Source organism: Myotis nattereri, assembly GCF_964212035.1.
Source record: "Myotis nattereri genome assembly, chromosome: 3".
Lineage (NCBI taxonomy): Eukaryota > Metazoa > Chordata > Mammalia > Chiroptera > Vespertilionidae > Myotis > Myotis nattereri.
Window position 1 is genome coordinate 179,499,911 of NC_138077.1, and position 141,294 is coordinate 179,641,204.

The 141,294-nt window shown below is 53.4% G+C and overlaps 2 protein-coding genes and 1 long non-coding RNA gene across 3 annotated transcripts in view; 1 reads left to right on the plus strand and 2 right to left on the minus strand.

Annotated features, from left to right (window-relative positions):
* Nucleotides 1-32,138: 32,138 nt before the first annotated feature.
* On the plus strand, nt 32,139-115,462 carry GLIS1 (GLIS family zinc finger 1). Its single transcript, XM_081088363.1, has 8 exons — nt 32,139-33,012; nt 96,108-96,269; nt 100,832-100,942; nt 103,585-103,717; nt 107,298-107,451; nt 111,721-111,899; nt 112,463-112,630; nt 114,960-115,462. The coding sequence occupies exons 1-8, from the start codon at nt 32,221-32,223 to the stop codon at nt 115,115-115,117; spliced, it is 1,857 nt and encodes a 618-aa protein (XP_080944489.1). The 5' UTR covers nt 32,139-32,220; the 3' UTR covers nt 115,118-115,462.
* A 7,882-nt stretch (nt 115,463-123,344) lies between these two features.
* Nucleotides 123,345-125,058, minus strand: LOC308516395. The gene is made up of 2 exons (XR_013995741.1): nt 124,939-125,058; nt 123,345-123,633 (listed from the first exon to the last, which is right to left on the minus strand). It is a non-coding gene; the product is annotated as an uncharacterized lncRNA (long non-coding RNA).
* Nucleotides 125,059-139,225: 14,167 nt separating this feature from the next.
* DMRTB1 (DMRT like family B with proline rich C-terminal 1) overlaps nt 139,226-141,294 on the minus strand; it is a gene marked incomplete at both ends in the record, with an annotated part of 7,325 nt that continues 5,256 nt past the window's right edge. The window contains 2 exons of the mRNA XM_081086068.1: nt 139,226-139,290; nt 140,646-140,877. Of these exons, the coding sequence (XP_080942194.1) occupies nt 139,226-139,290; nt 140,646-140,877 (297 nt within the window). The remainder of the gene's footprint in view (nt 139,291-140,645; nt 140,878-141,294) is intronic.

Consider the following 141,294-nt stretch of genomic DNA (forward strand, 5'->3'; position numbering starts at 1 on the left):
AAAGGCACAGTGGCCAGTGATCCTGTTAAAGCAGTGGTTCTCCATTGTGCCCCCTCCAGGGGACATTTGGCAATGTCTGGAGACATTCTTCATTATCACAACTGTGTGCACATGCTAAACATCCTGCAATACAAAAGACAGCTCCCAAAACAAAGAATTATCCATTCCCAAATGTCAGTAGTGCTGGAGTCAGACAAACCCTCACGTTAAAACATGAATAATGCTGCTCTTCTGCTTAAAACTCACCAAAAATCCTCATCTTGTCCAGATGTGGAGGGAAAGCTCTGTACAAAGGCCTGTGAGGCCCTGCATGAAACACACACACTACACACACACAGACACACACATGCATACACACACGCGCACACACACGCATGCACACACACGCATACACACACACATACACACACGCATACACACCTCCCTTATTCTTCTGGTCCCAACTCCTTCGTGCCCTCAGGCTTACTCCCCTGCAGCCACACTGGCTTCTTGCTGATCCTAGAGCATGTTAGTCCTCCTGCTGCCTCAGGGCCTTGGAACTGGCTGCTTCCTCTGCTGAAATGTCCTGCCTCCCAAGCCCTGACATCCACATGGCTCAATCCCTCACATGCTTCAGGTCTTTACCCAAGTGACACTTCTCAGTGAGGCCTTCCCTGAACATCCTATGTAGGACATCACACAGGTGCTTCCCATCTCCCTTTGTGTTTTATTTTTTCCTTCTCACTAACATTCTGAATAATTTACTTATTTATTTTCTTTATTTCACCCCCACTCCCCCCCCCCCCATTAGAAGGGGTGCTCCATGAGAGCAGAGATTATTATCTGTTTTATTCACTGCTATATTCCTAGCAGAATAGTCCCTAGTGCATAGCAGGCGCTCAACAAAAATGTGATGAATGAATGATGAATGAATAATGTTTTATAAAGTATAAGTGCATACATGTGATACTATGATTATTACTATGCTATGGTGCTACTAAGGGAGATAGTAGAAACCCTGCCATAAGGTCTTGAAAAAAAAATAACACAGATGGGGACAATTGGTTAACTATTGGGGGGAAAATAAAGTTAAATCCTCACCTACATTATCCTGCAAAATACATTCCAGATGGATTAAGGAGTTAAGAGTGAAAAATGAAGCCACACGAAAAATTAGGAGGCATTATAGAGAAATATTTATCTTACGTCTGGTTGGAAAAGGACTAGCTTTACATAAAGCCCATGGAAGTGATCTCAACTGAAGACTGTTAGATACGACTACGTGAAATTTTAGAACACTGTTACATGCAAAAATTTATAAACATCAACAAAAGGCAGTAAACAAACTGGGAAGAGTGTTTGCTATTGAGAGCAAGACTGGTATCTTTAATATATTAAAAAAGCAAACCCAGAATGATAAGAAAAATGTTCGAGAAGGGACAGGAATAAGCAGTCACAGGAGAAGAAATACAGATAGCCAAGAATATTTTCGCATATGTGCCCCTAGTAGTAATAAAACCCAAATAAAAATATCATTTCAGTCCCACAAGTTTTCAAAGACGAAGGGAAGTCTGTTGCTTATTGCTGCGATGTGCGATGACATTGGCCCTCTCGCCAGTCACTGCGGGGAGTGTGAACTGGTACAGTCTTTCTGCATGGAGGGCAGTCGGACCATGTGTTCCACGAGCCTGGAAAATAGCCAGTCCTTTTAACCCAGGAATTCCTCTTCTTGGAAGTTATCCTGCGGAAACATTCGGAGATGCAGTGATTTATGTTCCAGGGTGCTCCCCATGGCGTTATTTATGATAGCAAAAAATGGGAAGCAACCTACATGCCTAACAACAGGGGAGAGCTACATAAGTTATGGTGCAGTCCCCTGACAGAGTACTATGCAGCCAGTCAAAAGGTTGTTATTTTTTTAAAGAATTCTTGGTGACAAGGGGAAAATGTGCATAATTTGATATTGAATGTAACAAATACTAAACAAATGTCAATGTGTAGTAAAATGCTAAATATTTGTATATGTATATTTGTGTATGTATATATACACATAGGTGTAGTGAAAAAATGAAAACACCAAAATCTGAAAGATGGAAGTATGGGACTTAAAAAAATTTTTGTTTGATTCCCCCCTCCCCCCTTTCTTAAAATTCACCACAAATGAACATGTATAGTCAGCATATACAGGGGTGGGCAGAAGTAGGCTTACAGTTGTTCATATGGAAAAAGACATGTAGGTGATGATTATTATACTCTATGTTTTACATACTCACAGTATGTATCTCAGAAAGGAAAACTCAAGGCTCACACACTGAGTGGTCTAAGATGGCTTGTGCAGGCATGATCATATCTGTTGTATTTAGCCATTGAGCCAAAGGGACTCCTGCCCCCATGGACCTTGTGCTCAAATGGGACAGACAGACCGTGAGCAGATAGAATACTGTGTAGGTAATGGTATGTGCTAAGAAGAAAAATGAAGCGGATAAGGGAATGGTGAGTGAGCAGGTTGGGGAAGGTCAGAGGAGGCCTGTCAGGGGCAGTGAGATTGAATGACCAGTGAGATTGAATGACCATCCTGATGAACTGTCCGGGGCTAAGCACATCAGGCAGAGGAAACAGCCAGTGCGGAGGCCCGGCAGGAGGAGCAAGCTCCTGGTGTGGGCCGAGGCCAGTGTGGCTGCAGTGAAGCGGGGAGAGAGGAACAAGGAACTCCTCTCCCTCTTTATCTTTGAGTCAAGGTCTGTTCTCCAAGACCGACGCAGTTTCTAGGGTACCATTCTGAGCCAGGCTGGGCCAGGAAGTCAGGCTAGATGAGGGAGGACTGGAGAGAGGCCCCGGGGAGCCAGCCGTCCAGTGATGGGGCAGCCAGCTGGGACTCGGTGGGGGCTTATTCCTGGGGCTGTGAAGTACAGAGGAGACCTGGGAGGGCTTCAGGGAGGAAACATTTGAGCTGGGCCTTGAAGGATAAATAGAAATGAGTTTGCCAAGTCGAAGCTGATGGAAAGGCATTTCAGGGGAGGGAACAGCATGAAGCCTGGGGTGAGAGAGCAGGTTGCACATTCAGGCATATTGGGCCAATGGTATATAGTTGATAGGCCTGGACCATGGTGTGTGTGTGTGTGTGTGTGTGTGTGTGTGTGTGTGTGTGTACATGCATGCAGCCCTGCCAGATCAGACCAGAGAGGTGATGGTTTGGAGCCAGGCTGTGAAGGACATAGAACGTGCCACTGCCAGGCCAAAGAGGTGAGACTTTCTCTTGAAGTTTGGTGGTGGCCAAATAATACATAGTGCTGGCATCAGGCAGGCCTCAGCAGGATACTCGGGAGCGCTCATAAAAGTATAGCTTCCCAGCCCACATACCCTGGATTCTGATTGATGCATCTAGGGCAGGGTGCAGGGGTATTTTTTTAAAGTTCCCCAGGTGATTCTGATGTGTCAGAGTTTGGGGCCCATTGCTGTAGACAAAGAATTATTGAGAATTGCAAACAAGACTCGACCCTCTGCTTTGGGAACCTTCTCCGATGGCGCCCCTTCTGGCCTCTCAGGGGGTTATTACCTGACCCTGTGTGTGAGCCTTTGGTTATTAAATCCATTCCGTCCCCATCCTGCACTTGGCAGCGTTGTCCTGATGCTCAGCACACAGTAGATGCACATAGACGTGCTGGATTGGTGATGGGCAGGGCTCTGATGGTGCAGGGAGGGCCTGTGGCAGGGGGTGGCCTACGTGTGCATCTCACTCCATCACAGCCTAGTTGCTTCACCTTCTGAGCCTCAGGTTCCATGTCTGGTAGGTGGCAGTAAGTACTCCTCCTACGGTTGATAAGGTTAACTTTTCTAGAGTGCTTGGTGCTCGGGTATAAGCTCCGTGTGGGCACTGTGTCTGGTTCACAGTTCAATCCGTGGTGCTGGTACAGAGTGGGCACTCAGAAAATGTGAGTCAGTGAGGTGCTCTGTCATATGAGCTTCCTATCCTGCCCATGGTAGACGGGATGCTGGTGTTCAGGTACTGGCGCATCAGATAATTCACCTAATAGCATCGAGCTTTTCCTGTGTGGCCACCGGAGGACATAGGGATGAATAAGGTCATATTTATTTGAGACAAATAAATTTGGGGATAAGTAAGACAAACATAAACATGCTCTAATTCAGGGCATGTCTTGAGAGCAGAGACCCAGGCCAGGTTCTGTCAGGAGCTCAGAAAATGACCACCAAAGGCACCCCAGGTAGAGGGCACGGCACGGCTGAGGGATGAATGGTGGGAAAGTGCTAGGTGGGTGCAGGAGCTCCTGCCCTCACTGTCGTCTGACTGTCTCTCCCAGGTCCTCTGTGCTCTCATGTTGGGCCATCTCCTTCCCTAAATTTCTTGGGTGGAAAGAGAAGAGCTTTAGAAACCAGGAACTATATAGCCTGGAACAAGTTTTCTTATAGCGTCTTAGAGTCCTCATCCTTAAAGTGGAGACAATATTGTCTTCTTCACATGGTTGGCATGTGGCTTAAACAAAACAAATTATGCCAAGCTCAGTACCTGGCACACAGCAGGAGCACAGCTAGTTCTTATGTTCCTCCTCCCGTCCTGTCCCAGCTCTTCTCTGGCTGGTGATCAGCCTTAGGAAGTCCCCAGTGGGTTCCCCAGCCAGGCGCAGTGGCCCTGCATTCTGCTATCTCTTCGAGATAGTAAATACGAACAAAACCGAAATCCATTATTAGCTTCTTCTAGACTGTCTGCATGATTTATGGCTTCAAAGTGTCTCTAGTTAATCTGTCGAAAGAGATTTTAAATTTCATCCGTCTTCCTTGCTGGCAGCCTCCTCTACCTTGAATTCAGCTGTTTGACATGTCTAGTACCGGGGTCCCATTTTAAAAACATTTACAGTGGGCCAGCAGGGAAAAAAGTCAGAGATGGAGCGGCAAGCGGGAGGCTCAATTTGGCACATCTGCTTTTAATTCTACGCATCTCCAAAAGTGCAAATAACTTGAAAGTTCTCCCAGGGAAGAGGTCCACTGTGCCCACGAGAGCTGCCTTAGGTGACTTTAAAGGAGAGAGGGATAATTACTGAAAATGAATTGTCACTGAAATAGAACCCTCCCAATCGCAGGGCTGACCATCTGCTGCTCACATGTTCAGGCGGCTCTCCACACCTCCCCCTCCCAGGACTGGGGGGCACTCTGCTCTGTGGTTTTTTTAACCTCTGCCTCCTGGGCTGCTCAGGTAATGAATGAGTGGTTCAAGACTCACGCCAACTGTGGCTGTGCTTATGGGACCCGGAGATAGGGCACAGGCAGAAACTTCCCAGAATTCAGTTCAGCAGACTTGTGTTAAGGCCCTGGGACTGTCAGGTCCTGGAGTGTGTGTGTATGTGTGTATGTATAGCACTCTACAGTTTATAAAAAGTCCTTCCATATTTAATGCAGGTGGGGAAGCTGAATTGCATTCATTTATTTATTTAGTGAAAAGGTATTTATCCGGGAAGGCATGGCTCAGTGGTTGAGTGTCAACCTATGAACCAGGAGGTTCGATTCCCGGTTGTGGGGCACATGCCTGGGTTGTGGAATCGATCTCCAGTGTGGGGAATGCAGGAGGCAACCAATCAATGATTCTCTCTCATCATTGATGTTCTGTCTCTTTCTCCGTCTCCCTTCCTCTCTGAAATCAGTAAAAATATATTTAAAAAAGAAAGAAAACATATTCAGCTCCTGTGGCAGGCCAGTCCCTGGTGTTAGGGGCCTGGTGTGGAGATGAATGAACCAGGGCCTGCCCTCAGGCACCAGGGGGAGTGGGATATGGGGGAGGGAGGCAGTGAGGTCTGTACCTCTGAGGGAGCTGAGCAAGGGTGTACAGGAAGGTCTCACCAAGGAGATGTCATTTAAGCACGGTCTTGAGGGTTCATGCATAGGACTGAAGTTTATTGAATTCTTATGAGCCAGGCAGTGCTCTTGGATCTGGGTGGTGATCAAAACAGACCAAATCTATGTCCACAGAGAGTAGAAAATAAAGATGTGAACAAAGAAACAAGATGGTATTAAATAGTGATGAGTGCTGTGAAGATGGTCAGACAGGATAGCGTGATGGTGAGATTCCCAGAGTGTCAGGGAAGGCCTCCAAGATGAGGTAGCATTCTCACCAAGACTTAAATGATGACATGGAGCTGCGCAGACCTGGGAGAAGAGAGGCCAGAGACTGGAAGATGCAAAGCTCCTGAGGAGTGTTTGAGGATGAGGTGGGTTCTTAGTCTGTTCAGGCTGCTATAACAAAAATGCAGCAAACATTTATTTCCATGGTTCTGGAGGATGGAAGTCTAAGGTTAAGGCACTAGCAGACTCAGTGTCTGGTGAGAACAAGCTTTCATAACTCTTACAAAGACACTAATCCCATTTATGAGGGATCCACCCTCATGACCTCATCTAATCCTAATACCTTGAAAGACCCCAACTTCTAATACCATCACATTGGAGGTGAAGTTTCAACATATGAATTTGGGGGGAGGGTCACAAGCATTCAGTCCATAACAGAGGGTGTGGTAGAGACAGAGCAATGAAGTGCTGATAAGGAGGCAGAAAACTTAGCTCAGCCAGCTCAGGAATCCCCTGGATGTAGGTGGGGGCCATCCAGCATGGGGAATGGGGCAACTAAAGAGTGTTTGGAGCAGAGATGGGGGTCTCTGGGGGTGAGGTGGCAGTGTGCAGAGCATGTGGCTGCCAGGCTATTGAGGATGGACTTGGCAGGAGCTCCAGAGACGGGTGTAGGGAGGCTGGCTCCTGGGGAAGATATGGGTTGTATCTGCTGTTTGTTTATTTGACTTGCCTCTAACTGGATTAATGACCTTACTAGCTACAATAATGGGAACTTTAGTATTTGGCCAGGGTCTGGTTTTGCTAAAGAGAGGCTTGGAGTAGAGGGCTGGACCTTGGCACCATACCCTATCCCCTTTGCCATTCCCAAGAACTGCCCCATTCTGGACCTAGTGGTTCTACCAGGAGGCAAAGGGACAGAGCATTCATTGTCATGAGCCCTAGAGAAGGGAGTCAGTGAGACCAAGTCCAAGGTCACTCAGCAGGGACTATCGGGGCCTGCCTAGACCACTATAAGGGAAGGTGGTTCCACTAGTGATGCGAGAGACAGTCACAGGCCTGCACAAAAATCAATTCACAAAGCATCATCAACATAAACATAAAGCTAAAACCATAAAACTCCTAGAAGAGAGCACACCTTGGGGCAGGCAAAGGTTTTTTAAATAGAACACAAAAAGCAGAAAACATAAAGGAAAAAGTTGTTGAATTGGACTGATCCAAAATTTGCTCAATGAGGGAAATAGGTCTTTTCAACAAATGTTGAAACTAGCTGTGTTCTAGCAACATTTGTTGAAAAGACTTCTTCCCTCATTGGTTTGTCTTGGCACCTTTGTGAAAAATGAATTGACCCTATTAGTGTAGGTTGATTTATAGACTGCATTTGTTCCATTGATCTATGTCTATTCTTATGCCAACACCACATTGTCTTGATTTCTGTAGTTTTATAGAAAGTTTTGAAATCAGATAATGTGAGCCCTACAACTTTGTTCTTCATTTTCAATATTGTTTTGGTTATTCTAAGCCCTTAATATTTCCATATATATATTTTAGAGTCAACCTGTCAAGTTTTACCAGAAAGCCTGCTGAAACTTTGTTTGGGATGACATTAAATTTATAGATCAACTTGAATAGACTTGACATCTTAATATTATTTAATTTTCCATTCATGAACATAACATCTCTCCCATTTATTTAGGTCTTCTTGACTTTCTTTCACAGGGTTTAGTAGTTTTCATTGTGTAAAGGTCTTACGCAACTTTCGTTAACTTTGTTCCTAGGCACTTTATGTTTTTTAGTGTTACTTTATGTGGTATTGCTCTTTGAATTCTATTTTCCCATTATTTCCTCTAGTATATAGGATTACAATAGTTGATTTTTATGTTGACTTTATATCCTGCCACATTGCGGAATTAATTTATTCTCTTCATGTTTTTGGAGATTCCTTAGAACTTTCCATGTAAACAATTATATCATCTGAGAATAAAGAGTCAGGCTTCTCTTTTTCCTGTTTCCATGCCTTTTTCTTTCTTTGTCTACGTACACTAGCTAGGATCTCTAATATAACACTGAATAGAGTCCTGAGTATGGACAGCCTTACTTTGTTCCCAATCTTAGGGGAGAGCATTCAGTTTTTAACCATCAAGCATGATATTAACTATAGCTTATCATTGATGTGCTTTGTTATACTGAGAAGATTCTTTTTTATTCCTAGCGTGCTGAAAATTTTTATCACGAATAGGTTTGTGTTTTTTGGGTGTTTTTTTTTTTTTTTTTTTTTTTTTTTGCATCTGTTGAGCTGATCATACGGCTCTTCTCCTTTATTCTTTTGATTTAGTGAATTATATTGACAGATCTAGAACTTTGCATTCTGAGGATAAACCTCACTTGGTCACGATGGATTATCTTTTTTATATATAGCTGTGTTTTATTAATTTTAAAAAAAGAGGTACAAACATCCAGTTATAAAATAAGTAAGTCACAGGGACCTAATGTACAGCACAGGGAATATAGGCAATCATATTGTAATAACTGTACGGTGAAAGATGGGTACTAGACTTACTATGATGATCACATCATAAGGCATATAAATGTCGAATCACTATGTTGTACACCTGAAACTAATATAATATTGCATGTCAATTATACTTTATTAAAAAAGAGTAGATATCAAATTTTATATGCTTTAACCATAAATATGAAATTGTAAAGAAGGAATTTTTTAAAAGTTGGTTGTAAACCATAAAAAGTCCAAAAATGATGGGCAAAGTAATATATAAATGAAGAAGTAGCATAAGCAGCCATATCACAGTTGTGTGTTAATTGCTAGAAATAAACAAACTAAAGTTAACAAGTTTCTTGAGAATTTAACAAAAGCGTCCTTAAAAAAAGGATAAGAGTTGGCAGAATAGCAAATGGCATAAAGTAATCATTTAAAAATGTAGACCAGTTTCCTGTGGCTGCTATAACAAGTGGCCACAAACTTGGTGGCTTAGAAACAACAGACATATTTATTCTCTCACGGTTCCAGAAGCCTGGCATGAAGGTGCTGACTTTGGAGGCTCCAGGGGAGACTCTTCTTTGCCTCTTCCAGCTTTTGGTGGTTGTTGGCATTCTGTGGACGCATTGTTCTAGTCCAGCGGTCGCCAACCTTTCGGACCTCACAGACCACCAGTGGTCCTCGGACCACCGGGTGGCGACCGCTGCCTAGTCTATGCCTTCGTGGCCTTGTTTTCTCCTTTGTCCTTCATAAGGACACTTCTCATTGGATTTAGGGCCCATTAGGATAATCCAGGAAGATCTCCTCATCTCAATATCCTTAACGTCATTACATCTGCAAAGATCCTTTTCCCAAATTCCCTAAAACCAGAACCATCTCCTGTAGCACAAACTGTTGTCATTTTTATAAATGGTTCAAATAAACAGGTTTTGGGTAACTGTTTGGCTAATTTGGGAATGTAGCCATTTGGCGTGGTAATCTGTGGCTAATTGGCTTTTGATGAATTGGTCATTTGACACATTGATTTTTAGCCAACTGGCTCGTGGAGACTTGATGTTTGTCGAGTTGGACTGCCTCCCACATGGGCCTGGGGCTTGATGTCTGGGGCCAGGCTGAAGCACATGTGGGCGCCTGGCAGGCTAAGCTATTGGTCTGGGACTCAGATCTCATCTTAGACCAGGAAGGGAGAATCCCAGAAGGCCTGGCCTTTGCCCAGCCTTGGCCATCCACTTCATCCTGAGAGCCGGCTCCTCCGGAAGAGGCTGTGCGAGATTTGGGGTATACAAATACAAACAGAATGAGAGTGACTGTTGTTTACTGTGTGCGGGGCCCTGAGCAGAGCATCTCTGGGCATTATCTCATTTGATCCTCACAACAACCCTGTGTGTGCCTACCATCAGTCTGCATTTGACAGGGAAGGGAAGAGAGGCTCAGAGAGGTTAGGCTACCTGGCCAAGAGTACACCAGTGGGTGAATGGCAGAGTTTGGATTCCAGACCAGGTAGATGTCTGTCTTAAAATTCGATGCTGTTAACCGCTGAGCCTAAATGGATCGGATGTAGTGCTGGGTACCATCAGCTCATTTATTGCAGCTTAGCCATGGAGCCTTTCCTGTTTCTCCAGATGAGGAAACTGAGCCTGGTTTAGGCGTGAGATTTGTTGAAAGCCACACAGAATCCGTGTAAGAACTAGGGTTGGGACCAGATGGGGCCTCGTCCCTCCTTGCTCAGCTGCCTCCACCTCCAGCCTGGCTCCTAGATTTCTTCCTTTGTGTTCTTGTCTCCAAAAATGGGACAGACCCCAGTGGCCTCCCTGAACCTCCATCCCCCAGCTCTCCATGTTTATGTCCCTGTTAATGGGCCTTTGCAAACCGGCCCAGCTGCCGAGTGCGAGCCAGCGAGCCACCTGGAGCTGCGTCTGCCCCAGAATGTTTACGGTGCGCGGAGCCGAAACGAAACAACATCCATCTTGTTGACTGGTCCCAAACACTGCACTCATTCATGGCTAGCCTGCTGACAGGGTCCCCGTGCTTGGCAGTGAACTGCCACAGCTCACCCGGCAAAACCTGGCAGCAAGAAGAGCGAGAAGAACGCAGGCAGGCTTCGGGGAAATCACGCCCTGAGCCCAGGCGGCCCTCTGGCCCATTTTCTAGTCACTCTAGTCTCTAACCGGATGCATCCATCAAGGTGGTACACTGTGACGTCAGAGTTGGTCTGAAGAAAAGATGCTGGGCCCTGAGCTGGCATCAGAAGCACAGGTCAGGGCTGCCGTAGGCCTTGGTGAGGACTGATGAGATAGGTCATCTTTATACACGTGACATGTGGTGAAAGCTGTCAGCCCATCCTGGAGAGAGCCATGGCTTTACCCAGACAGACCCAGCTTGAGCCCTGGCGTGGCCCCATCACCTCCCAGACTCAGTTTCCTCTTCTCTCCAGCCGGGTTCATGATGACCTCTGCCCTACAGAACTGATGAAGAACCTTTGAGGAACGCTCATAACCCAAGTTATAAAAGTCCCATCTCTTCCAGAATGCCAAGGAGAGTGTCACCCTCGCCAGCTGTCTTGAGGCATCAGCGAGGCGCTGTGGAGTGAATGCCTGATTTGGCTCCTGGTTGTGTGACCTTGGACAAGCCTCTTGCTCTCTGTGGACCTCAGTCTCCCTTTTCTGTAAACTAGGAGTCTGAGATGAGATTATCGTTCAGGGTCATTGTACCCTGACATTTTACAGTAGAATGACTGAGGCATGTCCCTCAGGAAGTGTGCTGTTCCCCAGGAACCTGTGCCTTTGGGCAGCCCTGTGGTGAGGCACGGGATGACCACTGTCACCCCACAAGGACTGTATTCTGGAATGACCAGCCCTGGGATTGAATGCCAGGTCTGCTTTCTTCTGTGTGTTACTCAGGAGAAGTCATTTTACCTTCTTGGGCCTCGGTTTCCTCATCTATAAAATAAGCTGCTTGACTTATCTAGCAAGACTGTCTGTCCTCCGAGGTACAGACACACACATCACATGGTAAAGGCTATGGGGAGGGATTCCAGCATGCATGGGAGTGAGTGGTCAGCCACATGGGGAGAAGGTGGCAGGGTCCGGGAAGGCTTCATGGAGGCAGTGACTGCATGGGAAGAGATAGAGGAAGGGAGGTGTGCTCCTTCACCCTTGGAGGGGTAGTTTTGGCACCTTTTCTGTTTAAGCGTCTGTGTCACTCACCAGACTGGGCTCCTGAGAATAGCACCAGTGCCTGGTGCACCTCTGTGTCCCAGAGCCCAGGCTGGACACACAGTAGGAGCTTGGGGTGGGGGAGGGGGGGAGAACAGGTCTGTCTTTGGCTATTCCAGAGGAAGCATTGGGTTCCTGTGGGAAGTAGCAGGCCTGTCAGGTAGTGAGGCGTCCCAAATGTGGGGGCCTGTCCAATACCAGCCCCTCCTCTGGGTCATGAGGCCTTTGACAGGGGATTCATGATGGCTCTCTGGGGCTGGAAGAGAACACGCACATTTAGCCACACCTCCAGTCCACTTCCTTTGTTTTACAGCAAAGGAAACTGAGCCCCAAGAGTTGGGGGCTGCCCAAGACATGTAGTGAATCTCCAGGGAAGCCTGGAGCACTGGGCTGTGCTCCCCAGCCCGGGGCCCTTTCTCACCGAAATGTGAGAAAGGGGGTTAGGACTGGACACGAGGCTACTGGACCAAAACACATGAGTATTGATTCCTGGTGGTAGAAACAGCAAAGGCAAGGACTGGGGAAGTGGGGGAAGAGCAGGGCAGGTCTGGGGAGTTGTGAGCAGTTGGGCACAGCTGCAGGGAGGGGAGTGTTGGAACCAGCAGGGGATGGGGCTGGACAGTGGGAACAAACAGGGTACAGGGTCTTGCTTGTTTGGCTTAGGCATTCAGAAGGTATCTCATGGGCAGTGGGAGCCGTGGTGGGTCAGGAGCAGGGACAGATGGGCCAGCTCTGTGCTTTGGGAAGATCACTCTGGCTGTGGTGGAATGGATGGTCGTGTTCAGGGAAGAGAGGAAACTATTGCTCAGGTTTGCTGGTGGTTTGAAGTGAGGCAAAGCCCGTGCGGATGGGGAGGAGGATGGACTGAGAGCTGTTCAGTGGGGAGAATGGAGGCTGAGGATGAGGAAGGATTGAAACCAGGGGCACAGCAGGAGAAGGAGAACGACTGGGGTGGGGGAGGCAGGGTGGGGAGGTGAGCTCCACCTCACGGTCTCAATCCCTCATCAGCCAGTGCAGGAGGCTGCACCTGCCCCAGAACCCCTTTGGGCCTGTCCCTCCAGGGCTTTCCAGAGTCAGTATGGTACCCCCCCCCTCCCCTCCCCGATGGTGGCCCCAGCACAGGGCCTGGCTGCTGATTCGCCTTCACTGGGGAGCCCGCTTGGGGATCATGTGCCTGCCTTCTCATGTGTCCTTCTGGGCCGGGGCTCTCTTTGTGTCACTGAATCTAGAAACAGACCCTGGGATTCAAAGACATCAAGACAGGGGCTTGCCCACGTGGTTACTAGACTTATGGGGAAATCACTTCCTAAGTCAGTGATGGCGAACCTTTTGAGCTCGGCGTGTCAGCATTTTGAAAAACCCTAACTTAACTCTGGTGCCGTGTCACATATAGAAATTTTTTGATATTTGCAACCATAGTAAAACAAAGACTTATATTTTTGATATTTATTTCATATATTTAAACGCTATTTAACAAAGAAAAATCAACCAAAAAAATGAGTTCGCGTGCCACCTCTGACACACGTGTCATAGGTTCGCCATCACTGTCCTAAGTTATATACATGTCTGACCACTGTGTTGTACACCTGAATGACAGCTGTAACTTAAGGATTTTTAAAAAAGGACAAGACAAAAAGAGACACGGGCCTGCACTTGGAGTGTCTCCACCCTGTCGAGGCAGACGCACTTGGCCCAACCCTGGCTCTGCCATATCGCCCATGGCATGACTTGGGAGGACTCCTCTCTTTCCCCATCTGAAAAATGAGGAGTTGGCCTCGGCCCGTGGTTCTCAGAGCACTTCCTTTTTCTGATGGGGCTCCTTTGCCCTCCCGAAGTAAAATTCATAGGGAACGTAACCTGCCTGCACCAAATTCTTAAAAATTCCACATAATGTTTCAATTGCATTATAAAGAAGTGCAAGGGAAGGACCATCAGTGATGTGCATTCCTCAGGAGACAGGAGGAGGTCGTCAGCCGCTCGCACCTTGTGTGCAGCATCCCTGGGCCTGTCAGCTAGACACACAGACGTCACAAGCAGGGTGACCGAGGGTGACGTGATTTTCTGAAATGGCGAGCACCTCCTGTTTAAGTTCCAAGCAAAACACAGTACAGTCTCGCCTCAATTTACATGGTAGTTCCATTCCTGGAAAATTCAGTATATGCTAAAATCATGAGAAAAGTACTCTGTGTTTATGTGTAAAATGGGGCTGTGTTCAGGCTTAGATGACAGGTTGCTTGTTTACAGTTGTTTTGAATACCTGGCAAGATACTCAAAAGTTAGTGTAGGGCTGGCCCACCCTTGGCCATGAGTTGTCCATCTCTGGCTCCTCCCCACTAAAGGAGTGGCTCCAAGTCCTTGTGACCATCAGAATCCCCACTCCCATGCCTGGCCCCCCACAATGATTTTCAGTATGTCCCTTGTGCCCTGGCAGGTGAGGGTGCAGACTGGAAGACTGGCTATAGGTCCAGAGAGGGCAGAAGAAGAGAACAAAAAGCTCCGTGGGACAGGGCTGGTCAGGGAGGGCTTCCTGGAAGAGGTGCACTGGGAACTCAGTGTTTTCAGAGCTGAGGCCAGAGAAAGGGAATTTTTCAGAAGGCAAAGCAACTTCTATGACTTCCCAAGTAGGGTTTGCCAGCCTTTCTGGCCAAACTGTGGGACAAATTGTCTTTTCCACAGTGTCTAGAAACTCTGAGCCTCTCCGAGGGACAAGGAACTGTTCCTACTGCCTGCCCTGTGTTGCATTTCTGATGGTGCCTTTTCCTGGAGGTCCAGGTGTCTTTGCAAAGAATGGTGGTATTTTCTCAGTCAGAACAATTGATCTTTCCCAGAGGCCTGAGATGGAGGGAGGGGGTGTTAAGATGCTGGTGCCTCATGTCCCTCCCCGTGCCCAGCTGCCTGGAGCTGTGCATCCCCCCCTTGTCTTTATCTCTTCCTTCTTTCTTTATATATTTTTTAGCAGTTGGGGGGTGGGTAGGCAACATGGCATGAATAGAAGTTAACTAATTAGCTTGATTTAAGTGGAGGATGTTAAAAAAAAAGAAGCCAAACATGAAATAATAAATATATGCCTGACATAAACATTTATGGTTCTGTATTTACTGAAAAAACACAGATGGAAATGTTTGTCTTTGAGAAGTTTTTATAGATTTCAACAGCCATTTCCTCTGGATTTCTTGTCATCCCATTACTCTTCTGGCTGTTTTTGGCTTGGACAAAAACAAAGGGTTTTTGGTGACCATCACTATTGCTCCCTGATGATCTTGGCCGGGCAGGGTTTTCTGTGGGGCTCAGGGTACCGTAGGGTGTGACAGGCCTCCCATCAGAGACGGCTGGGATTTTATAGCCTCAGAATCAGAGAATCTCATGTCTGATCCATGACATCAGAGAACCTTAGAACCATCTATCTATATATATAAAATCCTAAATGCAAATAGACCAAATGGTGAAACAACCGAACAGCCGTACAAATGGTTGCTATGATGTGCACTGACCACCAGGGGGTGCGTACGGAACACGGTGAGCGTTGACAGCAGGCGGCAGAGTGTGGAACATGGTGGGTGTCGGCCACGGTGGGATGGTGGAGCAGGTGAGCAGGGGTGCCAGACCAAGGCGTTGTCATCGGGGCGAGCCTTTGGTGGTTACTAAAAATTCTTTGCTCCTACGCGTTGTGGTCCCGCCCAGCGCTTGCACCTGCTGCCGGTGCTGGCCTTGCTCGCACCTGCTGCTAATGCTGGAGCCGCTGCTCACACCCACTGCCAGCGCTGGCCCCGGTCCCAATTACTTGGCGCTGTCAGCGGGTGCGAGCAGCGGCTACCAGCCCGAATTGCCTCTCAGGACTTCTCCACCTCCCCCTGCTCCTAAGGGGCAGTTGGGGCTGGCAGCCACTGTTTGCACTGCTGCTGTTGCGGGCCCCGCTGTCACCTGCTGCTGGCACCGGCCCTGCTCACACCTATAGCTGGTACTGGAGCTGCTGCTTGCACACGCTGCCAGCGCCCGGCACTGGTCCGATCGCTCAGCACCGTTAACAGGTGTGAGTGGCGGCTGCCAGCCCTGATCGCCTCTGAGGGCTTCTCCACCTCATCCTGCTCCTGAGGGGCGATCAGGGCAGCAGCTGCCACTCGCACCCGCTGCTGGTGCCGGCCCCAATTGCTTCACACTGTCAGTGGGTGCGAGTGGGGCTGGCGCCGTCGGTGCATGGGATGGTGGCGGTGGGAGCGGGGTTGCCAGCAGAGAGGGGACTAGGGGCCGGGTGGGGGCACAGAGGATGGACTGAGACCCGCCCCTGTGCCCACTGCAGCCTTGTGGCCCACAGTTCCTTTCAAGGTGCACGAATTTGTGCACTGGGCCCCAGTCCTACATAATAATAGGCTAATATGCAAATTGACCGAATGGCAGAATGACCGGTCGCTATGATGTGCACTGACCACCAGGGGGCAGACGTTCAAAGCAGGAGCTGCCCCCTGGTGATCAGTGCGAGCTGGCAGTCGGACATCCCCTGAGGGCTCCCGGACTGCAAGAGGGCACAGACCGGGCTGAGGTACCCCCCCGAATTCACAAATTTCATGCACCGGGCCTCTAGTAGTAATATAAATGCTTAGCTTTATAAAATTGCATCATCTTAGAATGAGAGAATCATGAAATTTTAAAATCTCACATGCATGGAACTTTCTAATCTTAAATTTTGGAATCATGCTGGCTCAGTATGATGAAACGTAGAATCTGAGAGTTTAAGGGATATCAGAATTTCTTTACTAGGCCACCCTCCCCCACCCTTGTGAGATACTTGTGCCCAGTGCTTCTGCCAGCCTTGGGGCCCCTGCGTGTGCTGTTCCCTCTCTGATTCAACATGGCATCTCTGTCCCCCTTGAGGTACACTAGTAGTATTTTACACCTGTAAGGTTGTAGATTTCAACCCAGGTATAAGTTAGTTACATTAAAGGTAAATGGTGTAAATGGACTAAATACTCAAATTAAAAACAAAGATGGTCAGAGTGGGTAGAGATTATTTTATGGAAGAAATTGTATTAATAAGGATGCTTTTGGTTGTAAGTGGCAGAAAATACATCTGAGACAAGCTTAGTACACTACAGGAATTTTACTATTCACACAAGAGGTTCTTGGTGCAACCAGTGCTGTGGCTTAGTTTCTTTGCTGTTGGTTGAGATACCTTGGTTTATTGCTCTCCAACTAACTTCCCTTGGGATGACAAGCTGGCTTCTACCAGCTACCAGGACCACTTGCTTCCTCATTCACATGCGCAGGAGGAGAGGCTGTTCTTACCCTCTCCATCAAACAGTCATAAGCAGAAGTTTCAGGCCTCTGTATAATTAGGTGAACTTGTGTGCCTGTCTTGGAGCTGGTCCCTGTGGCCTTGTGGCTGGGGAGGTGAGATCATGCTGATCAGTGCAGGCTTCTGAAGCCCACCTGGAGTGGGATTAAGAACAACCACCATGAGAGCCAGTACCGACATAGTGCTTACTGCGTGCCAGACGCCGTCTTGCAGGTTCTTTACATGGTAAATGAACCCATTTCAATAAACTGAGGCACAGAGAAGCTAAGTCATGTGACACAGACAAGGCCACAGCTAGTAAATGGCAAAACCAGAATTCAAATGTAGTTGGTTGGACCCCAGAATCTGCACTTACATGCCATGGGATATGGTCTCTCCTTCTCAAGTCCCATCTATATATATAAAAAGCTAATATGCAAAGTGTCCCCTCAGGAGTTTGGTTGGGAGACCAGGAGTTCGATCACTCGCTATGATGTGCACTGACCACTGGGGGCGATGTGGAGTGAAGGAAGGCCCTGGCCAGCAGCTGGAAGGCCCCAATCGTCCTTGATATGCTGGCCAGGCCTAGGGACCCTACCCATGCACAAATTTCGTGCACTGGGCCTCTAGTAGATAGATATAGAAATATGCACCCTACTGTGGGGGAATGAATACCAGGTGTAATAGACTGGATGTTTGTGGTTTGTGCTCCCTCTCATCTGCTGACCAAATTCATATGTTGAAGCCACAACCTCCGGTGTGACTTTATTTGGAGATGGGACCTTTTATAGGTTAAATTGGGTTAAGGGTGGGGCCCTGATCCTCCGGTAGGATTAGTGTCCTTATAAAGAGACACCAGGGCACACTGCACTCTCGCTCTCATTCTTTGCATGCATGCACTGGGAAAGGCCATGTGAGGGACCTAGAGAGAAGGTGGCCATCTACAAGCCAGGAAGAGCGCTCTCAGCAGAAACTCAATCAGCAGAACCTTGCTCTTACACTTCCAGCCTCCAGAAAAGTGAGACCACAAATGTGTTGTTTAAGCCACCTGGTCTGTGGTATTTTGTGATGGCAGCCCAAGCTGACCAATACACTGAGAAAGTAATCAGCTGCATCGACTCTGAATTCCTTAATGATGTGGAACCAGGTCTGGGCCAGTGTTGCCCTCTAAGTCTGAGAGAGCTGGGCTTGTACTATGTACCAGCTGCATGACCTTGGACAAGTCACTTTTCCTCCGGAAAATGGCATTAGAAATGCTGGCATGAAAAGAGCCTGGTACTGGGCCTGGCATGTAATAGGCACTCTATGAACTTTAGTGTTCATGATACAATACTAAAAAAAAAAAAACGGAGTTCAAGAAAATAAGTATGTCTTCCTGTTTTTTGGTCAAATATGTAGAGAGGCATATGGAAATGCCACAGAGCTTTATGTGTCGTCATGTCTGCGGTGGCTCTCTCTGTTGTTGGTAGTATAGGTGACATTTATTTTCTAATAGTTAGTTGCCAAGGTATATTTTCTAATTTTTTCCACCAACAAATATGTGCTAATTTGGTAGCAATACAAGAGTCAGAGAGAAACTCGGCCAGAAAATGTGTTTATGTGTATAGATACCTGCACCCACATGTGAAACCGGGCCTGGGCTGGCCTGGGACAGAGCAAAGGGCTCGGTCTGTTTTTCTGGCAGTGGCATCCTGAGGTGAGCCTGCTCAGGTTTTACTGGCCTGAGTCCCTGTAACTCTAGCTTAGCTTTAAAGGAGAATTTATGGAGTTTTTGTGATCTGGGATGAGAGATGACGGGTGACCATAAACCTGGCATGAGGCCTTGAGCATCAGGCTCTGGAGCGCCAGAGGCCCTGCCAAGCTGACAGCCTCTCCTCCCCAATGACTGTGAACCCCCCAAGATGGCTCCAGGCTAAGTGAGTGGCCCTCAGTTAACCCATCCCACCAGCCTGTGGTGGCCAGGCCTCTGGGTTTGGTGGGGAAGGGAGAGAGGGGATGATGAGGCAGTGCCGTGAGGCAGAAGGGGCCGGGAGTGTGGATGCAGCATGGCTGTGTGTCCTTGAGAGCTGCTCAACCCCTGTGTCTCCCACCCTCTGGGATCCCCAGTGTCCCTCCTGCTTGCCTGGCGTTCCCACTGCTCAGAGGGGAAGGCCGAGGAGGCTCGGAGAGGGCTGAGGCTTGCTCCGCACTGACAAACCTGCAGGGATTCAAGACCCCGTTATCGTGAGGCTGCCCTCGATGGCCCTGGGGCTCACTGCCTGGGAAAGCAGGTCTCCGTTCCTGGAGACAGATCACCCAGGGAGGCCGGGGCCCTGTTTCCCCTGCCTGACAAGACAGTAAAATGAGGGCCCTTGACGATGGGGTGGTGAGGGCCTGGGTGGGGGAAGATGGGAGTGGGCTGGAAGAGGTTAATGGGTGAAAGGAGGACCTATGTAATACTTTCAACAATAAAGATTTAAAAAATAAAACTATAAAAAATAAAATAAAAATAAAGTGTTCACTCTGTCAGGCGGCACCACATCTCTGCATATATTATCTCATTTAATCCTCACAGCCAGCCACCCAGTGGAGCTGGGTTTCACATTCCCATTTTACAGATGAAGAAACTAAGGCTCAGAAGGGAGACCCTCATTTAGGGTCAGACAGCCAGAAAGTTAATGGCGGAGCTAGGGCTTGATCCTCGGTGTGTGTGACAAAAGCTTGGTCCGTTTTCCTAAGTGGCAGCATCTGGCATAATAGTAGGCATGGAAGCAGACCTTGGACAGTCCTTTCAGCCCACCTTCCCAGTGTCTCCAAGCACCTCCCGTGGTCTAACGTGTGCTAGGAGTGAGGGGAGTATCCCCAGTGGCGCCCCCGTGTCTGGAGAATCTGCTCGCTATGGGACTAGGACAAGTCCCTTCCCCATCTTGGCCCCTGGTTTTTGTATGTAAAATAAATTGGGCAAAATCATGTCTCCGGATGCTCTGACATTCAGCAGCACTGGGGGCCCAAGACCCTTGTGCTGAGGGACTTCACAGGCTTGTGGGGGAGGCAGGACTTTAATTGCACTTAAAAGCATCCATGTGCCAGCTCAGTGTTACAGTCCCGGCGTGTGGGGACATCGTGGAGACTTAGAGATCAAATGTGTGGAGTATTTGACATAGGCTGAGGGTGAGGGAAGAAGGTGCCCTAAACAGCAGCCATTCACACGGACTGCTGTGAGCTGAGTGGGGGAGCTCAGGGAGGGCAGGAGAGACCGGGGAATATTCCAGAAGGAGATGCACTACTGTAGACCTCCGAGGGCTCAGAGGGTTTGGGAGGTGTCAGGCCACCCTGACTAGAGGGGTGAGGATGTGTGCAGCACAGCAGCAAAGCATCGTGGGAGTATGAGGTAAGGCCGGGTGAGGGGTGAACCCAGGCTGTGGGGCCCCTGAGACAGGTTCAGGCACTTTCATTTATTGAATGCCTGCGAGGGGCCAGCCCTGAATTTAGTATTTGACAGTGGTGTTCACACCATAACTCCACCCTGTAAAATTCTCCCCATTTTACAGATGCAGGAAAAGCTTTCTAACTGCAAAGCCCCATCTCTAACTGCTGCACTAGCTCAGAGGTTGGCAAATTACAGTCCAGCAGCCAGTGAGCTGTTTTTCTAAATAAAGTTTTATTGGCGCACAGCCCCACTCATTGGTTTATATATTGTCTATGGTTGCTTTTCATGGTCCAAGTTGAATAATTGTAACAGCAGACTGTATGGCCCGCAAAACCTAAAATATTTACTGTCTTGCCCTTTACAGAAAAAGCTTGCTGACAAGGTGGCTGAGTCAGGAGATCCGGTGTAAGTCTGAGCCCTACATTTGCTGAGTGAGCTTGGGCAAATCGTTTGCCCTCTACCCCCGAGCCTCCCCACCCTGGTCCTGAGGGTTGTTGTGAAGCTCATATGTGAGGGCTGCAAAATGTTTGGTGTAGACTGTAAGGTGCGGTGCCCTGTCACCAGTCTGATTTAGTGCCTGGTGGGCACTAAAGTCTGCTCTGCTTGTCCGTGAACGAGGAGCAGTCGTGTAGGCTGTCCTAGACCAGCCACTGGCTGCTCTGGGACTGCAGGGAGGTGGCATCTGGGCCTGGGATGCTGAATGCATCATTGTCCCTCTCATGCAGACTTGGCAGGTTTCGACGTACATTAAAATTCCTGTGGGGAGTCACCTTATATGTGGTACCACTTTATAGCCAAGTCATTACGGTAATTTGCAAAGCTCTGTGGTGTGTAACTGGAGACATTGGCTTCAGATTTGCTGGCTGTGACCTCATTCAGGCTGCCTGGTCCTGCATTCGTTGACCCCTGAGCCTTGGGGGCTTGTCCTTTTGCGTCTGGCTTCAAGGCCATCCAGGCCTGACTTTCCTGGGGTTAGAATGCTTCTCACACAGGGCCCTGCCTCCTGGCCCCATCCCAAGCTCAAGGATAAATGGAAGAGATAATTATCATTATTGACAGCGTTACACCGTTATACAGTTACTGTGAGCCAGGCACCATGCCAAACACGCTGTGTTCATCATCTCACTTAATTGTCACCAGAACCTTGTGAAGTAGTGTTAGCACCATTTTACAGATAAGAAAACTGAGACTTGAAGAGGAAGCGAAACCAAACTCTTACCTAGCCCCGAGGGTGCCAGTCCAGCCTCTGTTGCGGATTTGCTGTGTGAGCCTCAGTTTCTTCATCTGTTATTGAAACAGATAGGTCAGTCAGTCCCAGCCCTGATGTGCTAGATTTTCTCACCAACTCGAAAAAATGAACACAGGATTCCCTGACCCTCCAATCCTCCAGAAAAAGAGCTTCATTTACGGTACATGGGCAAAGCCAGGTCCAAGGTCTGGTCCCCTGTGGCACAGAGGGAGACATGGCTGCTGGGTGTCCCCAGCCTGCCTCCCGGCCGCAGGGCTGCTGTGCCCCTCTCACTCCCCTGCCTCCCTTGAGAAAGACTCCAGTCCTGCTCCCTGAAGATGTAGAGCAAGCATGTCACACTCAAAGGCTAACACGGGCCAAATAAGCAAGGTTTAAGTTTATGTGGGCCACAAAAAAACCAAAATCTTCAATTTTCATGGAAATGTAGGGGTTTTTTTTGATAGAGACATGCTGAACCCAAAGGGCTGGAATAAATGAGTAATCGTTAACATAAAATAATAGAACATTTTAATAAAAATTAATATTTTTTATTGAACATTAACTTACCAGACACTGAATCACTGCACAAATTAATAAGCATAATGCAAATAAACCTATTTTTCTTGTTCTCCGAAAGTGAATATTTCCTGTTGTGCACACCAAACAAGTCAGTCCAAGACTAATGACATGGCAATCGGCTGCTAAAATATTTGCTGCTAGTATCAGTGGAGAGAAATGGTGCGCCTGTGTGTAAGGCGCGTAAGGGAAATCAATGCAACACGATTATAGTAATCAGTCATTAGCGAACGTTGTAGTTTGTTATTAATAATTATTTGTAACAGGATATTGTAAAAATTAAGTTATGAATTTTTTATTAAAACATTTCTTACACTGTTATATTGGCTGGGCCGCAAAAATATTTGTTATGGGATGCATGCGGCCCGGGGGCCGCAAGTTTGTTATGCTTGATGTAGAGTGAGCAGGGGTGGGTTCCATGATGCACCTGGGGACAGAGAGGCACGATACCAACAGGCGGGAGGACAGTGGGAGGTCCCCTGGCTGACGTGGGCCTAGAGCGGGCAGCAGTGACAGTAGTGGCAGCATCTCTGGGGAACATATTGCAGCCTCTGGTTTAATTTCAGCCTGTGAGAAAGCAGGTGGCCCAGGGTGGGATCTGGCATAGGCTTTGGGATATCTTGGTTCAGGCCCTGGCTATGCCAGCAATTGGCATGTGACCTCGGGCAGCTACTTGCCAGGTTTGGTGACTATGTCCCTCTGCAAGGTGGGAGGTCCAGGCTTTCATCCGGGGTCTGGGAGGGTTCACACAAGACAACGTTTGAATGGGCTTGGAGCCCTGAGAAGTGCCAAACTGAACCAAGGGACTCCTTCCTCCCTCTCACAGCTGATTTGCTTATTTATTACTAGAGGCCCAGTGCATGGATTTGTGCAGCAGTGGGGTCCCTCAGCCTGGCCTGCACCCTCTCACAATTCGGGACCCCTCAGGGGATGTCAGATTGCCAGTTTCGGCCCGATCCCTGCAGGCCAGGTGGCCGGGGAAGAGCCTGAGCCCAGGCCGGGTGCTATGCCACTCCCGCTCATCCTGGCCCCCCCTGCTGTCCTGCTGTCACTGCTTGGTAGCACTGCTGCAGAGGTGGGAGAGGCTTGTGCTGCCATAGCTGCGCTTGCCAGCCGTGAGCCCGGTGGCATCTGGCACCCGTCGGTCACCTGAGTGGTGCTCCCGCTGTAGGAGTGCACTGACCAACCGGGGGGCAGCTCCTGCATTGAGTGTCTGCCCCCTTGTGGTCAGTGTGCATCATAGCAACCAGTCATTCAGTCGCTTAGGCTTTTATATATATGGATAGGAAAACCTCTTAGTGTATCCAGCAGAGAAGAGCCAACAGGCCTCAATTGTTCATTGAGTATCAGTGACTGTCTCTTCCCACATCTCAACTCAGCCCCTGCCTGCCTGCCTGGGTGACTTTGGGTAAACCATTAAACTTCCTTGAGCCCTTGTGCTCGTCTGTAGACGGAGTGATCCTGCCACCTGCAGAGTTTAGGAGTCTTTGGGATGATGGTTCTTTGACTTCCCCCACAGCCCCCCAACACGATCTTCACTGGAGTCACAGGTGGGGATGCTTGTTCAGGGGCCCACAGTTGTTTAGTTGGCTGAGGGGTGGCAGGACTGAACTTGGGCTTCGAAGTCTAAAAGATCTGGGTGGGGCCAAACAAGTCAAACCCAGACCTGTGGTCCTAGTCGAAGGTCCCAATTTCTCCAGACCTCAACTTGTCTCATCTGGAAAATGGCTGTAATGGGCTCACATCACAGGGATGGACACTTGAAAGTATTGAATGTGTCTGGCACCTAGGAAATGCCTGATGAATAAGGGCTTGAAGAATGCTGGGCTCCCTGGCGCCTTTCCGGGGGCCACCGTCCACCGTTCCACACATTCTCCCAAGTGAATGAGGGAGAAGTGACTCAGAGGTTCCCAGTGGGCCTGGTGGGTCCTTGAAGGAAGCTCTGAACTGCCTGCCCAACCCAAAGACACTGGGAGAAAGACCTTGGCCGAACAGCCCTGTGTGATGATTAAGCTCTCTCTGCTCCAAATGCTATTAATGGTCATAAAATTATCCACAGTTTTCTGAGGCCCAGCCCCATGGTTTGCCTCAATGGGACAATAAAATCGCATGCAGAAACGATTTGGAAAAGGCAGAGACCGCCAAGCAGAGACGGAGTTAAGCGAGCGGCAGCCTGCTCTCATTAGCTCAGGCCATTCACATTTGTTACCAGGGATTTCCTTTTAATTAAAAAACAACCAAGTTATTAAAAAATAAGCTTGTGAGGGGCTGGCTGAGCAGCAGCCAAAGCCAGTGGGAGTGAGTGTTCCTCACAGCAAGACACGGGCCCAGGCTCTGGCTGGGAAGGTGACACAGAGGGCAGCTTCTGAGCTAATGTTCATCTGGGCAGGCTTACCTGTGCCCGGGAACCTGGAACTTTGTCTGAGCCCCTTACCTGGCCTAGGACCTTGAGAGCTTCGTGTTCTCATCTGCAAACCGTCAAGTGCTTGGCAGGTGAATGCGGGTGCCTGTCCAGGGCTGTGGGCACATGTTAGGTTAGCTCAGAGTGTCTGGCCTTGGGGGTGGGCTAGAATTAGGGTGTATCCTCTGTATCCTCCATGGTTCTTTGACAGCCTAAGTATCTGCCGGGCCCAGCTGCTGGGTTTCTATGAAGAATCATTGAGGCAGCAGATGTGAAAGCCCCTGAAAAACTACGTCACATGTAACAGAAATGTCAGGGATGTTTGTTGTTCCTTCCACTCCCTGAGCCTCCGTTCTCTCATCTATAGTGTGAGGAGGATCAATCTGGAAACTACTTCTGACTTAGGCTTTCTGCCCTGTCACCCGGCCAAGTTAGGCTAAGGAGGGAAGGACATACATGGTTGGATTTTTGGCTAAGGGGCCACTTTTTATTACATAGTGATTACAGTGTGAGGTTTGGGTCTGACTCAGGTCAGAGGTCCCAGACTCTTACTAGCCGTGTGATCTTGGGCGCATTTAGCTTCGCCGAGCCTCTGCTTTCTGTACAATGGGGGCAATAATACCCTCCCTCAGAGGCCAGTGGATCCGCACCCAGGGCCTGCACACACTACTTGACAAATGGCGCTCTGTCTTTACATTAGGGGTGTGCTGGTGTCAGTTCTCTTCTCAGCTTAACGGGGTGTCTTGCTCAGTGTTTGCAGTTCCTGGACAACACTTGGGCCTGTTAATGTTTTATTACCTCTCTAGGGTACTTTATGCTTTTCAAAGTGCTACATGGCAGTAAGAACAATTTCTGCTCCTGGCACACCTACCAGGTGCCAGCACTGTGCTAGGGGCTCTGCACCCCAGGGCTCAGAACCTCACAGCATCTCCCAGGAACTGGCATGGCTGTTTCCATCTTCTACCTGGGGTGAGGGTCAGCTCGGGGAGGGTCAGCTCGGGGAGGGACTGGTCCAAGTCACAGGCTTGGTTGGGCCAGTAGGGACTCACACCAAGACCCATAGGGCCCCAAGCCCATGTATGTCCTTCCCTCCTTAGCCTAACTTGGCTGGGTGACAGGGCAGAAAGCCTAAGTCAGAAGTAGTTTCCAGATTGATCCTCCTCACACTATAGATGAGAAAACGAGGCTCCGGGAGTGGAAGGAACAACAAACATCCCTGACATTTCTGTTACATGTTATGTAGTTTTTCAGGGGCTTTCACATCTGCTGCCTCAATGATTCTTCATAGAAACCCAGCAGCTGGGCCCGGCAGATACTTAGGCTGTCAAAGAACCATGGAGGATACAGAGGCGTGAAGCACTGCATATTGTATTTATATGTTATAATGAAATCTGGAAAACGCTGTAGATTGAGCTTTGGTGACAATAAGAACAGGTGCTGTTCAGTAGGCACCTGCTCCTGGACATACAGTGTCAGTGTCGCTCACTCAGCCTCTGGGCAGCTGAGCTCCAGAACACCAGCTCCAAGGTGGCCATGCACCCTGGCAAATGAGCATTAGGTGGTCAATGAGGATCATAGATTCTGAGCTTCCCAGAGACAGGAGACTGTCCGCCTAGTTCCCAAGTCTTTCCTGCACCTAGAGTAGCAGCTGATGCTATTACTGATCCTGCTGGTGATTATGGGAATTAAATGAGGTGTCCCTGTGCCTCAGATGTAGTAGGGGTTCAGTTAGTGTTAGCTCAAGGGTGCTCTGTCTCATGCTGCACCCAATGACTGCCCTCTGCCTGCACCCCTGGCAGGCTGTCCCCACTTACTTTGTCTCCTCTTCCTGTCTTTCTCTACCTAGTGAACGGGAGCTACGGCCACTGCACCCCAGGCTCCGAGAAGAGCCTGCTGGACCTGGACCTTGCTGAGGGCCTGGGCCCCACCTGCCGTCAGGGCCTGTTTCTCTCGGCGGGAACCCCCCCATCCAGGGGCCACCCCCCAGCCTGTGAGAGGCTGCTCCATTTCCCCCACCCCAGCAGGTATGTGCTCCATCCCCACCATCAGCTGCCCTCTGTGGACACGCCCTGGAGGCCTCCAGACCTCATCTAGTCTGTCTGGCTTATAGGATACACAGAGAAACTGAGGCACGGGATTGCCAGGGACCCGCCAGAGCCCAGTAGCACAATGATGGCTGCCTGGACGAGGCCCTGCACCTCTGGAATTGCAGGGCCTCGTGAGAGAGAGATGGTTTTATTGAGGTGTGCTTCCCCGTTGCAGCAGCCGAGGTGGCCTTTCACAGAGAACCAGTCGTTTTAGAAGAGGGAGATTTGGAGTGAGTCGGGGAAGGAAAACTCAGTTCAGGAGTCACATTGTCAAAGCCTGGGCTGCTCACAGGATGGAGGGCTTCCTCTACCTGCCCTGGGAAACCTTCCCCCCTGCAGGACCCTGGCAGGTAACGGGCGTCATTCAGTGCTAGGACGTTTCCAGTCTGCCTCTGCAAAGTATCCCGTTAGATGGCATGCCAGGCTGAAATCTGCCTCCTGCGGCTTCTCCCAGGGCCCCGCCCATGCCTCTGGTTTGCTGACGGGAGGAGGTCAACCTCAGATAGGCCCCTGTGCCCCACTGCGTGGGATGCTGACCTCAGGTCTGTTCACAGGCCAGAGATTCTAAAAACTGGCCCACATGCCTGTTCACAGCTTAGCGGTTCTCAACGTGTGGGTCGCGACCCCTTTGGTGGTCAAACGACCCTTTTACAGGGGTCGCCTAAGACCATCCTGCATATCAGATATTTACATTACGATTCATAACAGTAGCAACATTACAGTTATGAAGTAGCAACGAAAATAATTTTATGGTTGGGTCACAACATGAGGAACTGTATTTAAAGGGCCAGAAGGTTGAGAACCACTGGTTTTCTTCACCAGCCAGGCACTGTGGGTGCTGGGGTGCCTTGGTGGAGGGAGCAGAGAGCTCCCCAATGGAGCTTACTTCCCAGTGGGAGTCCACAGGGGGAGATAGTACTAAATAGCTTTTTCTTCTTGTGGAACCATTTTCCGTTGAGAATTTAGGTTTCCTATGGCCTCCCTTGATGTGAATGAGACTTCTGATTTATAGGAGAGTATTAGTTTGCTCGGCTGCCATGACCAAACACCACAGATGGGGCGGCTTTAACAACAGACATGTATTTTCTCGCAGCTCTGGGCACTGGAAGGCCAACATCAAGATGTCAGTAGGTTTGGGTTCTCCCGAGGCCTCTCCGGGCTTGCAGACGGCCGCTTCTCGCGGTGTCCTTACGCGGCCTTGTGTGCACACCCTCGGTGTCTCTTCCTCTTATGAGGACACCAGTCCTTTCGGATTAGGGCCCCACCCTGTGACCTCATTTAACCTTAGCCACCTCCCTTAGCCTCTGTCTCCAAATACAGTCACATTGAGGGTTCAGGCTTCAACATACGAACTGTAGGGGGACATCAGTTCAGTACACAGCAGGACCAAACATCCTTTAGATTTCAAGCTGTGCACTGTTTGGCAACAGCCAGATGCATGTATCCGCTTGATTATCACTGAGGCTCCCAGCAGTATCCAGTTTCTCGAGTGAGATCTGCCTCTCTCGGGGTAGATGCTATGCGAACCCAGAGAAAGCTTGGCAAGTGTTTTTTTTGTTTGTTTATTTTTATTTATATTTATTTTTCTTTTTTTAAAATAATTTATTGTCAAAAGTAATACAGATGTCCCCCTCCCCGTTTTCTTTTTAGATAGAAACAATCAGAAATATCATTTGTCATTTTGAATGTCATTTTGACAGTTGAGGGCACAGGAGAGTCTGTACCCAGAACCCTACACCAGCTTCAACCCAAGGTGCTGCCACCTTTGCCAAGGAGGAAGTGGTTGAATTTGACCTGGCACTTTCAGACTCCCTCATTTTCCTAAAGGAAAAGAGGGCCAGCCCCTCTCCCACACCAGGCCGATCCTGTCCCTTCTCCCTGCCGCGGGACTGCCTTGTGTTTGGGGCCTCCTCTCCATTGTTGCTGTCCCCTCCTGATCTCTGGCCCCTTCACCCCACTGCCTGGGTCCCTGCAGCAGCCACACAAGCCGCCTCCTTGCCTCCGGCCCAGCTTTCTAATACCCATAAAATAGCTCCCACTTTCTGAGTGGCTGCTGCCTGTGCACAGTCTCTCATTTAATGGCACAGTCCCAGGAGGCCCAGGTCCTGTCGCTAATAAATGACAATCCTGGGGTGCTTACTATGCGACACTTCACATGTGGTAACTCATTCAGCCCATAGCTGCCGTAGGGTGGAGAAACTGAGGCCAGAGGGGCTATAAAACTAGCCAGAGGTCACTCAGCAAGTGGTGAGGAGTGTTAAGAAACATTAGCAGTATCCTGATTTTGTCGTTTCTGTGCTTAAAATGACTGCCCATCCTCACCACGGTCAGCAGAATGCACTGTTAATTGCAGAGCCAGTCCTAGCTCCATCACTGGCTCCCTGGGCCACCTTGGGTGAGATGCTGACCCTCTGAAGCCCCATTTCCTCACCTGTAAGATGAGGATGGGGCCACAGAGCGTGCAGGCCCCCGGCAGCGTCAGGAGGTGCCCGTGATGGGGCCCCGGCCTGCCCGCCGCCAGCTTCCTGGCCTTGCTTTGAACGTGCCACATAGTTTAGTATCTTCACGTCTCGGCCTCCAGAACCCCTGCGCTCTCTTCTGTGTGCCACAGTGCGACCACCCCTCAGGGGAGTTTCAGCATTCCCTCAGGGGGCTGCCCCTCCGTTTCCCCATTAGAGGGGCAGGGGCCTGCCTGGGCTTCGAACTGTCTGGAGTCCCCAGCCTCCCCTGGCACAGTGTGAAAGCTGTGAGTGAGCTCGCTGACCCTCAGCCCGGGCTGCACCTCAGCCCTCGGGTGTGCGGACCCCATGAGGTTCCACATGACCCTCTTCTCTCCCTGGAAACTTCCCTCCAGGGTCCAGGATGATAGAGCCTTGAGATTCAGAACATTAAGGCTGCGGGGAAACATAAGGTTATTCAATTAGATCATTTTACAGACGAGGAAGCGGGGCCCGGGCCAGTAGAGTGTTGTGGGGAAATCCCAGGCTCTTATTTAACCAGATCCAAGTTCAAATTCCTGCTCTATCCCTGACCGCCTCTGACAGCTCGGGCAGGTTGCTTCAGTTCTCCGAAGCGTAAAACAGATGGTGGTCTCTCCCTTGAATTCGGGCATGCATTCAGCAGGTGCCTCGCATCGTTCTGTGCTGGGACGGCCCTCGGGAGAGCGCCTGGCGCGTGGGGCTGCTCCACGGTGTTTGCTCATCTGGGGACTCACGCTCACCGTTTCTAGCGGTGATGGGAGTTGCCTGGGTGCACAGGGACAGCGAGGCAGGCGGGGGCGGCTCAGCTGGCATTTGGAGCCGTGGGACCCCGGGACCAGAGTTGCCCACTCCTCACCTGATGTCATTTGAGATTTTCTTGTCGATTATTCGACTGTTTGGGTGACTCAGTCACAGGAAACTATAGCTGCCTCTTCTCCTGGTGGGGTTTGCTTTAACCTGACTGTTTTTAAAGGGATTACTCGAAACAGAGGCTTACCTGGCCGTCCTTCCCTGCCTGAGCTTACCTGTGCCAGGCCCGGGATTGCAGTCATGCAAGGAACAGCTGTGCTTTGATTTATCTTGTTAAGCTCCCCAGTCACAATTGGATAGCAGATCTCTAAGCTGCTTGGAGCTTTCTGCTGGTGAGGATGGACCCAGGATCCCCAGCCCTGGAGAGGGGTTACGTGTTGCGGTCCACCTCAGAACGCAGCTCCTGACTCCACGGACTGTGCTCTGGGCAGCAGAGTTCCTGGGTGGGAAGAGAGGTCACTGGTGAGCTAACCAGGGATTGTTCAAGTGTAGTTGCGAAAAAAGCAGAAGAGTTCCTCCCCCAAGCCTTTCCACAGGTCTGTATAGGAGAAAGGCAGGAGGAGGGCAGCCTGGGTTCTGGCCCCAGCCCTGCCACTGGCCTGCTGCTCGTGACTGTGGGCAAGACTGGTGCCTTCTTGGACCTGCCCCCCCATCTGAGGCCCACCTCCTCTCGCTCCTTTCCTGGCCCTGTGGTGATGGAGTTGGAGGCAATGCTCTCTGAGTGCTCTGGGCTCTGGCTTCCTGTCCCTTCCCCCTCCCCCTGTGACTGGAGCTGGGGATGCCTCAGCTACAGAGCCAGAGAGGTGTGGGCCAGAGCTGCAGGAAGTAACGCTGGGACACAGAGAGGATGGCACCATTTGCTCTGCCACCCTCTTTCCAGACGGCCTCACAACATCTGTTCCCACTTGATCTTGGCAGCCACCCTCTGAGGTAGAGAGGGTTGATCCTCATTTCACAGGCGCGGTCACCGAGGCCGTGACGGGCGAGGTCTGAGGACACACGGGGTGGCACATAACAGGCTTCCTGTCCTGCCCACGGCCGGTGGGGGCTTCTCTGACCCAAGGCCAAGCACCAGCTTGTGGGCCCCTCCCCTTCTCAGAGTCCTCAGGTGACCAGCAGGCCTGGCGTCTCTACTTGCACATACTTGTCCACATTCAGGAGAAGCCCTCTCTAGAATGGCATGTACCACGTGGGTGATGAAGATACCACTTCAGCCATCCAGCCCTGCCCGTCACACCGTCCGCACCCTCGGGAGTAGAACCATTCTGAAGGTGGGGTGAGGGGAGAGGCCCAGAGCCCCTCGCTCAGTGTGAACAGCTGGGGGTGGTTGAGCCTGGCCTCGAACCCAGGCCCTCTGCCTCCCGTGTGCTGCCCTGCTGGCCAGCCTGCCCACGGCTTCCCCATCACAGTGTCTGGGCTTGAAATTCTGGGTCATCCCCACCCAAGAAGCTTTTCCTTAATTATTCCTGGGATTTACCCTCCACCAGGACCGTGTTTAAAAACCCCTTCCACTAATATTCTCAGTGTCAAAAAAGACCTTGCTTGGGGCAAAACATCACAGTTAACATTTTTAGAAATTGTGAAAGATTAAAAAATTCATAAAGACTTAAAGGACATGTAAGCAGAATTTAAAACGAACTGTCCCTCAAAATGTCAGCCTCGACCTTAGCCCTCCAGAACTCACTAGAAGGTGGTGGTGGGTTGGGGGGCGGTCAGGGCAGACCCTAGGGAGGCCTGGGAGGCTGGGTGGGAGGCATCCAGGGCAGGAGGGGGTGGGGGCTGGACTTGGTAAAAGGAGGGAATGGTTTCTTTTCCTGCATTCTCCTCTTCAGACCTCCTGCCTCTTTTGAACCTTTCCCCAGCCCCACTTCTCTTCCTCCCCTCTCCCCTTTTCCTCCATACTCTTCCTTGCTGGCCAGACAGCAGATCTCTACCTTCCTACCGGCCCCTCCCTCCCTCCCTCCCCACCCGCCTTCCATTCCTCACCTTCCATCCTTGCTCGGGGCTTCCTCGGCCAGGCCCTCGGCCCTCAGGTTCCTCGCCGCCCCCTTCCTGGGCCTCCCCACTGTGAGTGCCCACCCTGTCATGGCCTCTCTGTCCCCTGTCTTCCAGGTCACCCAGACCCCAGGCCACATATGTGAATGGCAGCCTCCCGGCCACACAGCACATCAAGCAGGAGTCCCTGCCCATCTACCAGGCAATGATGGAAGCTCGGGTACCCCTGTCTGCCCACTGCCGGGCCCCACCAGCCTCTGGCCCGCACACGGACCTGGACCTCCCGGGCCGGGTCCTTGCCCACTCCGCACCTTCCTGCTACCTTCTAGGCAGTGAATCCAGCCCCGGCCTGGGCCCCCCACCTGAGGCCCACCTCCCCGAGGGCGGCCTGAAGCGCTGCTGCCTCCTGGGCCTGCCCGTCACCTCCTCAGCCTCCTCCTCACCCTGTGCCTCCTCCGACATCACCTCTATCGTCCGCTCCTCCCAGACTGCTCTGGTCACCTGTGTGAATGGACTCCGGAGCCCCCCTCTACCGGGAGACCTGGGGGGCCCTCCCAAGCGGGCCCAGTTGGGCCCTGCAACCACTGAGAGTCATGAGGGCAGTTTGCAGGTGGAATCCTGCCGGAAGGCGGGCTTCCTGAAGCAGGAGCCAGCGGACGAGTTTTCAGAGCTTTTCGGGCCTCACCAGCCTGGCCTGCCACCCCCCTACCCCTTGCCTCAGGTGCCATCAGGCCCGGGCCTTGGAGGCCTGGGTCTGGGCCTGGCGGGGAGGGTGGCTGGGCGGCAGGCGTGCCGGTGGGTGGACTGCTGTGCAGCCTACGAGCAGCAGGAGGAGCTGGTGCGGCACATCGAGAAGAGCCACATCGACCAGCGCAAGGGCGAGGACTTCACCTGCTTCTGGGCCGGCTGCGTGCGCCGCTACAAGCCCTTCAACGCCCGCTACAAACTGCTCATCCACATGAGGGTGCACTCAGGCGAGAAGCCCAACAAGTGCATGGTGAGTTCCCGCGGCCACCAGGCCATGTCCCCCTGACCCTCACTGCCCGAGGGGCATGCCTGGGACTCCTTACCTGGGGACTGGCCGAGACCCACTGTGCTGAGTGAGGAGGGGAGGAAGATGCTATGGATGTGGCCACTGGTCAGGATGGTCAGTGCACCCGTCACTGGGCACCTTGGCAGAGGGCCCCTCGTACTTGCCGTGTGCCCCTTCCCCACCCCAAGGCATGCTACATGGCCTGGTGTGCACACACACGGTAGGTGGTGACACACGTGCTCTGAGGTCAGAGCAGGCTCGCCAGCCTTCTCCCTTACATGCACACGTTCAGTGTACCCCATGCTGATGGCCAAATGAGTCGTGGGGCACAAGCTGTCCTTCTGGGTCCTGGGCCTCCTGGAAGCCCACAGCTTGGCTGACCCTGGAAGGAGCACAGAGTCGTCACGAGCATCCAGCTCGAGCTATGGGTCCCCAGGGCAGGCTTTGGGGTATGGCCAAGGGCTAACAGATAAGGCCCTGGAGAGCACCTGCAGTGTTCTGCTGGGGTTTACACACACACACACACACACACACACACACACACACACACCTACACACCTGCAGCCACGTGGGCCTCTGGCCATTCTGACCATTTCTGTGTCTGCTCTCACTGGTGGAAATCTGTATCGGAGGAGTGTAGGCTTAGTCCCTGGTATCCTCACCTGAGCACTGTGCCTGCCACCAAGGGCCAGCTAGCCCCCCAGGAAAAGTGCCTGCCCAGAGGGAAAGGGCTGTGGAGCCACCAGTGCCCACCCATTGGGGCCTGGGTGAGGCAGAGGGAGGGAGCGGTGTGTCTGGGCTGCAGCCGTGTCAGAGCCAAGGTTGATTCCTCCACACCTGCGTGCTGTCACTGTCACTGGGCCCTGCCTGGCGGAGCGCTCAGTCTGGGAAGGGGTGCAGTGGGAACAGGGGCACACATCTGTCCCCGCTCAAAGCCCAGGGCAGCTTTTGTAGGGACCAGGGAGGAGGCAGGAAGCATTGGCAGCTGGCAGCATAAACTCGGTCCTGCTGGGACCAGGTATTCGTCCTTTGGTCCCCATCTGCTTGTGCTGCTGTGAGCTGGGCATGCCCTGGCCCAGCCTGTTCAACATTGAGGAGGCTGCGTCTTGAGGATGAGAAGGAGTTCACTTTATAGGCAAGTGAAGGGCAGTGAATAGCTGGTGGTGAGTGTGCTGGTGTGGGGAGAGGCGAGAGTGAGCAGGCTGAGAATTTGAGGTTACCACATGTCTTTGGCCCAAAAGTGTGCTGGACGGAGAGCTGGTGGCCAGCCACACTCTGGGGATGCTCCAGTTCACATGGGGTGTCACAGCACAGGGCTTGCTGAAAGGCATGTTCCTGCTTGGAAGGAGAGGACCAGTGGACATCACAGGCCAGGGCTGCTGGCAGACGGACGAGCCCTGTCTCCCTCTGAGACCTTGGAGCTACAGTCCTTCATGTCTTCTTTCCGGTGGGTGATCCCACTGGTGCCTGGGAGCCTACGTGGAGGCTACACGGCCTGATTCCCGGTGAGCTGTGGCCAGGGCCCTCTCACACTAGGGCCTCCTGTGTGGAATCAGCATCCAGCAGTGTCCGTGTTGCACATTAGGGCCCTCAGAGATGATTGAGGCTTTCCTGCCCATTTTCCAGTTTGGTAAATAGAGGACTAACAAGTGGGTCAGAGAAACACAGATTACTCAGTGAAATCTCAGGATCCCTCTCTGGGCCAGCCTGCCAGGCTCTCGCTTGATTCAGCAGACTCCACAGAAAGACACTGGCTTAGATTTGGCTCATGCCTGACTCTGGGTACCCAGATCCAGACCTGCCATGGTCCTTGCCCTGGGGGCACGCATGGTCAGGGATGGGTGGGAGATGGCGTGGAGATCAGTGACAGGTTCTGGGATGGAGTTTGCGTGGGCTCAAGGAGGGGAGGCCCAGAAGGGCTTCAAGGAGGAGGTGATGTTAAAGCTGTGTCTGTACTCACCCATTTAATCTTCATATGACTCCTATAAAACTAACAGTTTATACAGGCAAAGAAACAAAGGTTTCAGGGGGTCCAGCTGGCCTTCCACTTGCTGCTATAAAAACACTGCATCTTGCCTCTTTGAGGGTTTGGGGTGATGGTGATCATACTGGCAAGCAGCTTCTACGTGCTGACTGGGTGCAGGGGCTATTTTAATCGGTAACTCTGTGTGGTCCTCACACTACCCTATGGGGTAGATACTCTTAGAACCCCCATTTTACAGCTAGCGATACAACAACAGTAGAGGCTAGTAATCATGATAGCAATAATACTAACAACAATAAATAAGTATCTGCTGCCCAAGGTCATACAGCTGATAACCACTGGAGTGGAATTTGAAAACACATCTTTCTAAATGGTGGTGCTCTTGTTTGTGCAGATTTTCTCCTGTTCAACTGATGATTCTCTGGGATCGTGGGGCCAGCTCTGCTGGGCCCCCCATCTGGAGATGGTAGCAGAGGTCTCCTCTGAGCTCCTCCCTGCCCGCCGTGGGAGTGCTCCCCCTTCCGGAGATGCTGGCGCAGTAGGCAACCCGTGGGAAGGGGCGGGCTCCAGCCCGCACCCAGATAAATAAAATCACCCTTCCCTGTAAAATTATTAATTTCTCATGACAGGCCTCTGCTACCATGTGCTGTAATAGACAAAGGAATTTTGGACCCAGAGCCTCTGGAGAACAGGAAATAGATGAGACACTTTGATTGAAGAGTAAATGGCCCACTAAAATAGCAGTTAATCCTTTTATTATCTTTCCAGCAGCCGTTTCCACAGTTCTTTCATGAGGTAAGCCTTCCCACCCCATCCAACTGTAACACTCCGTCCTGCAGCTGGTTTACATTTAACCTAAGTGTGAAGCCTCGCTCCGCACCAGGCGGCCTCGAGGTGTCGGGGAGGAGCCAGCTCCCCTCTGCCACGCCGCCTCGTCCTCAGCCAGGCCTGGGACTGGGACCCCCTCGCGGGCCCCCAGGTAGACCATGCCATCCATCCCTCACCCTGCCCTCCCCTGGCTGGTCCCACCGCCCAGAGGAAGCCCCCTAATCTCTTTGCAATATCCTGTTATGGTTCTTACGTGGTCCGAGTTGTCTTAGCCTTATTACATTTGGGGTTTCATCTGCGTTAGGATAGCAAGGTTACGTCCAACCCAAATACTGCTGCGACGCCTTGAAGACCTTAGCTTTGAAAAGATTAATTTCTTGCTTTCTTAGGTTGGCTGTCCCAGACAGCTGGAATTCTGATTGTCTGAGACTGCAGGAATTAGCCAACTGTGTAGTTTGCTTTTCTGCACATGGAGAAAGAGAGGCAGAATGAAAAGGAAAACCTCTCATAGCCTTGGGTTTTATAAGAAACTAGAGGCCTGGTGCACAAAATTCGTGCATGGGTAGGGTCCCTAGGCCTGGCCAACGATCAGGACCCATCTGTGGGGTGACTGGTGGGGCGATCGGAGGGGTCCCTACTGGGACCAGCCTTGGTTGGCATGGCGCCGCCCGCTCGCCGGCCCTGCCCTCCGCTGCAGCCCATCGGAGCCTGCAGGCTGGGGGAAGCTTCTGCTTTCAGTGTCTGCCCCTGGTGGTCAGTGCACGTCATAGCGACTGGTTGTTCCACCGGTTGTTCTGCCATTTGGTCGATTTGCATATTAGGCTTTTATTATATAGGATCATAATGACAGCAGCCCCTGACTTTTGTGAAGAGCTTTAACCAACGTTGTGAGTGCCATGTGGGCATTGTGTGTAGACAGGTGGAAGCCCAGTCTGGAGTCACAAGCCCTAGGGCCCTGCCTGGCCCTGCCTCTCACCAGCCGTGTGACCTCAGGCAGGTGACTTGGCCTTTCTGAACTGAAGCACAGCTGGTTATTAAATGGGGAGATAATAGTACCTGCCTTTCAGGATTGTTGTTGTTAGGATGGAAAGAGATGACCTAGGGAGGTGCTTAGTTAATTCTGTCCTTCCCTCATCACCTTCTTCCACACCGATCACCTCAGGAGACCCGTGCGGTAGCCCTGGGAGTTAGGACAGGATCATTTACGGCTCTCACAGAAGAGGGAACGGAGGCTGGGTGGGAAGGTGGTGCTGGAGGCTGGCCTGGGGTCAGCTAATTCCAGCAGCCTCTGCTGTTGGTGAGGTGGGCGGGGCCGTCACGCGAGCCACTGGCCTTGTGAGGTGTCCACCAGCAATGCAGAGCGCCTGCTCCGCGCCGAGTGTCTGCCGAGGGCGACTGGAGTAGAAGGGGTGCTGGGAGAGGCACGGGGAGGAGGCTCTGGCCGGTGCCCCCGGTCCCATGCACAGCTGGAGCCTCTAGGCTGGCCTTCCATCCTGCCCGGGTCCCTCCACAGCTGCAGCACACCAGCCACTGGTCCCCATCCCTCTCTGTTATTGACACTCTGTCTCTGGTGCTGTTGGAGCTGGGGCCAGGGAAATGCATCCAACCAAACGCTGATCGTTATTGATTGACCTTAACCAGCCAAGACACTCGGAACACTCGCCTCCTGGCTGGACCTCCTTGCTCATCTCCCAGAGGGCCAGCCCAGGCCACACTTGCTTTCATTTCCCGTAATCCTGGGGCTTCTGGCTTCCTCTTTTTGCTTTGTCCAGCCCCCCACGCCCCTGAGAACAAAACCCTGGGTGCTAGGAGGGGTTTGGGGGAGATAGAGGGAGTTGCTGTTTATTGAGATTCAGGGATTTTTATATTCTGGCTCAGTGTTGGCAATTCCCCATGCCATCTTCAGACAAAACTGGTCAAAACTCTGAGGCCCAGAGAGGCTATATCACTTCCCAAGGTCACATAGTCTGCCACCTGGCAGGGGATGGATACTGATCATATCTGCCCAGGCAGGCTATGAGCTGAGAGTCAGAGACTTGATTGGCAGGCTGGGATCATAACTCATGGGAAGTCCTGTGAGAGAAGAGAACTAATATATTCTGAGACATGCTGTGCCCAGCCGGGAGTTATCATGCCCGTTTTACAGAAGAAGAAACGGACCTTCAGAGCCCACATGGCCTGTTCTGATCCCCTGGCTCGGCTGCCTGGACCACTCCAGAGGCCTTGCTGCCTTCCACTTACCCGCCCTTGCCCAGCCTCTTCCTTCCAAAGAGTCAATTCCTCTGTGCCTCTTAAGTTGACGCGGACGGTGCCTGGGCATCTGCACCTTCCCTGCCCCTCGTGGCTTGAGACCAGCCCTGCGGGTAGGACATATTTCCAGGCCAGCAGCCACCCTGACTCACCTCAGCATCTCAGGCTCCATCCTGGGAATTATTTGGGAGCCTGAAGTATCTGAGCAGGCAGGTCTACCAGGGAAGACAGACCCTGAGAGGTGGTGAGGGCCAGGGAGCACACACAACGGGCCTCATTGGGCAGGGAGTCTTCTGAAGGGGATGGTTAGGGAAGGTTAGTCAGTGGGAAAGTGAGCCATAAACCAGGGAAGGATCCTCCCGAAACACTTGCCTCACCCGAGGGGCAGGCTGCCCCGTGTGCAGGGCCCTGTGCTGGGAGCCGGGGTCCAGAGATAGGACTCTGTGATGGGAGACTTCTGGCACCGTGGGAAGGACACTGCCCTTGAATCTTATGATGTTATTGCTGGACAGTGGAGGGAGGGGAGCCAGGAGCTGAGGATTTGAGGCCTGACACACAACCTTGTCCAAGTTGATCAAGAGGGACAGGAACGTTATTGAAACACTCGTTGGGTGTTTTTCAATTTATATAGGGCTTCCCCACATGCATGATCCCAGCCCTCAGAACATCCCTGGAGACTGGAATTATTATCCCCATTTACAGATGGGGAAAGGGATGTCCATTTCATGCTCAAGTCCAGGCCCCAAGTATATTGTGGGTTAGATTTGAACCCAGCTCTCAGCCTGACTCCAGAGACTGTGTGCCCGTCAAGACCGCAAGCCATCTTCCAGGCAGAGAATAATCATCAGTCTTCTTACAAATATCAAGAGAATATTCAGATCTGAAACTCATTCAGCACGGCGTGACTGAGCATCTGTGTGCCAGGCCCTGGGGCTGGCTTGCTCTTGTTGCTTTGCCACAGCCCCACCCCTCCTGAGTAACAAAACCCTGGGTGCTGAGAGGGGTGGGGAAGGAGAGGGAGTTGGGGATCACAGAAGGGAATCCAAGCCAGTCTGGCCTCAGGGAGTCCTGGTGGAGCAGGGAAACCACTAGAAATCAGCATTTAACTAGCATTCCGAGGCCAGTGCCCCAGTCACCGTGAGGGCCTGCTGCAGGTCCCTGCCTGCACGACAGGTCTTTTGCTCTGACTTGGAGGAGAAAGTGCTCATGGGATAAGGAGTAAGACATTTCACATATAAGATAAATATGTCACCTGAAAACAAGCTTTCTTTGTGGAGGCTGGGGGTTCTGGAGTGATTAAGAACCTGCGAAGTGGAACATGATTGAAAACCCCTGGAGAATCCTGTTGTAAATGAGCCTAGGGAGGCCAGGCTGGCCCAGCCCGTGCAGGTTGTCTGAAGCCCACCGCTTTGGAAATGGGGGTTTGAGCCTCACCTCACTCCAGGGAGGAAGGGTCTGGGTAGGAAAACCTTTCTGGGCAAAAGCAGCCTTCAAGTTGGCATCCAGATGTGTCTCGTTAACAGCCCCTCTGGGGTCTCTGCTGGGATTCAGTCAGTCCTCTTGTCTACTCACTATTAGACGGGCAAGCTGAAGCTGGAAAGGCAGCGCCAGTGGCCCCGTGCCACCTGGAGTTAAGAGTTAACGGTAGCCCTGGAACGCCTGCTTTTTTCTCCCTGCCCGAGGCCGCCTCTCCTCCTGGACTCCAGCTTCTTTTGCTCCACTGGGCCTTGGCTTTTGCTGGTTCCTCTGTTTGGAATGCCTTTCCTAGCACAGGAAATGTCTACCCATCCTTCACAACCCAGCCCAGTGTCCCCTCCTCTGCTCCCGTTTCTCTGTCTCCTGCTCTTTCAGAATGCATTGCCCAAGTGCATCCGTGCTTCCTGGTGTGGCTGAGTGTCTGGGGGACCACATGTTCTTTGACACCTGGCCTGGCCGTGGAGGCAGAGGAGAGGGCTGGGTAGCCATCTGACCTTTCTGCTCCAAGGCTGTGTGAGGTTGCCTGGATCCTATCCTCCAGAGCAGTTTTCTGTGAAGTCACAAAATTAGAGGGACCTTAAAGATGGTCATGTCCATCCCCTAATCTGGTGCTTGGAAGTTTTTCTGCAAAAAAAAAGCCTTCACTTGAAACCTGGCTTTGCTATCTATCAGCTTGTGGTTGTGTGCACATTGGCTTCTGTCCTGTTACCTGGAGAGCTGAGGGAATGGAACTGTGGCCAGGCTTCTGTGAGATACTCTACATGAGGTGCTCACATGGTGCCTGGCATACGGTGCATGCACAACGGATGAATCTGACTGGTCTGGGCAGTTTGCATTAGGAAAGGAGAAAAGGGAGAGTCTAAAATGGATAGTGGCCATGCTGTGGCCAGTGTCCCCAAAGGAACAAAAAAGGCTGTTTAAGTACCAGCTCTGCCACGGACAGGCTGCGTGACCTTGGATGAGACTTGGCTGTTCTGAGCCTCAGTTTCTGGAGCTGTGAAATGGGATAATGCATAGCACTCTGAGTTCAGTGGGGACCCAACAGATTAAAATGCATTTTCCCTTCTTGAAGCTAAGATGCCAGCTCCACAGTTCTTGGCTCACACTGGATGCCTTCCTCTTGCCCTTAGTTTTAAAAACAATCAAACTCGAGCTTTCTGAAGCTCTGGCCTTGCGGTCAGGTCAGAGCCCCGAGGCTCCCTTTTGTCATGTACAGAGTGGGAAACTGAGCACCAGATGGAAATGGCATGCCTGGGCAGGCAGAGGAACTGGAGGTAGGTGGCGTTGGAGACTCGTCCCAGCTCTGCTGCTCACTAGCTATGCAACCTTGGACAAGCCCCTTCACTCCCGAGTCTCAGTGTATGCATCTGTAAAATGCGGCTTGTGCTGCTCACTGCAGAGGCGTCTCTGTCAGGGGTAGAGGGGCTGTGCTCTGCACACTGCGGAGTGCTCCATGGAGGGGATCAAGTGGAGTTCCCAACTCCAAATCCAGTGCTCCTGCCTGGTGTGTTCTTCCCAGTTGGGTTTTCCATCAAGCATGTCACCTGTTAGCCACAGGCTCCCCCAAATGCAATTTCTGGCCTTTAGGCCTCTGCCTGCAGCTCTCTGGCCCTCTCCTCCTTCCCTGCCCAACAGCCCTCCCTTACCTCATCCTCCACTCCCTTACTTCCATCTCCACCTTCCACCCCACATCATTCCCATTCACCTTCTGATGCCCACTCCTACCTCCTCTCTCTCCGTGATCCCTCCCTTCCCATCTTATTTAAATTATGAGCCAGGAATTGGTGAGCCAGGGTGGACCAATAGCCAAGCACATAGGATAACCCAGAGGTCCTCAAACTTTTTAAACAGGGGGCCAGTTCACTGTCCCTCAGACATTCCACACATGCGCACTGCGGGCCCGGGACGAGTCGGCTGCTAAGCAGGACAGGCAGTGGCGGCAAAAACACCCAGCGGTTTTCGGCGGGCCGCATGTGGCCTGCGGGCTGTAGTTTGAGGACCCCTGGGATAACCCCTCAGTTTCAAATCTCCGCTCTGCTCCTTAAGCAGCTATGAGATCCAAATAAGTCACAAGGCCTTTCTGAGCCTCAGTGTCCTCTCTGTATAAAGGGGGAGTGTCGTGAGAATTAAATGAGATCATGTATATGGAGCACTTACCTCATGCCTGGCAAATACTTGAAAATGCATGAAAACAGGAGCTCTTGTTCCTTTTTTACTTTTGAGTCATCAAACCCAAGCTCTTGAAGAGATGAGAATTCCTGGGAGCACCACACTTAAGGAACCCTGGCCAAGTTTTGTGAATGCTGCTTTATGGAATATGAAAAAAATTAAGGATAAAAACACACAACCCTCTGAATTGAATTAAAATAATAAAAGGGCGGGGGGGGGAGCTTTTGAATTAAATGTAAATGGAATTGAAATGATTCTCTTATTGGAATGAGAAAGTCAGATAGAATCAACAGTGACTCTAAGAAAGCGTCCAGACCATGTTTTCTAAGAGGGACGCCCTGGCAGTGGTAAACTTCTCATGGAGAATTAATAGGCTATGTCTCCGCTGATGGCGGATGGGCTAGCTGAGCCAACTGTGTGCCTCCCTTGGGCTGCTGCTGTGACAGGCCTCCACATCCTGTCTTCTTCTGTCAAACAACCCCATGGCCTCGGTGACCTCGACACCCTAAGACCCAGAACCTGTGTCTCTCCCCCTCGCCCAGGAGACAGCCTTGGGTTCATCTGTATTCTCTCCCCCTCCCTCCTGTCAACTTTTCAACACAGCATTATGGATACACACTGTGCCACGTTCAATGCTAGAAGCAGGGGGTGGGTGCAGCATCAGGTGAGGGACGATCTGGTGGCGAAGGGCTTAACCCAGTGCCACAGAGACTTCCCCCAGGACCTCATCAAAGCTGGGCTTTGAGGGGAGGGGAGAAGCTTTTTAGGTGCAGACCACAAGGAAAGGCATTTCAAGGAAAGGGAACAGCATATATGAAAGTTCTGAGACGTGAAAGCCTTGACCCCCGGGGGAAGCATGGGCGTCGTCTGGTGCGTGGGGCGCATCACGTGCATGGGAGCTGGGAACAGAGATGGCGGAGCCTCCGAGTCAAGTGTGGGCAGCGTGGACTCTACCTGAGGGCAGTGGAGAGAGTGGTGGAGGGGTTCTGAATGGGAGAGCGACACAATCAGTGTTAACATTTCCAATGCTGATCATGTGGCAGATATGTTGGTGAGGGAATGGCAGTAGGCAGATGAGGCCATGGAGGCCCAGGAAGGAGCCCTCGTCCCCAGGTTCACAGAGCAGCCAGGTCATCTGTACCTCAGACAGCAGGGCTTGGCCGTCAGCCAGGGCCTGGCACCATGAGCCAGGCCAGCTCAGCTCAGCTCAGCTCGGCAAGCCTTTCGGGGCACAGTGTCTGCACCCAATTCCCCTTGGAAACAGCGTCCAGCACATTTACCAGTGGGAAACAGGAAAGGCATTTCCCATAATGTAGCTCCGTAAAGTTTGCACAACTGTTCTTTGTTTTCTCTCCATCCCCACAATAAATCTTCCTCCACTGCCAGGCCTGAGGCCAGCACGGTCTGTAAGTGATTATGGCACTGACTCGTGCCGTGCTGCCTCCTCGCCATGCATTCTTCCGCCATGGCTAATGATAAAATAAGAGCCTGTTGCGGGACTCCGTGACCCTGCGAGTGGCAGTTTCCACAGGGCTGGGAGGTAGCCGTCCGAAGAAGCACAGTCTGCTCTTCCTCCCTCATCACCGCTCCCCCCCCCCCCCCGCCTCTCTTGACAAGTCTGTGTGTTGGGGACATAAGCCTCAGAAGGCAGATGGCACGGTGGTGCTGGGCTGTGCATTTCTTGAAGATGGAATGATGGGACCAAAGGTCTCTGCATGACTGCACTTCTGGGGGTAGGACCAGGAGGTCTCTGCCACCTGTGGAGCAAGGCACATGTCCCAGTAGGTTCAACTCTTCTTGTTGTATCAGAGTCAAAATGCATAGGTTTTTGAGCTGAAAGTAACATTGGTACCTTCCCAGGTATGGCAGGGCCCCAGGATGCAGAGTTTGGTGGGTAGCTCCTGTGCTCCGGGAATGCACAAGGCCATGGCAGGATCCCTCTTTTACAGAGGGCTCACCGAAATCCGCAGAGCGGAAGCTACCTGTTCAGGTATCACACCTGGGACTCTACCTTATGTCTCTGGTTCCCTGCTCTGTGATTGTCCCACTGCCCAAAGCTGCCTTCTGCACCCCCATTTAACCATGAGTCTGTGCTTCCCAGAATCTGCTGAACCCCAAGTCTTGGGAGCCAGTTTGGCCTTATGGTGTCATTCTGACCAGGTTTAGATGCCAACATAGCAACTGAAAGTCAGGAGAGTTTGGTCCCAGGGAGAAAGACCAGTTTGCTGTGCCTCAGATGCTCCCCCCGCCTCTCCCACCCCCCACCAGGTATCCAGGACAGGAGGAGGTGGCTCCTGGAGGCCACACATCTGAATGCCTTGTTTGCACTTTGTTTTTGCTGATGTGGAAACTGAGGCCCATAGAGAGGATTTGGCTCATGGAAGATCACGAGCAAAAGTGATGTAAAGAACCGAGCCCAGTCTCTTGCCTCCCAGCCCAAGGAAACGTCTACTGAGTCCTGACTGTGTGTGCCAGGCCATGTGGAGGCCTGCATGTGCTGCCTCCGTCTGTACCATCACTGCCGCCCAGGCTCTGAGAGCGCTGGCTGGTGCTGGGTTTGCTCCAGAAAAGAACCTTCCCCAGAATCTCATCTGATGCTGCTCCCAAGCGCTGCGGTGCCCTTTGGCAGATGGGACCCGAGGCCCAGGGCAGAGAGGTGACCCGCTAAGGCCATGTGGCAGGAGATGGGTGGTGGCTTGCGCGGTCCACGTGTGTCAGAATCAGTCACCTTCCCTCCCAGCAGGGTCTGCTTCATGAAGCACCGCCCAGCAGACTCAGGGAGACTTTTCACTAGTGGTGGGTCTCAAACATCACACCCACGTGCATGAGAAAAGCATGATGATGGATTGCTGGACAAAGGCCCTCACAGGCAGGCACCAACCTGAGTCTTCATTTCCCTGCCCACTCCAGTCCCTTCCTGCCTTCCTGCACTGGAACCACCTGGACTGGAGGCCTCTGTGTCTTCATGTGTGTGACGAGGACTTCGAGTGTTCAAAGCCCTGAGGTCTCGTGACCCTGATTCAGTCATTCTTGATAGAGAGTGTGGACCAGGGATTCAGAGCTCGGCTCCCCCTCCAGCTCTGCACTCAAACGGCCTGGTGGTTCTAGGAAAGTCATCAGACACCTTTGGGGCCTCAGTTTCCTCATCTGCAGAATGGAAGGCTTGGACTCCAGGATGCCTGAGATCATTTGTACTCAGACATTCAGACATCCATAGTTATCTCTCTGCTTTCCTAGCACGGCCCCGGTAGGAGGAAGGAAATGGAGATAGGAAGGGGCAGGTGTGGGACCCACGCCGAGCTCTCTGATCTCAGGTCCTTCCACACTCTTCTCTCTTACTCCAGCCTCAGTGGGCCCAGGCTGTTCCTCAAACAGACTATGTTTGTTCCCATCTCAGGCTCTTTGTATGGTCATTCTCTCTGCTTGGGATGCTCTTGCCCTAGCCCAGTGGTCGGCAAACTCATTAGTCAGTGGAGCCAAATATCAACAGTACAACGATTGAAATTTCTTTTGAGAGCCAAATATTTTAAACTTAAACTATATAGGTAGGTACATTGTTATTAACTTAATTAGGGTACTCCTAAGGCTTAGGAAGAGCCACACTCAAGGGGCCAAAGAGCCGCATGTGGCTCGCGAGCCGCAGTTTGCCGACCACGACTCTAGCCCCACCTCCAATGACTCAGGCCCATAGAGGTTGTCATGGAAGTTCATGTCACCTGCTCCAGGAGGCCTTTCCTGACCACCTGTCTAAAGTAGCATCTTCAGCCACTTTCTATGCTTCTTACTACCTGACGTGTGTTTGTCTGTGATCTGTTTCCTCCACTCAAATATAAGCTCCAAGAAGTCTAAATCTTTTTAGGTTTTGTTTCCTGCTGTGTCTTCGATGTCTGGAAGTAATATGATCAACAAGTGTTTGCTAAGTGATTGAATGAAGAAAGGGAAAGTCTGGCTCAGTGGGGCAGACATGATGGAGTGTGCTGGCAAGGGAGTCAGGAGTCCCTGTAAAATGAGGGTTTTTGCAGCAAACTCACAGGGCTGTGGTGAGGAGTTCACAGGTTGCTGTCCAAGAGGCATGTCTGGGTTGGGCCAAATGGGTAGTGTGCCCAGAGAGCCCTGCACAGCGCCTGGTGCACAGTAGATGCTCAGCACATGTTCGTTCACTCCTCCTACCGCACCCCTCACCCTCATTTCCCTTCCTCCTTAACCTGCGGTATTAGGGTAAAGAAGAGGCCTCACCTTGAGTCCACCAGCTCATGGAACCTCAGACCCAGACAGGAACTTAGAAACCATCAGGCTTAATCCACTTATGAATTTGGAACCTGAGGCCCAGAAAGGAGACGTTCTCATCCAGGTTCCCACGCTATTTCTGGGGCTTGGAAAGAAATACCCAGTCGAGTCCTCCACATAGATATTCAGTAATTAGCTGCTGTCCCTGCAGCTGTTTATCATTAATTCTGCCTCCACAGACCCTATTTTTACGACCATGGCTCAAAGATAGAGCAAGAGTACAATTTTGCATTAATTGATGACAAAAGGACTATTACAGCCAAGAATGCAGCAGGGAAATGATTAAACTACCCCCAAGCAGCTACTCTAAAGTGTGGGGATGGAAAGGAAGTGGCATTTGTCAGGAATGTGCTCTCTTTGGTCTCTGTTGTCTCAGTGACTCTTTTGATGTTAGCATTACTCTCCCATTTGATTGATGAGGAGACTGAGGTCCAGAGAAGTTAAGTGCTAAGATTCAAAACCCTGGCCTCCCACTGCTCTAGAATACCATGTGTCAGTGTGTCTCAGTAATCGAGCATGTGCTGATCACTCCATTTTCATTGAGCTCACCCCAGTGGACCCCTGACAAGGCACCTTAATTAGTTACTATGACTCCTCAGAAGCAATCACATGTAATCTGAGCTTTTCAGGAGCCAATCCTTTCACTTAACCTGTTCCAGGTGGGACTTGCTGAATCAAGATACTGCACCATGAGCCCCAGGGGTCCTCATGCCCTACTTCCCGAGCCCTGCACACAGGAAGATATCTGACCTCACAGGTTGGGGAGGCAGAGAGAGGGTGGGGTGTGGGAACAGCTGCCTAGGGCTCTGGTCCTGAGACCAGATGGAGGATGGAGGGAAGGACTCTGTAGCTGTGACTACATACCCTGGGCAGATGACAGAATGTTGAGGTTCCCACAGCAGGTAAGAGCTGGGTCAGGATTTGCACCCAAGTAAACCAGTCCTCAGGAACACTGTACCCTGCCCTCGGGGCTCCTGGATCCAGGTCCATGTCTAAGATCTGGGTAGTGTGCGATCCCTTATGCAGCAGGACCTTGGCTGGGCAAGCTGTTTCCTTGTTCTGTTTCAGTTTCTTTATCTGTTCAGTGGGAATTGTAATCCTGTCTCATCTGCCTGGAGTTGTTTACTGCTCTTCACTCCATATCACTCTCATGACAACCTCATGGCAATGGCCACATCTTCCCAGTGAGGACACTGGGGCCTGGAGAGGTAGGGTAGCCAGCAGAAGGTCAGCAGTGATGCCCGGGGTCACTCAGGGTCAGCAGTGATGCCCGGGGTCACTCAGGATCAGCGGTGATGCCCGGGGTCACTCAGGATCAGCGGTGATGCCCGGGGTCACTCAGGATCAGCGGTGATGCCCGGGGTCACTCAGGGTCAGCGGTGATGCCCGGGGTCACTCAGGATCAGCGGTGATGCCCGGGGTCACTCAGGGTCAGCAGTGATGCCCGGGGTCACTCAGGATCAGCGGTGATGCCCGGGGTCACTCAGGGTCAGCAGTGATGCCCGGGGTCACTCAGGATCAGCGGTGATGCCTGGGGTCACTCAGAGTCAGCGGTGATGCCTGGGGTCACTCAGGGTCAGCGGTGATGCCTGGGGTCACTCAGGGTCAGTGGTGATGCCCAGGGGCCCTTCACCTGCCACACCTCTCCTGAGTTCTGTTGCCACTTGCCCTCTGGTGGGATGGTGTTTCTCAGGCCAGCCCTGCTCCCCCTCTGCCCCCACAGTGAGCCCAGCTCCGGGCTGGGAAGATGAGGTGTGGTCCTCGGGGGTGAGGAACGGAGGGTCTGCCGCCCACAGTCAACACCTCTGTCAGGAGGTTCTCGACTCTGCCGTCAAAGCGCCAGCTCTCTAATTGTCTCCACATTGCGCAGCCAGGAAGGTTTGTCCTGACAGCGGGCTGGTGCAATCAGCCAGGGATCCCCTCCCAGCCGGCGTGGTTTCAGCCTTTCAGGAGCTGTCTGAGGTGGTTACCGCAGGGTATAAATTAGATTCACCTGGCAAGGCACACTTCCCCTGGAACGTTCTCGAAACCGTTCCTGTTGGAGGAAAATGCAGAATAGGCCTGGGCCCTGGGGACTGGCAGGTGGGAAGTAGGAGCTTCCAGTCCTCCTGGTGAGATGGGGCCATGAGAGGGCCTCACAGGACCTTCGTGACCCCAGCACTTGGGGCTCTGGCACTTCCTCCATAAAAAATATTTAAAATTACACTTTGTGATGGCAGTGGTATAAAGACAACATTTTCTTAGACTTAAAAGGTTTGTTTTTTTAAATTAAAACACGTTCACAGGTCAGTTGACCCTTGAACAACTGGGGTGTGAACTGCTTGGGTTACACGTGGAATTTTTCAACTGACCTCTGCAGTTTAAATCCATGTAGTTCACAGCTCTGTTAACTCTAGGTACTGTGCCCGCTGTGGCCAGTGGCTGTCGGCCAGAAGCGAGGCCTGCAGAGACTGGGAGAGCTGGAATACACTCTGGGCGTCGCCCAACCCTTTCCTTCTCTGAGTTTGTTTCATCCCATGAAGGAGAATAGGTGGAGGAAACACCAGAAAATCCCTGTGATGTTCTGGTCTGTTCCCTTCTGTTTCAGTCCATTTTGTTCCTTATTATTGAGTTCTCGTCTTCTTTTAAGAATTCCTGGGGCCCTGGCTGGGTAGCTCAGTTGGTTGGAGTGTCGTCCTGTACACCAAAAGGACACATATCTAGGTTGCAGGTTCGGTCCTGGTTGGGGCATGTATGAGAGGCAACCAAATCAGTGCTTCTCTCTCACGTTGATATCTCTCTCTCTCTCTCTCTCTCCCTCCCTCCCTCCCCCCTTCCTTTCCCCCTCCATCCCTCTCTCCTTCCCTCTTTCCCTCCATCCCTTCTGCTCTATAATAAACAAATAAATAAACAAACAAATAAATTGGTGAACACGTCCTCAGTTGAGGATTAAAAAACAAAGAATTCATGGCACCTGGCCAGTTAGCTCAATTGGTTAGAGCAGTGGTTCTCAACCTTGGCTGCACATTAGAATCACCTGGGAATTCCCAGGTGATTCTAATATGCAGCCAAGGTTGAGAAACACTGTCCTAGAGCTGTGGTCGGCAAACTGCGGCTCCCGAGCCACTTGCGGCTCTTTGGCCCCTTGAGTGTGGCTTTTCTCATGCCTTAGGAGGACCCTAATTAAGTTAATAACAATGTGCCTACCTATATAGTTTAAGTTTAAAAAATTTGGCTCTCAAAAGAAATTTCAGTCGTCGTACTGTTGATATTTGGCTCTGTTGACTAATGAGTTTGCCGACCACTGTCGTAGAGCTTCCTTGAAGCCAAGGCAGAGAGGCAGCTTTCTGAATTGCAGGATTATTGTCTGGGAAAGGAAGCAGGCCAGCCAGCGTGTGCATTAGGGCCAGTTTTGTCTGGCTACCAAATCCTCATGAGAGCGCCCTGAAGGGGGAGGCCAGGGTTTGGAATCCCAGACTCAGTCTTCTCTGAGCCTCAGTCTCCTCGTTTGTAAAATGGATAATAACGCCAACATGAAAAGAGTCACTGAGAAAACACAAAGGGCTGAGCTGTGAATCTGGAGCAGGCATATTTCTAACGATGCAGCGAGGGCGTGTGGGGTGATGATTTCCTTGTCCATTCCCACCGGGTCACATAGTAGGGGTACTTCAGGTTGTTCGTTCTCCTGGGCCCTCTTGGGCTCTCATCCATCTCCTGCTGACGGTGCTTGTCTCAGGGAAGAGATAACAGGCTGGCGGACTGGGCCCTGACGAAGTCCTTCTGTGCAGCGGGTGCTGTGCTGTCCTCCGTGCCCTAGGTCAGCGCAAGGGCCAGCTAAGAACAGCTTCTGTCTGTGTGCAGCTGTGTGTGTGTATTCATTCCCCACCAGGCACCTGCGCTGTGCCTGTCTGGTGCTGAGTGTTGGCTGCACAGTGATGCTTATGGAGATGCTCAGGGTCTAGAGCAGGGATAGATTTAAGGGCCCCAGTTACAAATCCCTGTGATGAATCCCCTGGGGACCCAGAGGAGGGAGGCTTCTGGAGGGAAGCGAGGGAAGAGTTATCCAGGAGCAAAAGGATGGGAAGGGTATCCCAAGGAGAGGGAGCAGCATAAGAAAAGACTCTGAGTGGCTCAGAGCATCAAGTGGGGTGGAGAGAGTGGTGGGGAGGGGAGTGGGACTAGCAACAGAGAACTTGATGGGTCAGATGGAGGAGCTCCGGCTCTGTCTGAGGCGGCTGAGGCCTGCGACCCGAGCTTGGGCTGTGAGTGCGTGTGAACATAAGTGTGTGTGTGTGTGTGCTTCCTGTGCCTCCGGAGGGCCAACATGCACACACTCATGCCAGGGGATTACTTAAAATCTCTGCTCCCCTCTTGTTAACTAACAGGTAATTACTTGATTCTAGAGGCTTTTCCAAGAACATGGTTAGTGTCTTTGGTTGCAGTTTCCCAGGGTTTAAAGACCCCTTTTCTCCAGATTTATATAGGTTGCTAGAGAGCACTGTGCTTGCATGTAGTTTTCCATTTTGGCCCAAGAATTCTCTGTGCTGGGCCAGGGTGTCCAGTGAGAGCCCCTGACAAGATGCCAGGGTCAGACGGGGCCACCCACTCTGCCCCTGGAGTGACTGCACTCTTTGTTGAGAGGGTACGGGCCCCACAGCCTGTGGTCAAACCCTGGCTGAACTCAGCCCCCTCCTCTTAACTATATTCACATCTAGACCCCAGGCAAGGAAAGGAACACAGTGCCCCTCATTAATGGTGCAGCTGGAACCGTGAATGTGGCTTGGACCTAAGGGCAAAATGGGGCTGCTTCCTTCACCCCTATTTTTTAAAAGATATGTTTTTATTGATTTCGGAGAAAGGAAGAGAGAGGGATAGAAACATCAATGATGAGAGAGAATCATTGTTCGGCTACCTCCTGCACACCCTTTACTGGGGATCAAGCCCACAACCCGGGCATGTGCCCTGACAGGGAATCGAACCATGACCTCCTGGTTCATGGGGATGACACTCAACCACTGAGCCATACACCGGCCAGGCCCTTCCTCAGTATTAGGGACCAGCACACATCAGGACCTCACTAGCATCCCCAGGTGAGGGGTGGGGAGCTCTGTCCCCAGAACTAACCCCAAAGGGCAAGGCTGTGCTGTGTGACAGGGGAAGTTACTTTACCTTTCTGAAGCTTCTGTTTCCTTATTTGTGAAATGGTGTTTACTCCAGTTAGTGGGTGTCCCAGAAGCAGGCCCTGAGAGGAGGATTAGGGTACAGGTGGTCTCCCACTGGAGTGGGAGGGGGTCATTCATTCTTTCAATAGTTCTTAGTCCTTGGGATATGCCCAGCATTGTGTGAAGTGCTAGGGTCAGAGGTGAATGGGACCTGGGAAAAAGGCAGGTGGGTGGGGAAGTTGCAGGTGAAGCTGACCAAAGGTCCAGTGACATCTGGGGAAACTGAGGCTCAGAACTGTGCTCAACCAGGGCCTCCCAGAGAGTGCCTCGATGGAACTCAAAGCCAGGACCATGGGCGTAGAGGTCAAAGTGCAGATGGCCCGGGTGGGTGAGGCCTGTCCCGGATCACAGCATCCTGCTGCCTGGAGGGCTTAAAGCTGGCTGCAGGCTGGTGGTGGGGGGCAGTGAGGTCACTGCATGGGCAAACTGGCCTGCAACAGTTGATGCTCTAATTGTCATTGTCTTGCAGTTTGTGTAATAATTTGTATGGCATGGACGGGGCAGACATTATACCTTGAATGTTTATTCCATTTATTAAAAATCCCCTCAGATGTCAGGCTTCTGAGTGACCAAGGGGAGGCTGATCGCCAGCATTACCCTGAGCTGGCCCTGGGGGATGGGTTCAGGGTAAGTCAAGTCCATTTCTAGGAAAGCACTGAGCCCTCCTCCCCCTGAGAAGCTCGGACCCTGGCTCCCTGGCTCCCTGGCTGCTGAAGTTCCCAAGTGCCTGCGAAGGCCTGTGTTTGTATATATCTGCCTGTCTCTGGGTGCTCATCACCATGTCCCTAACTATATATGCTTATGGGGTATGTGTGTGTGGCGGGGGGCGGGAGGGGGATGCACACAGGTGAATGTGTGCATATGTGTATGTCTGCATGTTAGTATCTGTGGGCACTTTTGTGAGGTCGAGGTGTCGTGTGTGTTGCCGTGAGTGTTCTGGTTCGTGATGTGAACGTGCGTCTGCATGTCTATGTGTCCATACATCAGGTGTCTGTGAATGTGGCTCTATGACCTTGAGAAAGCCATCATTCCTCCCGGCCAGGGTGGCCAGAGAAGCACCACTGAGCAGAGCAGGCTGGATCTGGGCCCTAGAGATGGGTACAAGTGGGGTGGGGGCTTCTCCCTCCACTTTCCTGCCTCTGTTCTCAAAACTCAGGGGGAAAAAGATGTCAGGAGGCAGGTTCAGCTCAGTCCCAGGAAGACTGCTAACAGGCAGGACCTTCCTGCCCCAGGGACGGAAAGGGGTGAGGCTGGTCTGGAGTGGAGGGTAGAAGGCTGCCTGCCACTTGGCAGTTTTATTCAGCAAACATTCCCTGAAGCTGCCTATTTTGTATCAAGCCTTGCTCTGGGCCCTGGGACACAGACATGATGCAGGTTGAGTTGCAGGACCCATAAACTAATGATGATCACCTTGAGCCTGGGTCCCCATGGGAACAATAAGAGCTAAAAGTGATGGAGCTCGTACTGTGGTGGGCACTGATCTCAGCCCACAATGCGTTTGAGATGGGTGCTGCCTTACCAGTGAGAGACTGAAGCAGCTTGCCTGTGGCTCCTAAAGCAAGCAGAGGCAAGGCTAGAAGTGGAACCCACCCTGAGTCAGGAGGACTTGACCTGCCGGCCCCCTCCCTTGCCCAGCTCCAGGCGATGGTGCTGGACAGCGCCAGGAAGAGACTCCTATGTCCCCAGAGCTCATGTGAATCCAAGAGGCGCCCGTGCCATCTGGCATGCTCGCTGCCGGCCATCCTCTGAGGGCTCTTAGCACTAGGCAGGTTAGTAATCACCTCAGTCCAGAGGCCACTGCACTGCCACTGAGGATTTTAACCCACCAGGATGTAAACCTCTCCTGGATGCACGGGGGCTATGGACCATGGTGCTGCCTTGTGCCGTTGCTCTGCTGACAGGCTGGAAAGCCTCACCTGCTGCAGCCCACCTGGGGCCGCAGGGAGAAAGGGCAGCAGAGCAGGAGCACTGGATGGAGAGGTGGGGTGGCCAAGTCCCTGCCCTGCCACTGTGCTTATTATTAATAGTAACAATGAAAATAGCCAACGTTCACTTCGTGCTTAATACACGCTGACACTGTGCTAGGTTAGGATTGGCTCCCAGCACCCCACAGGGGTGTCACTCTCCCCACTTTACCGACAAAGAAACGGAAGCTTAGGAAAGGGAAGACTAGCCAAGGTCACACACTGGGAAGACACCAGGATTTGAACTAGTTCTGTTTAGCCACAGGGCCCTTACTTGTGTTTACATTTTAAAAAATTATATTTGATACATTCGAAAGAATACATGCAAATATGTGTAAGGAATAAGCCGTAGCAAAATGAGCATCCATGAATTTCTGGAACTGCTGCTCATTTTCTGTTTGGCATTCTCTGCTTTCCTTAACATGGTTTCATTACACACATATATACCCATAAACAATGTATTGTTTGGTTTTGCTTGGTTTAAAACTTTACAAAAATACTATCTTACTGTATGTGGTCTTCGTAATTTTTCACTTAATGTTATGTTTTTAAGATGTTATTGATGTTATTGTGTGTAGCTATTAATTCATTCGTTTCCACTACTGTGCGGTATTACATTGTGTGCATAATCTAAACTTTAACCATTCTCTTGTTTGATGGACATTTGGGTTGTTTGAGTTTTCTGCTAGTTCACAGTGCTGCTGTGAAAATTCTTCATGTGCCTTTTTGGACCAGTGGAAGAGTTCTACTAGAATGTGTGCCTAGAAATGGAATTGCTGGCTCAGAGAATATACGATAGCACCAATTATTTTTTTCCAGAAGTGTTTGTACCAGTTTTCACCCACACCCACCATATATAGAAGTTCTGTTGTACCAATTTCTTAAGAATATTGCATAATCTTGTCAGTCTGGTGGGTGTGAGATGGTATCTGGTGGTGGTCTTAATAGTCCCTTAGCTGATTACTAATGAGATTGAGCATCTTTTCATAGTTTGTGAGCCATTTCTGTTTCCTCTTCTGTGAAATGCCTTTAATGTTCTTTGCCAATTTTCCTGTTGGTTGTTTGTCTTTTTCTTATTGATTTATAGGGATTCTTCATATTTTCTGCCAGTTTGTAATTTATATTTTCTTTCTTTATGGTGCTTTTCTGGAATAGAAGGTCTTAATTTTTTACATTTAATGTTATTTTGTATTAGTTTCAGGTCTACAGCGAAGTAGTTAGACAACCATATACTTTACAAAGTATTCCCCCAATATTTCCAGTACTCACATGGCACCATACATAGTTATTACAATATTACTGACTATATTCCATATGCTGTACTTTACTGCCCCATGACTATTTTGTAACTACCAATTTATACTTCTTAATTCCTTCACCTTTTCCACCCAGTCCCCCAATCCTCTCCCCTCTGGCAACCATCAGTCTGTTCTCTGTACCTTTGAGTCTGTTTCAGTTTTGTTTGTTCGTTTATTTTGTTATATGGATTCCACATATAAGTGAAATCATATGGTGTTTGTGTTTCTATGACTGACTTAGCATAATACCCTCTAGGTCCATCCTTGCTGTCGCAAATGGTTAAGATTTCATTCTTTTTATGAACAAGTGATATTCCATTATATATGTAACCATTGTGTTTTTTTATCTACTTGTTTGTTGATAGGCTGCTTCCATAGCTTGGCTATCCTATATAATAAAGAGGTAATATGCAAATTGACCATCATGCCCTCGCACAAGATGGCCCCTCTATATGGTCAAAGATGGCCTGCAGGGGAGGGCAGTTGGGGGTGACTGGGCTAGCAGGAGAGGGCAGTTGGGGGTGACTGGGCCAGCAGGGGGGGCAATTGGGGGGAACTGGGCTGGCAGGGGAGGGCAGTTGGGGGCAACCGGGCCGGCAGGGGAAGGCAGTTAGGGGCAACCAGGCCTACAGGGGAGGGCAGTTGGGGGTGATTGGGCCGGCAGGGGAGCAGTTAGGTGTCAATCAGGCTGGCAGGGGAGTGGTTAGGGGGTGATCAGGCTGGTAGGCAGAAGTGGTTAGGGGCAATCACGCAGGCAGGCAGGTGAGTAGTTGGGAGCCAGCAGTCGCAGATTGTGAGAGGGATGTTTGACTGCTGGTTTAGGATTGGCATTCAGACATCTGTCAAGGGGTTCCAGATTGGAGAGGGAGCAGGCTTGGTTTAGGGACAACCCCCACCCCCCCTCAGTCCATGAATTTCATGCATCAGGTCTCTAGTTATAAATAATGCTGCAATGAACATAGTGGTGCATATATTCTTTCGTATTAGTATTTTGGGTTCCTTCATATATATACACCCAGAAGTGGAATCACTGGGTCATAAGGCAGTTCCATTTTTAGTTTTTGGAGGACCCTCCATACTGTTTTCCATAGTGGCTGTACCAGTCTGCATTCCCACCAACAGTACATAAGGGTTCCCTTTTCTTCACATCTAGAAGGTCTTAATTTTAATTGAGTTGAATTTATTAGTTTTTCTCTCTACTTATTTATATCTTTTGTATCTGTTATAAGAAATCATTCTCTAACTTAATGTCACAAATAAATCCTCTTGTATCATAATAAGAGGATTTATTTTAAGGTTTTTAAAGTTTTACTCTCATTTAAGGTTTTGTATGGTGTGGAGTAGGAACCAAATTTAATTTTTCCATCTGGATAACTATTCATCTAATTGGCCATCCTTTCTCCAGCGACTTGCAATGCCACCCTGTTATATATCACTTTCTATATATTTATGAATCTGTTTCTAGGTGCTCTTCTTCCATTAGTCAGTTTTCCTACCTCTGTATCAGTATCACACTACCTTAAATACAAAAGGTTTTTTTAAGTTTTTGCTAATATTTAATAGGAAAGACCTTCCCCATACTCTTACTGCAGTGTTTTTTAAGTGTTACTTGGATGTTCTTGGAAATTTTCTTTTTCTTTTTTTAAATTTTTTATTGATTAAATTGTTACATATGTGTCCTTATCCCCACATTAACCCCCATCCCCCCGCACATGCCCTCACCCCCCTGTTGTCTGTGTCCATTGGTTAGGCCTATATGCTTGCGTATAAGTCCTTTGGTTGATCTCTCCCCCTTACCCCCAACTTCCCCTACCTTCCCTCTGAGGTTTGATGATCTGATCGATGCTTCTCTGTCTCTGGATTTGTTTTTGTTCATCAGTTTATGTTGTTCATTATATTCCATAAATGAGTGAGATCATGTGATATTTATCTTTCTCTGACTGGCTTATTTCACTTAGCATAATGCTTTCCAGTTCCATCCATGCTGTTGCAAATGGTAAGAACTCCTTTTTTACCACAGCATAGTATTCCATTGTATAGATGTACCACTGTTTTCTAATCCACTTATCTACTGATGGGCACTTAGGCTGTTTCCAAATCTTAGCTATGGTGAATTGTGCTGCTATGAACATAGGGGTGCATGTATCCTTTCTAATTGGTGTTTCTAGTTTCTTGGGATATATCCTAGAAGTGGGATCACTGGCTCAAATGGAAGTTCTATTTTTAGTTTTTTGAGGAAACTCCATACTGTTCTCCACAGTGGCTGCACCAGTCTGCATTCCCACCAGCAGTGCACGAGGATTCCTTTTTCTCCACATCCTCTCCAGCACTTGTCATTTGTTGATTTGTTGATGATAGCCATTCTGACAGGTGTGAGATGATAGTGCATTGTCATTTTGATTTGCATCTCTCGGATGGTTAGTGACTTTGAGCATGTTTTCATATGTCTTTTGGTCTTCCTTCTGTCTTCTTTCGAAAAGTATCTATTTAGATCCATTGCCCATTTTTTGATTGGGTTGTTTATCTTCCTTTTGTTAAGTTGTATGAGTTGTAATCTCCTGTAAATGTTGGAGATTAAACCTTTATTGGTGATAACATTTGCAAATATGTTCTCCCATACAGTGGGCTTTCTTGTTGTTTTGTTGATGGTTTCCTTTGCTATGCAAAAGCTTTTTATTTTGATGTGGTCCCATTTGTTTATTTTCTCTTTAGTTTCCATTGCCCTAGGAGCAGTATAGTGAAGAAATTGCTTCGGCATATGTCTGAGATTTTTCTACCTGTGGATTCCTCTAGTATTTTTATGGTTTCCCGTCTTATGTTTAAGGCCTTTATCCATTTTGAGTTTATGTTTGTGTATGGTGGAAGTTGGTTGTCTAGTTTCATTTTTTTGCATGTATCTGTCCAATATTCCCAACACGATTTATTGAAGAGGCTGTCTTGACTCCATTGTATGTTCATGCGGAACTTTACTTTTCAATATATCTTAGAATCAACTTTAAAATTTCCATTAAAAACTCCTGAGATTTTTATTGTAATTCCACTTACTGGTATTCTATAGATCAGTTAGTGAAAATGGGCCTCTTTATGATATTAATTCTTCCTGTCTATAAACATGGTCTTTATTAGTGATTTTCTGCAAGATTTTGTGTTTCTTCATATACGTATTGCATACATCTCTTTTAAATATTTATTCATAGGTTTCTTTTGTTTTTGTTGCTGATGTAAAGCATATCTCTTTTTAAAAAATATATTTTATTGATTTTTTTTACAGAGAGGAAGGGAGAGGGATAGAGAGTTAGAAACATCAATCAGCTGCCTCCTGCACACCCCCAACCGGGGATGTGCCCACAACCAAGGTACATGCCCCTGATCAGAATCGAACCTGGGACCCTTCAGTCCGCAGACCAACGCTCTATCCACTGAGCCAAACTGGTCAGGGCAAGCATATCTCTTTTTAAATTATTTTTTTGTTTGTTCCTGGTGGGTGAAAATACAGTTGCTTTTTGTATATTTATCTTCTACCCAGTCATCCTGACAAATTCTCTTATTATTTCTATTACTTTTTATGTGGACTCCTTTGGGATTTCTATACAGACTCTCATGTATGTGAATAATGATGATTTTCTTTCTTTCTTTACAATCCTTATACTTTTTTTTTTTTTATCTCTTTGAAAAGAAACAGTAATAGCAGACATCCTTGTCTTGCTGCTGATTTTAAATGCTTCTAACATTTTACCTTTAAATATAATACTTCCTGTAGGGTTTCTGTAGACACCGTCTATCAGTTAAAAGGCATTGCTTTAAAAAAAATAGATTTTATTTCTAGAGCAGTTTTAGGTTTACAGAAAAATTGAGTGGAAAGTACATAGAGTTCTCTCATATATCCTTTGCCCCCAAACACACAGCCGCCCACTGTGGATATCCTGGACTAGAGTGGTACATTTGTTTCACTCAGGGATCCTACACTGACATCATTGCCATTCAAAGTCCATTGTTTACATTAGCGTCCACTCTTGGTGTTGCACATCTATGAGTTTAACAAATGTATAGTGACATGTATTCACCATTATAGTCCCACACAGAATAGTGTCACTGTCCTAAAAATTCTCTGTGCTCTGCTTATTTGTCTCCCTTCCCCCAACCCCAGGAAGCCACTGATCTCTATAGTTTTTCATTTTCCAGAATCTCAGACAATAAGTACCCTTTTCATATTGGCTCCTTTCACTTAGTAATATGCATTTGAAGTTTCTCCATGTCTTTTGATGCCTTGATGTCTCATTTTTTAAAACTGAATAATATTCCATTGCCTGGATGTACGAGGGTAAGTTTTATTTACCCATTATCTACTAAAGGACATCTTGGTTGCTTTCAAGTTTGGGCAGTTACAAATAAAGTTTCTACCCACATCCATGTGCAGGTTTTGTGTGGACATAAGTTTCCAACTCACTAGGGTACCAAGGAGTACAATTTCTGGATAGAATGGTAAGGAGATGTTTAGTTTTGTAAGAAACAACCAAACTGTCTTTTACAGTGACTGTAAAAGACACTTTGCATTCCATCAGCAATAAATGAAAGTTCCTGTTGCTCTATGTCCTCGCCAGACTTTGGTGTTGTCAGTGTTTTGAATTATAGACATTTTACTAGGTATTGTATGTAGAGGTATCTCATTATTGCTTTAATTTGCCAATTCCTTAATGACACATGATGTGGAACATCTTCCTCTATGTTTATTTGCCATCTGGTGAGGTGTCCAGATCTTTTGCCCATTTTTAAATATGTTGTTCATTTTCTTATTGTTGAGTTTTAAGAACTCTTTGTATATTTTGGACAATATCCTTTATTAGATATGCCTTGCAAATATTGTCTCCCAGTCTGTGGCTGGTCTTTTCATTCTTTTGACTGTGTTTTACAGAGCAGAAGTTTATCAATTATTTCTTTTGAGGATTATGTTTTTGATGTATCTAAAAATCATTGGCAAACCCAAGGTAACCAAAAATTTCTCCTCTATTATATCTAGGAGTTCTATAGTTTTGCATTTTATATTTAAGTCTGTGATCCATTTGAATTAATTTTTGTGATGAGTGTAAGGTCTGTATCTAGATATTTTTTTTGCATGTGAATGTCCAGTTATTCTAACACCATTTTTAAAAAAGACTCCCTTTTTGCCATTGCATTAACTTTTCTCCTTTATCAAAAATCAGTTGGTTATATTTATGGGGGCCTATTTCTGGGCTTTTTATTATGTTCTGTTGATCTATTTGTCCATTGTTGTGCCAATACCACACTGACTTGATTACTGTAGCTTTATAGTTAGTCTTTAAAAAAAAGTTTTTTAAATATATTTTTATTTATTTCAGAGAGGAAGGGAGAGGGAGAGAAAGATAGAAACATCAATGATTGCTGGGGTCCAACCCCAGCAGGTCCAGGGGTCCCCTAAGGTGTGGATGGAGTCGGCGAAGAAGGAATGACACGGAGACAGCGTTCAGTTGATCAGCAGCCTAGCCAGGATCTCTAGCCAGGATCTCCAGCCAAGTTCTGGTCTGGATCTCCAGCGAAGTTCTGTCCAGGTTCTCCAGCCAGGTTCTAGCCATGTTCTCTCGCTAGGTTCTCCAGCCAGGTTCTAGTCAGGTTCTCTTGCCATGTTCTAGCCAGGTTCTGTAGCCAGGTTCTGTCTCTACGTTCTTCAGCCAGGTTCTCTCGCTAGGTTCTGTCTCTAGGTTCTGTGGCCAGTTTCTGTCCAGGATCTTTTGTCATGTTCTCTCCAGCAAAGTTCTTCTGTCTCTAGGTTCTGTGTAGGTTCTGAGTCTAGGTTCTGAGTCTAGGTTCTGTGTCCTGTTGTCTTGTTACATCTGTATTTATGCCAGTTGATTCCAATCCTCTCATCTCTATTCCAAAGGTTAGGGCGTTTCTTATCTCCATTCCAGGGAGTAAAGATTATGTAGCTTAAGCATGATTGTTCGTAGTTAAAGTGATTAATTACCCGCCTGGCCCTTAGTTAAGGGCTTTTATTCCCTCCCTAACTAACTTCAGGGAAAAATCCCTACCTGGGGAAACAACCTTTCTCAGAGAGGTGACTTTGGTTAAAACACATAGTGCCAAGAAGGTGAGCAAACATATTAAGAACAGTATGCCGTATATGCCAGGTCCCTTGAAACAGCAAGGATGGACCGGCTCCCGGCAAATGAGAGAGAATCATTGATTGGCTCCCTCCTGTATGACCCACACTGGGGATTGAGCCTGCAACCCAGGCATGTGCCCTGACCAGGAATCGAACCATGACCTCCTGTTTCATAGGTCAGTGCTCAACCACTGAGCCACACCAGCCAGGCTCTTTATAGTAAGTCTTAAAGTCAGGTAGTGTTAGTCCTCCAACTTGTTCTTCTGCTTCAATATTGTGTTGGCTATTCTGGGTATTTTGTCTCTCCATATACTTTCAGATCAGTTTATCAATATCCACAAAATAACTTCCTGGCATTTGGATTAGGGTTGTGTTGAATGTATAGATTAAGCTGGGAAGAACTGGCTTCTTGGCAATATTGAGTTTTCCTATCCATAAACATGGAATATCTCTCCATTTATTTAGTTCTTCTTTGATTCCTTTTATCACAATTTTGTAGTTTTCCTCATATACAGCTTGTGCATATTTTGTTAGATTTATACCTAAGCATTTCATTTGGGGGAGTGCTAATGTAAATGGTATTGTGTTTTTTATTTCAAATCCATTTTTTCATTGCTGGCATATAGGAAAGTAATTAACTTTTGTGTGTATCCTGCAACCTTGTGGCTATTGCTTAATTAGTCCTAGTAATTTTTTTTTATCAGTTCTTTTGAATTTTCTACATAAGCAATCATGTCACTTGTGGGAAAAAAAAGGACAATTTTATTTCTTCCTTTTTAATCTATATTCATTTTATTTCCTTTTCTTGCCTTATTGCACTAGCTAGGACTTCCAGGTTAATGTTGAAAAGGAGTACTGAAAGGGGACATTGTTGTCTTGTTCAACACATTCCTTTTTATTCCTAATTTGCTAAAAATTTCAGAATATATGAGCATTGAATTTTAGCAAGTTGTCTTTCTGAATCTATTGAGATTATCATATATATATATGTTTAACTACTTCAATTTGTGAATATGGTGAATTAAATTTACTGATTTTTCTGATGTCAATCACTCTTACATTCTTAGCATCTATCCAACTTGATTTATATCACTAAATTCATATTTTTACATTTTTGTTCAGGAGTGATACTTGCCTATAGTTCTCCTGTAACATACTTTGCTCATTTGATATTGGCATTAGGGTTTTATTGACCTCATAGATTGAGTTGGGGAGTAGTCTTCTTTGTTCTATTCCTTGAAGAGTTTGTATAACATTGGAATGACATGTTCTTTAAATATTTGGTGAAACTTGCCTACAAAACTATCTGAGCCAGATGTTATCTTTGTGAAAAAATGTTAAACTACTGTTCCAATTACCTTAATTGGCATAGAACTATTAAGGCTTTCTACTTCTTCTGAAGTCAGTATTCCCTCCCCTAGGAATTTATCCATTTTGTACGTTTTCAAATGTATTGGCATACAGTTAGTTATAGTGTTCTTTTATTTTTTAAATATTTGCTGCATCTGTAGTTATGTCTTCTTTTTTATTCCTAATATTACACTTTTTGTGTGCCTTCTCTCTATTTTTTTAAAACTCACTTCACCAGAAAGTTTTTCTCTATTAGTCTTTACAAGAACTAATTCCTGGCTTTGTTGGTTCTCTCTATTGTATCTTTGTTTTATACTGCATTAATTTTTCCTTTTATATTTATTAGCCTCTTCCTTTTATATATTTTTTACTTTATTTTTCTGTCCCTTTTCTAGTTTCTGAAATGGATTGCCTAGCACATTAAGTTTCAGACTTTCTCTTTTGCTAAATAAAATAAATTTCTCTTTTAATGTTACTTTTACTGCCTCTCAGAATTTTTATATGTAGTGTTGACATTATAGTTCATTTCTATTGTAATGCTTTGATTGGCCCAATGAGTATTAATTTACAAACATAGGGAAATATTTTTTCCTTTTTGTTATTGACCTCTAATTTAATTTCACTGTCGTTGAACATTTATGTGTATAATATCAGTTACTATGACTGTATAAAGAAGGTTTTTGTAAATGTTCCAATGTTCTTGAGAAGAATGTGTACACTCTATTTTTGTTCAATAGATCAAAAGTCTTGTATTATTTCAAATTTCTGAAGCTTTACTAATTTTTTCTTTGACCTATTAATAATTGAAATGTTGAAAACTCCCACCAAGATTTGAGGTTTTGCATTTCTATCCATATTTGCAACATCATTAGATTCCTGGAAGTGTAAAACTTTTATCATTAGATAACTCTATTCCAAATCATTTTAATATATATATTCTTTATTAATTTCAGAGAGGAAGGGAAAGGGAGAGAGATAGAAACATCAGTGATGAGAGAGAATCATTGATTGGCTGCCTCCTGCACATCCCCTGCTGGGAATCGAGCCTGCAACCTGGGCATGTACCCTGACCAGGAATCTAACCATGACCTCTTAGTTCATAGGTTAATGCTCAATGACTGAGCCACACTGGCCAGGCCCCTAATTATTTTTTGTTTAAATTCTACTCTGATACTAATGTGGTTATGACATCTTTGGGATAGCATTTGCATGGCATATTTATTCTATTCTTTAACTTTAAACATTTTCATGTCCTTATGCTTTAGGTATCCTATAACAGGCAGTCCTCGGGTTATGTCAGACTTGACGTATGTTGTTTCGTGTTTACGTCGCCATCTCCTATTTATTTATAAAAAAAAAAGTTCTGTCATTTCGATGTATGTACATATGTGCTTTATGTTTTTTATTACTTATTTACCACAAGTAAAGGTCAGGAATTGTTATCTTTCTTTTAAATTATTTTTTACTGTTTCACTTCATTACTGCTGTGTATGTGCTCCATGTGAGTGATGTAGGTGCTTATGTAGGTGGGTTCTGGCTTACGGCGAAAATCATGTTGCGTCGTGTCATGGGAACTGATCTCTGACATGACCCAAGGACCTACTGTATAATAAAAGCCTAATATGCTAAGTGTTCGGCCATCTGGTTGGCCGTTCAACCAATCAAAGCATAATATGCTAATGATATGCTAAGGCTGCTCAACACTCCCTCTGATGTTCATTGACCACTAGGGGGCAGACACTCCGACTGGTAGGTTAGCTTGCTGCTGGGGTCCAGCCAATCAGGACTGAGCGAGATGGGCCAGACACGCCCTGGAGCCCTCCCATGATCCCTCCCCAGCTGGCCAACCTCCCACATCCCTCCCCGGTCCCAATTGTGTACTGGTGGGGTCCTTCTGCTTGGCCTGTACCCTCTCGCAATCCGGGACCCCTTGAGGGATGTTGGAGAGCCAGTTTCAGCCTGATCCCTCAGGCCAGGCCGAGGGACCGCACTGGTGCACAAATTCATGTAGCAGGCCTTTAGTGTTTATTATAAGAAGCAAATAGTGGGAGGTGTGGTTGTTTTGTTTCTTTAGCTCATTCTGACGAGCTCTTTTTTAAAGTTTAGTCCGTTTTCGATTACTGTGATTACAATGTATTTGGATGTGTTTCTGATAGCTTATACTTTGCTTTCTATTTTTGCTCTATCAATGCTTCCTTTTTTGTTTGTTTATTTTGGCTCTGTATTGTTGTTATTTCTCTTGTTTTATTTTGCTCTTATTGATTAAGGGGAAGTTCCCCCCTCCCACCCCCGCTTAGATCTTCCCCCCTCGGCTGGTTTAGAAGATATGCACTCTGATTCTTTTATTTTAGTGATTACCTTTGAATTTTTATCATGCTCCCCCCCCCCCCATTTTTTTTGCTTTTTAGAAATTTTAATTGTTTTAGAGCACTTTTAGGTTCAAGGCAAAATTGAGAGGAAGGTTTAAAAGTTTTTATATACCCTCTGTTCCCATGCATAGCCTGCCCCATTATAGCAATATCCCCCACCAGAATGGTATATTCATTATAATTTTATCATGCTTTATTAGCCTAAAGTAATCTAAAGTTAATACCTTAATCCCTTCCCCAGCAATTCAAGAACCTTAGAACACTGTCTCTAATTCCTCCATCCAAACTTATACCCTACTGTTGTGCATATTTTAGTTCTGTCCTTGTTTCAACCACAAATTAGAGAGCTTTATTATTTTATAAGACAACTAGAGGCCCGGTGCATGAAATTCATGCCCTGGGGGGGGGGGGTGTCCCTCAGCCCAGCCTGCACCCTCTCCAATCTGGGATCCCTGTCACAATCCGGGACTGCTGGCTCCCAACTGCTCGCCTGCCTGCCTGCCTGATTGCCCCTAGCCACTTCTGCCTGCCAGCCTGATCACCCCCTAACCACTCCCCTGCCAGCCTGATCAATGCCTAACTGTTCCCCTGCTGGCCCCCAACAGCCCTCCCCTGATGGCCTGGTCCCCCCAACTACCCTCCCCTTCAGGCCTGATCGCTCCCAACAGCCCTCCCGTGCAGGCCTGGTCGGCCCCAACTGCCCTTCCCTGCAGGCCATCTTGTGACCACATGGGGGTGGCCATCTTGTGCAAGGGTGTGGCGGTCAATTTGCATATTCTCTCTTTATTATATAGGATGTTTATCTCTACCTATGTATTTACATATTTTAGAAATATGTTTACTGAATTTTAGAGAGAGAAAGGGATAGGGATACAGAGATAGAAACATCAATGAGAGAGAAACATCATCAATCAGCTGCCTCTTGCACGCCTCCTACTGGGGATTGAGCCTACAACATGGGCATGTGCCCTAACCTGGAATTGAACCAGTGACCTCTTGGTGCATGGGTCGAGGCTCAACCACTGAGCCACACAGGCTGGGCTACATATTAACAAATATATTTGCCATCATTATTTCTTGCAAATTTTAGATTCATTCTCTCTCTCTCTCTCCCTCCCTCCTTCCCTCCCTCTCTCTTTCTCTCTCTTTCCCCTATTTTGAAAGATAGTCTTTAAAATGCCCAGCTCTAGGTTGGCAGTTACTTTCTGTCAGCACTTTGAAAATATTATTCCATTGCCTCTGACTTCCATTTTGTTTTAGAGAAGCCTGTTGACATAATGTCATTCTTTTGTGGGTTATCTATGTTTTCTCTCTATTTCTTTTATGATCTGTCTTGGTGTTCTGAATTTTCACTGCTCTCTAAGTGGATTTCTTTTTTTCCCTCCTCCTGCTGCTCTAGAAAATTCTCAGCCATTGTCTCTTCAAATATTGCCTCTTTCCATTCTTTATTGCATTTGAGGCTTTGATTAAAGGTATAGTGTGCCTTCTTATTCTGGCCTCCATAATTCTTATTTTCTAGCTCTGATCTAAATTCTGTGCGATATATTTTTTTTTTGGCTCTTCCAGTTCAGCTGTGTCTAATCTGCTATTTCACCTGTTTTGGTTTTTAAAGATTTATTTCAGCAATTATATTTTTAATTTTTCAAAATTCTATTTGATCCTTTTCAAATTTCATTGTTGTTTTTGAAAGTTTCTTACTACCTGTTCATATTTTGTGATTCCATCCTTTATTTCTTTAAACATTTTGCCTATATTGGTTTATATTCTAAGTCTGATAGTATTAAAATGTGAATTCCTTGAAGAAGGAGGCGTCTAATTTTGTGTTTTGTTGTTCCTCAGGTCCCGCTCTGCTTGTCTCCTTGTGTGCTGGGTAATTTTGAGTGTGAGGTGATGTGTTTAATCTTCGTCCCTGGGCATTCGGGAGGCCTCCATTGAACATAATTCCCTCCCTAGAGGATTAGCATTGGCTTTTGCCAGAAGCCAGGGAGCACTCAGAACCAGTCTAGGAGCTGCAGCCCCAATGTCAACACCTGCTGCAGGGCACCCCCTTACCCCCTCACCAGTTGAATTTTAGCTCATGCGTCCTTCTTTCATTTCTCCCCCGGCCTCTGAGATTTTCCTTCCTGTTAGGATACAAGCAGCTCAACAAAAACTATGTTTTATGCATAATCTGGTCATTTTGCAGAAGAAGGGTCCAGAAACAAAGCCTCAGTTTCCTCATCTGTAAAATGGTCACCAATAATAATAACAGTAATAACAACTACCCCACAAGTTGTCGTAAGAATCCTAGGAAATTATATACGGCAAAGCATCATAAAAGTGTTACTTTAAGAACAGTTGCCATATGTTGTTGATATTTTATATTCCTGAGTGCTTTACATTCACTTTATCATCTATTCCTTCACCAGACCTGGCTCTATCATCACCTCCATTTTACAAATGAGAAAATTGAGGTTTTAAGTGGTAAAGGTTCTTCTGCATCATGGTTATTACGATCATATTGCTGTGTTGTTGTTGGAGGAGGTGGAAATGAGAATACCTGTGAGTACCCCAGGGACTAAGGGAGTGGAGTGGGGCCTGCCCATTGGCTGAGGGGCAGTGAGGTGCAATGGAGAGTGCTGAACTGTGACTTAAGAGAAAGGGCAGGGCTGTGGCTCTGATGGGTCCCTGCTGGGTGATCTTGAGCCAGCTCAGCTCATGGTCTGGGGTGCTGGCTACAGGAATCTCAGTCTGCTTGTCTCTCAGGAGCAGAGGAGTGAGCGGTGGGGGCAGGAGTGTGTTTCTATACGTCGTAAGTCCCCATAGAGGTGTGGCCTGAGTTGTTCCCTGGTGGGTTTCATTCTCTGATGTCCCCAGGTTCCTTCTGTGTCTCATCTCTGTGGGCAGTGGAGTTCTTGGTGCCTGTTTTCTGTTCACCACTGAGCTTGAAGGCAGGCACTTGACTCTTCTCGGCTCTTTGTCACCTGGTAAGGGCCGGACACACCACGGGTGTTCAGCAGATGATGGATACAGGACTGAACAATGGATCTTCTTTACCGCATCATGCGGAAAACAACAGCATCTTGTAAGCATCTGCAGGGTCACCTGGGAAGCTCACTCCTTCCCCTGTCCCAGGATTGGGTTCTGGCATCACCCCCCACTGAAGCACTCTGTCGTGTTGCCCTCATAACCACTGTACTTGTCATTCCTGGTGGGCAGATTTTTGGTTTGACACATACACGCTCTGTAACCCGTCCTTTCTTCATGTGTGACGTGGAAAAAGCCTTTGGGACTAGGCAGCCCTGGGTCTGAACTGTGGCTTCTCCGCTTGCTGGCTCTGAGGACAAATGGCATAACCTCTGTGAGCCTCAGTCTCCCTGCCTCTAAAATGGGGAGAGCGAAGCCAGCCTCCCAGGAGTGTAGCAAGATTTTCACACTCTAAGTAGTTCATGGTAAGGGTGGGTTCCTCCCAGTCTCCCTGGTTGGCCTCTGCACTTGCTCTTTGCCGGCATGTTCCACCCAGCAGAACGCTCTGGCTTCCACGGGCCTGAGCGTCTTTGGCTCCACACCTTATGGCAGTGGTTCTCAGCCTTCTGGCCCTTTAAATACAGTTCCTCATGTTGTGACCCCCAGCCATAAAATTATTTTTGTTGCTACTTCATAACTGTAATGTTGCTACTGTTATGAATCGTAATGTAAATATCTGATATGCAGGATGGTCTTAGGCGACCCCTGTGAAAGGGTCGTTCGACCGCCAAAGGGGTCGCGACCCACAGGCCTAGAACCGCTGCCTTAGGGTGACAGCTCCGTGGCCTGCTGGGTCCACCAGCTCCCTTTGGCCCCAGCCAAGCCCAGCACGTTCTTAGGCTTCCCCAGTGCGGGCCGGGCCCCCACGCCAGGCCTGTTGCCCTAGTTCTTGGCCGGCTGGGAGGGAGCTGCCAGCCAACTGTTTACCTTGGGAGCATGGCCTCCTCTCTGGCAGCGTTTGCCAGCCATGGAGTGAGGGCAGATTTATGAACTTGGTCACACAGAAACTATTTAAGGCTCTGGTTGGCCAGCAGTAATGTAAAGACATACAGTGCCTGTTTGAGAAAAGATTGCGTTTAGGTGCCCACACTTTGGTCTGATTTACAGTGTAGGCCAAGGATCCAATTAGCGTTCACAGCCGTCTTTTAGCTGAAATCCAGTGCCTTCCAGGATTATGCAGACTTTCCAAAGCCTGGGCTATGATGAAATTATAGCTGAAGGCTCGTAAAGTCGTTCACCGTTTATAAATGCAGTATATTCTTAACTGCCCCGATGCTCAGCTTACCTGCAAAGCCTGGAGCCCTTGTGACCTAGCTCTTTGTTAAAGTGACCCCAGGAGGTCATTGGAAAGGAAGACCTGGTAAGTTCTTCCTGCCTCTATACGAATTGCTGTGTGACCTTGCACACATTGTTTAACATCTCTGAGCCTGTATTTCTTCATGTATAACTTGACTAGTATGGCAGCATGTGACTTAGGAAGGGTACTAGACACTGCCTTATGGGAATCAAACTAGGTAATGTCTGTAGACACCTATCACAGGTCCTGGCACACAGTAGGTCTCAGTAATGGAGTGTATGTTGGAGTTTCTATAAGGAACAAAAACCCAGTTGGGGACTGGCCTCTTGGCTGGTACTATGCCTGGCTGTCTGGTTGCCTGGCAGGGGCAGAAGCAGGGGGCAGTAGAATGTAGTATATTACCTGTGGTCCTTCAGGCAGCAGAGCCTGGAATGGGTAATGGATGGGCTGGGTGGATGCTGTACCCTGGAGTCAGACCACAGACTCATCACCGCTACCAAGGGCTACTTCTGAGCAGTCTACTGAGCAGGCTGTGTGGTTGAGGCCTTCTTAAAGCACCTTCTGTTTGCACAACTGCCCCAGTGCCCAGCACAGTGCTGGACTCATAACAGACCCTCAAAAATGTGCTGCAGTCATGGTGAAGCCAGCCAAGCTGATATGCCCTTAGGCTAATCAGACCAACCCAGACCCTGTCTCCAGTCTTCACTTCGGCTTCTACCCTCGGGGCATTGGAGGGAAGCTGATATCAGGTCTGCGTGTGGACAGGTTTCTGACGATCAGAACTGTCCACCAGTGGAAACTTGTCTCGCCAGCAGGGAGCGAGCTCCCGTCACTGAGGTGGGAGCAGGCCGAGTACTGCGAGGGGATTCATGGCCCAGGACAGAAGAGCAGAGAGATGCACACTAAGGACGTCCTGCACATACAGGGTCCTCACGGGTTCACCCAAGGGGAAGGTGCCATGCATTTGCTCGCTCACTCAGCTTTACTGAGAGCTCCTCTGGGCTGGTGCCGGGCACCATGACATGGAGGGACACCCTTGACCTTGCCCCAAGCCTGGTGGGGAAGCCACACACTAAAGCAGGGGAAGTAGACATGTGGGTTCGCCCGAGAGGTGGGAGCTGGTTCGGAAGAGAGGTGGGGACAGTGTGCGGGAGTGAGTGCCATGTTCTGGGATTGACTGGGAGTCTGCTGGGCCAGACTAGACGGCCCAGGGTGGAGAGCAGCGGACGGGAGACTGGAAAGGCCAGCTGGCTGGGACTCACAGCCTAAATGTACACAGGGGACTTGGGGCATTGTCTGGAGATCTGGGAAGAAGTGCTATCATCCGTGACTCTTCAAAAGGTCACTGATAGTAAGTGACAGGAGGCTGAACCCCAGGGGATGGCATCCAGGGTGACCCTGGGCTGCCCTCCCCACACTGGGCCCTTTGAGAGTATCCCTGTGGCTCGCCACCCCTCCATGCGCTGCTGCACTTCCTGAACCCAGGTTCTAATCACACTGTTTACACGTCATGTGCGTTTGACAGTGTGCCCTTCTAGTCTGACAAGCAGTGCCCATGCAGGCCTGGAACTGCCAACCCTACCAGCCCCATCCCTCCTCATCCAGAGCCCTGGTCTCCATCTTATTTTTGGCTCCGTTCTGCTTTGATTTGGGCTCTTCTAAGGATGTTTGATTGGCAGTAAGTGGAATAAACCATAAGCTCATGCAAAAGGGAAGCTTATTTGTGTGTTTTCTGCTGTTCTGTTAACAAAGACTTCAGAGGGGCATATGGAACGGATAAGGGATTATTTAGAAATCAGAAATTTTGCAAGAGACTGGAAAGAACTTGACAAAAACCATTTAAGTACTATAACGTGCTTCATTTGAAAAAGGTATATATTTACTTAGTCTGTCTGATTTTACAGGAAGTGAATTAGGGAGGCATTAAGAAATGGGATTGGAGTGACAAGATATTTCATGGTTGCTGCTTGGCGGTACCCGCGCCCATCTGGTCTACTCTGTGTCTGTTTTAAGGAACACCTGCAGGGTCAGAGGCTGTCCTCCCCACCGGCCTCAGCCACAGGGTGTGGATGCTCTGCATCTGGGTACCGGCCGCTCCCCACCCCTCTCCTCCAGAACCCCAGTAGGCTGTGTGGGCTCTTCCTCGCTTCCTTACATCTACCATCACCTTGAGCTGCTTGAGTCAAATCCCAGTTGCTACTCCTACTTGTACCTGAGTGACATGGAAGTTATACGGTGCTCTGTGCTTCCGTTTCTTCATCTATAAAGTGGTGTTAGCGCCCCCGCTGGGGCTGTCTGTGTCCGTGATGACAGAATGTATAGTGTCCAGGGTATCCAGCAAATAAGACCAAAAGAAATCACTTGTTTCCAGTCCCAGCCCTGGCCGCAGGGTCGCCTTGGGATTAGGGAGGTGTGCAGGGCTGTGGTGCTGCCTGTGCTGTGCACACACCAGCTGAGCTCCGGGCTGCTGCCTCTGAGGGTGGCCACACGGGCTGTGGGTGGTGGATGAGCATGGCCTGCAGCTCGCCCTCTCCTCCCCAGCAGGGAAGCAGATTCTCCGCATTTTGACCAAGTGCTGCTTCCCAGGGGGCCTGGCCCCAGAGTTGAGTGTGAGCAGCTGGCAGGGCAAGGGCTTTTATTTCTCTGGTGGCTCCTGAGGCCCAGCAACATAGCCTCAGTCCCACGGCCCACATGCACGCACACCCACAATATACCTACCTGCACACACAGCGCACGGCGTCTCGTCCCGTTTGGTCCCTGCTCTGTGCTGCAGGCAGAGAGGCAGTGCCCTGCCTCCTTCAGCAGCTCAGAGCCACGCCAAGGTCTGAGGTAGAGGATCTACGGAGTCAGTGCGGCCCAGGAGACCATCTTAGTGCAACACACTGCTTTGTAGGGGAGGGAGTGATCTAGTCACTGAGCGGAGAGGAGGGCGGTCAGTTTTTGGATTTGAGAGTCCCTGTGGAGCTTTCTGGAGCATGCCAGCCCTGCGGGTCGCTGAGCCTGGAGAAGCCACAAGTGGGCAGCACTCAAGTCTGCCCAGAGAGAGCTGCAAGGGCTGGGAGCTGCCAGCCCCTCTCAGATCCCCAGGTCTCCTGCCTTCTTTTTTTTCTTTTTTTAAAATATATTTTTAGTGATTTCAGAGAGGAAAGGAGAGGGGAGAGAGAGATAGAAGGAACAATGATGAGAGAGAATCATTGATTGTCTGCCTCCTGCATGCCCGCTGCTGGGGATCGAGCCGGCAACCCTAGCATGTGCCCTTGACCGGAATCGAATCCGGGACCCTTCAGTCTGAAGGCCGATGCTCTATCCACTGAGCCACACCAGCTAGGGTGTCCCCTGCCTTCTTTTCCGTTCTGCACCCCGGAGAATGTCCTCTTCCAGCCCCACAGCCCTGATGGAGGCTGGGAGGACGGCAGTGTCCTTCAGTGGTGGGTTCAGCAGGATCAGCGGGGTTCTCAGGGTGGGAAGCCTTCCTGAGCGTCCTGAGGCCATGGCTCTCAGGAAAGTGTCCCCAGTTTGTCAGAGCTGGCCCCCTGGGGCCTGATGACAGGTCAGGATTGGTGGGGCCTGTATAACGGTCTCCCTGATGTGACCCACCCACACCTACACCCAAACCTTTGCCCAGTGTCCTTGTCACCAGAAGGTTCCAACCAGAGTGCAAATCAGTATCAGAAGAGGAAACTTGGCTGAACTGATGAGCTGCTTGATGAGTCCTGTGGTGTCAGACTTGTCACGTCCTGGCTCCTCCTCAGATTTGCTGTGTGACCTGGGGCAGGTCAGCTACCCCTCTCTGAACTTTGGTTCCCTTGCTTTTACAAGTTACATACATAACCTGGCCCCTCCTGCCTGCCCCTGCCTCAGTTACCCAAATGTGATCCCACAGGGCTTCTTAAAGCTCCTTCTGTTTGCACACCTCAAATAAAGGGCTTGGGTCCAGTCCCTCTCACCGTGTGATCTCAGGTGATGTTCCACCTCTTGTGCCTGTTTTCTCATCTGACGAAAGGAAGTTGCCATCCTCGAGACCTCAGCTCAGGGGCTCCTGTCACATCGCGGCCAAGTGCTGCTTCTCGTAGCACTTGCACGGTCAGACCTTACCTTTTTTTTTAAATCATCACCCAAGGATATTTTTTCCATTGATTTTTATTTTTACTTACTTTTTTTTTTTTTAGAAAGAGTAAAAGGGGAGGGAGGAGGGGGAGAGAGAGAAACATCGATGTGAGAGAGACATATCAATTGGTTGCCTCCCACACGCGCCCTGACTGGGAATTGAACCTGCAACCCTTCCATCCTAGGGCCTATGCTCTAACCACTGAGCAACCAGCCAGGGAAGACATTATCTTCTTTATTTGCCTACTTGGTTGGTATGTGTGTCACCCCAGCATATGAACTGCACAGGGGCAGAGGCCATATGTGTCTTACTTATTCACCCCTGTGTCCCCCGCGTTTTATAGGTTGGATGGATGATGGATGGGTGAGTGTGTGCATGGATAGGTCACAGTTGGATGGAGAGCTGGTGGATGGATAGGAAAAGGCTGCCTCAGGTGGGGGCACCATCTCAGCAGGTGTGTACGCCAAGGGCAGTGGTCCGTGTCAGGGAGCTGTGGGCTGGATTCCCGCCAGTCCTTCTAGGCCTGGCTGTGCTTTCCTGGTGTACCTAGAGCTGAAACACAGCCCGTGTCCATCAAGCCTTCCATGGTGGGGTTGGCTGTCTCTGCAAGGCCAGCCAGTGTGGACCAGCTGGGTGGGGTGGAAAACACAGAGAAGAAAGGCAGAAAAGGTCGGTGGTCCTCCTGCTCAGGCTGTGGAATCAGCTCGAATATCAGCTCTGTGTTGACTTGGTTGGGACTTGTCCCCAGTTGAAGGCTTGAGCAAGTTGCTTATTACCTCTAAGCTCAGTCTCTTTGTATATAAAATGGAGATAACACTAGTACTTCCCCCCAGGGTTGTTGATTAAATAGGCGTCTCCTTTTCTGTTGCTGGATAGTTTGTCTCTGCATGGCCAACGTCCTCCTTCAGGGTTGATGATAAAAATAGAGCCCTAGCCGATTTGGCTCAGTGGCTGGAGCATCAGCCCATGGACTGAAGGATCCTGGGTTTCATTCCAGTCAAGGGCACGTACTTGTTGCAGCTCGTGGCCCTGGTCAGGGCCCGTGTGGGAGACAACCAATCGATATGTCTCTCACATGAATGCTTCTCTCTGTCTCTCCCCCTTCCTTTCCACTCTCTCTAAAAGTCAATGGGAAAATATCCTTGGGGGAGGATTAACAAATAATAATAAAATATAGAAAAACCCTCCTAGAGATAGTCTCACATGAGGCAGCAGCCCTGGTCCAGCCAGCTCTTCCTCCTGCCTCTCAGCCTCCAGGAGGGATGGAGGGGGGCCTGCGGAGCATCCCTGGGAACCAGCGAGGGGCTGACAGGATGGATGGTGGAGCAGGGAATGTTCCTATTAGGCCATGGAATGTTTGCTTTTCTCTCTAAGAGCTGGTTGTGGTCATGTAAATCACCCTGGAGGAAAATCAGAGGGTCCTCAAACGCATCTGTTGGCTTTTATAAAAAAAAGAAAAGAAACGAAAGACAACAATCTTTGTGGTTGGCTTAAAAGTATTTTAATCACCAATGAACAAGGGAAGAATAAACCCCTGGAGCAGGCAGGAATGTGGCCAGGGGACCTGAGGAGGAAGCCTGGTGGGGGCTACCCATCCCTCTGCCACCTGGGTACACCCCCCTTCTCCCCCCCCCCCCCCCCAGTGCGGAGCCAACCTGTACTCAGGGCCTGTGTGCAGGATCACAGGGACCTGCCTGGTCCCATTCCCATGGGGAAGCACTCTCCCCCCATACACTTTAAGGTCAGGGTGTGCGGCGAGGCCTGAGGAGCCGGTAGAGGAGAGTTGGGGTGGGGGCGGGGTTGGGGCATGGGCAGGAGCTCAGAGAGTGTGATAGACTATACCTGTGTGTGTGTGGAGCGTGGAGGGGATTAGGAGAGAGTGGGTATGTGTGTGTGTGTGTGTGTGTGTGTGTGTGTGTGTGTGTGTGTAATTAGCTCTGTGAGGGTGGTGTTTGGGACTTGTTTGCAGTGTGATTGGAATGTATACAGTTGCAGAGTACATATTTGGGATTGTGATTGGGGTGTGTAAGGGATTTGGTGTGAGATGGGGAATTTATGCAGTTGGTATGTATTTATTGAGGATGTGGTTGGGGGAGTATATGGTGAGATGGACGTATACCCATTGCATACCCCATGGACCCCTGTATACATCTACACCCAAAGCATACCCAGAACCCCCAACACCACACTCAGACACACATTCAACACCCCACACCCAATACATCCTCCTGTCACACACTTTCAGACACACTTCTCCATAAATATGCATGTGTGTGTGGTTGGTGAGTGTGTATGTGTATGTATTGGGATTTGAGTTTGGAGGACACATGGTATGTGCCTATATGAAGGGAGGGTAGTTTGAGAATGTGGTTGAGTGTTTGGTGTGTATTGTATGTGCAGTGTGTGTTGGGTGTATGGAGCTGCATTGGGTGTTGTTTATGTGTGTATGTTGGTTGTGCATGTGTGGTTAAGGCACACGTGTTAGGAGGAGTGTTTTGGGGAATCTGTTCTGTATGTACATGTGTATTGGGTATGGGAATGCGTGTTGGCATTGTGTGTGTGTGTGTGTGTGTGTGTGTGTGCAGGCGTGGGATGTCGGATGTACGTGTGTGTTGGGTGTAGGAGTGTTAGGGTAGAGATCACACTGGCTGTGGGAGATGAGCCTTCGGGCCTGGCCCAGGCTGATTGAACCCAGGAGCTTATAGCCCCCACTCCCTTCTCCTCAAGTCAAGGTGCCAACTAGGAATATTCCTGGGAGAGAATGAGAGCAAGCAGGGCCTGGAGGGGTGAAGAGAGCCCTGGGCCCTTCCCGGCAGAGGGGCCAGGAGGCCGATCACCCAGCACCTCCAGGGAAAGCAGTGACATGGTGGGGGGGGAGGGCAGTGGAGATCAGAAGAAGTGGGGATAATGTCAGGCCAAGGAGGAAGAGCGGAACGGGCCAGACTGCAGAGCTCACAGATGGAGGAGCCCCTGGAAGGGCAGTGTGGCCAAAGGGGCTCTGTGAATACCCACAGGGTCCCTGAGGAAGGCAGCCCCCGCGAGGCTTCCGTTGGCCCCCAGGCTCTGAGTGACTGTTTGACCTGGCATCCTCCCCGCACTCAGGGAGGCCACAGGGCAGGGATTGTTACCCCATTTGACAGAACACCAGGCTGAGGGAGGAAGCAGCCTGAGGCGTGGGCCTTGGAGGCGGGACTCCTCCTCTTCCACCTGAGAGAGGCCTCCGTCCTGTCCTGCGTGGGGTGCTGAGTGCAGGTGGACCCTGCAGTTCCCAAAGTGCTGCCTCCTCACGTCCCCAGGCTTCCCTGCACCCTGAGTGGCGGGTGTTTTGAATTTCTTTGTATGAATGGGACATACGCTAGAAATTGTGCAAAACCAAAAAGAGGGAGCAGATGACTCTCAACCCCCAGGGAGGGAAGTTTCCTTTGGCCGGTTCCTGCCCTGCAGGACCTAGTGCTGAGCACATAGTAAGTGTGTAAGGGGCGACTTCACATTTATCGCCAGGATTTGAGAGTGAGAAGGGTCCGAATCCTGGTCCAGCCTCATCTCGGTTGAGGTCTTCACCTCTCTGTGCTTCAAGTCCCCAGGAGGGTTGTGGAGAGGATTAGTGACAACTGGCATTGATACATTTAGCATTATATCTAAGAAATTCCCCGGGATTCCATGGAACATCATAACCATCGTTCTTCGTAGCAGTATTACAGTCCGTCATGCAGACTGGGGCACAGGGTACTTACTCAGCCTGCTCACACTGTTGGATATCTACATTGTCCCCGAACTTCCACTATTCCTAGTTCATAACAAAAATATTTCATTAACTATCTTCTTGCATAAAGCTTCTCTGATCTCCAGCCTGGGTGGTCACCCAGAATGGAGATATCAAAGGGCAATTGGGACCTGGCTCTGTGAGTCCCTGTTTGCTCTCTGTACAGTCACATCTAACCCTATGACCCCTGCGGGCACGACGTCCTCCCCGCTGTGCCTGTGGTTCCCAGCACTGCCTCCTGCTGCCTGGCCCAGGCTGATTCAGGGGAAGGCCAAGGATGCTCACTTGCTAATGTGTTAATGGGCGAGGCTCCCTCTGGTTCTGGCGGCTGAAGACATCGCCGTCCATTACGTACAAGGGGTTGGTTCCTGAGCAAAGACTGGTCTCTTCTGGGAGAAAGTTTCCTTTCCCCCCAGTTTAAGCATGCATAGCTGTACTGGACCTGAATCCTTCCTAAATAAGTCAAACCCAGACACCCCAAGGTTGGCAAAGGAGACAGAATCTGGTGTCCCTGGCTCCTGTCAGTCCCCTTTGAGGGGCTCTTGCTGCCCTGCCCCATATCAGCTCCAGGAGGCACGATGACATTCCCTTAAGGCCCCGGAGCATCCGCTTTGCCCTCTCCTGGATGGGTGACCTGAGCAGGCCCTGCTCTGTGATGCTGTTTAGTTATCTGTAATGTAGGGGTGATAGAAACAATAGCAACAACCATAAGAATACCTCGTGGAGTTGTTGTGGGGATTAAAACACTTATTACCCGTAAAACACTTGAAGCAGGGCCCAGCCTATAGTAAGCACTCACTAACTGTTAGCTGTTATCCTTTGCTCAAAAAATGACTTTACTTTTGCAATCACATTTCTGATAAGGGACTTGTACCCAGAATATGTTAAGAACCCTTACATTTTATTTTTTGTCTATAATTTCTTTATTGGTTAAGGTATTACAAATGTGTCCTCAACCCCCCATTAACCCCCAACCCCCCCCCCCCGCCTCATGCTAACCCACTTTTTAAAAGGGCAAAGGACTTGAACAGACATTTTTCCAGTGAAAAAACATGACCAAAAGCACATCATTAGCCATCAGGCAAATGCAAATTGGAACCATAATGGGATGCTACCTCATGCCACTAGGAAACTAAAATAACACAGGTGGGGAATAGTGCTGACAAGGACATGGAGAAACTGGAACCCTTATGCCCAGATGACAGGACTGTAAAATGGTGCAGCTGCTCTTGAAAATAGTCAGGCAGTTCTGCAAACAATTAAAGTTACCATGTGATTTAGCAATTCCACTCCTAGGTATATACCCAAAACAAATGAAGACATGTCTACACAAAGTCCTGTACATAATGTTTATTGCAGCATTATTCATAATAGACAAAAAGTGAAAACAAACTAAATGCCCATCAGCTGACAAATAGGTAAATAAAATGTGGTCTATCCATACAATGGATTATTACTCAGCCATAAAAAAGAATGAAGTATGGTCCTGGCCAGATGGCTTGGTTGGTTGTAGTGTTCTTCCATACACCAAAAGGGTTGCAGGTTCGATTCCCAGTCAGGACACATACCTAGGTTTCAGGTTCAATCCCCAATTGGGGCGCATACAGAAGGCAACCAATCAATGTTTCTCTCTCATCTCTCTCTCTCTCTCTCTCTCTCTCTCTCTCTCCTTTTTCTTTCTCTCAAATCAATTTAACAAAAACATATCCTTGGGTGAGAATTAAGAATATAAATGAAGTACAGATACATGCTATCACATGGGTTAACCGTGAATCATTACGCTCAGGGAAAGAAGCCAGTCACACTAGGCGTGCCGTGCCAGAGCTAGAAGGGACCTGTGGGATCACCTCAGTCCTCTCCCCTGTATTTCACGGATGGGAAACCTGAGGCCCAGAGAAGTAGAGTGGGAAAGAGGAAATACACTGGAATGAGACAGGCTTGCATTCAGGTCCCAGGAAGCCGTCACTCCTGGGTGGCCTTGGGCAAGAGTCCTCCTTAAAATGTGGAGTTGTTGCGAGGTAAATGCGCAGGCCCGGGGCCAGTTAGAGCTCAGCAGCTGGACAGGAGGGAGGCAGTCGTGTTCAGCAGAAGCTGCCCCTGTGCAGAGAGGCAGAGAGAGAGGCAGGCCAGCAGGGAGGAGTCAGAAAAGCAGGAAGATTCTGTTACTGAGTTTTTAAAAAATAAATATTTGTAGAAGTTTTTTCCGCTTATTGGAGAAAACATGGAAAACACAATAAGCATAGATTGAGAAGCAAACAAAAGTTGTTCCTACTGCCCCCTCACAACGAGCCTCTTTGGGCTGCCTTTGGCTCCTTGAAGTAAAATAGAAATGGACTGCCGAAACCGGTTTGGCTCAGTGGATAGAGCGTCGGCCTGCGGACTGAAAGGTCCCAGGTTCGATTCCGGTCAAGGGCATGTACCTGGGTTGCGGGCACATCCCCAGTGGGGAGTGTGCAGGAGGCAGCTGGTCGATGTTTCTCTCTCATCAATGTTTCTAACTCTCTATCTCTCTCCTTTCCTCTCTGTAAAAACTCAATAAAATATATTTAAAAATATATATATATTAAATAAAAAAAAAAATAGAAATGGACTTTGTGAAGCATCTTTCTAATGAGGAATTACCATCATCCTGCTCTGGCAACCCCTGGCAGCCCAGTTCTGGCTCAGCACGAAGGGAGAGGCAGGGAAATAACATTTGTTAGACCTGGTCTGGGCCCAGCTCACCAAGTGTGTGTTCCAGAAAGTATAGTCATTCCAAAGATGATGAAAACCCACTGTGGTGCGTACAGTGACAAATGCATTCGGAAGCAGGGCCTTATGCTTCCAGGCTTGAGTGGGCCTGCAGGGCTCTCCAGAGAGCTGTGGCTGTTGGTGAAGTTCTTGGAGGGCAGGTGCATTGGGGGGGGGGGGGGGGGCGGGGGGCGGGGCGCAGGAGTTGTCTGGTCAAGGCCTCAGAAATAGGACCTCACAGAGATAAGTAACACCATCCAGTCAATAAAGGCAGTGACAGGCAGTGAAAAGTTAAAAAGCTCAGGACCCAGGACTCAAGAGTTACTCCTGTGAGGATGCAGGAGATGGCCCTGCTACCCTTTCTCTGGGTGAGGAGGAGAACATGCCCCCGGGGCCATAGGTCAGGGAGCACTGGATTGGGCGGGGGTAGGGGAGAGGGGTGGTCTGGAGGCCTGACTCCCTGTCTTGGTGTCACCATTGACTTAATGGGCAGCCGTGAGCCAGTCCCTTCTTCCCCAGCCCCAGTCTCCCCACCTGGAAAGTGGACAGGCTTCTTCAAACACTCCTTCCAATTCAGACCTTCTGTGATTTTAAATAAAAAGAACCTCTTCCCTACCCAAGGGGGTTGGGGTGGGGGTGGGAGAGGGTGAACAAGGGTGGCTGACCCTGACTGAGCAGATGGCTCTAGCCAGAAAACGTGTCCTGAACCCCTACTGTGTCTCCAGTCCATTGGCGGGCCCTGGAGTGAGAGGCCAGTTGGTGGGACTAACACTATCCTGTGCCTGACTCACACCCTAGCTGGTGGGAGAGAAGGACACAGATGCAGACATTTAGAATCTTAGTCCCAGGGGCTGTGTGAGGGAAGGACAGGGCTGTGGGACCCCAGAGGGGCCTAGCCCTAATAGCAGTAAAATTGAGGAAGGCTTCTTGGAAGGGGTGGCATATGAGTTAAAGCTTGGAGGATTTTACCAGGCGAATTGGCAGGAGAAGGACACTCTAAGTAGAAAGTGACAGGAGCAGAGGCATAGTGGTGTAGGCTGCATGGAATGTGACACCCATCTCTAGCATGTTGTATTGCTGGGTGGAGCCCTTTCCCAACCCGAGGTGTTGGGCCCTGCCCTCCCTTATCTCATTTGGCCCTTATAATGAACCTACAAGGAAGGAGTGTTAACTGTTTTCCAGAAGACAACACTGGACCAGGGAAGCTAAGTAACATGCCCAAGGACACAGTCAGTAAGAAGCAGAGCTGGGACTTGAACCCAGGTCTGCCTGACCCAAAGCCCACACCCCATCCAGCTGGTTCAGAGATGGGTGTTGAAGGAGCAGTTGCTCCTTCCTGCCCAGGCCTGTGGCTCAGACCTGCCTGAATGTCCTCTGCCCTGGGACTGAGCCCACCTATCACCACTATTCAATTAAACCAGACACTCTGTCTCCTGAGACTCCTCAGCCATCACTGGTCACCTCATGTGAGGAGTCATCTGTGTCCCTAGTGCATCTAGTAGGGTCAGCCTCAGGTTTCCTGGTGCAGGTGCACAGCTGTCATCATCATGTGCTTCATCCCAGATGTTTTGAAAGTGGGTCACCATCCATGTCTTTTTGATCTTTAGTCCCCTCTGGAGGCCATCGTATTGTCCCCATATATTTATGCAGAAGCTGAGTCCAGAGGGGAATCCTTTGTTCATGTCACATAGGGCAAGAGTGGGCATCAGTCCAGACCTGACTCAGATCTCTCTGGCCTGTGGAGGGTGGGAGTGTCCCATGGTCCTGTTACCAGGACAGCTCACCCAAAGTCACTGCAGAACTAAGAAGGAAGTTTAGCTCTGAAATTTATATTTGTCTGTGAAGTATATGTTGCCCTCCGTGACTTTTTTTTTTAAAAAAAAAAACTTCAACAAAACAGAGTTCTATAAAATATAAAGCAATAAGTATAATGTATCAAAAAGTAGAAAGTAGTGAGCATAGTATAAGAATAAAGAAGTTCCCCTTAACTACACTGCTCAGAAACTTTTCCCAGACTTTCCTCTGTGTATGATAATTATATTCTTTACTAGAATGGAATCATAATACCTTTATCGTTCGGTAACTTGCTTTTTTCACTAACAGTGTATTTTGGACATCTGGTAATGTGCACTTAGTTGAGTGAGTGAGGAAATGAATGGCCAGTGAATTAATGAACTGCACAGTCTGCTCTCTGGTGCCACTGGACAAGTCAGACTTTGTGAGCTGCCAGACTGCCTCCCAGAACCAGGAGCCTCCCTCTCTCTCGTGCCACTGACTCCCTGTGCCCTGTAGCCTTGGCCCCATTTCTCCATCTATGCAGGGGGTTGTGGGTGCCTGATACTGATCCTCCATAGCCCTGGGAGGGGCTAACACTGCTCTCCTTACCATCCCCCTAATGCCAATGACTCCCAGAGAGGTTAGGTGGTGTCTGCCAGTCACAGAGTTGGAGGGAGAGGGGATTTGAACTCAGGCCTGGGTGACTCTGGAGCACTCTGTACGCCAGAATGAGCATGCAAGACAGGAAGAACCAGCCCTAAAAAGGAAGCCAAAATTGGGTGCTGGGACTGACCAGCAGACCCTGAGCAATGGATAAATGGATTACTCTGACACACGTTTCTTTGAAAGAGAGGGCTAAGGGGCTGCTTGGCTATCAGGACCAAACAGCCCCATTCACCTGCCTCCTTAGGCTTTTATTGTAACAACAGCTTGAACTAAAATTAACTATTAGACACTATCACCAGGGTAAGCATCCTTGAGAAGACACATGTGCCTGTAGTCTCTTTTAAGCAAGGACATTTTGAAGTCTAAACATAAAGATTCCAGTAAAACACCCAGGGCTCAGACTTGTTTGGAAAAGTCAAGGCAGGATCTGCCGCCTTCGGCAAGGTCCCCGTAGAGGCCTCTGACCTTTCGGAGATTCCTCCTTACAGACTTTCCAACCAAGCCCTGTGCTTCCCCACAGTTGGGGGTCAGGAGAAATCTCAACAGCCTTGCCTTCTCTAGGCTGCCTCAGTGTCCCCACCTGTAACACGAGGGCCTCTGAGAGCCAGCCAGCACAGACACTGTGTGATTCTCCAGTTCCTGTGCAGCCTGGTCCAACCACCCTGCTTTTACCCCAAGGCCAGAGCAGTGCCAGCGAGGAATATGGCCCAGGACCTGCCCCAAGGCTCAGCCTCTGTAGAGGAGTCACTATTGGAGGTGAGCTCTGACACCTGAGGGAATTTCCAGGCTGAGGAACAGCATATGCGAAAGCATAAGAAAGTATAGGAAGAGCCCAGGAGTCAGTGTAACTGGAGCCTAGAAAGGAAAGAGGAGCTTGAGGAGCCAGCCATAGTGGGAGGCCCACAGATCCCCCTGGTAGGGGGCTGGGAACAGCAGGCCCGAGGCCTCGAGTTGTATCCTGAGGGCAGTAAGGAGCCATTGGTGGGTTTTGAGCAATGACAGGGACATGTTTGCAACTTGTAACTCTCCCCAGCTGCAGGGTAGATGATTTGGGTCGTTGGCTAGGGTGGAAACATGGAGGCCATAGAGGAGAAGGGCAGGATGGGCATATAACTGCACTGCCATGAGCAGAGAGCCATCGACGGCCTCACCTGGGCCCCCAGCCCCACTCAGGCTCCCAACTTGCTTCTCCCAGGATGGAGCCATGGACTCATTCTCAGTCCTCAGCCTCTGTTGGCAACCAAGGGCCCTGGTTGGGCCCAAGTGCAAAGCAGCGATTTAAGTATCGGTGCCCAAGTCATAGCTGAGTGCCTCAGCACAATGGCATCCTTCTCTTTTTGTCCTCCTTAATTTTAGAAGCCAAAGCTAAATGCTTTAATTTTACATGATTCCTGACATACGCTAATGGGTTCCAGGTGGCGCCATGAGTGGGCGGTGCAGCGTGGCCAGGCCAGGCATCGGCGCCGGGCCTGCTCCCAGAATGCCCTCCTGCCACCTGGGCTCCCAGAGAAGTGCCTTGCGGCGTGTTTTCCTTGAGGACCCCTTCCTGCTGTATCATCTAGTTCTAACTCTGTTTCCGTTTGGGTGGTGCCCACAGCATGTTTCTCCCTTGCCCAGGGGCTGGAAGGCTCCCACGAGGGCCAGCGGGCCTGCCGTCCCAGCAGAGGGCACCGCTTCCCTTCCAGGCCCTGGGGAATCCTGGGCATAGGTGAGGCTGGCCCCTCCCCCAGACCCTACCAGAGCTTTCCAACTTGCTGAGCAGCCGGAGAATTTAGGTCTTAAGGGAAATGTGTTCCCAGAGAATAGATGAAAAGCGATGCAGTGGCTGTTCCTGCTAGTGTTGTCTGGTGACGTGAAGCACTTCATTCTTCCTTCTGGTCATTTCTTTGCCATGGCCGACTGTTTCTCAGTCTGCAGCCCACTCTGCTTTTTGTTGAATGAGAACAGGGACAGGGGCTTTGGCATCAGACAGCCCTGGCTCAGTCCAGACGCTGCCCTCACTCCTTGGCTGCCCTGAGCCCAGGCTCTGTGGGAGCCTCTGTTTCCTCTGTGAGAGAGTGACACGAGGCTGACTCGCGGCCGTTTTCCTCCCTTCTCCCTGCTCCACGTCCCCGTGAGGGGTCAGACCGTGGAATCATTTATTTATGTCAGGCTGAACCTGCTGTGTCCAAGAATTCAAGTGAGAGAAAAATAAAATGTAACTTGAACGTTTTCCTCGACTCCCTTCCTATTCTGAGCACCCAAATTATGGGTAGCACAGCTCTGCCTCAGGTCCCATAGGCTTAGCTAGGGGTGTAGCACCCCTAGGGCTTACCCCCAGGGCAAAAGGACAGAAGTCAGAGCCTCCCCACTTGCAGAGACCCTGTTGTTTACACGTGTCTTCCTTCCCCTTCGTGTCCCTATCCCGACAAGAGCATCGTTCCAGGGGCAGGAGCCAGGGAAGCTTGGCCCTCCCTCCCCACACGGCTCTCCTGCCTCCACTGATTGGGGGGCTCCCCGCCTGCCCCACGCTTCCCTCAAGGCTCATTTGTTCTTGGTTCTTTCATTCATTAACAGATATTCACAAAAGCCTGCTCTGTGCCAGGCCCAGTGTTGGGCACTCTCAGAGGGGTTTATGGCAGAAAAACTGAAATGTTAACGGTGTGTGACTCATTTCTGTCTCCAGCGTTCTTTCCATTTGGCCCTGCGGCCTGGGGTTTTGAAACCCAAAAGCCAGGCACTCACGCCTGCCTGCTCTGCTTTCTGCAGTTACCTCTTCCCTGCGGTACTGGGTGGAGGCACAGTGCTACTCTGTATGTACCCATTTGATGGATGAGAACTGAGGCCCCGCAGAGAAAGGGACTCCCAGGATACCTGGCCCAGGGGGCTCCTCTGTGGCTGAACCAGCCAGATGCCCACTGTAGCTGATGCCATTTGCACAGCGGGGCAGTTGGGGTAGCGAGGCATTGGCAGCAGGCCCCAGCTGCGGAGAAGCCCGAGTGAGCCTCTGTGACCCGGGCCTGCCTCTCGGGGTTGCTGAGATGCGGGTGGGAGGAGGGATGCTCTGCAGACCGAGGCACTGGTAAAGTTTACCTCTGTCTCTTCCTCCTTCCTGTCATCTCTGTCTCTGTGGGTCGGATTCCATTGGTGTTTCTGTTTGTGCAATTGGTTCCTACTTGCAGTTGACCTTCCTTCATGAGGTCCAGTGTGAGCCGTGGGCTGTCACCATTCCTGCCATTCACCATTCCTAAGCACCCACATGAGCCCAGTCACTGGCCCAGGCCAGCCGCCTGGGGGCCCCTGAGCCGGTCTGAGGAGGACGGGAGATTGCTGAAGCAGGCCAGTCTGGCCTGTTTATCCCACTGGACCCCAGGTGGTAGGTCCAACCCGATTCCGACCCGTTGGATGTCCTTAAAGGGAACGTAGGAGCCTCTCCGAGGAACCTCCAAGCTGTGGTCACCTGGCTCTGTACCTGAGCACCTGAGAGCAGGCTACTCACCTCCTCCCCCACAGCGTGCCTCCTGACCCGAGCACAGGCCTCTGTGACTCCCTCCACCTCCACCTCCACCAGGGCCTCCACCTCCACCTCCACCAGGGCCTCCACAGGGCCCTGCGGCCCCGGAGCTGCCAGGCCCAGTCCTGCCCCTGCCCTCAGAGGCCTGGTCTGAACACGGTCCCCTCGCCAGGTGGGGGTCCAGAGCCTCCCAGCACGTCCTGGTGGGATCTGAGTCCAGGTGCCCACTGGGCAGGTTGCTCCCACCCACTCATGACCTCAGACAGGAATGGTGCGTGTTGCTCATCTGCAGTGATGCCCACAGTTTGATGCTAGTTTTTCTTTCAGGTGATGAGTGGGGTGTCTTAGATCTCTTCCTCCCCGGGCAGTGCCAGGACACTGTGTGTCGTGCAGGGCTGGGCTTTAATGCAACTGCCACCTGCTCAGCCCTGGTGCACATTCATCCCACTGCCCACGCCCCTCCAATTTGGGGCAGGTGACCCTGGGGCAATTAAGCCTGGGGGAGGCAGGTGACTGGTTTAAGGTCAGGTAGCGACCTGTGACAGAGCCAGGGCTGGACTTGGGTCTCAGACCCTGATGCTCATCACACCGTGACTGTCCCCTGCCGTTTCTTCTTGGAATTCAGGGGAGCTGGTAAGGGGACTGACTCTCCTGTGCCGACTAGTACCTGGCCACACCCCGGTGCCTGTCACGGGCGTCTGAGACCAGGTGTCACCCCACTTTGCCGTGAGAACACTGAGGCTCCCAGGGGCCAGGAGCTGAGTCGGGGGTGCTCTGATGTGGGGAGACGTCCCGTCAGGGGCGGTGGGCGGGGGCGAGCTCCCAGAGGCTGGGCCAGGCCCCAGCCAAGGCCCCAGGGCGGGGGCCGGGTCTGCACGGAGGGTGAGCAGTGAGATGGGCAGCCCCAGGACGAGGGTGGGGCTCAGGCAGACCCAGAGGCCTGGTGTGGGGAAGGTGGGGGGCGCTGAGGCTTGAGGAAAGGGAGGGCTGGACAGGTGATTAGAGGGGTGTTGTAAACAGAGGACGCAGCCTGGGCAAAGGCCTGGATGCTGGAAGTATGGCCTGTGGCAGGAGCACGGGGAGGCGGAGTGGGCCTTAGGCCAGAGGTCAGCGGGGCCAAAGGGTGACCTGCAGCCCTGCCATGGTGTTCTCTCAGGCCACGTGTGCCCTCTCCAAAGCCAAGGCGGTCCAGGACAGTCGGGAGGTACAGTGGGCTCAGCCCTCCCGCCTGCAGCTCAACGCCACTGCGAGCGCGTGGAGGGGCATGTGGGAGCCCCACTGCCCCGGGACTGGCTGGATGGGGTGTGAGGATGTCCTCACCTGCTGACCTCACGGAAGCCTTTTCTGGATGTTGTCGGGGTGTCTCCTCCCTGTGCTCCCAAGCTACCGAGAGGCTCACCGTGCTGAGGCTGTGGCCCATTTCTGGCGTGTGCTGTGCTGTGCTGTGCCTCAGGCTGTGTCAGCATGTCTGGCGTCTGGGAGTTTGTATGTTTGTGCCTATGGTGGGGCCTGGGGCTTGAGTGTCCTTGGGTAGATGCTTGAGCGTGTGTGCGCTGACCTGTGTGTCTCTGTGACATGAGTCCTGTGTGTAGGAGTCAGCGCTGTGTGTTGGTGCCTCGGACTGTGACTTTGGCATGTGGCTTGGCAGGAGGAAGGTGTCAGAGTAGGTGTGTGTCTGCATTTCCTGGTCTGTGGCTGGTAGCTTGATGTGTTTGTTGGCCCTTCTGTGCCGCCTGCTTTCTGGGGGCCCGGCTGCTAGCCAAGCTTCTCTCCACATCTCAAATGGTGTCTAGCCACCGCTCGGCCCTGGGAGCGCCTCTGAAATGCACCAGTCTGCTTGGTGAGCAGACTCGGCCCCCATCTGCACCTCCTACTTTGGGGGACTCCACACACCCTGGGAGGGTGGCCTAGGCACAGGAACCCATTTCTTGCTTGGAGAGGACTTTCTGCTGGAGAAGGGGCCAGCCCAGAGCCTCAGTATGGTCCTGGTGAGGAAGGCCTGCAGCGCCCACCCCACCGTCTTGGAAACCTCATCAAGGGCAGCACAGGCTGACCAGCTCTGGGAGGGCATGTTTCTGCTGTGCCTCCGGCCCCTCTCCCTTTGCCTCTTCTGTGTCCCCACCCGGTCCCTTCATGCCTCTCTGGATGGCATGAAGGCCTAGAGAGTTGAGCTGATGTGAAGGGCTCCCAGCTGGCCTTGGGTCTTAGGGCACCCCCTTGGTCATGGCTGCTGAAGGCACTAGTGTGGCCCGGGGCACAGAGCTCGGGCGCTGGAGGCAAACCCAAGCTCTGGGTTGTCTCCTGAGCTCTGGGGCCCTCACACGTGAACTCCACGGGCCTCCATGTCTGCCTCTGTAATGAGGGGGTTGTTGTGCTGGCCTAATGGGATGGAGGAGGTTTTGTTAAGGGAGAGTTTGGCACAGTTTGGGGTACATAGTAAATGTGATTGCTGCTGCTACAGTCCTAAGCTTCCTCCTGCACACATCTGCCCCATCATCGCTTATTCAGATGGCGCTGTGCACCCAAAGCTGGACCAGACCTCAAGGAAAGAGCAAGTAGGCCAGTGCCTTCCAGCCGCACCTCCCAGGACTCTCCACATTTGTCCCTCCCCCTCCTGCCTCGACCTCCTCCCCACAAGGACTGGCAAAGAACAGGCTCTGAGGAGACCCCATGGGGACCTGCTGGACGGTAACCTCAGGGCCAGAGTCCCCCTCCCAGGACGTGGGGTGAGGAATGGACCTCAGCTCCCTGCTGGCTGGCCTTTCGAGCTGGCCAAACATAGAATTGTTTGACATCTTGGAGAAGGGTCTGGCACCACACAGTTCTCCCATCCAAATCATTGTTGCAAAGTAAGTTAAAAGTGTACAAAAATGGGAAGCTGATCCCCAAATGGCCTGCCAGACTGCTGTAACCCAATATATTTTACCCTTAAACCAGAAATGTGTTTGTTTAGAAGCAAGTCACTGGCAAATGCCAAAACTGGAGGCATTTCCTCCCCTGTCCCCACCCGTCCCTGTTCCCCAAAACCCCTCCTTACCCTTTGTGTCAAGATCCCTGCCAGAGCATGAGAAACCAGGGCCTCCTACTCTTTGGGCCATGTCAGCCGCAGGGAGGAAACTTGACATTCATTAGGCACCCTGTGTGCCAGTTCCTGCGCTGGGCATGTCCTCTTACTTCTAACAGCCTTTTGTGGTGGCCCCCATTTTAGAGAGAAGGAAAATGAGGACAGAGGTGGGAGGTGACTTGCCTGAGTTTGAGGCTGTTGGTGGAGCCCCAGCACAAACCTCAGTGTGACCTCATGACCTTCAGCTTAGAGCAGGGTGTCCCACACTTTGCATGTGAAGCAGTGCCCGCGATCCTTCTCCAGGGCCCCGGCAGAGCCCGGTCGTGCCCAGCCCCAGCTGGCACCATGCTAGGCTCCCCTGAATGATCTTGCTTAGCCCTGCTACCCATGGGGGAAAGGCTCAGGGAGGGCAGATTCTGACATCGATCCAGTGTCCGGCCCTCCCCCAGCCAGAGCTTGAAGGGCCCTCAGGCTTGGCCTGGAGGGGAAGAGGGTGCCCGCTCCCCGGCTCCAGGGTGGCTCCCCCTGTCTTTCATCTCCTGCCCTGGGTTCTGAGCTGCACGCAGCGGTAATGGATTGCAGTGGACTTTTTCCCATTAGGTTCTGGCTCTTCCCTGCCTGTCACTATCAAACTCCAGATGGCCTAGGGCTTCACGGTTGGTTCCCGGGTATTTTCCCCCGTTATTTTCATCTTCTTTGGTAACACGCCCCACATGTGGGGACAGGCCCTGTCGAGCCTCTGCGCTCCGTTGCCTCAGCCGGGCTTTCTCCGCTGTGCCGCCTTGATCATCCTTTCGGGACGGCGGCATCGCCTCTCGCAGGGGCCAGGCGGAAGGAGGGCAGCCTCCTTTCCTGCGTTGGCTCTGCCTGCCATGGGCCTGGCCTTCACCTGGGAAGGGAACCCGGGCGGTGGCCCGGTTGGAAATTGGTAATGGCCCATAAGAGCCAACCTTGTGTTGGTGCTTTTTATGGGCGCCCCTAAGGCAGTGCCAGAGTGGGTAGGCCACATGTAGACAGCCTTGCACACTACCTGATGTCAGATACCAGCTCAGACACTTACTGGCTGTGTGGCCTGGGGCCAGCGATGTCACCTCCCGGAGCCTCAGTTTCCTCATCTGCAGATGTGGCTGGGAAAGAGCCTCAACAGCTAGGTGAGCCTCATAAATGCAGCCCCCACAGCCCCCACCCCTGAGAGGTGCGGGTGGGTGTCACCCAGCCCCTTACATCACTCCGCACTCACCCGTGTCACCTTAGGGTAGATTTGAATGTTTACACAGGATAAGGTAAATAATAAGAACCTGACACCCATCCTTACGTTGTTTCTGGACTGTCAGATGTCCCTTCTGTTTTGTTTCCCCTCCCTGTGTACCCCCCACCCACAGTAGCCACCCTGTTACCCCTGGCACGTGAGCCTTGGCTTATGGCCACACAAGTCTGTCGTGCGTTTGGTTATTGGGGCCAGGGCATTGCAAAGTCACCCTGAACAAGAGGTATTTCTCTGGGTGGGCACAGATGGCATGAGGGCCCTGGGCCACAGGATGCTACATGTACCGTGGAGTTCACAGAGAGCACCCACACACACCTGGGCACAGGTGTGCCCCTGTTACAGGTGAGGAATCAGGGCTCTGACAAATGAGTTGAATTGCCCAGGGCCATCCATTTGGGAAGCGTGGAGGCCAGACTCGCATCCAGATATCTCTGCTGCTGAAACACAACGGGTGGGAGATGGAGAGGACAGGCCCCACCCGTCATAGAGGGACTTGGACAGACCCATAGGTGCAAGTCTTTGGTCTGGATACCTGGTATCACATCGGGGAGGGTTGGGAGGGGATGGGAGGCGGTGGACAGCGGCTGGTGCCGCCACCGCGTGAGCAGTGCTGTGAGAGTGGACCAGGTGGATGAGAAGAGCAGGCCGCCGGTGTGAAAGATGTTTAAGAGGTGGCGTCGCCCTGGCCTGCCGGCTGGTTGGGTGCAGAGGCCTGGGAGGGGAAACAGGCTCCTGGCTCCGGGGGAAGGTGGCAGGTCAGGGCTGGGGAGTCCAGCACGAGTCCCCCAAGTGAAGAGCTCAGGTCACCCCACTTGCTGGGCCACGTCAGTGATGTGCAGGGTGGTTTCTGTAGAGTCCTTTGGCATCGCCACCCATGAGTTTGAATGGAGGGAGCCCCCAGATGCCATTTCCACTCCCGCCTCTCCTCTCCCTGCTTCCTCCACTCTGGCTCAGCAGATCCTTAGCATCTCCAGAACATGCACCCCCTTCCCTGTCTCCTGCGTGCCCCCTCTTTTCCCCCCGTTTGCCTAACCACCGACGGGGAACCTTTTTTCTGCCAAGGGCCATTTGGATATTTATAACATCATTTGCTTAATATAATTCACTCAATATAAATTTATGTTGCTATGAAAAAAGCTCCTACGTTTATTGAATGTCGAGTCCCGCTTGCCGTTGCCTTGGCAGGGCCAGGCCAAATGATTTCTCAGGCTTATACGGCCCGTGGGCAGACGTTCCGCACCCTGGTCTAAATCCTGCCTAGGCAGCAAGGCCCAGCTCCTCCGAAGAGGTTTCAGTGGTCCCCTGGGCTCCCCCAGCTGGTAGCCCTGTGACCAGCCCCTTCGTAGGTCTTACTACATTTTCTCTTGTTTTGTGATCTTTGTTGCCCTAAAGTCTCAGCCACCAGCTGCCAAGGGGCGGCTGAGTGAGGGAAAAGGATGTGAGTCAATGAGCAAAAACTTGAGAGGTTAGTGAGTGGGTGAAAGGAGTGGGTGGTGGAAGGATGGAGGGGTGCATGACAGAAGTGAGGAGGGCAGCTGACAAGGTTGGGGGTCATGGAGGGGAGTGAACCAGAGACTTTTAGAGCCACGGCTGGTCCGGCGTTGCTGCCTCATGTTGAAGATAGATGGGTCACTTCTTTCTAGAAAAGATGGCAGGTCGGACTGTGGCTTAGTCCAGGCTTTGTGCCCTCGGGCACAGTGGGAGCATTCCCCTCCCTGCCCCCTACGTACAGATACCTAACCCTTGTGATTGACAGGGGGCATCCCAGGAGGTCTGCTCTGCAGGGTTGCACACCTGGGCACTGACAGCAGGGAGGAAGGGTCTGTCCAGGGCAGAATCTGCCCTAGGACCTCAGGGAACAGGGTGGGAGAGGAATGCCAGGAAGGCCGCCCCCTGGTGCAGACCGCATGGCAGCATCATTACAGGGTCACAGTGGCCTTGCCTGAGGGGCCCATCCTCCACCCCCTACAGGGAAACTGAGGCCCAAAGCCAGGGATGTGCCTACTGGCTCCATTTCTGCTCCAAGATCCACACTTCCATTCTGGCAGCATCTGTACCCCCATAACACAACAGTGGTGGGGCCCCTCTCCCTGCTGCCCACCCAGCCCCCACACAGCTAATGGGCGGAACCCTGCAAACCATCCCCACCCCAAAAGTCTGCCTTGCTCTCATTGGACATGGAGGCTGCTCCCAGCACCCAAACCGTCCCCATGAGCTTGGCATGGCAAGAGCGTTAGGGCAGACCAGTCAAAGGCCTCTGTTCTTTAGCTCTGTGGGTCCGTGAAACCTGAGGTGGAGCGAGGACAGCCCAGGTCTAACTGGGGAATAAGGTGAGGGGCTAAGGAGTAAGAGGTGGAAACAAGACATGGGAGCCCATCACACCAGTGGGACATTACACACACGCCCCCTCCAACTGGGCAGAGGGGCAGCAGGCCTGGGAGCGGCCACCCCAGGCAGAATGCCGCTCCACTACTTACTTACCCTGTGACCTTACATGGTAGTTACAGCGTCAATATTGGGCAGGAACTTGGTGTCCAGATAAGCACTTACTGTGCATTATTTCATTCAGTCCGTGTTTGGTAGAACTCACCTAATTTTACGGACGAGGAAACTGAGGCTCAAGGAACTGAAGGGACTTGCTTGGGATCATTCCTAAGTGGAGCAGCCAAGACCAAAGTCTGGTCAACCCACCGAGTCTGTGTGTGACCGTGGTGCTGGTCGCCCCTGCCCGCCCCCCCTCAGTTCCCGACAGTGGGGAGGAGGAGTTGTCACACAGGCTGTGGAGAGGTCAGAGATCATGCGAGTGACAGCATCGGGCCGAGCAGAGCCAGCACACAGGTGCTGAACCCAGGAATGTTCCTGTCCTCATCTCTGCTCGTTAGCCCATCAGTGCGGTTGTGGAATGGGGAGGGCTGCAGGGACCACACACCCACAAGGCCCCTGGCGTGACTGGGATACTGGCCCTGAGGGGGCATTACTCTGCCAGAGGTCCCCGCAGCATCCTCACCCAGACCAGTCCCGATGGGCAGCACCCCTTTTCCACCTGCAGCTACCTCTGGGTCTACCCAGAGAGACAGCCACCCCCTCCCCCCATATCAGGACAGCCTGCTTCTTATACCCCAGCTTGCAATTCAGCTCCGGGAAGTATCGAGGGCAGGACAAGGCATGGGCACAGGGCACAGGCACAGGTATGGGGTACCTTGATGAACACTGGAGGGAGGAAGTGTGCTCACAAGGGCACATGCACCCCCAGGCCCCAGCATCCCTGTTCTTACCACCATTGGATGGCATGTCTAACCCACCCTTTGCTTCCTGGCTGAGATGCCAGTCCTGCCCTCGGCCTGGAGGCATGGAGGGAAGTGAGTGTGCAGGGAAACCTAACCCACGCGTGCAGGGTGTGGCCAGGGAGGGCTGGCGGGTTGGGAAGGTTGAGCAGGGGGAGTAGATGTCTGCTAAGTGGAGAGAGGAAGGAAAGGGTCCAGGGAAGGGAACAGCTCAACCAGGCCTGGGCGTGCTGTTCAGGGCAGTTCAGTAGATCCTGTGGCTACAGCACGGGACCTGGTGCATGCAGGTGAGAGGGGTGCCGGACGACTGTGAACAAGCCACAGACCCAGGGCTTTTGAAAAAATGTATGAATTAAATTGTCAGTGAGTTGGAAGGGAAGGTGTCTGAGAAGGGGCTCAGCCTTGGTCTGGGAGCAACCGTGCTGGGACAGAGGGCTGGCCAGGCAGGCTTACAGACCCTGGAGGGGAGGAGATGACATACCGATCTTCAGAGTCAGGTGCACTCCCCACCCCACCCCCCGACAAACTCGGAGAAATCCCACAGCACATGAGAAGTTATTACCCTTCGGCTTCAGATGCCTGCCCTCCCGGCTCGGGCCAGAGAGGAATAAAGGGATGAGCTGAGGCCCCCACCTCACATTGGGATGAACTTGGCACAAGGCCATTGGGGCAGAGCAAGGGGGCAGCTTGTGGCCTGTTTACTCCCCCAAAAAGCGTTTCCTTGTGGTTTTGATACATGGAAAAGGCACATCTGGAAGTAGGAGGCGGAACAGCCTCTAAAACCCAGCTGTGGGCGGCTTGCCTTGGACCAGCCCCCAGAGAGCTCGACCCGCACGTGTGGCCGGGCTTCGAGGGCGAGGTGTGAAGGGAGCTTGCCCAGGCTGGCCGTTGTCTCTGGGTCCTGTCCTCACCTCCGGGGCACTTCTGGCCTGGCTTCCGCCCCAGCTTCGGCCCCACCTTGCCACCTCTGCCTCGGGTCCAGCCCCAGCGACCGTTATCTATGACGCCACACCTGCCTCTCCCCCCAGTCCCCCGTCCCCCGTCCCCTCTCCCAGCCCCGGTCACCAGTTGCCAGTGTGTGTGTGTGTGTGTGTGTGTGTGTGTGTGTGTGTTGGGGGCGGTCTTCCTCAAGTGCATGTCTGACCTGTGTCCTCCCTTCTCAAGGCGCTTTCGTGGTCCCTGTCCCCAGGGTGGAGTCCTGCTGTCGGAGCCCCCACTCTCTGGCCTCTGATCTCCTGTAGGGCCCTCACCCACTAGCGCCCACCCCACACTCTCACATGTACCCTACACCCAGCCACAGAGGGGCCGCCACGGAGACTCTGCCCTACCCGCCCTGCGTGCCCCGTGGCCTGCCTCCCCTCGGCCTTCCTCTTGGTCGCCTCCTCTTCCGTGGTGTCCTGGGCATTGCTCAGGGCTCAGCCGGCATTGAATGGAGCGAACGCAGAGTGTTGGGGTGACTGACGGCCTGTCTCGCCCAGCACATACCGCCCCCCACTCTGCCGCCTCTCCGTCCCCAGGCGGTGGGAGCCGCTCTGTGCTGCTGCCGCCTCCGCCTCTGGGACAGCTGTGGCCGCTGTGTGCTGCTCTGAGGGTGGTGCCTCCCCGGGCTCTGCCCTCCTGGGGAGGGGACGCAGGTCTGGGCTCTCTCTGCCTCCGCCTCCCCCAGCCTGTGTGGGAAGTGACCAAGGGTGCTGTACTGCCTAGATGGGGACACGGACCTCTCAGGGCTGAGAAATGGGCTTTAAAGCTGGGAGATGGGGGCAAAAAGGAGCCCAGTGGCCAGCTCAGAAAAGGGGGAAGCCACGTCTTCCGAGCGTGGACACAGGCAGAGAAGCCTGAGTGGACCTTTGTGGGAGCACTGGCCCTGGGGACACGGCTGCCCGGCCCAGAGGCGTGGGGTACGGGGGTCCTGATCTGGCAGGCAGCCCAGCCCTGGCCTAGGGAGGGAAACCCATGGCTCCAGAGAGGGAACTGGCCTCCTCTGGTCGTCTCCTCCCCGAGGGTCCCTCCCCCTGCCCTGCCCTGGGAAGGCAGCTGCTAGCAGAGCCCCCTGGGCATTGTCATCCGAGGGGTCTGTGTCCTCTTGGCCTTGTCCCAGCCCTGTGGCCAGCACAGGAGGCCTCGTCCCCGAGTGGGGTGCTGAGACCCCACACTTCATGGTTGTCAAACACCCAGCACCAGGCGAGCAGGTGCGGGTCGGTGTTGGGGTGTTGCTCTCCCCTCTCCCCTCGCTCTCAGCAGCTCTGGGGACACAGCAGGCGGTGGGGAAAGCAGGAGGGAGGGAGCAGGAACCGGTAGACCGCCTCTGCCAGGTGCATTCAGCTCCTCTGAAGGCTGGGGGCATTGATGGATTGTTACCAGAGAGGACAGTCCTTGCTGAGGGACTTGCACAAACAAAGGCTTGAAATTGCCTGGTGGGTCCTGTTCTTTCCCGTGTGTGGGTGGGAGCCAGGAGGGGCAGGAAGGGGATGTGAATGCCAGGCCCAAAGGGCTTTAAGCAGAACGCACGGCAGGGTGGAGAGGAGGGAGGGGTGGTTAGGAGTTAGGGGGTTCCAGGGAGAGTCAGGCCTGGGCAGCAGCTGTGGACCAGGGCAGCCTGGGGCCACAGGGGTGCTGTGTTTGTTGCTCTCAGTCCACCCCACCCCCTCTCTGACCAGCGCCTCGGGTGTCGGTGCTGCACCCACTGCACGCCCACTGCCCAGCATGGGGCCTGGGATGTGGGGGGCATTGGATGGCTAAACGGCCAGACGATTAATCAAGGACACCGAGTGTGCAATGTGGCCACTGTTCTGACAGTGGTCAGTGCTGGTGCTGCGCTCCGGTGGACAGAGCCCCTGACAGCCAGGGCCCTGCCCCTGGGCTCTCGAATCGCCCTGAGTGGTGGCCACAGTCTCACGTTTGCAGACAAGGAAACGAGGCACAGGGAGGCCCAGGGCTGTCAGACCGGGGGCCGTATGCGCTCCAAGGTGCCCCTGCCATTCGGCCGTCCGGGCTGGCCTGTGGCAGCAGCCATCCTTCCCAGGTGCCACTGGGGCAGGGATCCTTCCGGACCCACAGACGGAAAGACCACTGTCTTCTGCAGCCCAGAGGCCATGTCTAAGTCAGGCTGCTCTTTCTCTGGACCTACCAGGGCTTCCCAGATAGAGTCTGGGCCCTGAGCACGTCATGGGGAGCTAACCGGGGGCCTGGAGACCTCGGGCAGGACGGATGGGGTGTGAGGAGTGGGGAGGCAGAGGATGCTGGGGGCATGTCCAGGTTGGGTGGGGGGCCCTCCAGGGCTGCAGAGCGCCCCTCACCAGCCTCTCCCACAGTTTGAAGGCTGCAGCAAGGCCTTCTCACGGCTGGAGAACCTCAAGATCCACCTGCGGAGCCACACAGGCGAGAAGCCATACCTGTGCCAGCACCCGGGCTGTCAGAAGGCCTTCAGCAACTCCAGCGACCGCGCCAAGCACCAGCGCACCCACCTCGACACGGTAGGCCCGAGGGAGGCGGAAAGGGAAAATGGGGGGATGTGCACACTCCCACACTTGTCTAATGCAGGCAGGAGCCGGGGCCTGCAGAAACCCCACTTTCATCCTGGAGCCCGACTGACATTTCAGGCAAGAGGACTCTTTGGGGAGAGAGGGAATCCTGTCATTAGAGGGTGCACTGGGTCCCTGGCCTCTGTCCACCAGTGACCTCCCATCTCCCACTGTGACAACCCGAGGTCTCTCTGGACATTGCCAAGTGTCCCGGGGAGGAGATAGTAATACAGTCTCCCTCGGGTGAGAACCACTGTGGGTTCTGCCGGGGCACCCGCGTCCTTGCACCTCCCGAGGGAGAGGTGGGCTCGCCATCCTACATCCTGTCGCCAGGCCTGAGTGATCAGCGACCCCCAGAGCAGGCCCTCCCTGCTCTTCCCACCCCACTCCCTCTGTGGAGACAGGCTGTTCCTCACCCCTGAGCCTAGTGGGTGAGGAGTTGGGGTGAGCAGGGCCCAAGACTCCGGCCCCTGAAATAGTGACCTGGCCGAGGTGCCTGTCCGTCACCTCCTTTCCCTTGTTTGTGCCAGACAGTGAGGTGACCTGCAGCTTCTCACGGGGCCGTCCGAGGGTGTGCTCTGTGCGCACAGCGCTCGGCACGCACAGCCCTAAGGCCTCCCGTGATCGCACTGAAGGCCACTCAGGGGTCTCTACCCCGTTTCCCAGGTGAGGGAAGCGGGACTCTGGGAGCTGCAGTGCCTGCTCAGCTGGAACGCGGCAGAGCTAACTCGGGGTGGGCCTCATATAGTCTCACAGGGCCTGGGAGGACCCCAGCCCTGCAGGCCGCAGAAGGCGGGTCTGCAGCCAGAGTCCACGTCAGGGCCCCCTGCCTGTGTCCCTGCTCTTCGTGCACATGTTTGGGGAACTCTGCAGGTGGGGGGCCGGGAGACCTGAGTGGCCGTCCACCTCAGCCTGTCCAGGGGCACAGGCATGCAGATGAGGAAACAGGCCCAAGGGCAGCCGGCCCCTCCAGGCTAAGCTGGAGGCCATGAAACGGCAGGGGCAGAGTGGGGGCGGGCGGGTAGGGGGCCTTTTGGTCCAAGCCCTTTCTTCTATTGCTGGGAAAACCAGGACCCCAAAAAGATGGGGGGTGGCAGAAAATAGCAGGGTCATGTTTGGGTCCAGGTGAGCCCAGGCAGCGTGTCCTACACATCTCCCCTCAGCCCCCAAATCACACAAACCTTCCCCCACAAGGTGGGCTCCATTATCCCCATTTTGCAAAGAAACAGAGACTCCGGGAGATGAAGGCATGGACCGCCGCTCAGCGGCCAAGTGGCAGAGCTGGGTGCGGCCCGGCCTCTCTTACTCCAAGCCCAGGGCCCTTGTTGGGGAAGCAGGGGTGCCTTGTGGAGCTGAGCAGACAGGACGAGGGTAGGAAGAGCCCTGTCCTCAACCTGAACCCGACCCCCACCACCTCCCTCTCAGGCTGCACTGACACAGGCTGTGTTGGGGACATGCAGGGAGGAGGGGTGCTAGCAACCACCCTGCTGTCATTGCCTTCTTGTATGCCTAGCCCTTGCCCTTGGGGCCCAGCCCAGACCCCTGGTTACATCTCCCAGAGGCCACAGGCAGTCCCAGTAGCACCAGGCCTCTACACCCCTTCTCCCAGGCCTGGCAGTCCCTCCAGGCCTCTGGGGTCACCCACCCTGACGTACCCCCTTCCTCCCTCCCTCTGCACTGCATTTCCTGGACCCAGCCCTGAAGCAACAGGCCTCTGGCCCACACTAGGCGTGTGAACAGCTCGGGGCTAGGTCAGGTCAGGCCCCGAAGGAGCCGTTATCTCAGCCTTCATTGCCCCAGAAGGTCCTGGGGAAGCCCTGGAGGTACAGCCGCCAACCTGCCCCTGCCTGCGCCCATCCCCACGGCAACATCGCGAGCAGCTCCACGGGGCGAGGCTGTTCCCCAGCACCCAGAGGGTCAGCCCCGTGGAGTCTGGGTCTTCTCTCCAGAGGAAACCCGGTCCTGTCCCCACCTCCCCTCTGTCACCAGAGAGCATGGATTCTCTCCGTGGGCAGGAAAGTGGTGGGACAGCCTGGAGAGGACCAGCCTGCGTCCTAACCCTGGCCCTCCACCTGCCCCCAGGGGTCCAAGGAATGCCGCCTCTCCTCTCTGGGCTGTGTCCTCAAACACCAACCTTGCCAGAGAGAGATGGGAGTCGACGGCAGTGACAGGCAGTGTTTAGCCTGATGCACCGTCCGCACTGCAAATATGAGTCCCTCCTTTCCTGCCCTATGACGTCCTGACAGAATGCGGGCCAAACACGGCTGTGTCCCAGGGGCCCAGAGAAGGTTCAGTTCTTGACTGCACAGACCCCCTAAATAAGCCACTGTCCTACTCTGGCCTCAGTTTCCCCATCAGCAAGATGGGGCTGATCACCTCCTTTGCCCACTTCTCTGGACCGTTCAGGGCGGCGGATCGAGAGGCAGCAAAGCCTCAGCCTCGGTTTCCTCATCTGCAAAGTGGAGAGGCTTCTCCAGGGTGGGTGTGAGCCTGGGCGAGCAGGGACAGCAGGTGCTCACACGGCCTGCAGGGAGGGGCGCTCGCACCGGAGCACTGTGGAGCTCAGACAGAGGCCTGTGAGCTGCGGGGCTCCTCCTCACAGCTGGACCCCGAGAGCCCGCATGAGGACCCAGGCTTTGGGCCTCAGCAGGGGCTCCAGGCCTGGGACTTGGCTGCTGCGGGGGCACGCGCAGGGTTTCCTGAGGGCGCCTGGGGGAGCTGGGCCAGAGGAATGTTCTGCACACGTCAGGCCCTGGAAAAACAAACGCAGAGATGGGCCTGGTGCCCTTTCCGGCAAGTGTGCTGCACGCGGAGCTCTGTTTGTTTGCTTTTTGACAAAAGCGTGTGGATTTGTATCAGCATCCCCAAGGGACAGGGCCGAGAGCCGGGCAGAGCAGAGAGCGGGAGAGAGGCTCGGGATGGGCTGAGGCCCGTGAGAGAGGGGCTGTGTGTGTGTGTCTGTGCACATGTCGGGGTGGGGGTCAGGCCTGTGGAGTGGGGCCCTGTGTCTGTCTGCATGTGCATGTATGCCTGCGTCTCTGTGAGGCTGGTGGGGGGGCAGGCCTGAGGAGGACTGTCTCCCACCCGCCCCATACCTTCCTTGCAGCAAGGCAAGCCGCTCACTGCCCTGTCTCTCTTTTTGCTCTCCTCCGTTTCTTTAACTGGCAACTCTCCGTGGCAGCACCAAGGTATGGTTGTCTCTTTCTGCTTTCCTCTCCCCACGAGGTGGGTCTGAGGCCGACCAACCTCACCAGGGTCCAGAGGGCCGGGTTACCTTGTGGTTTGGCGGGCACAGCAATCCCTGATACTTAATCCACCTCTTGCAAACATTCTCCTGACCCTCTACCACCACTGGAGGCCAGAGGGCCCTGAGAAATCAGAGCCACTGGATGTGTTAAAAAGGGAAGCCTGGGGGAGTTCGAGCCCAGTAGCCTCTGGAGTCCCCAAGCAGGGTGCTGTGGAAGCCCCTTGGGAGAGCCCAGAATCCAGTGATGCCCACAGAACCTGGCCCTGGGTCAGTCCTAGGGCCTGAGAGGAACCAGGGACCCTCCCTGAGAAGGAGGCTGGACAAGCCCAGCAGCGCAGGTGGACGGTGCTTCCGTGGGAAGCTCGAGAGGTGGAGGTAGGAGAGTCGAGGTGGGCTCGGAGGGGAGGTGATGAGAGCCAGAGGCAGCGGCAGGAGGAGGAGTGAAGACTTAAGCAGGGCCCAAGTGACAAAGGGTCTTTGTTGGCCAGCGATGGGCTGTGTCCAAGGGCACCAGGGGGGTCATGGAGGGTTTGGAAGAGCATGGCCAGCTCTTTGAACAAAGGGAGGCAGTGGGCATGGATTTGTTCAAGGAGAGCGATGGAGCCCCGAGGGTAAGGGCACAGATGCTCAGCCGCCCCAGGTCTGTGTCGGAGACCCACTTCCCTCCTGGCCTCCCATGATTGTCAGGGAAGGACCAGAGAGCAGTCTGGGGACTCTGGCGCCGTTGCCAGGGGTGGTCAGCTGCTCCTAGCCAGGGGTCCTGCCATACCCCAGCCTGACCCCATGACCATGCCCCTTGCCCCATGCTGTCCCTCTCTGTTCCCCTCTCCCCCTCCCCCTGCTCCTCCTCCTCATCCTCTTCCTCCTCTTCTCCAAGGCAACCACCACACTTCACTCCATGTGCACTTGCTGCCTCTCTGCAGCTCTGGGCTGTGAAGGGTATTCTTCCTCCGAGCCAGGGTAGAGCAGGGAGAACCCTCCATGGGCCCCTTCTGCAGAGGAGGAAAGTGAGACTCAGAGAGGAGAGGCACCTGACCTGAGGTCCCAGCGTGAGGGTGGCTTTGAGACACAGACCCCCTCCTTCACTACCAGGCCAGGCACCTTCCCCACAACCCTGAGCAGGTCTGGCTCAGTCAGACCCCTTCGGGCCAGGGACATGGAGGGAGGGACGGCATGAGCTTGCAGCCTGCCCCTCGCCAGGCATCCTCCCCACCGCAGGTCACACAGCAGGACCTCACTCACCCACCTCTGCTCTCTGATGTTGCAGAAGCCATATGCCTGTCAGATTCCTGGCTGCTCCAAGCGCTACACGGACCCCAGCTCCCTCCGCAAGCATGTGAAGGCCCATTCGGCCAAAGAGCAGCAGGTGCGTAAGAAGGTAAGACGGCCTCTGTTCCAGGCCCAGCTCTGCAGACACCCCCGCTGGCCTCCCGGCCCCATGTCCAGCCTCACGCCAGGAGCCCACACTCCTTGTGTGCATTTGCCCTTCCACTCACCAAGGATGCTGCTGTCCATCGTCCACCATCTGCCTCACACCCCTCCTCAACCCCCGCCAGCCAGCCAGACTGCCCAACTCCTCTCTCATCCCTCTGCCCACTCACTGTGGCTCATCTATTAAACGTTTGACGTCAGGCACTGTGTAGGGCTCGAAGATGCAAAAATGGAAAACCATGGTCCCCATCTTTAATGGGGACCTGGTGGGTGACAGACCTCAGTACAGCGGAAGGGACAGGGCTGCGACTTGGGGCAGAACCGACTGGCTGGGTTCCACCCACACTGTGTAGGACCACGGGGGCATGGGATGGCCACACCTGAGAGGCAGGAGGGTATGGGGCAAAGAGAAACATCAGGGCCCAATCCGGGGTGTCGGTGTGACAGAGCAGGAAGAGCCCATTCATTTGCTCAGGGATTTATGGAGCACCCCTGTCTTCCAAGCGCTGTTCTCAGAGCAATGGGTACGGCCGTGGATAAAGCAGAGACAGGGCTGGAGGCTGGAGAAAGCAGACACTTTAGTCATGGGCTGTGGGTGCCGAGAGTGGGTGCTGGGTGGAGCAAGCCGTGGGAAAGACAGTCGTGGGGAGACAGCGGGCTTGAGACTGGTCTTCATCCTGCAGGCAGCGGGGCCAGGAAGTGGGAGAGCAGAGGGACATGGTCAAAGCAGGCGCCTTCAGCTCGGGGGTAAAAACATCACATCCCCAGGAATGGAGGGCGACTTAAACTCAGCCCCGTGTCTGGTGCTTCTCAGACTGTGTCTCATTTAGGCCTAGGAAGTGGGCACTATTTTTCCCATTTTAGAGATGTAGAAACTGAGGCTCAGAGAGTTCACAAATCTGCCCAGGTTGTGCAGCATGGGAATGACAGAGCCAGGGTCCCATGCCAGACCCAGCATCTGCAGGGCCTGAGCTCTCTCGACCCCTCTCATGGGAGGGGCCTGAGTGGGGACAAGGACTAGCCCAGGCTCCATGCCAGGGTTGTCTGTCCCCGGCGGCCTGGTGCCCAAGGACCCGAATCCTGCCCTGGTTTTCCCAGGCCCCATGCTTGGCTCACACCGAGCCCCAGGGACCTGGAGCCTCGAGCTGCAAACCTCCCAACAATAAGCATCCATTAGAGCCATCGGGGATGATGTATCTTTCTGGGTAAGGCGACCCTTGTATTATGACAGCTCCTTGGCAGCCCCGCTGCGTTTCAGAGAGAATTAGAAATGCTTTTCTCCCTTAATTCTCCTCTCCTGCTGCTCCTAATCCGATCGACATTGCGGTCTGAAAGGCATGCTTGGGCCCTCTTTTGCCAGAAACTTAATTTACATGGAAAACAGCTGCTGGGTCAAGGAGCTGAGAGCCCATTGGGAGGCTGGGCATGCCTTCCCCAAACCTGGGTGCTGGCCCTTCTGGCTGAGAGGGTGGGAAAACCCTCGGGGCTGACTCTCAGCCACAGGGCGGCAGGAGGCACGGCTCTCGCTTTCTTTGGGTCGGGTTTGTCCCTGGTAAAATGAGGATTTGGACACGTCAGTCTTCAGGGTTCTCAGATTCGGGCCTTGGGATTTCCCTGGGAGAAGGGGTCCTTCCCATCCAGGTGCACGCCCACGCCTCACCCAGTGTCCCTAGGGCCCCAGTCAGCCCCGCCCCTCCCCACCTGGCCCCATCTGGAGAGGTGCCAGGCTCTAGTCTGTCTTTAAGGGACAGCTGAGGGTTGTTGGCCAAAGATGTGCCAGCCCAGCCTTGCTCTGAGGCAATGACCTCAGGGCCATATATGGGTCGAGTGCCCACTGTGGGACCCAGCGAGCCCTTCACACAGCACATGCAGCAGGTGTGCTTGCACCATCATTTGCTGTTCCTCACAGCAGCCGGGGTGAGGGGATTATTGTTGCTACAGGCAGGGGAGGGGAGAGCCAGAGAGGCATTTGCCCAATGTCACACAGGGAAGAAGAGGAGATGGAGGAGGGTTTGAACCCAGTCCTCTGTCCCTCGCCCTGGACTATTTCCGCTGCATCTATGCTAAGAAAAAAGAAAGATGGTGGGGGTGGGATAGGCAGGAGGGAAACGCTCTATGTCCTCTATTTCACTCCCACTCCATCCCTTCACGCTGTGGCAGCTACGGGAACGTGCCCATGGGAGGCCCCAGCTGCACTGTGGACACCCATCTAATGTTGGTGCTGAGGCAAGACCCCTTCCCATGACCCGTCTAGGAAGCTCCCACCAGCCTCCTTTCCCTTCCTGCCCTTGGGGTCAGACTTGTAAGGTGGTCTGATCTCTCCCAGCCTGCCCAGCTCTCACGTAAACATTCCCCATTAAAATCCTTGCCTGGTCAACCTCGTCGTAGCATCTGCTTCTCACGCCTGAACTAACACAACCTTCCGAGGGACACAATTAGCTCCATTTTACAAATGAGGAAACTGAGGCACAGTGAGGTGAAGGGTCTTGCCCTGGGGCCACCATCCTTCCTGCCCTGTCCCCTAAAGCGAGGTGGCTGGGGGCCAGCTGTCTCGTGCCAACACCCTCTCTCCCTGTGCTTGCTCCCCAGCTGCACGCGGGCCCTGATACTGAGGCCGACGTCCTGACCGAGTGTCTGGCCCTGCAGCAGCTCCACGCGTCCACACAGCTGGCTGCCAGCGATGGGAAGGGTGGCCGAGCCTTGGGCCAGGAGCTGCTCCCAGGTATGCGTGCTGGGAGGCAGGGCCAGGCTGACAGCCTGCAGGCCTTCACTGCCACCAGCCCCGCAGGAGGACAGGGTGCTCTGTGGGCCCCCGGGGGCGATATTGGCATGACTGAGGGAGACCCTCCTTCACACTCACCTGTGACTCCCATTGCCCAGGGATGAAGCCAGGCTCCCCTCAGCCCTCCCCAGAGGCCTCACGGCCTAGGCGCTCCTGGCGCCTCCTGACCCACCCTTGGCACGCTGGGCGCAGTTTCCCGGAACACCCTGCGCTCCCTCTTTCCTCCGAGCCCCGTACACGCTTCGCCAGCCTCCTCTCCACCCAGGCAGCCCCTGCCCTTCCTTTAGGACCCCCCTCAGTCCGGCCCCATGCACTCCCCAGCGGGACTCTGTGCCCGGAGGAGAGAACCAGGGCTGTGCGAGGTGGGTGACGTGGCCGGAATCACCCGGCTCACTCTAAACTCTGCCCAAAGATGCCCCCAAACCCCTGGGCCCCTAAAGGCTCCTCCAGCCAGACTCAGAGCCTCCCGTCCCCGAGGCAGCCTGCGTGTCCCTCCCCACGGCCCCCAGCCATGGGCAGGTCTCGGTGGACAGGGGCTCCAGCCCAGACAGGGCAGTGTGGCCTGTGGCTTCCAGCTGACAACGGTGCGCTCTCCCCTCCGCTCCCCACAAGAAACCACAGGATCAGAGCGGCAAGCTCTTCCCACCCTCTGGGATTTCTTGAATTATTCCAACCGTTTTAAACATTTTTTATTTTCCAATTTTTTATTCTTTCCTCTCAGCATTGAAGTAGCAGCAGATTTCAAACCATCAGAGCACTTGGTGTGTGTGCAGGCAGCCCACAGGGCGGGGACAGCTCAGGGTGGCTCCCTCCCTCCTCCCCCTGCCCAGGGATGCTTCTCACAGGGTCAGGGTTGCTAAAACAGCAGGACAAGAAGGGACAGTAGGGGGTGACCCAGCCCAGGGATGAAGGCTTACACCTCCAGTGCAGCTCCCTACAGAGGGCGATGACTGCGGGAAGCTCAGTATTGAGAGGATTCCGAGGCTCAGCAGGAAAGAGGGCTGTGGCTGAGGAGCGGGAGCTTCCTGCAGCCCCATCGTTTTCACCCTGGAGCACTCAGGCCATCGGAGACCTTAGCAGGCCCAGAGGGGAAGCTGCTGCTCCCGGAGGCCAGCCCAGGGCCAGCAGTGACCGTCTCTCGAGCACTTGGCTGCTCCAGTCACTTTGCAGACGTCCTCTCGTTCAGTCCCCAGTGGGCCCATGATGCAGCCGAGAACGAGGTCACTGAGGGGCACCACGGAGGAGCAGCACTGGGTGGCAGCAGCTGCCCAGGCCCGGCTGACGCCAAGTGAGTGTGCCTTCCCTGCCTGGGGCTTCAGGTCCCCCCACCAGACCTGCTGTGATGACACATGTGATCGCTTTTACAAACCCAACGGGACTGACCGTTTTATCATCATCATTATTATCATTGTGGCTCACGGCGAATGAGAAACTATTTACTTACCATCTCAGAGTAATGCCACAGCCAGCATTTGCTGAGTCTCTGCAGGAGCTGTTCCAGATACCACACACGCAAGTGTTAACCTACATCAACCTCAACGAGCACATGCTTCTTACAGCCTGAAGTGCGTTTGGGGAGAGGCCTGGCAAGCCCTGGCATCCCACTCTCCCTGCCCGTCACCATGCGCTTTCCTCTCCGGGTGAGGAAACAGCTCCTGTGAGGCCGAGCCACTTTTTGCTGAGGTCCCACCACCAGTAGATGGCAGAGGCTGGGACGCAGGCCATCTGGTTGCAGGCTGTGCCCTTAACCAAACAGTCTGCCACTTCGCCACACCTTGCCAAACTGAGCACCTAGTGTGTGCCAGGCCCCCTGCTGGTCCCTGACCTCGAGCAGCTTCTCAGGCAGCAGGGAGGGAGGGACCAGACCAGCCAGGCAAACCCAGGAGTCCTGGTCTCTTAAGCTCCTGCCCTGGGTTCTGCTGTGGGTGCCTGGCAGATGCCTGAAGCACAGTTGGGAACAGATGTTAGGGCCAGAGGTTAAGCACTCACGGCTGATGATTGATGACGCTGATTTACAGCCTAAAGTGGTGCGTTTTGGGGAGAGGGCTGGCAGGCCCCATGGCGTCCCCACTCTCCCTGCCCATCACAAGGTGGTGATCCCCTCATTCCCACCCACTGTCTGTTCCCATGTTCAACATGCCTCATTCATGAGCTCGTCCTCAGGAGGTGGGGCCACCAGGGACCTGGACAAGGCCGGCAGAGGCTGGGGAAAGCAGGGGTTGTGTCAAGCAGTGCTAGGATGGAAGAGTCCCGAAGGGGGGTGAAGGCGAGGGAGGCGCTGGGGAGGGGGACATTGAATTTCCATTGTCCGACTATTGGAAGCTCCTTCGAGCTTGTCCCTCATCAGGAAGGACTGCAGGCTTCGCGGGAAACCTTGGCGGCTTCTCTGGCAGGCCCTTTAGCAGACCCGGGCAGTGAGGACGTGAGAAGCATGAGGTCACCATGGCTGACGGAGAGGGTGCAGGATTTATCAGGATTCTAGGCCTTCCAAGCTTTCGGGCCCCCAAATTAGTTCAAGATGGCAGCAAGAGTGGTGAGCAGAGCAGGGCCAAGCCAGCTCCATCCGCTGAATCCCCTCCAGGGCCTGCCTGGCCGAGCTGGGGAAGGAGGTGTGGGCTAGGGAGCCCGTGGGTGGGTGGATGGCATCGCTGCCACGGGAGCAGCGGTCCCTCAGACGGGCAGGGGTAAGGTAAGGACCGGGGCCAAGAGGCAGAGGGCCCTCAGGAACCCATTCGGAGCTGGGCCGCAGCCAGCCCACAGTGCAGCCTGGACCGGAGGCATCCCCGCCAGAACCTGAGCTGCAGCCAGGCATTGCCTGCCCCTGGCTTTAAATGGACTTCCTTTTGCTATCACCTGGGAGAGCTGGTGAGCAGTATCCAGCCTGCTCACCCATCCGTGGCCCCCAGGCCAGCCTGCCGTGAGCTAGCACAGCGTCCTCTCTTTGGACGCCTCACACTGGACATCGGGTTCTGCTCCCACATTTCCGGGATGATGGGTAGTTCACTTCCTCAAAGGTAGTCCATTGCCTCATAGCAGCTTGGCCCGTAGAAGGTATGGCCACGCCCTGAGCTAGTCTGCTTCTCTCCAGTCCAGGAGCCCTGTTCTGCTGCTGGGGCTGCAGATACACAGTGCAAGCGCCTTCTCTCCCAGAATAGCCCGGAGGTTGGAGGCAGCCGCTCCACACTGTCCTCCTGTCCCAGTAGACACACACACACACACACACACACACACACACACACACACACGGGCGTGGGCGGGCCGCCCAGGCCTCTGACAGCCCTCGTCAGGCCTTGCTCCAGGGTAGGCCTCAGCTCCGCGCACAGCCCTTCAAGAAGCCGGGGCATGAGCAAAGCAGAGTGGACCCATCCTCTCCTTGTTTGGGCCCCTAACCTACGGCCACAACCTTGCTGGTTCCCTTCTTGTCTTTCTCTCTCCATAAGCAGGCGCACAGCTCCTGGTCGTCCACAGCCGTCTCGAGGGAGCGGCCGAAGCCCAGCGGTATTTGTTTGCTTCCCTGCAGGCGTGTATCCTGGCTCCATCACCCCCCATGATGGGCTCGCACCAGGCCTTCTGCCCCCCACGCACGATGTCCCTTCCAGGCACCACCCACTGGAAGCCACCACCAGTTCCCACCACCTGTCCCCCCTGCCCACGGCTGAGAGCACCAGGGATGGGTATGTACTGCAAGCCCGCCCTCCTCCGAGGTGGCCAGCGGCACCTGCAGGCGAGGGCAGGCGTCCCTCACACCACGTGGTTGTTACTGAGAGGAAATAGCCAACGCTTAGGCAGCTCTCACTATGTACTACGTCACACTCGGTCCGGGCACGATCTCCCTGGCGTCTCACAGGAGCCCTCCCAGGTCGGTGGAATGGCACCTGGGCTTGTTGAGGCCTCGCCCTGTGCACACCCTCCTCTCCCGTGGGGTGTCCTGCCTCCGGCTGCCATGCCCACACCCCGGCCTCCTTGGGAGCCTCACTCAGTTTCCCTCTGGCTCACACTGTGCACTTGGCGAGCAGACTGCCCACCGCCCACTCCAAGATGCCCACTGGGCCTCGCCCCACTCTGGACGGTGCAGCTGGGACCCGTTGCAGGTCCTGCCAGGCTGCCCAGGAGCCCTCACGGCAGGGTCACTGCAGGGAGGGGCGGCCTCTTCCTGCAGTCAGTGTGGTTCCCCTGTGGCCACTTAATTGGCTGGAAATGGTGAATGTGCTAATTGCTGGCCTCCAATGCTGCCAAAATCTGCTTTCCTTGCCCTGCCTCCTGCCTCCCGGCCACTTTCGCTTACCTCCAGCAGGAACTGATCAAACTGTCCCCCAGGGCCCGCTCCAGAGCCTTCCTCCACCCCGTCCTTGCTCCCCACAGCCGCAGTCTTGGCCGACTTGTGCCTGGGCTGACCTGGCTTTATCACCAGGGCTCCTCCTGCTACTGACTCACCCTTTTATTCTAAGTCCACATAAGCCCCTGGTGGGGGCAGGCCTGCGCCACCGGCCCCAGCCCTGGGGAAGCTCCGTGAGGAGGGGTCAGGACAGGCCTGCAGAGATTGGCCACACAGCATGTGCTTGAGGGAAGGAGGGGAAGGCCCAGAGGAGAGCCCAGTGCGGTGGGGGAGGCTGGCCGGAAGGCTTCCTGGAGGTGATGCTCAGCCGGGCCTCCAGGTTACGTAGGAGCTGGCTGAGCGGAGAAGTTGGGGGAAGGAGCAGCCAGAGCGAAGGCCACGCGTGGTGAGAGCCTGGTGTGTCCTGGGACACGGATCTTCGTGGGCTGACAGGCTCGGGAGAGAGGCCAGGGGGTGGTGGGACACTGATGGGTGCTGAGCAGTGAGTGGTCAGGTCTGGGGATGAGAAGCGAGGCCTGCAGCGTGAGCCTGGGTGCCGGAGCAGCATCGGGGGTGGGTGATGGCAGCCTGAGCGGGGCTGTGGGTGGGAGGAAGAAGCGCCGGGAGGCATCAGTGACCTCGAAGAAGCAGGATTTAGGGAAACTCTGGCTGGTGGAAAGAAGGGGGGGGGCATCGGAGGAGCCCCCAAGGGGCAGAGGTGCCGCACATGGAGCCAGGGCAGACTGTGGTGGCGAGGGCAAGGACAGCCACAGGGAGGCAGCCTGACAGGGCCTGAGGGGCACCCAGAAAAGCAAGCCCTGCCGGAGCCTGAGCTCTTCTCTGTAAAGGGAGCCTTCGGTCCCTCCTGGGGGAAGGGCGAGACCCCTGCATGTGCTGACACCGTGTCACCCTGCACAGCGTCCAGGACACCAGCCCCACCCCCGACGCAGGCCACCTGCTCACCCACCAGCCAGCCCCAAGCATCTCCAGCCAAAGCAAAATAAACCAGAGGCTCTCCTTAATTCTGCAGTGCCGTTCATCCCTGGGCACGTGCGCTCTGCTCTGCCTCATTCGTCACCTGCTTGCCGCCCGCCCGCGTAAGTGCCCGTCAGGAATTCCTGCAATGGAGGCAGAGTGATGACAAGCCCGAGACGGACCCCCGGCTCGCTCGCCCACCCGTGCCTGCGGGAGCCCGGGCTCCAGTCACCCAGCCGCCCGGCGCCCAGGCTCCTCCGGCTGCGGGAGAGGGGCCCTCAGGCTGACACCAGGCCCAGCCCGGCTTGAATGGGTTTCTTTTTCCAGCCCCGAGAGGAGGTGGGGGCAGGCCTGCAGCCTCCCCTTCCTGCCAAAGTCAACAGGGAAGGCCGCTCGCGGCTCCCTGGGGTTCGCTGGGACGTTTAAAGGGCCTGACAGAATTATCTGATTCACTCGGAAATATGCTGAGAGGGCCTGACTTCATGACCAAATTTATTTATTCTGGCTCAGGGAGGACGCCGAATAGGGTGGTATTTTACCCCGGCCCCGTACGAGGTATGAAGCCCTGCGTCTGCCAGGCCAGTGAGGTTTTATATTAATTTTTATAGGTTCCAATTGGAGCGAAAATATTTGATTTAGGAGTCATCTGCATGACTCAGGAGAGGAGCTCCAGATGATCTGTTTCCTTTTAAAGGGTTCAGGTGGAGCCGCGTAACCGCAGTCATTGCGTCTGCTGCGGAGAGAGCCGTGTTCTGTTTAATTTCACTGGCTGTGAAGGTGGCAAATGTGGGTTTGCGGCAGGTGTGAGGCAGGAAACACAAACTTTGGGAATGCATGTTTGTTGCCCTTCGGATCTGGCTCTCCGTAATTCTGCAGTGCCGTTCATCTCTGGGTTTTGTGGCTGAGCAATTCAGAAACGCGTCTGTGTTTGTCAGCTGTTTGCTGCGTGCCAGGCCCAGGGCTGAGCGCCGGGGACAGAGGACGGGGCCTGGCCCTCCCCCAGGAGGGGGCCAGTGGGAAATCAGGGGAGAGCTGGAGTGTGGGTACCAGGCTGGGGTGGGCATCAGGCAGACGGGCCCCACCCTGCTGGCCACACCTCGGCCCCGTCTCAGCCTGGAGAACCAGTGAGGGGCGCACAGCTGGCGCACACCCTCACAGTTTATGGAGCAGAGTGGGAGACCCGGCCCCCCGCCGGCCCTGTGAGACAGGCCTAACAATATTCACGCAGACGATGGTGACAGTCACTTCATGGGGCCTTGATGAGGGTCCAGTTCATTAACAGGAGGAGGCTGAAGTGTCCCTGCAGGGTGCCAGGTGCTGGGCTGGGGACCCGGCGCATGTGGAGGCCGCCCTGCTGCTGCCCTCAGAGCACCCGCAGTGGTGGGCCCAGACACTGGAGTGGGGATGGCCAGGGTGGGTCAGGGGGGCACAGTGATGGCTGGATGCCCCCACTGAAGGGAGCAGCTAGGACCCGGCAGAGCTGCAGACACAGAGCCATGGCCTCTCCCCAAACCCCTTCCCTGTTTCATGATGGTCCTGCTTCCCAGAGGTACTCATCTGTCCCTCTAACACCCCGTGCCTGGAGGGTGGGCCAGGCAGCACATGATCCAGGAGAGATGCCAGGGACGGACACGAGGCCCTAAAGGCGGCGGGCAGGGGAATGAAGGCCACCTGCTGGTTTTCCTTCCCTCGTCTTGACGATGATGACTCACCGAGTGGCTGACAGTGTGCCTGCCGTCGTCCTGCTGCTTTGCCTGCACTGCTTTATCCGTGTTATTTTCACCGTAACTACGTCAGTGCTGTGTGGCCAGACTCACCAGGCAACCTCTCTGGACCTTGGGTTCTGATCTGTGAGGACACGAGGGGGAGGCGGAGGCTCAGTGAGTGGACTGTCCGTGCCATGGGGTGGCCTCCTGCTAAGGAACGGCCTAGGCCAGTGGTCGGCAAACTCATTAGTCAACAGAGCCAAATATCAACAGTACGACGATTGAAATTTCTCTTGAGAGCCAAATTTTTTAAACTTAAACTATATAGGTAGGTACATTGTTATTAACTTAATTAGGGTACTGCTAAGGCGTGGAAAGAGCCACACTCAAGGGGCCAAAGAGCCGCATGTGACTCGCAGGCCGCAGCTTGCCGACCACTGGCCTAGGCTTTCGCTGTGGCTGTTCTCGGACTCACGCTCCAGGCGCCGGAGCGGCACGCACAGCCAGTGTCGGGATGCAGCAGGGAGGCTGGCATCAGCCCTGGTCAGAGCGGCAGTCTGTCCTGCAGGGGACACAGCGTCCCTGCGGGCAACCCCGGCTCAGAGACATTGGTCTCTTGCCCAAGGTCACGTGGCCAGTGAGAGCAGACGAGGCTTTAAACACGGCTCTGTCGACTCCAGAGGTCGGGCTCCTACTGTGAGTCCTAACACCAGGCAGCAGCTCTCCTTTCCTGATTCCTTTGGCTCTAATGCTTACAAGATCTAAAGTTTAATTCCAGTTTGAACACAGTCAGAAATAACATCCTCCTCTTCTACCTAGACTGTCACAAGGTTGAGCAGGCCAGCTAGTGAGCTCCCCCTTGCTGGAGGGAAGCAAGCAGCAGTGGCCATGCCTCTGGCCCCCACCCCTGAGCCCACCCTGCTCACAGCTGCCTCTGTTTCCTCCAGGTTGGGACCCGGCCTCCTCTCACCCATGGTCAGCCCACTGAAGGGGCTTGGGCCACCGCCGCTGCCACCGTCCTCCCAGAGCCATTCTCCAGGGGGCCAGCCCTTCCCCGCGCTCCCCAGCAAGCCACCCTACCCGCCCTTCCAGAGCCCTCCACCCCCGCCTCTGCCCAGCCCCCAAGGTAAGCCCTGGCTGCAGCCTCTCCTGCCCACAGGGACTCCTGCTAGGTGCCCAAGAGGATGGGACCCCGACCTGGGGGAGGCAGGTGGGCGACAGAGTGACAGCAGGCCCTGAGGCCTCACCAGAGAAGCCAGACAGGGACTCAACACGCCAGACTTGGGCACTTCCTGGAGGAAGTTTGTGCTGAGGGGTGAAAAGCAGCTTGTTCATTGATAGGGCTCTCCCAGCAGGGGGAGCAGCATGGCAGTGGCAGGGAACAGCTGCTGCTGGAGGGATCTCAGAGGAGAAGGGTGAAGGGCCACAGCCCCTGCCCTCAGAGCACTCTCATCAGCCACCAACAACTCCCTCCAGTGCAGCCATGAGGCCCTGTCGCCCACGCCCTCTGGCGCAGGCAGAGCTGGCACCTCTGCACCCTGGGGCTCCCTGCTCTCAGTCACACCCATCATGCCTGTTCAGGAAGCATTGCGGGGAGGGAGGGGGGGCTGGCTACACAGCGTAGCAGAGCCATTGCCCTCCCGCCTGGGCGTTTCCTTGGTTACTGCAGCCCTGCCGCTCCCTCTGCAGGGTACCAGGGCAGCTTCCACTCCATCCAGAGCTGCTTTCCCTATGGCGACTGCTATCGGGTAGCTGAGCCAGCAGCCGGTGGGGACGCCCTGGCTGGGGAGGCCTCTGGTTTCAACCCCCTGCGGCCCAATGGCTACCACGGCCTCAGTGCACCTTTACCTACCACAGGTAAGCCCCACCTGCATGGCTCCCTCCCCCGAAGGCCCACCAGGGCCCAACCCTGATGCCCATTGTCCCGCCGCTGTGGGACAGCCCCCCCCCCCCCCCCGAGGCAGAGTCATCCCGCTTTGCAGAGGGGAAATGGAAGCCCAGGGAGGTCCCAGGACCCACAGAATGGGGACATGGGCCTCGCCCGGCCCAAAGTCAGTTCCTCCACAGCCTCACACGCTCGCTCGTGTCCGGACTCTGGCAGGTTTCTGAAGACGCAGAAGAACCAGACTGGAGCTCAGTCTAGTCGATGTTCCCTTTGAATATTTACTGTGTACCTACTGTGTGTCGGGGGCACAGTTGTAGGCCCTGGGGATCTGGCTGGGAATGAGACTACACTGATCCGTGTAACCGATGAGGAAACAGGCCCAGAGGGGCCACACGGTTAGGAAGGGCCAGAGCCTGGAGGTCGTGCTTGCTCTTGTGCTGCACGTGTTCCTTCAGGGCCCTGGGCCTCCCCCAGGCAATGCCCTTGGCTGGGGTGGAGAGGCCCAGTGACAGGGCAGGGCTGTGGGAGCCCAAGGCAGAGTCAGGCTCAGATCAGCCAGGCCAGTCCTGGTCAGAGCAGGGGCACAGATGGTGGGGCTGGGCCCACCCTGAGTTCTCCAAGCCAAGCCCCACCCAGGTCAGCCCCACGGCCCAGGTCCAGCTGGAAGCTACAAGGCCTGGGCAGGATGTGGGGATCCCAAGACAGAGGGGAGCCTGAGGCCCTGTCCCAGAGGCCCCTTGGGCAGCTGGGCGTATAGGCATAAAGTCCTAGGGACAAGCACCGAGGCCACAGAAGAGCAGACACAAAGCCGTGGACCCATGTTTTCTATTCACACGCATGCTCCCTTGTCTGCATGTCTTATTCTTCATGTGCCTGTGGAACCGTGTGTGTGTGTGTGTGTGTGTGTGTGTGTGTGTGTGTGCGCGTGCACATAGAGCCGACATGTGTAGGTTCTAGGCAGTGTGAGCCCCATGAGTGTGTAAGGAGCTTGCAGGATACGTGCTCATGTGTGCACACATGTGCTCACATCATGCTTGTGCTGATGTTCATCGTCATCTGTGTGCACAGACCTGTGTGCCCATCATGTGACCCCCATCCATGCACACACACGTGGTTCTCCATCCCATAACCCCATCTGCATGCACAGACTGTGTTCACATATGGTATAAGTACCTCTGGGGATGGACACGTCACATACATGCTGTAGGCTAGCGTGTACTCAGTCACAGGGTGTGTGTGTGCCATGTTCTCATGCATATGGATTGATATGTGATTAGGCACTGGCCGCTGACCACAGCTCTGCTAGCTCTCACCGACCCATCCTCCACCAGCCCCCCACCAGCCCAAGATGGGATTCCTTGGTTAGCAGCCAGGCCTAGAGTTCTGAGTGGTCGAGGGGCAGCTTCCATGCCCCCTGCCAGCTGAGTGGCAGCCTAGTTTCCAGCGCCTATTCCAGACCCTGCCTACATCTCCTCTGCCAAGCTGAGCATAGACATGCAAGGTTGAACAAGGTGGCACCATGGGGCCTTAGGAATAGTTCAGCCTGAACCCATTTCACAGATGGGAAGACTCAGGCCCACCTGTCTTAGGCTACAAAAGTTCATGACAACAGCCCAGGCGCAGAGTCCTTAGGGCAGGCAGAGACTGGATAAGGCGACCTCTCCAGACCCCTCCCATGTTGAGGGCCTCCCCGGGAGACAGCATGTCCAATGGAAGAGCCAGCTGGCTTGGCGCCAGATGAACCTGGGTCCAAAGCCGACCTCTCCCCCTGAACTGGGGAAGTGTACTGCCCTCTGTGGGCATCTCTTCAGCTCTGCACTGGGACAGTGAGTCTCATCTCCCAGGACTGCTGTGACACTTGAGTGATAAGACTTCACCGAGCATATAGTTGGTGCCCATTGAGTGCTGGTCCCTTCTGTGGGCTCCTGTGTCTGGTGGAGGAACCTGAAACAATGGGGTGGGCTGGGGTCCTTCTGCCAGGAGGGGACCAGCCCCTGCAGGCAAGAGCTATGATAACCCCCCCATACCTTCCCCCCCCCAATCTGCCCCACAGCCCAGCACTGGGGGAGAGATCCCCAAGCCAGCCTGTGCCTATCTCCCCAGCTGCCCTGGGCCCTTTGGCAATACAAGGCCTAGGGCGCCTCCCCCACCCCTACCTGGAAGGGCAGAGGGCTCAGATCAGGCCCTGCCGCGGGGACTCTGAGATGAGGGACTCTAGCAGGAGGGTGGGGTCTGGGAGCTGGGAGAAGATGACAAGGCATCACCCCCGAGTTCTCCAGCCCAGACCCTGTGCCCACACAGGCTACGAGGCTCTGGCCGAGGCCCCGTGCCCCACAGCGCTGCCGCCACAGCCACCTGAAGACGTCGTGTCCAGCGGCCCCGAGGACTGCAGCTTCTTCCCCAACGGGGCCTTTGACCACTGCCTTAGTCACATCCCCTCCATCTACACCGACACCTGAGGAAGGCCCTGCCCCCCCCACCCCACCCCCTCCCTGTCCACCCTCCCATCCACCCTCCACCTCAGATGCTGCCTTGCCCGCCGGTGTGCGTCCCCACCCTCCGTGCACCAGCCTGAGCAGCCGGACCGAAGCTCTCTGCACACGGTCCACGGCGCCCAGCGCTCGCCGGTGCTCAGAGGTGCTGGCAGCGTCCGCGACCTGTGCTGGTCCCTGACTGTCTTCCTTTTCTCCCCGATGTCTTTACATCACAGACCTCGTGTGTATAGAGTGTACAGGACTTGTTTTCCATTCTCCTGCCAGTTTTCTATTTTTGGTTTTACAAGAAAAACATTAAAAACTGGAAATGAGACTCGGGGCCTGGCTCTGCTTTGGTGGCTCAGCCCAGAGGCTGGGCGCAGGAGAGCGGCCCAGGTGTGTGTAGTGGAGCATGTGTGGGGCTCGGGAGGCCACACGGAGACCCCTCCGGCCCTGGGTGCCCCGTGGGGGATGGGGGGGATGGGTGCCTGAGTCTTGTGCCCCTCAACGTGCTGTGAGCCCTACAGAGACCCGCACTAGTCTCAGGCCTCAATGACAGGCAGGCTTCTCCCCATGGGCGGGCAGGAGGACCAAGGCTGGGACTGAAACTGGAACCCAGATCCATCTGACCCAGACCTTTGCTACCTGCACAGACTTCCCGTGGGAGGAAGATGAGCTCCAATTCTGGGGTGGCTGTGGATGAACCAGGCAGGACAAGCCTCGAAAGGCAGGGGCAGAGGCAGGGCCCCTGCAGGCAGGCCAGGGAGGGAGGGAGGAGGCCAGGTCTGAGGACAGCAGGGCTCCCCTGGGGCTGCGCCTGCCCTGCCTGCCTCCCTCCCCCGGTCCAGCACGGGAGCAGGCCCACCACCAGGCCTGGGCAGTACCCTGGACAGTGTCCGCCTCATCACACCATCCGGAGGGTCACCTGGCAGGAAAAATTCCTCAAGGAAGATTCCTGCCTCGCAGCTGCTAGAGTGCAACAAGCACCTACTGTGCGCCAGGCCCTGCCCCAAGCTCCTGACAGCCCTGGGAAGGACTTTCGATCCCCTCTCGGTAACACCTGCTGGGTTAGGGGCGCAAGGTGAGATGGAAAGATCTCAGCAAACCCTTCTTTTCAGAGAGGAACCCGAGGTCCAGAAAGGCCACCCGCCATGTGGTGACAGGACGGGTGACGGAGGCCGTGCGGCACCTCGCCGAGGGGTGCAGCTCTGCCAGTCCTGCCGTGCTTCACATGGCTCAGCTCTCGCCTCCTGCTCGCCCCCTCCTCCCCTGTATGTTCCTCCCTCGCTGTGTCAGGCCCCCCTGTGGGCCTGTGTCTGGGGCTCCCTCCCCTCTGCTCCTGGCTGGCTGCAGCCAAGGAGGAGCTTAGCATGGACGGAGGGAAGGGGGAGGCCGTCTCCTGACACCCTGCTCACACCTTGTACGTAGTCCCTTCACGTCACCCTCCTCCACGGTCCCCCACTTCACAGGTGCAGAGACGGAGGGAAGCGAAGGCACAGCCCCAAGTAGTAGGGCTGGGATGCGGACCCCAGCCTCTGGCTCCGGAACCTGCACTCCACCCACTGCACTGCCCGCCCCTGGAAGACGGGGCCACCTGGTTCCCAGCCCCCTGCCAGCCCCTCGGGGTGGGACTAACCCAGTGTCACCCAGAACACCAGCCTCTGGGGTGCAGACCAGGGCTCCTAACTCCCGCCGCCCAGGCTCCATTGCCCCTCCACCCCCACCCCCACCCCGTCCCATCCCCCTCTGGTTTTATGGAACTAATTAGGTTGTGGCAAAATTCCTTTAACAGGGATGCTCAGGACTCAATGCTGCATGTCATTGTAAGCACTTAATCCACTCCAGATAAGCAGAATTAAGCTGTACAATGAGGACATATTTCTAGTAATAATGAAAAGGGCTGAGCCATGAGCAGAACACACAGGGAGCCAGCAGTTGGATCCCATTTAATTTCAGAGACAGAACAGGAGACAAAGGCAAAGAGAAACAAAGAAACCGAGGGAAGCAGCCGGGCTCGTTGGAGATGGAGGCGGCCCCAGCCTGGAGCCCCAGCGTAGCTTCCATCCTCCCCCTAAACGTGGTTGTGCCCCTCCCCTGCTGGGGTCCCAGCCTCGCTCCTCCTCTCTGCTTACTCTGGGCCCCTGCCCTGACGCTCTGACGCCCACGGGTCCCCCTCCTTGTGCAGGCGAGCTCAGCAGCGGAGGGCCCCGGGGCTAGGACCCCTGAGAGACAGGACCGTCCCAGCCGGGCTTTCTTAGTCCATTATTCAGAGAACCCCGCAGCCCTCCTGAGCCCGGCCACGGCCAGGGGCACTGCGGCAGGAGCCATGCCAGCAGGGGCACGGTGACTGCTGCTCCTGGTCAGCAGGAGGCCTGGCTGAGAGGGCTGGGGGTCGGGGGTCGGGGCATTTCCCCTGGAGAGCTCCTGGGAGTTGGCCAAGGCTGGGGGCCTGTAGGGCCATGGAGCTCAGTCTGCCTGGGGGTCTCCCCAGGAGGCCCAGGAGCAGGCTCAGCGCCCAGGCGACCAGGTGACCATGCCGCCCTTCCAAGCCCGCCTCTCCGGGTGGCCCTCAGGCTGAGAGGGACCATCTCCCCACGGCCTGTCTCTGCCCCCGTTTCCCTGTCTCCCCCATCCCTCCTCCCGTCTCCTGCCCCCTCTGCCTTCCCTCACTGGGGCCCCTCGTCCTGGCAGTTCTCTCTGCCTCGCGCCCTCCCTGCCTCTGTCTCACCATGTCTCTGCTGCTGCCCTGTTGTCCCTCCCAGTTCTCCCCTTCCCCCCTCTCTGCCCTCCCAGTTCATTCCTGTTGTCTCTCTTTTCCCTCCATTTTCTCCCTCTCTTGCCCTCTTTAAACTGCAAGGTCTGACCCAAGAGGACCTCTTTCTGTCTCCCCTTACTCTCCTCTCTGCTGCCTCCTTGCTTGGTCTCCCTAATTCTCTGTGGCCCAGAGGGGTCAATGCCGTCCCCAAGGCAACACAGAGCGTGTAGCGGGGGCTGCGAGGGCTGAGGGGGGAGCCCTAGAAGTGCTGGTGGGAGAGGCCGTGGGGCAGGGCCACCCCTCCTCCCCCCGAGCTCCACCTGCCGCGGGTCTCAGGGTGAACGCGTGTTAGGACTCTGCTTCTGCCCTCGCGGCCGGGCCCAGGGCCCAGGGACGCCCCACATGTGGGTCTGCCCTCCGGGGACTCCCTCCGCCTCCGAAGCCTCTCTCCCTCTGGCCCCGGTGTGTACTCCCTACTCCACCCTGACCTAGACCGTGGGGGCTGAGAGGGCCCACGGAGGCCACCCCTCGCTTCACAGGTGAGGAAGCCCATGGAGAATGGGGTGCCAGGCGAGGGGGCAGTGCAGGTGGCATGGCAGATTCATGCCTGAGGACGCCCCCCAGCCCCACCCCCTGCTGGGGAGGGAATGATGGGGACATACCCCCGTGAAGGCAGGTCCTGATCTGTCCTCAGGCTGACGGCACACAGCAGGCGCTCAATACCTGTTTGTTCAATACCTCAGTGGGCAGGAGAGAGGAGCAGGGATGGTCTGCACAGCACCTCGTGCACCGCGGGGCCCTGCCAATACAGTGAGCTGCTCACCCCATCCAGCCCGGTTTCCAGATGAGACAGGACAGTTACGGGGCCGGGCAGGCACCAGAGTGGGGAACCGAGGCCCCTGGCGCCTGGCCGTCCCTTCTGCAGCCCATGCTGACGACTCCTACAGGCCCATGTGATGTTGTTACACCTGCCAGGTAAGTGCGATCACCCACCGCACAGAGGGAAGAACAGGCCCAGGGAGGTGACTCGCCCGAAGCCACCAGAGTCAGGGCAGAGCTGGAATCCAGGGCAGCGGGGGTGCCAGTGCCCGCCTGGCCCCGCTGGTCTGCATCACAGGACCAAGGCTGGCCTAGGAGTTCTGGCTCATGCCCCTCCCCCTCGCCCAGAGGGGACGTTATGCTTTCACAAGTCCCGGTGTATATACTCGCCTGGACCCCAGCCCTGCCAGGGGTCTACAGGTTCTCAGTGGTCCTGTCTCTGGGAGGAAATGCAAGTGGAACATGAACCGGGAAGGAATTGCCGGCCCTGTCAGCCCTGCGGCTGCAGAGCCCAGCTCCTCCATTTATTCCCCAAGCGGGGCGGGGGGAGGGGGAGGTGGCACAGCACGACCCTGCAGGAGGGCCAGCGAGAGGCCCGAGGGACAGGGCCGCCAGGCCGCCCTGAGCCGGCTTTGCACCAAGGAGACGTGCTCTGTCTGTTATCTGTTCAGGGGGTGGCTGGCTGAGCGCCCGCAGGGCCAGGGAGCGTGGGGGCTGGTATTGGACTTGGGTCCTTGGGCGATTTCCAGGGCAGAGCAGGGACCTGGAGCAGCCAGCCAGCTTCACTTAACTTGGGGGGGGGGGGGCGGGGGGGGTGCCGAGGGATGGGAAGAGGCCTCGCCTGGCCGTGAAAACGCTGAACCTGGAGGATGGGTCCGTTGTACTCTCCTTGGGTTTGTTACGCTGGTCTCTGTACTTTTGTGTTTGTTTGAAACGTGAACTGACGCACTCCCAGTGTGGCCAGGCTGGGGCTGTCTCGCTGGCCTGGAGTCGGGATGGGCACGGAGCTCAGCCCAGCAGGTCTGAGGCCCGGGTTCACCTTTGCGGTGACTGCCTGGTCACAGCGGGGACCGTGTTGGTGGCCCTGGGTCCTCAGTGCCCAGCACAGGGCCTGGCATGCCACTGGGGCTTAATAAAGGCTTCTCTGTGGGGTCAGTTTGCCAGGACAGGGCGAGGGAGCTGCGGGTGCTGGGGTGTGGCGGGAGCTGCGGGAGCTGGGGGTGTGCCGGGAGCTGCGGGAGCTGGGGGTGTGCCGGGAGCTGCGGGTGCTGGGGGTGTGCCCAGAGCTCAGGTGCTCAGCAAAGCCATGGCTTTACCATAAGAAATGGAGAGTCTGTGGCTGCCTCTGTCCTTCCGGGACAGAGTCCGTGCAGGCTGAGCGACTGTCTTGGCTGCAGCACCAAGTGGCTAATCTGTTATTTCTCCCACGGTCACCGGTCCCTCATCGGTCTGCAACCCTCTCCCTCACTGGGCCAGCTTTCTCTCCTCAGACTCAGGAAACTAACAGGTTAGGCACCAATTATTTATAACAAACAAACAAAAAATCCCAGCCCTCCTCGAGTTAAAAAGAAGATATGGCCGGGAAGGATGGGCATTCTCAGGCCCAGGCTGAGGCAAACCTTCTCTGCAAACCAAAATAATTCGTGGAAAGGGTTTTAGGTCTAGAGACACCACAAAGAAGCACCATGGAAAGGTGCTCTTGCAGACGAGGGCTGATGGGATCCTGGATCATAGGTGAGTGGACCCTGAGGCAGTTCAACCCCAGGCAGCGGGGAGGGTGGGAGGGAGGGAGGCCGAGAGGTCAGGGCCAGGACCACCCAGGCTCTGACTCGGGCTGAGGACTTTGGATGGTCTTGATGGGTGACCTTGGGCAAGTCACCCCAGATCTGAGCCCAGTTCCCCATCTGTGTCTGCCCTCACAGGGTGGTAGCAAGAATCCTATGAGAGTGACACAGGGCTCTGGAATGGAGCGAGGCCAGGAAGTACTAGCTGTTGTAATGAGGATGATGTTTCCTTGGCTCCCCCAGGTCGCCTGACACGAGCAAAGTCTAGCCGGAAGGGTAGAGAGAGGCGGACATAAGCACTGACCTCATCTCCTGGAACTCCATTAAGGTGACAGGACAGAACTAAAAGTGACCATGAGAACAGGAGAGGTGCCGGTGGGAGAGGGGCTGACCTAGCGGGCGGAGGGGCTCCGTGTCTGTGGGGGCGCATTGCCAGATGTGAGCAGGGTCTCCCACGGAGCCCAGACATGCTCAGGACTCAGAGGCACCAGATGGTAAGGAAGGTGAGGGCGGGAGTGGATTAGAAAGAAGGGGCCGGTGGGAAGTCAGCGTGGGAGCTGACAGATGCCCTGGTGCCCCTTCCCAGCCCCTCCCTCTCCCTGACCCCTCCCAGGAGGCCAGGAGGTGGTGGCACCTTCTCCAGACACAGAATCAGAGGGACTGACTTGAAGACCCGAGCAGCTGGGCCCTACAGCACGGAGGACGGAGAGCCTCTGAGCAGCAGGCCCCTGGAAACGGGCGTTGGGAGCCTCCCCCCAAGTGGGCTTGCTACCCCGTCACCCAGGCCGAGCCACAGTCAACAAGCCGGGTCCCCGAGCGCCAAGGCCCACAGCTTCCCCTGGGTGGTAGTGCCTGGAAGGACCCTCAGGAACAGACAGAAGAACCTGGAGGAAGCAGGGCAGGCAGGCAGCTGAGTGAAACTGAAGCAATCGAGCCAAGACAACAAGCGGCGGCAGGTGTGAAGGTAACAGCCAGGAATAACAAAAGGAGGTAGAGAACAAGAGATGATAGATAAGGACTGAGGGTCCGTCCTGGGGGTCGGCATGTCTGACAGAAGTTCCAGAAACAGAACCCAGTAAACCCTCCATTTAACGGACTTCGCATTTATTGGACAGAATCTCTGGTCTGTATGTCATATGTGAAAACACCCTGTTACTTTTAAAATGCTTTTAACCAAGAGTTGCTTATAATTAACAGCTTATTTTTGGTTATTAATTCACTGTTATTTTTAAACAAATTTTAGCGAATAGGCCATATGTTAGAAAAGACATTGTAGTAATTCTGCCTACATAAGTATTACATATCCACAACGATCTGCATATTTAAATTCAGGGCCACTGCCCGTAAACAACATTCGGCTAATTAGCACGTGATCACACCGAGTCTCAAGTGGTCATTGGTGCGTGGTAATGGGTTCTGTCCTCTCGTGGCGTGACCTTCTGCAGCAGTTTTAACGCGTGCCGGCCCATGTTCCCACGTGTTGAGCCACGCCCCAGCCGTGTGCATTTATTTTCATGGAGTGACGTGAAGGCACGCACTTACTAGACCTATTCAGTATAGATTTAAAATTTCTGCAATTCACATAGAAAACTTTTCTTTGAAATGAAACTTTTCAGACATACTTAATTTTAGTTACACAAATTTGTCTACATAAGTAAAAACAGGTAAACTAATTTGCCAATTTTTTAAGATGTGCATTTGGAAAACTCACTTTATGATATAATGGACTTTGGACTTTAATGAGCACCCCCTCACCTGACTTAGTCCGTAATATTGAGGTTTTGCTGTAAATGAAGGACGTTATCAAAGAAATATCGTAAGAAAATTTTCAAAACAGAAGGATGCAAGCATCCAGCTCGCCAGGGCTCACTGATGCCCAGTATAGGGATGAACCAGAGGCCGCCAGAGACCCGCCCCAAGGAGGGAGCCTAAAAGGAGAGGGAGGAAGAGAAGGAAAGAAAGAAGCAAAGCCCCGCACAGGGATGTGGATCAAAATGCCGTTGGACTCCTCAGAGCAGCACAGGAGGATGAACAGCAAAAACCTTAAAACCCCGAATGAAAACAATTTCCAACCGGATTCTGTGCCCAGCTACACTATTCATCAAGGGGGACTGCAGAATAGAGAGATTTCCAGACAGGCCAGAACGACAGAAAGAGAAGCATTTTCTGCGCAGCATTTTTCAAAACGTTACTGGGGGATGAGCTCCACCGACCAGGACTGAAGACACCGGTCTTGCCAACAAGGGACCCGAGCAGGTCAGGCAGGGGCCAGGAGGACAGCGGGGCAGCAGGCCTGGGGGTCGGGGCTGCCCGGGCCTCGGACGCTCCGCAGTGCGGACAATGACGGAGACACAGAGAGGTGGTGCCCGTGGCCATCGGAGGCTTTGGGAAGCATTAGCAATGGGAACATAGAAAACTAGACAAACGAGAGACAAGGCAACTGTTAATTCCAGCAAATGGTAAAAGTATGAATAAAGGAAAATCTGAATCTAGTGTTTGGATTAGTAAATATTTACATAGTTGTGATCATGCAAGTCCAGAATATCCACTGAATGAAAAGCATGACCCTTCACTGCTGGGAGTCTGGGGCCAGGGGCGCGGTGGGGACAGGGACGCGGTGGGGCCAGGGACGTCGGCCTCCCCGCCTCTCCGGGAAGCCAGAGGAAGGATCTCAGGGGCGGCGTGGAAGCGGCGTTGTCATTCGTACTGAAGCACGGGCGCGAGTGCAGAGGAACAGCTTCCGGGGCGAGTGTGGCCCCTGGACAGTGGGCAGCTGACAGTGGGCAGCGATGGGGCTGCGGAGACGGGTCGTTTGCGGACTGTTCATGGTGGCTCTCAGCCCACAGTACACTGATTGGCTTTTTGAACAATGTGTTTGTATTTCTTTGAGAAAAATTAAAAAGGAGTGAACAGCCGGTGTAGCCCCTTCGGCGGGTGAAGACTCGGGTGCTCCGCAGGCCTGAGGGGCGTGCTGGCGTGGCCGGTCGGCCGAGCTGCGTCCTCCACGGGCAGGCGGTGGCCCCAGGAGAGGCAGGACGGAATGTGACCACGTGGGTCTCCGAGGTGAGCTGCTTGCCCCGCGGCTGCTGGCGGGGCAGCCTGACAAAAGCTCCGTCCGTTTCGGTCACGGCCTGTGAAGCCAGCTGCGTTCAGAAGAAACGTATGACCGTGATTTGTATTTATTTGATCCAAAAGGTTTCCTTTCAAAGAGAGAAGTAAGGGGCCCGGGGAAACTCTACTCAGTGACCGTGCACTCGCAGGCCACAAAGCAGGGGAGACAATTTCCATAATATTTCACCTCATTCTGCACACGTCTCCAAGCCGCCTTTGATGCCACAGTTCAGAACGCAGCCCAGAGCCTCTCGCTCTAAAACAAATCAGCTGCTCCCTGCGCACCCCCCTCCCCATTACCCCCACCTCCTACTTTTGCAACCTCAGCTCCCACCCACCCCACTCCCCTGCCCCTCCAACCTGCATGCCAGTGGGGCAGCTCACTACTAAGGTGTAATGTTTTGGGGGACCAGCGCCTCTGCTAGGGAGGTCTAGTGCAGAAAATCAGCAAGGGAGCCCCCAGGCTGGTGGGAGACTTTCAAGTAAAAGGGCAATTAAGACATCCAAGCCCCCCCCCCCCCCAGTTTAAAGTCTGTATCGGAGCTCTGCCCCTCCTCCCATCACGCCCTCCCCCCCACCAGACCCGTTCTTTTCCATTATGCTCTTGTGTCAGGCCTTTGCCCGTGCTGTCCACTCTTCCCTTCGCTTTCCAGGTCCCGGCACGGGCCACAGCACCCCGCGTCGTCTGCTGTGCGTGGGCATCTCCGCTCTGGGCTGTGAGTCTCGGAGGCGGAGCGGGAGAGGGTGCACAGAGGGCCCTACCTGGAGCCGAGCCGGCTAATGCTGGGCTCGGCACGTCCCGCTGGTGCCCCCGCACAGGCTACCTGAGCCTACAGGGAGGTTTCTGGGGGCCCTTACTCAGAAACCACTGGGGAAACTGGTACCATGCAGACCCCACCCCACCCCCAGGCCCCTAAGCTCTGCAGCCCAGGCTCCAGGGCTCGGTCGGGCTCAGCGCCCTTCCTCCAGCTCGGCGGCCTCTGCGGGCCGATGAATACACACGGCCCTGGCCCTGGCCCTGGCCCTTTGGGGAAGAAGCGGAGCCCAAGACCCAGAGCTCAGCGCCCCTGCTGTGGGCCTCAAAGCACCCAGCTCCTGCGCCTCAGTTTCCATACCAGCCTCCCCAGGGGGCGGAGAGGGTTAGACCAGCGTGGACACGTCCTCGGCAACGGCAAGGCCTAAAGAGCAGGAGACGCTCCTCGGGCAGCACCAGGCCACTGCAGGGTGGGGGTGCGGAGGCCCAGGCACGGCCCTCCCGGGGCTGCACCTTCCTCTGTCCCACACCCACCACCCTGACCAGTGGGAAACTGGCCCAGAAAGCACTGGGAGAGACGTACCCAGAACCTGGCAGAACCGGGGCTGCGCTGGGCCTCCCGCCGCCTCCAAGGACAGGATGAGCCCTCAGTTCTTGAGGAACTTTCAGTTCTTGCAGCCAGTGGTCCCTTCCAATGAAAGACGGGGAACGCTCTGCTCAGAGTACCTTGTAGGCTTGGGTCCCGGCGCCCCCTAGTGGCCATCCCTCAGCTTCCCACCTGCACTGGCCGGCCTGCTGTCTGGATGGCTGGTGGGAGGAGCCGGGCCCTGACAGGCTGCAGGGCTGTCCTGGGGGAGGAAGGGGACCGAGACCTGCATGCCCCTTGGACACACTGTGTAACCTCTCCCCCAGGAAACGTCTGCCTCTTTAATCTCGCCAGGGGCCTCCCAGGTCCCCAGCCCCAGGCGTCCTGTCCCAGCACCACCCCTCCGGGTGTCTGAGGTGCATACACGTCGGTCTCCTACACGAATAAGGGCTCGCCGTCCTGGGTGCTGTTCTAAGCACCCTGATGCACTAATCCCATAGTGCATAGAGCAATGCTATTGTCCCCATTTCACAGATGGAGAAAGCGAGGCCCTGGTCCTTCATCCATGGCCAGAGCCGAGCAACAGCCTGTGCCAGCCGGGGCTTCCCAGAGCTGAAAGTGGCGCCTGCAAATCTGGTTTAAATGGAAACCAGCCTCTGGGCAGCCCCCCCACCCCCCCTCAAAGCCCTGGATAAAGGCTCTGCATCCCTTTCATGCTGTTTATTCTTTTGAACAAATTGTGAGTTTTACAAGGCATTCAAGGCAAACACATGTTCCCGTGGTGAGAGTCGTGGGACCTGCTGGGCAGAGGGCTGTGAGGACAGCGGCACAGCCACCCAGCCCTGCCCTTCTGAGCACTGCGGCACCCTGAGCAGGCTCACACCCCACTGCCGCTTGGGCCACTGGAGAGAGGCCGGCCTCGTCTCCACAGGTTCCGCCCCACCCCCACCCCCACCGCAGCATCCCCCCACACCCCCTCCCGCTCCGCAGAATCTGGAGCCTCACAACACCCCAGGACAGGCCACTACTCTACATCCACTCGCAGAGGAGAAAACAGGTTCAGAGAGGGGAGGTGACTTGCCCAAGGTCACACAGCTGATTAGCGGGGGAGCTGGGAACTCGGGCCTCAGGGCTCCAAAGCTGTGCTTCCCCCACAACATCACTCCTGCCTTCAGAGCCAGGAGAGCAGAAGGACCGTGTCCGCTGTGCCCGCGTGCTGTCCTCCGCTCACACTGACTTGACAAAATCTGCCGCTCCAGGAGCAGGGACTGCCTCTAGGCTGGCGCTGCCCCTTGGGAGGTCCCTGCCTCCCAGGCCTCAGTTCCCCCTCTGAAGAACAGGGAGATGGGCCCACGGAGCCTTGCAGCCCCCACCCTTCCAAGGAAACAACATGGCTGGCGGTGTCACCTCGGGCAGCCCTCGCCATTGTCAGTCACACCCTTCGGCCTGGTGACTCCCCTCCCCCCCTACCCCCGAGGGTACAGGTAACCCTCAGAAGTGCCCCAAATACCAGAGGTGGTTTTAGTCTGACATGAAATCCCCAACCAGAACTTTGTTTTCAAAGTAATTGAACACGTGCCCCATAAAACGTAAAACTATGAAAAGACTCACAATGAAGCAACCCCATTTTCTGAGGGATAAATTGGGGGAAACCCACTTACCTTATATTCAGGCAATATATGGCAGCTGCCCCCCCAGAGGCCTGGAGGAGCGCCCCGGCCACAGGAGGCACTTCTGGGGCACTGTCCTAACACACGGAAGGATGGGGATGCAGCCTCACTGGCGTAGCATTCGAGGCCTCTTCCATCTGCTGTCACTTAGCCTCTCTGGCCCATCTCTCACCCCACATCCACTGGAGCCCCGCCCTCATTCCCCCAGGAAGACCTGGGCTCATGGGGACCGTTTCTGGGAGGGACGGGCTGCAGACCCAGGTGGGCCAGGGCAGGGACCTGAGGAAGTGACAGTGGACCAAAACCAGAATGATGAAGAAGAGCCAGACCAGCAAAAGCCTTCCAGGAAGGGGAAGCAGCAGGTGCAAAGGCCCTGGGGCAGGGATGAGCATGGAGTGTGCACAGAGCAGCTCGCGTGGCTGGCGTGTGGCGAATGAGGGGAAGAGTTGGGGGGGGGGGGACACCAGGGCCTGGGGAGTGATGTCTGCAGCAGCTGGTGCCACAGTCAGGACCACACACGAGTGCCAGCAGGAGGGAGAGTGCGAGAAACCTGGGTGCCACATGGGGCCGTCACACAGCAGGTGAAACAAATGGGTTACAGCCGCTCACACAACATGGTGGGCAAGTACAATGCAGTGAAGAAAGCCCAAAGCCTAAAATAACTTTTAAAAAGCATTTAGAAATGCACGTGGATGTAATGGAATAAAGGAAAGTGAGGGAATGAGGCACCGGGATTGAGGTGCTGATGGCTGGGGGGTGGGAGGAGTGAGAGAGGAGGGGGACCGGATGGCTGGAAGTAGGAAACTACCAAGGGCCTGGCCTTTGTCTGGAGCGATGGCGTCCTGGGTGCTGACCACATTACTAACAAACAAGCACATGAAAGCGGGCCACGCAGGGACCAATGCTGAACCCGTCTCCTGTGCCAGCGTGGGGGGCGGCCACTTCACCCAAACCTCAGAGACCCCCCAAGGCCCGAGGTTTTGCTGGAAGAGCAATGGAGCCGTGACAGGGCTCAGGGCCCCGCAGTGATTGGGTCATATGTCTAAAGATCATCCTAGCTGTTCACTAGGAATGCGGGGGGGGGGGGGGGGGGAGGAGGGGGGTAAGGTGCCCGCTGAGAAGACACTGCCATCCCCAGGTCAGCAGTGGCTGATAAGGTCGAGAGCTCTGTTTTGCCGTCGGGTGGGAGAGGTGGGGCTGGGGAGTCCCTTGGCCTCACGCACAGATCCCTCCCCTGCGCTGTGTCTAGGGGGCTGCTCCCTGCGGACAGCATCTCCGGGCTCCTTCACGCTCTGAATTCCAGTCGGAGATCAGAGGGCAGGAGACAGAATTGGAAAAATCTCCTCTGAAAGGAGACAGGTGGCCACGCCTCGTACAAACCGCCACTAAGTAAGAGGCACGGTGCTGGGGGCCTGTTTGGATTTGGGGGGCTGCGCACACCACAGCTGGGGGTGCGGCCTGACGAGACCGACCAACAGACACTGATGGCAGCGGGTGCTGCTGAAGCCGCTAAATGTGTAGCCACTTGTTAAGCAGCCACAGCCAGTGAGCACCCTGGGTCCTCGTGTCTCCCACTCGCAAAGCTGGGTGCGCAGCACAGACCTGGGCGGAGCAGGCCCCGGCGGCACCTGCAGACCATATGGACACCTTGGACGCTTGTGGAGCCCGCTGCTGCCGCCATCTCTTTGGGGGATTCCCTTCGAACAGTTAGCAGACCGCCCCCCTCCCCCGCCCCAGCCCCAGCCCAGCCTGCATGTGGCACTGGCTGCATTGGGTCTGTGGGGCCATAAGGCCGTGGGCCAGGGCAGCTTGTCCCGCCATCCGGACCAAATGCCGAGCCTGTCTTACTTGGCACCCGTCCCTGACTGGCAGGCTCGCGGTCCCCAGGAAGGCTGGTTTAGGAAGAGGCGAAGAGGCATGCAGGGGCCCGGCTCCAGCCAGGAGGGAGGGAGGCCCCAGCAGGCAGGGGTACAAGCAGACCCTCCCGCGGGCAGAACTCCACGGGTCCCTGACGCCACGGCCAAGGGAGGAGAGGCCGCCTGAGGTGTGGATCTGCACCGGCTCATGGGCAGGGGTTATGGTGAGCTGGCTGCCAGGGCCTGGGAAAGAGCGAGCCGGGAAACGGGTGACGAGGAGGGAGGGACGTGCTGAAGCTCTCACAATAGGCGTGTGCCCTGTAAACGCTCGTCAGAGGGCACAGGAACCAGGGGCGAGAGGACCCATCCTGAGGACGTCAGTTCCTCTCTTTCCCAGATAAGCCTGCCCCTGCTCAACGGCTCATTTAAAAAGCCGCTGTGTAGGGGGTGGAGGCCAGGGCGGGGGGCAGGGGCGGGGCGGGCGACAGGGAGCCAAGGGGAGAGAAAGGGGGATCTATGTAATACTTTCAACAATGAAAATTTAAAAAATAATAATAATAAGAGGGAAAAAATAAAACAGAAACCCTCTGTATGTGCACTGTATGAAGACTTTCTAGTAAATAAATAAATAAATGCTTAAAAAATATAAATAAAAAAATTAAAAGTGGCTGTGACAACAGGTGTGTTAGCCTGCTCCGGCTGCCGGAACGGAACACCCCAGACTGTGCGGCTTAACAACAGGAATGTACCACTCACAAGCCTGGTGGCGGGGACGTCCAGGAGCCGGTGCCCGCGAGGTAGGTGCTCCTGAGGCCCCTCTGGGTGCGGAGGTGGCACGGGCTGGTGTCTGCTCACGTGACCTCCCTGTGGGCATGGAAAGAGAGAGGATGGGCGCTCTCTGGTGTTTCTTCATAAAGACGTTAACCCTATTGGGCCAGGGCCCCACAGTTATGACTTCATTTAACCGTAATTACCTCCTAGAGGCCCCGCCTCCAAACACAGCCACACTGGGTGCTAGGACTTCAGCACAGGAGTTTACGGGGAGGGCAACCAGTCAGTCCGTCACAGCAGGAGTAGAGGCTTCTCATAAGCTCAGCAACACGAGTTCCCTTACAAAGCTGAGCTGGCTCCTGTGGCTGCTGCGTGCCCAGACTGCCAACATCGAATGCCCAATGGCATCCAAATGGCACCCCTTCCCATGCAACCACGCGATGGCAAGTTGATTGCATTGGATGTCTTCCATCATGAAGGACTTATAAATTAATCCTCATGGAATCTGGCATAGATTTGCCTTCTCTGCTGGACACTGTGTCAGTACCACCATCTGTGGCCATTCAGAATGCCTTACCCATGCCCATGGCACGCCTCACCGTAGCGCCTCTGACCCAGGAACGCAATTGATAGGGCGAGAAGTGTGGCCGTGAGCTTGCATTAGCCGCTCGCAGGAGCGGGTGGACGGCCTGCTGAGGGTGTGGTGACAGCACCCGCTGGACTAGCACCCTGTGAGGAGGGGCCTTCCCACAGGGTGGGCAGGTGCCTCAATTCGTCACCAGGAGGGTCCCCGCTCACGTTTTTATGCAGACGCCTTAGTGAGGCAGGATCCGCCTGCCCTCGGTTCACCTCCTCCACATGCCGTCAGCGGCTCTTGGTGCGGAGCTGCCCAGCCTTCACCTGGGCGCACCCACGCTCCCACCGTAAGCACGAGCTTATGGAGTTGTTCCCCGTTCTCGCTGCATCACAGCTCAGGCTGGGGCTCCGCCCGATCCCGTCGGGTTCCTTTCTCCAGGTTTGGGCCCCGCCTGGGCTCAGTGTGGTTTTGCTTCCAGTGGAGCATCTGAGGCAGAGACCACCCCCTGGGCCCCGGAGCCGGGCGCAGAGGCCCAGCAGCTGCCTCCGCCTGGGCAGCCCTGGGCCAGTGACTGAGGGCGAAGGCGGGAGGCCCAGGGCTCTGGCCTCAGACAACTCAGGACCTGACCCCGGGGCAGAGCCCGCAGGGTGGACTCAGGCTGAGGGCCGGCCTGAATCTGCAAGGCCCGGAGTGTCCCCGCTCCTCTCCCTCCCTGTCCTGCTGCCCCCCCCCCCTTTACTGGTTCCCCAGAGAGCACTCCCTGAGGAGCCCACATCCCCACAGAAGCCACGAGGTGCTGCTTCCCCAGCGCTTCCTGGAAATGCAGCCGGGACCCCGCTGGGCCACTCGGAGCTCCTGGAGCGTGGACCTGACCGACGGACCTGACAGTAGGAGCTGCTGTGCTGACCCAGAGCAACCCGGCACCAAGGGCGCCCACACCCGTCCTCTATGCCGTGGGGGGGGGGGGGGCGCAGCAAGCAACAGAGAGGGCGTCCCAGGACTCAGGCCCAGTGAGGACCAAGAGTTGGACCACCCTCCCAGGGACAGAACTCCAGCGGCCGAGGCCTCAGAGTTCGGGGGGGGGGGGGGGCGCAGAGTGAGAGCTAGAGACGGAAGCAAAGGTTATCGCTCTCTGCCTCGCGGTCAGCTACGGGCATGGTGATCGCAGCCCGACCTGCGTCTGAGGTTGGGACTCCGTGTCCTGGTGTCCTGGCCGAGGCCCAGGGGGGAGCAGGGCTGAAGCGAGATCACTCCCTGACAGCACCGCGCGGGCGGGCGGGCTCTGTTCCTCCCCCCACTTTGGAAAGGAGTTTCTTGCTCTGAGACAAGGGCGAGGGTACTGAGGGCACTGAGCCACTGCGACAGTGACTCTCGGTTTGCCCCTCGAAACCTGTTCGCTGCCCCTCTGAGCCCAGGGGCCCAGCCCGAGTGCTGTGAATTGCATACCCAGGCTCCTTTGCCCTCCGCTTCCTGCTGGGTTTGGCCAATGCAAAGCACTAGCAGGAGGTGAGAGGGCAGGGGGAGCAAGGGTGGGCTATTCCTGCCCATTTTCCTCCTGAGCCGTAGGTTTTGGCTGCAGTTATGTCCCTCCAGGACCACACCCCCTGCCTGGCCAGACCCCTCCCCAGGCTCCAGCTCTCTGGGTCCTGGGACCACTTCCTCCCCTGGCCCCTCTGCCCTGGGATGGCCATGGCGCCCGTGCTGGTCTCCGAGTGCCCCCGTGTCTCTCGTTGGTCCCTTAACCTGTCACGCCTCTGAGAAAAAAGCCTCTCATTGAACCGCAGGACCCTTCCTGCCGGAAGACCTCAGGGCCAGGCCACCTTGGAGACGTGAGTCCAGACCTGTGTCTGACGAAGCCCAGAGCCCGCTCGCCCTTCCTGCGGGCCACACGGAGTGTCAGGGATGGACCCAGAGGAGCAGCTAGAGTATCGACAAGAAGAAAGAGTTGTGCAGGCCCTGGGAGCCCGGCTCCCAGAGGCCGGCAGAGCAAGGGGAAGAGCGGGGTGGGTGGGGAAAGGTGTGAGGCAGGGATCAGGGGAGAGGAGTGCCAGACGGCTAGTGAGACAGACGTGTGTGAAACTATCAAGAGACCCAGGAAGCAGAGGCCTGACCACTGGACTTGGCCACGAGGTCCCACCAGGTGCCTTCAGTGGGTGAGTCAGACGCTGTCCTTCCTTGCAATGAACCACAGAAAAGGCAAGTAAGTGCAGCGAGCCTTGGCGGGATCCCTGTGTGGCACACCTGGCACCAGAGAAGAGCAGGCCAGACTTCATGGGCAGCTCAGAGCAGGCTCCATGGCGGTGCTGGTGGGGCCTGGGGGAGGCCGGCACAGGGGAGGCAGAGAACAGCGTGAACAGGGCCTGGAGGCACCCGAGGAAGTGCCAGTGATGGAGACAACGGGCAGAGACTAGGCCACGGTCCGCTGGACTGCGGGCTGTGAAAGGCCCGCCTGGGAGCTGGGACTGCCTAGAGCAGTGGGGCGAGAAGAGCTTAGCGGGAGGAGTGCTCAGATGGAGGTTCAGGACGCCCAGGCCTGGATGTGGGAGGGAAAGATCCACCTGGTCCCGGGGGCCCAGCCCGTGGCCCAGCCCATTTTCGTCCCGAATAACTGCTTATTGACTGAGGACAGAGCAGGGCCGCTGCTGATGCTTGCAGAGGGTGGCCGGCCTCACCCCTGACTGGTGTTAACAGAAGGTGGTAAAAAAAAAAAAATCACTCCGAATTGGAAAAACAAATACAAAAGCCAGATGTTAGACAAACACTGACTTAATTATAGGCCAGCAATTGAAATGGCCAGCGTTTCAAAACCAGGTATGTCTCACCCACTTGAGAGCGAGGTGCTATTCTCTCTTCCTTTCCCAAGTGCAGAGCAGAGGGAGCAACTGCTCCAGCAAATGCTGAGATGTTGGGCGGCAGCTCCGCGTTTGCTGGGTAACTGGGTTATAGCTGGAAATTAATTGCCCATGAATGTGGAAAAGCAGCCAAGTCCACACAGAGTGTTCCACGGGCTGCGTCTACTACCAAGAAGAAAGGAAGGAAAAGGATGTTCTGATTCCAATTAAAAAAGGAGGGGAGCATGAAGGAAAGACCCACCCAGCAGCTAATCACTGACAGGCCAATGCCTGTGCGAGCTCAGATGCAAGAGCTGACATGATAGAATGTTAGCATCTTGCAATCTGCTGTTAATAAAATGCAGCACAAAGGCACAGAGAAGCTGTACATCTGCTCCCAGGGTGCTGCACAGCGTGGGGACCCGTCCCCGCCTGCCTACGACTCGCTCACCAGGGCTGGCTTGGGGTCCCCAGCCTGGGCTTGGGGGCAGGGGCAGAGGCTGTCATGGTGTGGAGGGTGGACAGCCCCTGAAGGAGGGAGCGCTGGGGCTGGAGCCTGCTCCGCAAGGCGCCCTCCACACATGGGCTGTGTATTGCCACCCAAGGGTGTCTCTGAGGGCAGAGGGCCCCACTTGGTGGCCCTGCTTGAGAAGAAAATCTGAGCAGGAGGAATGTTTTTAAAAATTAAACAAGCAGTAATAGCAAAAGATGGGAAACAACCTAACAGTCTCTTATTAGTTAGGTAAATAAGGCGAATCCATTCAGGGAGAGACTAGACAGCAGTTAGCAAGAGTGAGGAGATGAGCCTCTCCCAGCTCCAGCCCCGGAGTCCTGAGGGAGTGAAGGGCCCGTGAACTTGGCTGGGTGACAATCACACCTTGATTTTCATAACTCCAACTACAATGCAGTGTTTCCTTCCAGCCCGGCAGCACCGGCAGGGTGCTGATAGAAATCATGGGTTTTCTGATGATTGACTGTTGTTGCAAGAATCTCAAATCCTCAATGGCACCGCGACTGTGAGACTATTAATAGTGATCCTGTCATTCTGTGTGCTCGTAAAGAAGCACACGATTGCAAACCCACAAATGTGGTTCTCTGTTTTGACCCATATGTTAAACATGGTTAGTTTCCCCTGTAACCTTATGTGTGTTACTTTATCCACTTACAGCCCTGCTCTGAGGCCAGGGCACAGGCTTGTCCGTGGTGACGAACAGGTTCATGGCACAAAGAGGCTCAGAAACCCTGGTCTGGTGTTAATGAGAAGAGAAACATGCAGAACAGTGTGTGTATCATATGTTCATGTGTGTGTGTATGCGTGTGTGTGTGTGTGTGTGTGTGGTGTGTGTGTGTGTGTGTGTGTTCAAAGAACAGATCAATGGAACAGATTAAAAAACTCAAAAATAGACAACTGGGTTTTTCTTACAAAAACAGTTCAGTAGAGGGAGCATTGCCTTTCCACCCGGGCGCTGCGGCAATTGCACCTCCAGCGGCAAAAAAAGGAACCTTAACCTAAACTTCACATCTCACACAAAAATGAACTCAAATGCAAAATGTAAAACTGCATCTGAAAAAGTGGATGGGCCATGTCAGTGCCAGTGCCAAGGTGTTGGGTGGCTGTGATACTGCACTATAGTTTGGCACGATGGTACCGTTAGGGGAAACTGAGTAAAGGGGACATGAGATTTCTCTGTGTCATTTCTTACAACCACATGTGAACCTACAATTACCTCAGAACTAACGATGAGTGAAACAAGCTGAGCTTGCACGAATCATCTCCGGAAGGAGACACAAAAGTGGGGGCCTCTCCAAGGAGAGAAATGAGAATGGGTAAGGGGGGGGGGGGGCAGGGCGGGGTTTGACCCTTTTAAACTGTTATCATTTCCATGCATTACTTTATTCACAATTAATTGTTTTAAAACAAAGGCCTGGAGGAAGAGGAAGAAAGGAGCCTAAAAAGAAACCAGCTCAGTAAATATCAAAACTATCTCCTAGCTTCCATTTGAATTAAAAGCATTAATATTGATAAAGTTCCAATCTACCTTGTGAGAGGGCTTAGATTTAAATTTAAAAAACTATTAATACTCATTGTTTTAAAAATCGACTTCATGCTTTGTTTATTTTCAAAACAAAATTAAAGGGTTTGGAAATTAAAAAGAAGGTGTTTTGGTTTTTTAAATTTCATTCCTTGTATAAAACATGAGCTAGGCTGTTCTTTATACTCGGCCTGTCCACATGCCTTGACACCTAGCTGGGCTGGTGGACGGTGGTTGGGCAGCAAATAGAAATCACCCCCCACCCTGAGAAGCAGGAGAGCACAGTGTGGTTAGGAACTTAGCTCTGGAGTCCGGTGGAACCTAGATTTAACCCCCTACTGGGGATATGCCCGCAACCAAGGTACATGCCCTTAACCAGAATCAAACCTGGGACCCTTCAGTCCGCAGGCCGACACTCTATCCACTGAGCCAAACCGGTTAGGGCAACACAACCCATATCTTCCTTGGGTTGTTGTGAGGCTCAAATGAGGAAGGGTGCAGTGCTTCACTTAGCATAGTTTGGTGAAGGCTGACTTCCTGTGTGGGGTCCCAGCAGACAGAGCAAAAATGTAAGGCAAAAGATGCTGTGAGGGGCCTGAGGCAGAGCAAATCAACCCTCCACCCAAAAGTCCACAAGATGGCCCAGAAATTCAGCCATTTATTCTGCAACAGTCACTCAGCAACTACTGGCCTAACCAATGCCGAGCTCCACAAACGGGACACAAAGACAAGTGAAGACACTGCCTCCAGGAAGCCCACAGACTTGTAGGAGGGACATCTACGCAGTGGGATGGTGTGACAGAGAGCGGGCTAGGGCCTGGGCAGTCCCTGCAGAGCCTCCTAATCCAGGTAGAGGAGGCCTGGGGGAGGGGGTCCTGGACTTAGTTGGAAAGGATAAGTAGGAGATGAGCTGGTGAAGGTAGAAGGAGTCTAGGCAGAAGACTCAGCGTGTGCAAAAGTGCAGAATGGAGAGAAAGTGGGGAATGTCATGGGATACGGGGGCTGGGGTTCCGGCTGGTGTCTGAAGGCAAAGACAGGAGGGCATTGATTTCACAGCAGGGCAGTGCAAAGACAACTGCTGCGAGGTTGGTGACTACATGGTGCCATGCTGCAAGGAGGTTTCAAACATGCAATACCTGACTACTGAGTCAGAAACACTGACCTCTTTCCCCTGAGACTGTCAAATAGAGAAATGACAACAGTGAACACAGTCATCTTGTGTGAATAAATCAAAATTATGCCTTTTTTGGTGTGCTGCAGAACTTTAGTAACTAATTCGTGTGCCATGATGAAAAAGGTTGAAAATTGCTGGCCTAGCCTGTTACAGGCTTATCATTTTGATTTTCCAGGAAGAATACAGGTCTTCCAGTCACGTCAAGGCCCAGCTGCAGAAACCTATTCCTCCAGCCAGGCTGGCTCACAGCTTCTCCCTGGATGCAGGTTGCTAGGCAATAGGCCCCGCCCCCACAGTGGTCTGGCCTCCATCGGCCCCGCCCACCGCCGCTGCTCGCACGCCCTCTCCTGGCGGCGCCATGTAGGTGCTGGGCGTCAGGGAATGCCGCCGGCTGCCTTCCCGGACATCATCCTCCTGGCTTACAGCCAAGCCTCCATTTGCGATGAGCAGCGCTGCCCCTGGCCACTGGTCTCTTTACAGCCCACCCTTTCCTGCCTGACCCCACCCCTGCAGAACCTGGGCTGGGCCAGCCGGTGAGGGAGAGGAGGCTGGAAAGGTGGGCGGGCAGTTGATTTGAAGATACTGGTCTTTGCTCTGAGCAGTAGGGAGCCATGAAAGGCATGTGAGCAAGGAAGTAACATGAGCAGATCTGTTCTTTCAATGCTAATTCTGCTGCTGGAAGAGCAGGGCATTCAGGAGCATGGGTTGGATTGACTGGGAAGGCTATAGGGTGCAGGGGTCCACTGACCCCCCCCCAAAAGTGATCATAGTAAGAGCCCACAGGAAAGGACAGAACTTGGGGTTCTGTCCACCAGGGGGAAGGAAGCCAGGCCTTCAACCCTGCCCCACAGTTGTGTCTTTTCACCCCAGCAGGCACCTTCAGGGCTCCAGGAAAGATGCAGAGCATCTCAAGGTTCATCAGATCCCAGGCCTATTGGAGAAGTGGGAGCCCCGTGGACATGGGCTCCTACATTAAGGCCACAGGACATTTTTCTCACCAGGTCACAGCGTCCCATCTCAAACCCCAGGACCTAACTAACACCCTGTTTTCTTGCATTGGTCTGGATTGGTCAGACTTGATCAGAAACGGAAAAGCAGCTTTATTGATGCAGCTTGGTTGAAAAAAAATCTTTCAAAACATGGACTCTAGAATAAAACAAAGTGCAATTAAAAAAAAACAACCAAGGGCTGATCAACCCCACCCGGCCAACTGACAGGTCAGGGGTCCAGTGAGGGCAGGGTGAGTGGGGCTTAATGGAACCAGAAGTCAGGTCTTCTCCTACCCTCCCAGGGCTTCTGTGGCATTATGGCCCTGGGGGCAGGACCAGCATTTGGGTGGCTGACAGCTTCAGCCACTAAGCCAGGCTAGTGCAAAATCACTGCACCATCCGGTTCAGACGGAAGCCAATGCCTGGCTTTGCCCTGCTGAAACTACTTGGTTTATAATGCAGTCACTGAAAAACTCCCATGGCTGTGCCTGCCCCAGTGCCTTTCAACAGAGCAGGCCCGGTCCTGGACCCCCAGCCACCGCACTAATGAGGACAGATTACTTCTCAGTGGTCCTCCTGCTGCTTGTCCTAGGAGGATGGTTGGGCACCCATGCCCACAGGCAAGACAGAAAGCAGGTCACCTGCTCCCCTGAATGCCAGCCTTTCCCAGGACAGAGAACAAGATGCTGCTCCTCACCCCGGAATCCTTCACTCCACATCCCTTCCCCTCTCTGCCCACCTAATAGGGAGTGCCTCTTTTCACCTAATTCATTCTTGCTCTTTAAAAAGGTGAGGTCCTGGCCGGCATGGCTCAGTACTTAGAGGGTTGGCCTGTACAGCAAAGGGTCAAAGGTTCAATTCCCAGTCAAGGGCATGTACCTGGGTTGCAGGTTCGATCCCCAAGTGCAGGAAGCAACCCATCGATGTGTCTCTATCACATTGATATTTCTCTCTCCCCCTTTCTCTTCCCCTCCCACCACCTTTCCACTCTCTCTGAAAATCAATGGAAAAAATATCCTTGGGTGAGGATTAAATAAAAGGCAGATGAAGCCCTGACTTTTCCAGGCTTCCTCTGACCATCCCCAGCTCCTCTTCCTCTCTGTCCCAGTCCCAATGCCACTGGACACTATCTGTTTCTACTAGATTCCACGCTCACGGGCAGAGCTGCTGATTGCCAGGCTCTAAATCTAGTAGAGATGTCGGGTGATTTTTAAATGAAGGAACAAATGAAACCAGGGGAAGAGCCCCAAGATCGTAAGACAGCAGAATGGGACCAAGTTCTGTATTTTAAAACCATGTCCCACTGCAGGGACCATGAAAGGAGCTGGGGAAGGGAAACGAAAAGTCATCTTTACATCTGATGTGTCTACATCAGATTTCCTTAAGAGGTTTCCATTTCTTAAAATAATAATAACAACTGAAGTCGTCTGGCCCAAGTCACTGGATCACTGAAGGGAAGGGGAGAGGGCGAAGGGAAGGACTGGCCTAAGCAAGCACGTGGTAGGGGCAGGCCGACAGGCCACAAACCCAGGCCCCGACTGCTCTACCCAACACTGCCTTCCACGTGGATTTAAAGAGAGAAGACACCTTCCACAGTATTTCCATTGCTCATTTTATTTCAACAGTCAACTGGCCCCAGAGAAGAAGTGCTGACATCTCAGGTACTTTGGAAGCACCATTCTATTCTGGGAACAAACAGCCTACTTTTTAAAGCTGGCAATCCCTAAAAAACAGCAAGTAATAAAACGTTAATGCATTCTTTAAAACCAGAAAGATGCCTATAAATGGCTTAAACTTTATGGAGGGGAGGGGAGGGTAGCCCAGGGGTCACGATGCTTGCTAGTAAAGGCCCCTGGAGAAGGGGCGAGGGGCAGTGGGAAACAGGGCAGCAGAGAAGGACACTCCAGAACCTGCTGTCAGTGCCCTGCCTGGCTGCTCGCACCAGCCCCTGGATGTGCTGGAAGCTTGATGTTTGTGCTGCCAGCCCCTGGGACCAGGCAGAGGCAGAAGGCTGAAATACATGGTGCCTCCTGTCCTGCAGTGGGGCCTGAGGATATCAAAGAATGCTTCTGAGGGCGAGTCGCATAAAAGGTAGCACAGCCCAGAGATGGTTAAATTCATTCCTAAATGGGAGTTCCCATCAGCCCCCACTCCTCAGAGGCCTGGTCCTCCCCTGGTTAACTTCATCCTCCACTCTCCTGTTCCAGCTCATATTTCAGGATTGAAACTTAGAAACCACACTCTTTCCTCCTATCTTGAAATGGGAATTAACTCTACTTTATGTCTATCACTGCCCACCCTCCCTAACATCACTGAACACAGACAAGAAAATCACTGCTGTCACCCTCCCGATGCCCCATTTTGCTGGCCAGAGGCCCGGGGCCTAGTCGGACTGCTCCTGAGACGATGGCTGGCTGGGCTCACGAGGCATCCCTGCAACCTGGTCATCTGCAAATAACAAAAAAGAGGGGATGCATTTAGGAATAGGAAAAATTATCTATTTTCAGGTGTAAGCTTTTTACAAGGCTTCTCATCATTCCCAGGCCCTAAGGAGAATTAATTTGCCTTGGATTTGCTAGGTGCCAGGAGGCTGGAATTCTAGTCCTCATATGATACAGGCTCAAGTTCTGCCTGCCACAGGCTGGGTGGCAGGAAACAAGCTACCGGAAGCTCTGAACCAGTTTCTCCTCCTCCTGTAAATGAAACGATGCCTACCTTGCAACATCAGGTCAGCATGGGACCAGGGGGAACAGTGAGAACTAACTTCCACTATTGGCTTCATCATTTCAGGTCTGGTTAATCCTCAGAATAACCTCATGAGGTGGGGAGCATTACCAGTCCACTGCGACAGACACGGAAACTGAGGCACCAAGGAGTGGATTAGCTTGCCCAACGCCACACAGCTGGTAAGTGCTGGAGCCAGGACTTATGCCCAGGCCAGCACCAGGGCCAGCAAACTTCAAGCCACACTCGACCATCTCTCCAGCTAACAGAGGTAGGCGTCTCACACACAGCAGGTGTGCAACAGGCCTCAGTTCCCTCTTCAGTAAAACGAGAAGGACATCACCAGACTAACCTCAGGGGAAGATTAAAAGGAAAAAAAAATCCTTGAATGTATAAGTAACACAACCCAGAGATGGTTAAATTCATTCTGCAAAGGGCCCTAAAAAAACAAATTCCTCAAAGCATTTTCACATCTAAAATTTCAGTTGACCTTCACAGTAACCCTGTGAAGGGGCCCATTTTACAGATGAAAAGACTGAGTCCTAGAGAAGGGTGTGTGAGTGACTAAGATCACCCAGTGCACTGGTGGCAGAGCTAAGAAGGATAGGGCCTCTAGCTCTTGGTCAGGTTCTCTCCAGAGTGGCCTGAGGAGAGGAATCATCCCTACCAGACCCAAACTGGCTCCTGCTGCTGTTCCAGGCTCGGCATTTGTTGTTTCCCCAGCCAGAGAGGCCTGGCACCTCTGGTCTGAACACACCACATACACACCTCCCTCCACATCTTTGCCCAGAGGCACTAGTAGAGCCAGACACATAATTCTGTTGAAATCTGGGCTCTGCCATTTATATCTACAAGAACCCCTCTGGGCTCTATTGGTTTCCTCACCTCCTTGGGGGCCCACCTCCTTGATGCCTGCCTATAGAATTTAGGGGAGGGGTGTAAGGAAAAAGCATATCCCAGGCCCAGCACATTTTAATTCTGTTCTCAGTCACCCCTCTCTCCACATCTATTTTGATTAGCCCCCTTCCTCCAGAAAGTCTTCCTGGCTCCCCCACAAACCGGAAGACTGGTGCTCTTACCCGCGGTCTCCTGGTCCGCATCAGACAGGACGGTCAGCGAGAAAGATGCTGGTGGCGGTGGCGGTGGCGGCGGTGGAAGGAAATGGATCCCAGCGAGGAAGCCTGGTGGGAGGAACGGGGGCGGTGGTGACACGGGTGGCGGCAGCAGTGGTGATGGTGATGGTGGTGGTGGTGGCGGAGGCGGAGGCTGTGGGGGATAGCTTGGCTGGAAGTTTTCCACTGGCTCCGGCACCTGCAAGGCACACCAAGCAGAGAAGCCAAACAGGGGAGAGGGTTATCCAGATGGGCTGATCAAACATGATGTTCTCTCGAATTGGGGGGCTCCCATGGGCTGGACACAGGCACTTGAAATGGGGTGCTCAGCAAAGAAATTACTGAAGGCAAGAAGGAACGCAGGCACACCTCAGATCAGCCTGGGGGACAGCCGTTCGGGCCCCTGACTGCGCCCTCTCTAAGCTGCTGAGCGGCTGAGGCAGAACTGGATCCCGTCAGTCTGACCCACTGCTCAGCGCTCGGCCAGGGTCCCAGTGCATCCCAGCCACCTGTGGTCCATTGTCGGGCAATGACTTAGACTCCAGAGCTAGGGCCTTCTCTTGGGTGGAGTGCAGCTGTGACTGAGTCAGAAAAGCTGGGTGACCTCAGAAAAAGG

What these genes read in the sequence shown, in the direction of transcription:
- GLIS1 (XM_081088363.1), top strand. Translation starts at nt 32,221, where the DNA reads ATGATGGAAGCTCGGGTACCCCTGTCTGCCCACTGCCGGGCCCCACCA. An exon ending in GCCTCTGCCCAGCCCCCAAG is followed by an intron (nt 111,900 to 112,462) that starts GTAAGCCCTGGC and finishes CTCCCTCTGCAG; the next exon opens with GGTACCAGGGCAGCTTCCAC. An exon ending in TGCACCTTTACCTACCACAG is followed by an intron (nt 112,631 to 114,959) that starts GTAAGCCCCACC and finishes GTGCCCACACAG; the next exon opens with GCTACGAGGCTCTGGCCGAG.